This window comes from Poecilia reticulata, chromosome 11, assembly GCF_904066995.2.
Source record: "Poecilia reticulata chromosome 11, P_reticulata-male-v2, whole genome shotgun sequence".
In the NCBI taxonomy this organism is placed as follows: Eukaryota; Metazoa; Chordata; class Actinopteri; order Cyprinodontiformes; family Poeciliidae; genus Poecilia; species Poecilia reticulata.
In genome coordinates this window covers 15,373,230-15,514,088 of record NC_088840.1, presented here as the reverse complement: position 1 = coordinate 15,514,088, position 140,859 = coordinate 15,373,230, and the positions used below count along the sequence as shown (strand labels likewise).

Sequence of the window (140,859 nt, the reverse complement as noted above, 5' to 3'; positions counted from 1 at the left end):
TCGGCAATAGGTGACAAACTGAACGCCTCCAGGATGTTGAGACCAGCACGTCCTCTGATCCAATACATCTTAAGGATAAAATCAACAAAACGTGTTCAAATTAATGGCCCAACAGGTTGATTAAAGACAGTAAAAAGGTAGGAGTGGTTTCGAGTCGATCGCCTTGTTTTACCTTTGTAAACAGACAACCTGAATACAGTGACCTTTAGTGAGGGTTCAGAATGGATAAAAGCTGAACTCCTGCTACAATCTTTGCCTCTCTTGGTTACATCCCTGAGGTGTGCCAAGTGTGGCCCACATGCATATAAAGTAAATATGACTATTAATTTAAGTATTTCTTTGTATGTATAACTTGACCACCTTAGTTTGCCTGTTTTTGGTCAACGTGTGCCTCAACATTTGGTTACTGTTCCTTAGAGGTGGACAGAGGACCCACAATTTATCCTCCAGGAATAACAGCAGCACTTCAACATGTTTTTACTCAAAGTAAATCGTAGCTGAATAAGAAATTAAACAAGAGTAAAGAAGCATTTGGTAAAAAGTTGATCAGTACTGAGTAACTGATCAAGTTATCAGTTATTTCATATCTAAAAAAAATTATTAGAAGGCCCAAAATATTAAGTTCAGTGGAAATGTTGGTATTTTAAAGACAAAATGAAAAATTAGTTTAAATAATAGTGATGCTTCATAATAAAATGACTTGAGTAAAAGTAAAAAGTTCAGCATAGTAAGAGTATTCCTAAAAGTTCATTTGAGTTTCAAAAAGTTACTCAACTATATTTAAGTAAATGTAATTAGTCACTCCTAAACTCTGCCCTTCTGAGGGATGAATCATGAATCATAACAATGTGGACCAAGTGCATGTGGGCCAAGTGTGGCCCACATGCATATGCACTGTAGAAAATGAGAAGCTGACATTCACAAATGACATTGAAATAAATTCTAGTCCAACTTCTGGTTTGTTGCGATTCCTCTGGATCCTGTTGGAGGAAAAATATCCCAACTTCACAAGATGTGGCTTTAACCTAAATCCTGTCAGTCTGAAGCTTCTCATATTTAGGTAATCAAACCAAAGTTCAGATCTACCATAACTGGTACCATCGCCACCAGGTCAAAAGTACAGCTTTTTGGCGCAGCACATTCATTAATGTTTTCATCATGTATGTTTTCAGATGCAGTCCATCCTGCAGGCCTCTGGTCTCAGTGTTTCCCTTCAGACTCCCAGTGGGCTCACAGCTTCAGGATGACCAGAGACCTTCACCTTTCTGGAACAGGAACACTCGGCCACATGCACTGGTGACACATTCATTTAAAAAAAATTGGCTGTTCTTATACCATTGATATGCATGAACCGTCTGTATTTTACCGTTTTGAATAAATAAACTGATTATGAAATCTGTGTTCCTTCTAATATGTGAAGTTCTAATTTAATCAAATCTCATGTTTTCACGTCCCAGAGACAATAAAATGATCGTTTGTTTGTGGCTTAAAATAAACGAACCAAACAAAGCTACACAAATAGAATACAGATTGAAAGTTTTGGACCTGTTTTATTTTTTGGTTTCATTACACTGAAGATTCTTCAACATGAAGCTAAACAGTGAGTAGAGTACCATGTATGTACGACAACGTAGAAATGAACAAACATGACATATTGGGTTCTTAATAGCAACCCTAGCAGTTATTTTACACAGTTTGGTTTATTGAATAATGATTGTGTTCATTTACGGACGCCTTCAATTGGAAATCTGCAATCTGAAGTATCAATGAAATAGTTTAACCAGTCAGTCCTCAGGTCGTCTGCCCTGCATGTTTCAGGCCTCAGTAAATGTCTGATGGATGAGCTAATGCTATCGTTTGTATCAGGTGCTCTGGAACAAACACTTTAAAATGTTAATGTCCTGTATAACAGAGTGATATAGACACATGTTTTCATCTCACTGTCATTTCCACTCTATAGCTGAAGCTCATCACATTTCTGGATGTTCTGTGTTTCAGTTAAATTGAAGTTAGCAGGTTTTTAATCAGGGCCACAACACCCTGTGTGTGTTGGGTTTAAGAAAAGAGGCTGCTCTGTTGAGCACCAGCATTCATTTTTCCTCTGATGTTTGGGTGAACTCTTCTCTGTGGAGGTCGGCCATCTCTCTGGTTCTTCCTGAAGGAGACCCATCAGGAGTTCTGGTGCTGCTCACAGTGCAGACGGTTCTCCTCACTGTCAGCCCTGGTCCCTCTCAGCCAGGATCTCCAGTCATTCTGTTCCTTCACCCTTGAATAAACATAACAGAATATGTTCTGGGTGTTATTTATGATTCATTTGTTAATTGAAACAATGTTTAGTATCAAAATAAGATTAATTTATTTCCTTAACAGTTCCTTCTCCTGTTCCCTCAGAAGGGCAGAGTTTAGGAGTGACTAATTACATTTACTTAAATATAGTTGAGTAACTTTTTGAAACTCAAATGAACTTTTAGGAATACTCTTACTATGCTGAACTTTTTACTTTTACTCAAGTCATTTTATTATGAAGCATCACTATTATTTAAACTAATTTTTCATTTTGTCTTTAAAATACCAACATTTCCACTGAACTTAATATTTTGGGCCTTCTAATAATTTTTTTTAGATATGAAATAACTGATAACTTGATCAGTTACTCAGTACTGATCAACTTTTTACCAAATGCTTCTTTACTCTTGTTTAATTTCTTATTCAGCTACGATTTACTTTGAGTAAAAACATGTTGAAGTGCTGCTGTTATTCCTGGAGGATAAATTGTGGGTCCTCTGTCCACCTCTAAGGAACAGTAACCAAATGTTGAGGCACACGTTGACCAAAAACAGGCAAACTAAGGTGGTCAAGTTATACATACAAAGAAATACTTAAATTAATAGTCATATTTACTTTATATGCATGTGGGCCACACTTGGCACACCTCAGGGATGTAACCAAGAGAGGCAAAGATTGTAGCAGGAGTTCAGCTTTTATCCATTCTGAACCCTCACTAAAGGTCACTGTATTCAGGTTGTCTGTTTACAAAGGTAAAACAAGGCGATCGACTCGAAACCACTCCTACCTTTTTACTGTCTTTAATCAACCTGTTGGGCCATTAATTTGAACACGTTTTGTTGATTTTATCCTTAAGATGTATTGGATCAGAGGACGTGCTGGTCTCAACATCCTGGAGACGTTCAGTTTGTCACCTATTGCCGAGATCAACTCAAACCCTCCCACGATCGTAATTGAGCCCTATTGATTAAATATGACTGTAGTTGGAAAACAAACATCAGCGTTAGTAGCTTACCGTGCAACGTCTGGGCAACCGGAGGATCCTGGACGGACAGCAGCGGTGCATGTCTGAAAGATGGACTCCGATGCAGATCTCCAAGGCTCTCCACTCTCATTCTTTCAGCCCGATGCTCCGTAGAGCTGCCTCTGGATATTGCAGTTCACTTACGATGTACAGTAAAGTTGCTCCTTATAGTTGGATCACAGCTGGTAGCTACGAAGGTGTCCCGAACCTTCAATCGTAAGCCAACTTCAGCGGCCGCTTCGTTCAAACTATAAAAACTCCCGACGGTGAAGCTCTGAGTCCATGAGAGCCGCCAACTGAAACACGTTCTGTCTGAGCGGCCACACGAGAACTAAAGTCAGGAGTAATAACACTATTTTCTAATGAAGTTAATGAGCTTCAGCTTATTGATAACCCGTTAGTGGGTCGCCATCTTTCTTGAAGCAAAGTATGGGTGTGACGCTAACCAACCAATTGGGGAAGTTGTAGCCTGATGACGTGCCTCTCCTCATTTGCATTTATTTTTTCCCTAAGTTTTGCGGGGAAATAGAATGTGATAAATAAGAAAATAAGGAAATACTAAATAAATAAGGGGAATTGGAAAATGGGAAAAGTAAAGATTTTTCAAACAAATGTTGAATGAAAAATAGATAAAAGAAAATTGGGTAAATAAAAAAGGGATATATGAGAAATTGATTAATGAAACTGGGAAATAGAAAATCGGGTTAATGGAAAAAGGAAATCAAAAAATGTTTAAATTAAAAAATAGATTAATGAAAAATGGGTAAATAGATAAAGGGATAAATGAAAAAATGGACAAATGAAAAATAGATTAATGAAAAATAGATTAATGAAAAAGAGAAATAGAGAAATTGATAATCGGAAAAATAAATAAATGAAAAAATTGGGTTAATAAAAAGGGAAATTGAAAAGTGGTTAATTGAAAAATAAATTAATGAAAATGGGTAAATGGATAAAGGGATAAATAAAAAATAGATAAATGAAAAAGAGAAATTGGGAAATTGATAATGTGAAAAATAAAGAAATGAAAATGGGGTTAATGAAAAAGCTAAATTAAAAAATGGTTAAATGAAAAATAGATTAATGAAAAGTGGGTAAATGAAAAATAGATTAATGAAAAAAGGGAAATTGAGAAATTGATAATATGAAAAATAAATAAATGAAAAAATGGGTTAATGAAAAAGCTAAATTATTTATTTAACAAATTATTTATTTATTTCACTCATTTTCTTCATTTTTTGATTTATTTTACTCATTTTTTATTTATTTCACCCATTTATTTATTTATTTAATTTTGGCTGAAATGGCTCTCCATAAGCGTGGAGATAAATACTCGCTGATTAAGCCTAGAAAGAGTCTGGTTTCTCCCCTTGGGAGCTGCACAAGTCAGTGACCCTCTGATGCGTGAGTGACTGACTATACAGTCTTCCGTCAGTGGGTCCTTTTTGGCCCGGGTTACAATCCATGTGTTTTTATGCTATTTCTGTCATTTTGATTCAAAATAATGTTTTGTATAATACTTTCTACTGTGTTTTTATTTCACACAAGAGTCATAAAATGACTCATGCTGTTAATCTTGAGGTGACGCAACGATCAGGAAGAGCATTTTAGTATTTAGGTGATATGGGCTCATTGCGATATTTGATGCACAGATCAAATGAAAGCCGTGGCTTCATGTGGTTCTATTTTTTTATTTTTTTTTTAAAGGATCAACTTTTATGTGCAATAGTGTTACAAGAATGGATGATGCTTGAATGTCTTCTCCCCAAGGCAACAGATGGCCAATAGTGTGATTTAATGCAATTCCTGTGGAAATATTTTAAATTCAAAGGAAATTCCAAACTGAATTTAGACTCAAATGTATCAAACTTACCTTTAAATGCAATGCAAGACATTATTTTTTTATTATTTTTATTTTCATTATAATTTTCCTCATAGAACTGGATAACTGGCACAAATGTGCAAAACCCAGCATAAAGAACAAGTCTCACAGAAAATACATACAGCACCTTTTCAGCATCACCAAAATAATCTCAATATCCATGATAATAAATACTATTTACCAAGATTTTCAGTCTTCATTTACAAAACACAAAGACAACACATAATAGCTTTTTTTTCATATTTAACTTTTTCTAATTGTTTTCTTGATCTTTTTTTTCCCCACAAAGTCCGTACTTTTACATAGAAACATTTACAGTTTCCACACACAATACACTGAATTTTGAAGTGAACTTACATTTAGAGAAGAACCTTTATTAGTTAATAAACAGATCAGAGTCAAACTGAATAAAACACAAATGTAAACTCCTTTTATCCCACATAAAATGAAGGATTCTCGCTGTTCTCTGCAAATGAGTGCTTTTCCGGGATGGGTAGATCCTTTTTTTTTTTTTTTTGGTAAACAAGTCATTCAGAACCCATCTGTATGTTTGTAGGAGTTGATCAGACAAATATCATGCCATGAAAACACCTTTAACAGACCACCATAATCAAGGGAAGTAATTCTGGTGTCTATATGCTGCCATGAAACTCGAACCAGAAATAAGATTTTCATTTGTACATGTATAGATTTTACAGATAGCAACACTTGGTTACATTTTGGACAGGAGCTTACACTTTAACAAGAAACTTTTTTTAATAAGTCGTGGCCCTTCTTATTGCTTACCTGTCCTCTTTTCTTCCATAAACTCAAACAAGTAGGTTCATGTGATTTCTAACTTTTCGTACATAATTTATGCACATTTTTGGCTCCCGTTACTATTGCCTCTTCCCGGCCTTCCCTATCTTGTGTCTCTGACAAGATTGATGTGTTTCGAACAGCATCATCCTCAGATATTTATTGATAAACTGTATGAGTGTGGGTCCAAGCTGTACAAGGAGCACAGTTACCGTCGACAAACTGTCATGTCACATAATCAAGTTCGACCAACGTTGACCCCACTTTGATAAAGAACAATCATTGCAAGCAAGCAGATCTATGTCATCATACAACAATGAAAAACACTGCTTCTCTTTAGACAAAAACAGCTGGCATACAGGACATCCAAGAGATTAGACAATACGATACAAACATGCGTCAAGATAGGCTGGATACAGAAATTTGACGGGTAAAAAAAAAGTTATTTTTGTGGATTTTTAGTCACGCTTTTGCCTTGTGTTTAATCAGTCATGTCATGTTTGGCTTCATTTAAGGCCTTTTCAAAATTAAAATCTATACTGATGAAAAAAATCAAATTAACTAAACGTGAACCATCATGTTTAGTGATTTTTATTTTTTCATTCAGTCAGTTTCTATTGAAATAAGCTCTGATGTTTGATTCAATAGACAGCTAGCTTCACTTAGCATTGCAACAAAAATGTTTTAACTGAGGTATGTAGAAAAAGCAGTTTTTATGGGAGGTATAAAAGATCAATAGAAATCTATAAATGAATCATGAACAAACTCAATGACTTTTTAAGAAATAGCTCATGTCAGTTTTATCTGCTGCTTTCACAACTTGCTGTATTAGCTAGCTATGCTACATGGCTAATGCTAGTTGCACATGAGCTAGCAACAGTTTTTGTTCATATGTGAAAGAATAAATGTCGTTGTATAAAGTTACTGTATGTCTGGCAGCCTTGCATTTCCAGTGTTAATATGTTTGCACCACATTTGCTATGCTAAACTATGCTAACAGAAGTCAATAGCGGTCTGACTTTATGTTTTTGGAATGACATAAAAATAACAAGTCTGCAGTGTTTTTAAGTTTATATTGTGCAATTATTTCCTTTACTTTAAGCCCTAATGTTTTAAATTGTATTCTTATGTTGTGTTTCAAAGATTGTTTTGGTTTTGGGCAAGTCCACTTCGCTAATGGAAAAAAAAGTAAGCTACTGTTAAGTACTTTTATATCAATAATATATTAATACAACTATAAATACAAAAAATAGAGGAATTTAAAAACAAATTTATGAATTTCATTTTTCTCTTTACTTTAAAAAATATGTGTAGTAGTAAACAATTGTGTGAAAGTAATTTTTATTCGTAATAAGAACCGTCTCCTATTTGTTAACAACATATTCCTTTAGAAATTCATCTCTTCGTTCTTTTGCAGATTTAATTTTATGCCGCCCACAACTATAAAATAACAGTACGCTACTAGTAAACACATGTACACAATTTAGAGGATGTGTTAAGGTCAAAATCTCACACTCACTGATTGTCAGCACACATGATGATGTAAACTTCAGACGAATGATGCCAAGAATCAATAATAAGCACGATCCACTCTGTATTCAGAACGCTTTAGTTGAAGAGTGGTGCAGTGACAGATAATTTTTCGGTAAAAACTTAATACAGTGAGGAATGACTGAACAGGAGCCCTTAAAATTAACTCACATCTTCCCTACATGCTCTGCTGCCTGTTTTTTTAGTTTTGGTCCCATTTGTTTAATGACCAAGGTGATAAAGGAAGGACTTGATCTGATCCCAAGTAGAAACTGCTGCAGTTTTCTGTCTGTCTGTGCCATGACATGCTCTGCACTATGTGCTTAATCATTACCAAACAGCTATCAATGCCAAAGAAAGAGCTATGCATGAAACAGCAGAAATGCTAATCGTTAAATTGTACGATGTTTGAAGCAGCACATCCTGGACTGGTGTGTTTGTGGGTGTATTCCCGAAGAAATACATTTAAAGCTGCATTTACAGAGTCTTAGAACTAATTTTAATACATTTAATTTAATATCACAGTGAGTCTTGGTATCTGCAAACCACTCACTGACCTCCAGGACAAAAACAAAAATCAGATTGGGGAATTATGAACACAATAAGAAACAAATCAACTTCAGGATAAAACTACCTAAACCTGTTTAAGGTCTGGGATTTCCTCCTGAGTCTGAGGACATAAGATGACATTAAGAGTTGTTTTGAATCTTTATGACCATAATAAATCAAAATATGAAAACATTCTGCTGACGCAAAAACAAGCAGTCAATTCGATCGACGTACATTAACCTTTTTGTGAAGCTAACTCCAAAACCTGATTTTCACCTAAAAACAAACACTTCAACCTCACAGTTTTTCCATCCACAAAAGCTCAAACACAACTGGCTCCCTTAAAACACACAGCGAATGCAGACAAAAAGCACACTATGGTCTCCTCTCACACATAAATATTTGACCAAAATCCATCCCTCTCACCCATGAACACCCACAGACTGTCACACAACAGGGAGGGTAAACACCGGCTTGACACAGAGGAACTAGATCTAAGAATCCTGTGAAATGCATCTCTGTCTGTTTGTCTGAGGAAATCAGCTTTACTGAAATGTTTTAGTGGGTTTTGGTAGGCAATACCAGCTCTCAGTGGGCCTGGCAGTGATGAACTGAACTATTAGAAAACAGTATAATAAGTAACAGCTCTGTAAACCAGTCATGGAGATTAAGACACACGAGTAAAGAAGAACGCTGCGATTTCATCTCGCATGGGCTAAATCTTTCCCCCAACAAATGCTTCTTCTTTTCAGTATTTTCTGCCATTCCGCTGTGACTGTGTCTTAGTACAAATACATATTTAACCACCTTTGTAGGATTAGACTTTTGTAATACATGTCAGAGCAGCTGAAAATAAGCCACAGGTGTTGAGATTTTGTGCGGGTTTTCTAAAAAAAAAAAAAAAAATGTTTGCTCTTCTTTAATACCTGACATTGAACGATGCAATCCACATTTCAAAGGATTCTGGGCTTACAATAGGGGGGCAGGCAGTCTCTACTGTTGCTGTGAAACGAACGGGCAGCGCTGAAGCTCTCTGGGATGTTCAGGCCTATCACACTCTCCCTCCGGCTGAACTCTGCTGCCTACTGCTGGTCGTCTGCCTTACTGCAACACCTGGCCTCTCGTCTCAGGCAGCTTTGTCGCGAGGAAACTGCCGGCGGCGAGCGCTCCGCCGGCGAATAAGATGGGTACGGCCTTTGTGATGCCCACGAACGACTGGAAGATGCTGATGCCCAGAACAGCTGCCAGTTTGCAGAGGGCGTTCAGGAAACCGAACGCTGTGGTCCTGAAGACAAGAACAGAGAGCAGCTATCAGTTGTGAAATGTAGAATATTTTAACAGAAAGTTTTGTGGAAAAGTCCTAAATCATTCCTCCTTTTGTATCCGAGTAGGAATGCTTTCTTGTCATCTCCTCAAAAAGCTTTCTGAAAGTCATTTGACGTTTTTCTCTTTTTTTTTTTGCTGGTGACTTGGTGCTTTTCCCCTCATTTTCAGGGGAAAAGCACCTGAAAATGCTTTTCCCCTGAAAATGAGGGGAAAATGAGGGGCATTTTCCCCTCAGAATCCGCCATTCTGAAAAGATTGGCAGAATCTTTTCAGAATCTGCCAATCTGAAAATTGGCAGATTCTAATCTTTTTCCTTTTATACATCCATTTACTTCTGACCTATGACTCATTCAGGCATTAAAAAGGCTCCTACTGTATTTTTCGGACTATAAGCCGCTACTTTTTTCCTAAGCTTTGAACCATGCGACTTACAGCCCGGTACGGCTTTTCTGTGGATTTTTCTTCAACCACCAGGGGGCTCTTTAGCATGAAGTGAATCATTGGAAGTCAAAATTGAAAATCAAAGAAGAAAGTGCTGATTTTCATCATACAAGCACATGCTAGCAGCAGATTTAGGACGCAGCCTTCTGCTGCCTCCTTGTGGAAAACCGAGAGCAGTGCGGCTTATAGATGTATATTTCCAGTTTTCTTTTTTTTTATTTTTTTTTTTTTACTATGTGGGTGTGGCTTGTAGTGAGGTGCGCTCTATAGTCTGGAAAAAACTGTATACTGAAATCCTTAAACAGTGATGTTTGTACACATGGCAGAAATGTTCAGATTTTTTTATGTTGTAACCACAAACTTTGATGCATTTTACTGAAACTTTCTGTACGGAGCAACACAAAGTATTGCATAATTATAAATCGATAAATTATTATTATTTTTTACAGTAAAAATCTAAAAAGTGTGGCATACATTTAGATTCAGGCCTATTTACTAAGGTGACTTTTAAATTTTAGATAACATTTGTAATCTTTAAATACTTGATGTAAATAATCTAGATTATTTTGTTTCTTTAATTCTCCATTTTTTATTTAATTGTTTTTGTAAAATCTATTACTCTTTTTCTGTTCTCTCAAACTGTTTTGTAACCATTATGTCCCTTGTTTTATGTTTCATTGGGTTTTATATTTATTGACGATCGCAGTGGAAACGAGCGCTTTTGTGTTTTGCGTCTTTTCAATACTACTGTCACAAAGATGCAATTTGGTTCCATTTTGTATAGATGAATCAATTTAAAAAAGACCAAAGATAACAAAGAAAACAATAAAAACAGAAATTTTGAAAGATATTTGATTCTCTAAAAACCTGGGTAACTATTAATAAAAACCACTTCGAGCAATAAAAACACCAATAGAAAGGAGTTTGGTAATAATGTTGTAGCATAAAATCTGCCAAAACCCTTTAGATGTAAAAACATTTATCAAACATTGTTTTAGAATCATAAACTACTCGTTTTAAATCTAAAAAAAACCCTGCAGGATTTATTCCAACAAAAAAAAAAAAATTTAAAGGTGATCATTTAAAACAAACAGTTTTCACTTCTGGCACCTCAGTCAGAGGGGTTTCCGTAGTTACCGATCCGGAAACGACTGACTATGAAGCTGTTCTGTGCTGCTGTTGTGCTACCTTTTATCTGACGGGTACAGCTCCACCGTAATCACATCCAGGGCGTTCCACGAGGCGATGCTGATGCCACCAAACAGACACAAGAGGGCGATCATCCCCGACTCGCTGTTTCCGAACATCAAGAAGAAGCAGCTGACACAGGATATGACGCTAGATCCCGCTGGGGAAGAAGAAAAAAAAAAACATAACTTTTAAATCAATTTTGCAGTCATACCAAATGTAGATATTCAAACTTGATTGCGTTTGCCTACCCAGCATCCTCAAACGGCCGATTTTGTCCATCAAAAGCGCAGACACAATGTTCCCGGGGAGCACAGCTAGTGTACCGAGGAAGTTGACAAAGTATATCATGTAGGCGTTGTTGAAGTCATCGCTGAAGTCCAGCATGCAGCCCTCTTTGTTGTGGAGGAACGTGCTGTTGATCAGCTTGCAGTTGATGAACCTGTACTTGAACAAATCTGAGGAAGGAAAGAAGTTGTATAATTGTTCCCACTGACGACTGCAACCTCAAGAGATTCAGATCAAACGTGAAAACAAACTAAAAATATTGCAAGATGCAGGGTGCTTTTATGTGAAGTCAGTATCTAACCTGACGCTGACGTCTCTCTCAACTGATTGGATGAAAATCAGAAATCCACCTCCATTTTCAAGCCTTGCCACACATTCCCAACTGGATTTATGTCTGGACTTTAATTGGGCCATTCTAACACATAAAATGCTGATCTAAGCCATTCTGTTGTCTGTGCATGTTTATGGTGGTCATCCCACTGCAAAGTGAACCAGTTTCAAGTCTAACCTGCATCCCTCCAAAACCATCCTGCTCACTTCTGATTCGTTCTTTATGCTCATAATTTTTGGGGTGGAAGCATTGTTTTTATTTATTTATTTTTATTTTTTTAATTTTAGATGTTGTAGAGCTGAAAGGATGTTTGCTCTTACTTTTTCCCTTTGTGAAAGTTATTTCCATGAGTAACCATAGCAACAAGTTGCCATGGTTATGCAACAACCAAAAATTCCAGAGTAACGAAAAGAATAAATAAAACAATAGCACCGCCTTCTGATTCTCCCAGACCTGCTCCAATAAAGAGAATATGACACAATGGCTTGCCATATTTCCACTGTTTAAACTTAAACTTGTGCACACTGTTGGTTTAAAACAGGCAAGGGATTTTGTAAACTTCTGCATGCCATCATTGCAAACTGTTCCTGTGTTGCTGTTATTGCTACTACACAAGCCATGTTTTCCTGTTGCAGACATATTTGTCGTCATAAGGAACCATTTAAATGCTGAATGTCATTGGAAATTTAAAAAACGATCAAAATATGAGATTAAATGACTCCTATAGCTTCAGTTTATCTATGTTTCTGTCGGAGCTGCTTATGATTAGTTAGAATTCCCCAAGACAGTGTTAAAACTACAGTCATCCAAGGCTTTCAAAAAATAAAAAAACAAGTTTTATGGAGCAGTGATGGAAATAAAAGAATACGTCGTTGGCTTCAAGCGTGAGAGGAAAGAGGTCGGTGCTTTCCCTGAGAAAAATAGGCGAGAATAAATCTGTCACAGCTAAGAATGAAGGGCTGCAAAATGTCAGCAAAAAGAAGCGTTAGAGGCTCTCAGATGTGATTCCCAGCTTCGACTCTGACATGTTGATTTAGACCTTTGGCAGGAATCAAAGCCACAAGCAGAGGACGGTCACAGGAGCCTCTAAGTGAGTCTGTCTCCACCCACACGGATAAGTTTGTCTCATGTTCCCTGTTCGATTTATGCTCTCTAAATCTCAAAGAGTCGCTTCTCATCCAATCCCGTCAGCCCGTTTCTGTGCTGGATTTGTTTGTGTTGCCGTGGCTACGATTGGTGCAGCTAAAGAGTAACCCAGGGTAACAAGCATCACAGGGTTTCTGCTGTTTCTCACTGCTCTTCTTTTTCTGGGTATTTCACTGTAAAATCGAATTATTCATTTATGTGTATTCATTTTAAACAAACTAATTTCCATGGATAAATGCAAACTGTAAATGTAAGTGTTTATGTTTATTTCACAGAAAGTGAAAGAGTAAAATTAGTCTTCCTCAATTCTTACTGCAGTCCTTCTTGTTTGTGCATTATTATATTATGTAATAGTGACATTCCCAAATGTTTTCTCGGATCTTCTTTTCTATTCTAATTTCCATCTCGATGAATTATAGGAATATAAAAAAGACAAACACAGTCTTGTTTCTGCTTTCGCTTGTCTTGTCAAACCGTTGTTTTGTTTTGTTTTTTCGTTTTTGTTTGTTCGTTATGCAGGGGAGATTCAAGGGATGGAGACAAAATATCACACTGTCATTATGATTACCCATCCTGAAGCATGACCGAGCAACAGCTCTAAAATTAAAACCAAACTCCTCACCAAATCACATTTAACTAATATTTGCTATAATAGTATTTACCTGTGTTGTAGAACAAGCTGGCGATGAAGGTGCAGTTCCTGAAGAATGTGTGTGTGGAGGTGACGTCCTCAAAGTAGCACTCCTCAAACACTGAGTCTTCAAACACCATGGACTTCATCTTCAGGCTGAGGAACCTGCACACACAAGCTTTAGATAACTCTAAAGTTGCACTACAGACTTTTGAATAAATCATTTATATTGCGGGCGCCACCTTTATGAATCAGACTTTTCACACAAATGTGTACGTTGCATTACTCTGACTAAAACTTTTGGGAAAAGCCTTCACTGTGACAGCGTGTCACCGTTCCTGTTTCTGTTTTATTATGTTTAATCACGCACTTTAAAGGGAATGATGATTTTCGCAAAGTTTTAAGAGTTTTTGAAATGATTCACAATGGATTTATGATCAGTTCTAAAGTTTACACAATGATCCAATAGCTTTAAATTCTCACTTGTCTTTTCCTTCCTCAGCTTCTGGCAAAAACATGACGTTTATTGGCCAAATATTCTCTATGATTTTTTGATGATTTGCAGCTGGAAGGATTTTTCTTGATACACTTTTATTTATGGGCATTTGCTATGATGCATAATCAAAGAAATAAGGCGGTTTACAACTGGAAGCAGTTGATTAACATCCCAAAAGCAGAAATAATGCTTCAACTGCAACCACAAATCCTTAGACTTGCAGTAAAACGGACTGCTACATGAGGTCAGGCTTGTCCAGTCAGTATCTTTAGTATTTGAGGTATTTTTGAATTTAACTAAACACCTGATGTATGTGCCAGATGAAAATTTCCAGACCCCAGTTGATCAATTTTCAGTTGAAAAGCAACTCAAAATTACCTGTGAAACTTTTGTTTAAATTTCAGAGAACAGTAGACCTTCATAGCCTTTTGATTTTTTTCCATTTAATTAGTATTTTGAAGATTTAGATCCAAATAGACTTTTGTTTTTCATGTTCTGGAAATGAAACAAACACATTTGCGTGGTAAATAATTGGTTGATTTTTGATTTTGTTATAGTCTAGTTCCAGTATGATCTTTGAGTTTCAATTGAACTGTCAACATTGTGATTTTTAAAAGAACCATTTCAATCATATGCAAATATAACTCATTTTAACTAACAGAGGTTGTCATGTCCCACGTTTGCTACACATCAGAATAAGAAGAAAGCCCTACTTGTCATTAAAATAGTATCCATCGCGATGGACTTGGTTTTCCAGGGTGAAGTTAAAAGTGACGTGCTCCACTCGCTCCTTGGTGAAGGTCTTTGTCCGTGATTCATATTCCTGCTTCTGGATGTACTTGATCATGTCAGGAAACCACACCGTCAGCCCGTAGTAGCTGCAAGGTTTTTTGAAGACAAGACAGATGGAAGAAGCACCAAAATTAAGCAGGATATATATGTGAGATGCTACAGGAACAGTGACTGGGCTCTTCGGTTCACCTGAAAGACATGCTGAACCAAACAGCCATGAGCATAAAGGTGGTCCTTTTGTATTCGGGGCTAAAGCAGGCAAGAATGTTGTTCCGTATCTGCAGCGTGTGAAGAGAGAAAAAAACAAGATTCATTTAAAAGACATAAATCCTTATCTGGGTTTGATCTAATTACTCTTCAAAGCTAATTTCTAAGCTTTGCATCTGAACGAAATTTGAGAATCAAAACCAAGTTCCAACCCTCGTTGTTAAGTGTTATTTATTCAGGACGGAGGGTGTAGGCGTTGCATTTAGCAGAAAGTAGGCTGAATGCATCAAAATCTAACAGAACTGTGTCACAGTGCTGTGGCTGTGCTGCAGATTGTAACATAAAAAAAAATCTGGGTTTAAAAAAAAAAAAGCACATTTGTAACTCTGACAGTTTTACCGACCTGTTGGGAGAGACTCATAATCTTCAGCCTGTAGCGTTGCCAGACGGGGGTGTCGGTGCCAATGTCCACCAACTCATCAACCTGCTTCACAGTCTTTATTGTGGTGACCTTGGAGTAATCGGACACGAGACAGTCAGAGGCTTTCATAGAAGCCAATTCAGGAAATATGTTTGAAAATAATCCTTGAAAACCTTGTAAACCTCAAGCTTATCTCATATAAAAACAACGTAGAGAGAAAATATTTGCCCCATTACAGTTCTCTGTGGGGTTTTTTGTTGTTCTTGTCAAACTTACGTACTTCAGATCTTCATTGACAAAGATAACCAGAGTAAATACAAAAAGCAGTTTTCAAACGATTTATTAAATGTTAAACATCGTTTTATGTTGATTTAATTTGGTACTATACAAATAAAAACCGATTTGATTTGACTGATTAAACAAGATTATTTAAGCTCACAACTTTCTGAGCCTTCAGAGTCTAGAAGTCAATCAAACAAATGAGCAATATATAAATTATACAATACATTCTGAATGTTGCACAGTAATGATGCAGGTAACTGTAAGACAGCGAGACATTTTTCCCATTTATGCATTTATGAATTGATGTTTATTGTCTGTCGCCTCTTGGAATATTTTTTCAACTTTTGGTTTCAGTGATTGCAGCAACTATTTCTCGAGGATACTCACAGTGAACACCTTCTCTGGGTGTCCTTTCGCTCTCATGTTTGTGTCATGAACTTGCTTCAGAATCATCCAGCCTTCATCATGCTTCCCATTCTGTTTTGAAAAAGAAGATGAAGACGTGTCACTTCTGACTAAGAAAATAAATTTTCAAAGTAAATATATATTCCACCAAGTTTTTAATCGGTAAAATCTCAAGCAACGTGTAAAGCTCTAAAAAGACAGACTGTCATCTGGTTATGCACACCTCTAAGTAGAAGCGTGGGCTCTCAGGCATGGCGTTGAGTGCGGCGATGGCTGCAACAGAAGGAAACGCACAGACCAACACAAACACTCGCCAGCTGTGGAACTGATACGCTGAGCCCATCTGGAAACTCCACCCTTGGAAGTAAAGACAAATAACAACAAAAGATATTTAACCAAACAGAAACAGGGAAATTAGTTACAACCATACGTCAGTATAAAGTCAAAACTTATACTGGTGATTTAACTTGCTGAAACGCAATATAAGGACTAAATATCTTGTCATTGTTTGCTCAGAGGGGTGAGTTTCAGCTCACAAACTGTTTTTTTCAGTGACTGTGTGTAACATGCAATAATTAACCAGATGGTGTTTGGCCGAAAATGGATCTCTGCAAAATACCGCCTACATGTTTTGGATCATTTGATGAAAGTAAACGAGATATAGCAGCTCCACATATTTGCTCATGGTACATGTTCACGTTACTGAGTCACTTGTGAAGTGGGTATTATAAGTACCTCCATTGTTACAATTGCTGAAACAGCAATGAGCCAAATATGGGGGGGGGGTTTGTTTGTTTTTAGTTTTTAGTGAAAATGAGCGGTTATAGAGTAGGCCAATTAAATTTGTCTTAAAATCACAAAGGGCTACAAAGATTCAAATATTATTTGAATTTGAATTAACAGGAAATTTGCAAGATTACATAAAAATTATACTAGTTTGCAAGCCGTAGTGCAAGTTCAAAACAATTTTTAAAAAATGACAAATAACAAATGTTGGCAGAGCAGGACAGCAGAATGGAGGCCAACTTTATATATATGTACGTCGTTTACACAGATTAGACAGTAAAAGCCTGAGACCAGGGGGCTGGAAAGGAAGACTAGAACTGAATCAAATCAACAAGCAGCACACAATGAATTTGGAAGTAAATCTGAAAAGACTGTAGAGCCCAACATGTTGGCCCTAACGCTCCTTGATCATTTGTATTTCCATGCTCACCATAGTGTGGGATGATGGCCCAGGCCATGGCGGACGCATAAATTCCTCCAATCATCCAGAACATGCAGAGCCAGCTGAGGTGCTCGCCGCGCTTCTCTTGGGACAGAAATTCAGAGTAGTAGGAGAACACGATGGGAATGGAGCCACCAATTCTGTAAAAGTCAGAGTCCAAAGGTTAGGAGAGGTGCTTTATGTCATTGTAAAAGAAAGTATAACTTTATTTTAATTTGTTCACTTTATAGCCCAAAATGCCAGAAAGCATTTGGGTAGTGGTCCTTAGCCCTGCTACTGACCTGCGTGTTTTCAGAAATTCCCCTGCTTCATCTTATGTGCTTGTGATGCGTGGATCATTAATCTATTTCTGTATAACTTGCTGACAGATTGAGGAGATAATTCAGCCATTTTAATCAAAAATGTTGCAGCAGGAAGTTATTTAAAACCACTGATATTATCTGGACCAGTGACACAAGACGACAGAGACTGTTGGGCAGAGACAGTTTGACTTGTTGACTTTTATTGTGCTTGTTTTGCTGTCTCGTTTGGTACCAAAAAATCTTGCTATTGCTGCTTTAAATCAGTGGTCCCACACCCCCGGTCTGTGGACCAGTAACGGTCCGTGAACCAATTGGCACCGGGTCACGCAAGAAATAATTAAATATTTGCGTTTTATGTATTATTTGAGTCTGGAGGATCTTTTATTTTGAAAACCCTTTAACCGGATTCTTTTGGTTACTTGCGCGTCAACATTGAGCCCACAAGTAGCAAAATGAGTAAGAAACAGATCAGATGTCTTTGGAAAGTTTCTTTGCAAAGGGGAAAAGGCCCAAAGAAGAGACAGGAGAATGGATTTATCCTGGACAGGTGAGTTCCACACCAAACCCGCTCTGCGTAACATGCGGCGACCGGCTGCTAATGAGGCAATGAAGCTTCAAACTGCTTCGCCACAAAGAGACCAAGCAGGCTGTGCTCAGTCAACACTTCGGGTGTTATTGTCTCTCATCACTCCCAGATCGGACCGTCTCGTTGCAGAGAAACAAGCTCAGGGCTCCCGTTAGTCATTATTGTGAGTTAAAATTTTCAGAAAGTAAAATGTTCGTTTTTGTGGCGCATCTGTATCTTATTTTGAAGGGGTATGTAAACGTTACCATAGCGACCAGAGTCAGCGAGCGTTTGGGTAGTGGCCGAGAGGAGATGAGTAGAGCTTGTGAGTCTTAAGTCTGATTTAGATGGCAAGATTTAATTATGTCGGCCGATTCTCCAAACCTCTGTGACCACAGAGCTGATAAAAGAACAACAGGTTCAATCGGTTCGTGTCTCCAGCCACACGGCAGGAGCAACACAAACCGATTCCAGTCACGAACATCCCGATTCCAGAGAATAATCCAGTAAAACCCCCAACATAGCGGGAATTTAGAATAACCAAACACGGATGACGATGTAGAAGCAATAGTGATTATTTGTGGACTCATTTTAAGAGATAAAAGACGTAACAAAAGAAAAGGCGGTGGATGAAAGACGGCGGGAGCAGCCGCTCTATTTGCTGCACTATGATTTGGAGGTGAATATGTTTTTTCGTAGTTAACATTTTTAACTGAATAAACATAATATATAATAATGACCTTTACATATAATAATAAACATTCCCACATATCATCTCCGATATCCATCGGACTTACAGTTGCGCTGTGTCAGCTGTTTGGGATTCCCCTCTCTTCTTACGTCACCGTGCTTTCTGATTGGCTACCTGTCACATTCAACAAGTTGTATTGCAGTTCCCAGTCAGGGAAAACCCCACAGGCTGCGAGAAAAGGGCCAAGACAACCCAAATCGGGCATATTCAGGCTTTAGCGAGAACACCAACATACCACCCTGCCGGGCCGCAGCAAAATGTCGAAGTCTTGACCGGTCCGCGATAAAAAGGTTGGGGACCATTGCTTTAAATCATCCACAGTTGCTATTTATTCCGCTGCACAGGACACAGACTTTTCTGATTTCGTTTTAAAGAGTAAAAGTTACCATGTCTTTAAAAGGTTCAATGTATTTTCAACTGAGCTGTACATCATCCAATGTTTAACTGTCGCCTGCTCATAATAAACAACATCATATACAGCCTAATTTGTCATTAGGAACTTTGTTACTAGAAACGTCTTGTACAGATACGTTATTCCCAGTGAGAGTTTATTTGGTTCTTTGCTCTAATAAATGAAAAGAGACAAGCAAAAACCTGAAACCAAGGAACTGCTTGACCTTAAGATGATTGATCTGCCTTGAGCCTCGAGGAATCAATACAAAAATACAGTTCTTACTCAGTACCTACCAGAATGTGTCACTGTTGGCATTTTTCATTTAAAAACTCAAAGCACTAGAAATAAATTGTGTGTTTGTGACTGGCTGCCAGTAATAAAGTGCCTAGAGATTTAAAATCAATTCTTCTCTTAGCTGCCTGTCATGTATAGACACAACAGTGGTACTCTGAGTTTAAGACCATAGTTATGTTTGATTTATGGAAGAAAATATTCTTCTAAGCAGCTTTAAAAATGAATGATGAAGATGACTTTAAGGGATTATGAAGTTTGGCTGCTTGGAAGCTGAAAGACATAAGGGATGACTCAAGCTTTTCATTCTGCCCTGTGTGATCACTGAGTAGGTTATTGGTTGTAACTCACTGGGAATGATGTTGACCTTTCAATTCATCATTTCAAATGAAGTGGAAAATACTGGAACAACAATAAAACTCTACAGGACAATAATTGTTCTCTTAGGAAATGTTGTAAGAGAGTTTTACATTGATTTTGTGTTATAAACTGGTCACCCAAACATCAAAAATACTATCAATTGGGGGTGGAAAACATTACTAATCCCATTACAGTGTGATGTTCAGATAGTACATTAACGTGCTGGATAGAGGAATTCACAAAAAGAGTTAAAGGTGCAATTACCCAACACCCGAGAGGAGGCGGCAAAACAGAAAAGTGCTGTAACCCTGAACGAAGGACGAGAAGAAGGAGAAGATACTGTTGATGGACAGAGAGATGATGAGAGACTGCCGACGGCCTATCCGGTCTGCCATGGCCCCCCAGAGGAAAGCCCCAACCATCATCCCAAAGTACACGATGAGGCCTGTCAGGAGAGCAAACAAAACGTTTTAGCTTTCAACATTTGATGTTTACAGATGTTTTTTTTTTCTATCAGCCAGTTCTGAGCAAAAATACTAATTCACTATCTTATTAATCTTTGATATTATGTCCTTTACCTGTGTGGTGTTTGATTACTACCGAGTGTGCTGGGGCTGATTAAATAAGGAAAGGTCTGGATTCTAGCAGTGTGGAGGCATGAGCTAAAGAAGGTCAGATATGGAAAGTGTGAATGAGGACAAAACTTATTTGAAAGTAAGATCTATACATTGAGTAATGCTAATATGGTTCTGTATATATGTGCTGTAAAAAACAAAAACAAACCTGTGTTTAAAGATCAATAGGGATTTCAACAAATGGGCCAAGATATCCTCTTGATTCGGGTTTCCTAGTACGGCATGCAGTTTCAAATAAAATCCTTTGCTGAGAAGCTATCTGAACCTCTTTCCTCAAGCATCTTACGCCAGCAGTTTGAAGGGATACACCATATTGAATTTAACAATTGAAATATTTGCTGGCTTACCAGGTTGTTGTTCTGTATCAATTAAATTGCCAGAGCTGGCTTGGTAGGAAAACAATCAGTAACATTTGGGAAAGTCCTGAAAAATATCCTTTAAGTTCCACATAGAAAGTCTTTAACTTCAGGAAAGTAAGTCCCAATAAAGTTGTAGAAAGTACTCATTTAGTTTCTAGAATGACAATTTCCAAGTCAATTGTCCTGTAAGTTCAGAAAGTAGCCAGTAAAATCCTACAAGTTTCTACTAAGTTTTTGTATTTTATGTAAACTGAATTATGAAGCAGTAGGTTCCACAAAATAACCTCCAGATTTTTGGAAAGTATACTGTGCATTCAGGATTATAACTCGTAAATCATGTCAGCATTAGATGTCCATGATCCTTCTTTCTGATCAGCTGGTAAAGGTTTTTAGAAAGTACTTTAAAATCAGAGAAATACACAAATGTTTCAGACAATTTCTGGGAACCTGTAAGTTCCTGAAAGTAACCAGTAAGGTAACTGGTAAGTTCACTGAACGTTTTTAAACCAACCTGTAAGTTATGAAAAATTGCAGACTTTATTCTGTTAAGCCATTAACATTTCCTGCCTGCCTGTATAACCTTTTCCCTAACAGTCACTGGAAAATTAAACAGAACAGCTCTTTCTTTGTCAGAATTAAATTTTTTTATCTTGCTCTTGTTTCTGCTCTAGATTATCTCCCAAAATTTTCACGGAGCATAAACACAGATGGATTTCCGGGAATCCATTAGCAGGAAAGTGTGCGGCATCATTCCTGAGAACACAAGACTCTAAACCATTAATAATAAATAAAACTAAGACTGCAGCTAGAGTTGAAAATTCCCCCAAAGACTCTCCTGACGTATGTGGAACTGACTACATGTGTGAACAGCGTGATGAAGGAACATGTCGCCAAGAGCAACAGTGAGTCATTGAAGTGTTTTAAATAGGACTTGAACAAGTACCTTAATCTCTGACACACAGGAGTATGTTCCCTCAGAAATGAGCACCATTAGAGTCTTACCGAGCATGCTTTTGCTGGGTTCAGACAGACACATGTCCTTCTCTGCACTGGGGAGGACAAACCCCACCACGAAGATTTCCACGCCATCGGCCATCAGTGCCAGCCCCAGCACGAAGTACAGGGTCCACTGGAACCTCCCGTGGCCGCATTCCTGTAAAATGGTCTCGTACTGCTGAGCCAGCTCCTCCTGGTCCTTCCGCCTCGCCGCCTCGGACGCCCCAACATCTTTGAACTGCTGAGCCCCGGCTGTTATTGACCCAGGACCTCCGGCCAGGTCGCCTTTCCCAGAATCGGCCCTGGGGATTCCTTGGTACTCCCCCTCGTAGATCTCGTCGTCCTCGTCGTGGCCCTCGGTGGAGTCACTGTGGCCACCCTCGTCGTCGTTGGCGGCCTGGCTGTCGCTGCGGTAGTAGCCTCCATCTTGGCTCCCCTGCATAGGGTAGTCATCGTCGTCGTCCTCTTCAAAGCGGCTGTAGGACTTCTTGCTGTACTCGTCGCTCATCCGATCCACCGAGCGGCCAACTTTCTTTGAGGCTTGCCGCTTGACTTCTTTCGCAATGTCTTTGGCACCTTTTATGAAAGCAGTCCGGTTTTGATAGCCGTCCTCCATTTTAAAGACAATTTAGAAGAAGCGATAGAGGAGAAAGGTCTTGCTGAGAGGCCTCTGAAAGTGATGGGGGGGGGTTTCCTGTGTTCAGGACAAACCAGCCGACTCCCAGCTCACTTGATATACTCCTGAGGAGACAACAGATATAAAGGGAAGAAAGGTTTTACACCAGTTCTGTCAGGAGGAATGGGCCGAAATTCCAGTAAACTATTGTGAGAAGCTTTTGGAAGGAAACGCAAAAGTCTTAGACTGAAGTCAACCAGCTTAAAGGCAATAACTTAACATAAAGTGAGATCAATCTTTACCTCCTACAAATTTTTTTATTACAAATCACATAATTAAACCGTAGAACAATTGGACCTCTGCGTGACTGAGAAGTTCTTCAGATGGCACCAGATTATTAAAACAACATCCCTACAAGTCACCACATCGTATCTGGATCAGTTCCATGAGCCGTTTGTAATAAAGGGGAAACCAGCCGCTTTAATAAGCGTGATCTGTGTGGCTCGGTTGATTGCCAAGGCTACTCAGGTTAGCCGGGGAAAAACATGGGACATTCAGTAAGGCTGTGAGAATCTGGCCGAGTTTCCCCAGGACCCAGCTAATTCTGTTATATCCTGCAGAGTTTGGTATCGGAGCACCGAAGAGGTAAATAGCTGGTCAGGTGTTAACCTGTGAAAGAAGGAAGTGAGTTGGGGGTGGCTTAACACAAAAGAGAGGAAAAGTGGTGGCCTCTCAGTGAAGGGAGTCGGAGACATCGATAATCTTTTCATACAGTTGCCTATTCTGTCATCATAAAAATCTTTAAATGGTAGGTTGGCTGAAACATTCACAAAAGAAAAAAATACAAAAACTTCTTCTTTTCAAAGCTTTATAGAAGATTACTTGCGTTTGTGTGTTATCTGTAAGCCTAAGACTGTTGAGTTGTGCATGGTGCAGCAGTGTGATGAATGTATCTGTACAGTGTGAGCCTGCCGCACCATACAAATGGGAAAAAAGGCTGCGTTGAGTTCTGTAGTTGCATTATTTAGTAGTGTTTGTACATTAGGGTGTACAAAATGACATAATCTTGCTTACTGAATACAAACAATTTCTAACGGGTTATCTGCACAAAACAAAAGGTGCAAAACTTATGCTCTATTGTTACAAATTCAAGTGTAGGTTTTGCTTCTACATGCTAAGCCAAACCATATAAAGAGATGTTCAAAGATGAGGTGAATGTTTGCATGCTGACTTACCTTTGTTCATCCCCAAGCAAAGCTACATCGTCTGCCCTATCTTAGATTAAACCTGTTGCTTTCTCCCATCCACACAGTGTGCCCTCTGCCAAGTCACTGAAAGGTCTTAGCTATAATTGCAAGCCAAAGCATCCGGCCTCAAGCAGTACATGGTTTCTGATGGAAATGTTGCGCATTACTCAACAATTTGAGTAATTCAAACGAAGCAGACTACATTGCGGTCCTGACCCATAAAATCTCCAAATCTAGCACTAAAAGACAATTTTCCACACAGTTAAGGAAGGAAACCTTAGTAAGTGAGCCAGAATGAGCCAGTGGCTTGGCATTGTTTCATCGGTTAAATATCATGTTTGACAATATTTAATTAGCAGCACAAACGCAAAGTGATAAATGTGCCAAAGCCGTGTGCAACAGCAAATGAGCCCTGAAATTAAGAAGAAGCTGGCAGTCAGACTCCTGATTCCCCCATCTGCTGTGGGATCACGTCTCCAATAAATTTTGCAGCGCAAAGACCGTTTTTTTTTTTGGTTTTTTTTAGGGCACCAACTTGTTCGTGCATTTGCTCGATGAGCCCCCACATCAATATGTTTATGTACTAGCACACCAAGCCTCGGGTGACGGTGCAAATGAGACGCGATGTCACTTTGAATTTGTGCTGCAGTGAAGAAGCAGACAGACGATGATGAGATGTCGCTGCGCTTTCACCGGTGCTTCAGAAACAAACCCTGACAGGTAATAACAGTCCTGACAGTGCTTCTCAACAGTAAGCAGGTATACAAAACACAATGAGCCAGAGCACGCTTTAAAATACTGACGATGTGGGACGGCTCCGCCGACTTGCCATAAAAACACCTGCTGGCCTCCTCTAATCTATGTCATTTCTTCAGTTGATTTAAGTTGCTGGATTCTAATCTAGTTTCTAGTTGATTCTAATCGGTCGGCTTCTTGGCTCAGATCCCACTTCGGAGCAAAATCCGTAGATGAGCAAGAGCATCAAAATCAGGTCAAGTCTCATACACCTGTTGGAAAATGTCATGGTTTCTATGAGGTGATGTGAGGTTAAGTTAAAAGAAATTTGAATGTAGGCCTCCTTCTTCATTATTCAACCAATCAGCATATTGCTGCCACCACCGTTCTTTTTAAGTTGAGGCGTTTGAAAGCCTCATCATAAAGCATGGTTGTTGTTACTGAAAATATGTATTTTAGAAGACTTCAATGTGACTTTGTTGGAATTAGCGTAGTAATACTGCTGACTGATGATAAAAACTTCCAGTTACATTTCATACAACATTTACTAAAAGCAAAAAGTGTCAAAGGTTAGAGTAAATCTTCCTTCAGGCCTTTGGGTGAGAAGGATTCTTGGCATGTCAATCCAAAATGCCTCACACTTCAAAAGTAACATTTCAATCTCAGTCACAAAATCCTGATCAATATCCTTTCATCAAAGGCTGATAGTTTGTTTTGGAAAGTTAGACTCTTCAAAAGCTAAGAACGTTGAAACATGGTGATGGAAACATCATGCCTCAGTAATGAAAACTGGAAAATGTCTCAAAATTCTTGCTTTTTTTCATATTAACAGCTTGGCTTTAGACAATTAAAAAAAAGAAAATAGACACAACTGAGTGCTGCAGGAGGAATTGCAAACTAGTTTTGAAAAGGATGAACTAAGCTTTTAGAAAGGGGTCAATAAAACCTTGATTTTATTTCCATTAAAGATTTATGACCTATGGTTAAAAGCCATATCTAAGCCAAGGAACCAACCAATTTTAAAAATAAAAAACATCGTCATTTCCTTTTACCAGAATTAAGTAAGAAGTTTTTAAATTGCAAAAAAAAAAAGTATGATCTAAGTGAAACCTGCAACCAGACATCAGTGTACACTGATACACTGATCTTCTATGTTTTAAACCCCCATGTATTAAAGAAAATCTTTGATCAATTGAAATGTGTGAACCAAATTCTCAGTTTTAATATTTTGAACATGGTTTTGATTTGGTTTTATCCTAGAAAAAAAAACATAAAACGAATCCTTAAAACTAATAATAATAATAATTTGATATTCATATCGATGTTGAGTGCTTCATTCCTTATTTTTTTCCTCGTGTTTCTAACAAGTCATACCAACCAGGATGTATCAAGAACTAATTTTACTGTGAAATAAATCACTGCTCTACCTTTATGCGAGTTTCTGCATGTGTGTTGACGTAATTATATTTTATGTTTCATCCTGGGCAGCATTTCCAGTCATGAGGCAGCAGATTTCCCTGTCAGCATGAAGAGAGCAGATCAAAGGAGCCCAACCAGGCCTGGTCAGCCAGGCTAAACTGTAGGACTCAAATCTAATAATATCCCCAGATGGACGTAATAATCGCACAGCCATTATACCCAGCTCCCGCACCCAAAAAGTGTCTTACTTGAACAATATTGCTTTCCTTTAAGCATGCAGATGATTTTATGTGGTTAAGATTGTTTAATTTTAGTTTGAGAGAGAGAATGCTTAAAGCAGAAATTCATCTTTCTGGTACAAGAATTTGGATATTTTTATATATATTTCAACTTCCGCATGATTTGTGTAGCGATGGCACTTAACATCTCACTTTAAGTGACTTCAAATGGGTCAAATAATAATCCTCTTTTACTTATTTGCATAGTAGCTAATACTAAAGCCTGTACATCAACAAGAACAGCAAGTAGAGATTTGGTTTCAGTGTTATTTTTTTATTATTTCTGTACTGCTTAATATGGCTCACAAGGAATACATAATCTTCAGTTTGTATCCCCGTTTTGTTCTCAAATGTTGTTTGTTTCTGCTTGCAGTTCATACCCTTCAACCATCCATTCCTTCGTCATGAACCTATTGACAATCACTTTATTTCTCTTGATGGTAAACTATTATTGAGATAAATAACTCTAAAAATCCTTCCTTTTAAAGTATGAATAGTTTTTCTAGAGTCTCTGTTTTTCTAGAGTCAATTCCATCCATCTTCTAGTTGGCTTCATGCCTCATAACCCATTGCTGAATCAAAACACATCTGGTAAATCCTAGCTGTTGGAGTCGGTTTAGCTACATTTTCTCCCAGTGCACTCCGAGTAGAGCGTGGAAAATTACCTTATGGTATCGTTGGACAAAGTGGGTACAAAATGTCCCCAAAACATCTGATTGCAGGTGTGGTGGAAATGTTGTGTGTTTCAGTATGGCTGACCTGGGGATAATATAGGCTGAGAGCATGCAAAGAGGAAGCTGCTAAAGGAATTGTTTAGTTTGAGTTAGACCGGACAGAATTGATTTTAAATCACAGCGTGTTTGCAGAGTGTCCTACGCTGACGTGTTTTGGGAATTGTGGCATTCGTGGCTGCATTTAGAAAAGTGCTAAAAAAGACAGTTTGAAGCTTGAATGGTTCAGAGCAGTGCTCAGAGTGTGTAGGGATTTGATGTACTGCTCTCCTTGGCGCAGCATGCAATAATAAAGCTCAGGACTCAGAAGAACTGTCTCAGCCATCTTGGGCTTTTCCATTTCAGGTGACGAGAAGAAAGAAATTTACAAAAAAAAAAAAAGAAAAAAGACAGAAGAAGTACTGTTTTCAGTACTTGTGTTTAGCCACAAGAAAGAGAATACACGTGGAAGATAGATAGATAGATAGATAGATAGATAGATAGATAGATAGATAGATAGATAGATAGATAGATAGATAGATAGATAGATAGATAGATAGATAGATAGATAGATAGATAGATAGATAGATAGATAGATAGATAGATAGATAGATAGATAGATAGATAGATAGATAGATAGATAGATAGATAGATAGATAGATAGAGAGAGAGAGAGAGAGACAGACAGACAGACAGACAGACAGACAGACAGACAGACAGACAGACAGACAGACAGACAATATCTCTGTTGAGTTGAGAGCCTCTCCACACAGCCCCAAACACTCAGCTGAGAGAAAAGGAGAAGAGGAAGGCCTGATGAGGAGGAGGAGTAATGATAGCTATATTTTTTCTTCAGACTGACAAGCCTCCATTAGTTTCCCCCCTCTTGCTTGTCCCTCCATTTAAAAATAATAACAATAAAAAACAATATCAGCTTTATTTCCCTGCAGGACCAACCAGAACAACCTGTCTTCACATCTCCACCTTGTTCATAGTACAGAGATTCCCATCTGCTGAGTGGAAATAAATCATCTGGACGCCTGATAACATCACAACAGCCAAAGAAAGCGCTAAAATATTCCTGAAAGGCTCCTCCGTGTGCCCTTATATTTCTGTTGAAAACAGCTTTGATGTGCTTATTTGGCTTTAGGAAGCAACAGGATGAAATAAAGAGCAAATATGTGCAACAAGATTTTTTTTTTTAAAGAAAGAAAGGCCGATGTACGTCGCTAACAAGGCCAATTTTACACCGCTTGTACGCCAAACGCGACCAATCATTTCCTGACAGATGCGCTCATTTTTAGAAATCACACGGCCGTGCAGCAGCCCGTCACGACTTGGATCAGATTCTCTCGATTCACAAAATCGATCCTAATTTTAGCGTGAAGCAAGCTGCTGGTGAGCACGCCCCATCGCGCTTTTCACATGATGTCTTAAATGCGTAGAGAAAGAAAGCACACACGCAGAGAGAGAGAGAGAGAGAGAGGGGGGGGGGGAATGCCCGCCGCTCCGAGAGACCACGAGCGGCTCCAATGTTTAATTAGTGTTAAATTAATGCTTACCTTAAATCCCGCAAGCGCTCCTCTCTTCAGCCCGGAGATGGCGAGGAAGAGGATGGAGGATGGAGGAGGAGGATGCTGTTGCTGTGAGCCGAGTGAGGATGCTCCGTGTGTGTGCGCTGTGGAGAAGAGAGAAGCCCACGCTGTCCACGCACACTCTGTGATGCACAGGGCTCCCACTTCCACCCCTCCTCCATTAGAAACCCATCACGAGCGCACTTCATATTTAGTGAAAGGTCTTTCGGCGCAGATATGCGCAAGATTGCACCTTTCCCCCCCCCTTTTTTTAAATAATTTGTCTTGATGCATAAAATGTGTTTATATCCATATAAGGTGTTCAGCGCATTAACACTTTTTTTTTTTGGTTTTTTTTGCAAACATCATTATCTTCAGACATTAACATCATCATTGTAAATGTGTGCGCTCTCGACGCGCACGTGCAAGCGCGCCGGACTCCTGTTACCATGCCAACCACTTTGCTATTCCTCAGTCTGTACGGGGAAGGGGAAGATGCGCCATATGAAAAATGTGAACTCTCCTCTGAGAACATTATTATTATTATTATTATTATTATTATTATTATTATTATTATTATTATTATTATTATTATTATTATTATTACATCACAATTCCATGTTGATGGGATCACTTGAGAACATGGTGGAACCTGCGTCTTAGTTTCAGCAGCATGATGGCGGAGTTCAAATGTTTCAGAAGCTTTAGTTTTTTTTTCCAACATTTGGTCCAATTTCTTGTAAGAAATATTTTTTCCTATTAATGAATTGATTTCACACAAAAAAAACTATTTTACTATTGTGCAACTTATGGACGATGCCCTTAAGAGAAATATTTATTTAATTGAGAAGCATGAGCAATTATTTCACTACTTAATTATTTCATGACCACATCCCGGGGAAGAATAGTGCTAACATTGAATAAATATGTTAAAAATGATTTTAGAAATTAATTGAATGCTTTATATGTGCCTCCAGGACCAATTACCCACAATCCCAGATAGATGGAACATAATGCATGATTTTTAGAGAATTTGTATAAATGTTTATGAAATATATTCTTAATATCTTAATTTATCAATCCTTCATCTCCTTAATTTAGAGTTAGCTAGGTATTGTTTAGAATTGCATAATTTTGTTAAAACATTTTTGCATGTGATAAATTCTTTAACTTCTCAATAAATATTTTAATCAGCACAAATTAAGTGTGGTTTGCAAAGTAACTTTGGGCGTTTACTGTTCAGACTTTTAAATGCAGTTTTAACACATTTATGTTGAAGAGATCCATCCAAACATTACATTGCCAAGTTATAGCTTGAAAACAAGGAGGATCTAGAAAAATGTATACCTTCTATTATTATTCTAATTATTATTATTATAGTGATTCTGTTTCATAATGCTGTAAGAATGACTGTGTGATGGTTGTTGTATAAATTAGCTCTCCATGACTCTGCTGGCCTTTCAGGTCCTTTGAACTCTTTTCATCTTTCTCTCAAAGGTTTTGATGGGATTTACAGTAGAATTCATGCTGGCATATTTTTACTATCTATTCATTGACTGTGTTCAGACACTGTGTTTCTTGGAAATAATTCTTTTATAGTATATGGAAACTCAAAGCTTTAACATTCCAGTCGATGCAACAAAACATTCAAATTGTCCAGAGGAGGGAACTTTCCGAAATAAGTTTAAACTTCATAAATCGTTGAAGACAATGTTTACCTTAAAGATGAAAAACCTACCAAGATATTATGCTTTTCTTCTGTCCTTTTTTATTATTAAATAGCGTTACATTTTTAAACTTATTTGAACTTTGAAGCACTTTGTGTATAAATGAGGTTGCATTGGATTATTTGACAGTCCAAATTGTGACAGAAAGTCTATTGCATTTTGTTTATAAGGCTCGTTTCATTGCCTAATCATTCCAATGTTTCCAGTTTGTTTTTTTTCTTTGGCCATTGACCAGCTACTTTCCTGAACTGCTTTGAGTTCAGCTGTTGGCTGTTTGGGCTGGACAGTGATTCTTAAATCTAATAGGACAAAAACACCTCAAACGGATATTTAATATTAAATTTTTGTTTGTGAAGGATTTGTATTATTGAGTTTAACCCAAAAGAATACAAATAAGCTAAACCATCAGTACTGAACCATTGGAAATAAGCTGACTTCATTAGAAAACATGACTTATTTAATAGAAGTCTATATTATAAGCCCAACCGCACTGAATTTTAAATCACTTCCACTCTTAAAATCATTTGTTCTTTGCTTCATGTCTGGCCTAATGCCTTTTCTGTTATAAATCCATAAATTACTGCTTTTATTGTTAACACCTCTCCTTTCTCTCCATGACCTGGTAAAATGTCACAGCAGGACAAGAGTGAACACAACAAGTTCATTAATTCTGCTCTCAGAACGCCACCATACTGACAGCAGATTTCTGGAACAAAAGAAAGCCAGAGTCTTTAGTTGCTGAAAAACAAAACAGATAAAAAAAATTACCATAATTACACAGTAGGGTGTGCAATTAATTAATTTAAACCCTAAATGATTGCAAAACAAAACAATTGACAAAAAGCATTTGCCCACACTTTATATTTAAGAATTTCAAACTTGATGAATCATCATGCTGAGTAATCGGTCTTTTAATAAAAGTAAAAAATGCAATGATTTTCTTTCTCTGAAAGATCAAGAACCATACAAAAACACACAAAAAAATACATTTTAGTAAAAATTTATTTGCCAAGTTGCATTCATCTGTACAATGATCAAAGAAATATGAAAAAAATAAAAATAAAAACACTAAAGCTACAGTAGTAACCCTAAACATGTTAAAAAAAAAAAAAAAGCTAAACAGCAGCTGTTTCATGCCGTCTACCGATCACGGTGCGCTTAAGGTACACGAGGAGGGCCGCCTGGGGGCCTGGGTGGCATCGGAGGCGCTCTCTGAAAACCAAAGGGAGGCGGACGAGGAGGACCAGGAGGAGCTGCGCCGTAGCCAGGCGGAGGCATGGGAGGAGGAGGCCCTCTCATTCCTGGAGGCACAGGAGGAGCTGAGGGGAAACAAAAAGAGGGGTCACAATATTCAGCATTAAGAGTTACAGCATTTAAACCTCAAACAAGCTGTGGTTCTGATCTGAAGCACATTCAGACTTTTGCATTTAGACTTTTAGCATTTAGTTTTTATGGTCCTCCACTCTGGAACAAACCTGCGGAAAACCTGAGATGTGCAGAAACTATTTGCTCTGTTGAATCAGGACCAAAACCTAATTGTTCACTGATGCATTTGATTAAAGCGTCTCACTAATTAACGTTTTGCCCAGCGACTAATGGTGACTGCAGCTTGAGATGGAAGATTAGGTTTGCATTTGTTTCTTATTACACAACGCTTTTTAAAGCTTTAAGATGTTTGATTTCCTCTAAAGCAGTTTGGATTGTCTTATGTAAGAAAAAGTAGACTTGGCCTGCTTTGCCATTAGATTAGGTAATTTATTTATTAAAAATAAAAAAGATGTTCCAAAACATTCCTGATAGACGCTGCAGGTTAAGATGTAAGAGCAGCGCTCACCCATGGGGTATGGTGCCCGGGGAGGCATGCCCATTGGTGGTGGCGGCATGTTGGGGGGCAGCGGAGCCCTCTGGGCCGATCCTGGAGGAGCTGGAGGTGGAGGCACCATGCCAGGAGGAGCAGGAGGCGGCATGGGCATCTGGGGCATACCTGTGGAACAGAATGAGAAAATAGGTTTCTTTTGATTTCCTTGACAGGGAACGACAGTTTCAGCTGCATCTGAAAGCCCCAAGTTTTACCTGGAGGCATGTTGCCAGGAGGGAATGGTGGCGGTCCAGGTGGAGGTCCGCCGGCAGACACTTGTGGAACACCTCCCGCTGTTGGAGGCATGCCCATAGAAGGCGGCATTGCTGGAGGCATCGTTCCAGGAGGGGGAACAGGAGGAAACGCACCAGGAGGCGGGAGACCTGACCCAAAAAAAAACACAAAATAAAAGAAGTTAAACTGAATGCTGGACAAATGTTCAAAAACAATGCTGAAAAATCCTTGAACTCGACACAAAAGTCGTACCTGGAATGGACATTGCTGTTCCCATCGCAGTGAGGACTGGTGTCGGTGCAGACGGCGGGGGCGGAGCATCTGCAAACAGCTGGTGCGGCCTGTCGGCCTGAGAGAGCGGGTTCTGTGCAGCCAGCAGTCGCTCTGCGGCCGAACCGTGGCGTTCCCCTTTGGAATCCTTTTTAAATGCGTACGACACCGTGATGGGTCTGTTGCAGAGGTACTGGCCGTTCATGGCCTCGATAGCCGCGTCCGAAGCATCAAAACTGGCAAAATTGATGAAAGCGTAACCCTTAGAGTTACCCGTGTCGGGGTCTCGCATGATCTTCGGTGTTTGGAGGATCACACCAAACGCACTGAACGTGTCATAGAGAAGTTTTTCATCAATCTCCGGGTCCAAATTACCGATGAAGATGTTTGCACCAACGTCCAGGTTTTTGTTGTGTGCTGAGGCCTTATTGACCCTAATTGGTTTGCCATAAAGTTTTATCATATTCATGATTTTTATGGCATAATCAGCATCCTCTTCACTAAGAAACTCCACAAAGCCATAACCTGAGAAAAATAACAGATACATTTCTTAATGACAGTGTCATAAAAACACATCGTTCTTATTTCTGAGCAATAAAGCTATACATGTTCAAACATCATTGTAGGTAGATTTCAGCTGCGTTCTCATATTTTTTAAAAACGAATTTCTCTACTTCAGACACAGGAAGGACATATGCATCCAAATGAGTTAATAGTTCATATGTTTTACGAACTGTCCACTGAGAAAAACAGCCTGTAAATTGTTGCTGACCTTGATGTTGGCCAGTGACCCGGTCTTTGGGCATGTGTGTGTTGACCACAGGACCGGCCTGCAGGAACAGCTCCCACAGCAACGGCTCAGACACCTTCTCATCCAAGCCTCCAACATACACAGTCGCATCTGAAAATTGACAAGAGAAAAATGTAGCAATTTAGACTTTTTACAGAAGAATGGTGTTGTGTTGCATCTTAGCAGTGTATTTATCAGGTTGTACATCTTACATTTTTAATAAGACTCATCTTTCATCGAAAAAAAAAACAACCTTTCTTGCTAGTTTAAGAGCTTTAAGCTTTTGAACATGGCCAGTTATATATCTCGGGAAACAAATGCCCTGTAGTGCAAATCCAAAGGGATTTAAGAAAAAATACTAAATGACAATACCACTGCTCGTTCTGCAAAAGGTCGAAATACCAATCATTAGTTAAAAGACGGGACTAGTTTTCTTTATCACAAAATTATCGGCTGCTAACGTTTTTACAATAACTTCACAATTTTTTATTACAATACTCGCTGTGCAGTCCGCTTAAAACTAGTTATTTCTGTTAGGATTGGCACTTTCGAGTCTTTTGCCTGCTATTCAAAATACAATTTTTGACTTGCAACTTACTGAAAATATTTCTAACATTCCTAATTACATTATAAGCAGTATATTTTATCGAGCTGGTAAAATAGTGAACAAAAGATCAATACCGTTTACTTACTAAGGTTTATGAGTTGCGCTAAATCCTATGACGTGCCAATTCTCTAAGCTAACTTTATATGCTAAAAAGCAGCAGTTTGACATTGTCATAACCCGCATTATAACTTACAGTATCATTGTGCTTCTGTTTGATACGACACGTAAATTACATTTCTTACGAATTAAAAGAAGCTAACTAGCAAAATGCTAAGCTAACAACACTTCAAACACTTCCATGTGTTGAAGCGGATGTTTTCCACTAAACGATGCTCAAAAACCGCCGAGAAATTATATTACGATTTACTCATAAGCACATGTCAAAACAAGTGAGCGATATTCACCAAAAACATATTTTAAAGGATGAAATTACCTTGATTTCTTTCCGATATTGGTCCCGCTGCCATGTTGAATGAACCAACGCCGGGGGAGCGTTGAAGACGGAAGTCCCGCCTCTTCCGCTGCTGTTCTTCGAAATTTTCAAAATAAATTATATTAAAATAAAATTAATAAATCTATATTAACCTTATAGCATATTATGACAACCATCCATATGTAACAAGTTATTTCCTGTTTGAGATTTAGACACAACTTTATTATTTTAAAATACTAATAAAAATACAACAATTATCCACATTTTCCTCTGTTTACTCCAGCATACTGTATATGGGGATGATAGAACAAAACAAACCAAGCCACATTTTTATTATTAATTGATTTATTACATATCGATATAAATCTAGTAAACGTATAAACACAGAATACAAAAACTTCATATAAAATACACACAATTAGGCTTTAAAGAGCAATTTATAAATCAACACTGTATATTGAATATGAAACATACAAAAACAAAATCTAAAGCATCATGCATCAAACCCAAGAGATTAAAAAAAGGGTTCATCCATTTATAAAATGTGTAACAACTTAATATTAACAAAAAAAATCCTTAAGCATAAAAAAAGAAAAACTAAAAGGTCTTTGTACGAAGATATTTTGAACTGGCTTATATATAAAAACAATACTTGAGGGGGATTTGTATTATAAAAACCAAAGTAAATAAAAAGAAAGAAAATCAATATCTCATTCTTTTAAACAACTCCATTAAAATGTTCTTATACTCATCATAAATCTTTAATTTTTTTCTATAAACCACTGAAAACCCACACAACATAAATTGTTTAAGCAATATGAAAACTTACATAAACAAAGTTATATTACAACTGAAACTGTGACATATAAAGGGAATTTGGCATGTAGAGGTAAATGTGTTCATTTGATTTTAACTATTAAAAACTTGAAAAAAAAGATCCTTTGTAATCCAATGTTAATATTCAAAGAAATAAATGCAAACAGGACCAGTGGTCAGGCCAAAAAAAAAAAAACAAAGAGTACAGGGAGTTTTCAAGTCCAATAAGGAAAAATTATAATTTCAGTTTTGCCTTGGTATGTAAACCAGTATCTACCACATTCTTCCATTTAGTCTAAAGTATGCTTGCTGGTCTCTGGCATTAGGATGGTGTAATGAATTTAACTTAAACATTTTAGTGTTTTACAAGTCCCATCATTAATGTTTCCAATTTTATAAAAACAACAACAATTCCAAAAGTAAAGGCAAACAAAAATAAAAACTCGCCTGCCTTTAATGACAGTCTATTGTTCCTTCATGTTTTTAATTTGCCATCTCTAAAAAAAAATTAAGGCAACATGTTTCAGCTGTTGGGGATTCAACCTTCAGGAGCGGAGAATGTGACTCCCTGCTGTTTAATTTGCTTTTGTGCCACATTTTTCTTAAACTGGAGCCGCAATTTATCCATTAAACACTTTCCTTGTTAGCATGCAGTCTTGGAGAGTTTGGTTAAAACGTCTTGATCCTTCTAGCTTAGAAATATAGTTAAGAAACAAAAGCATACAATAAGTTCAACTTCATTTATCATCTGTTGGCTTCAAATGGTTCAAAAAATATAAATTCTGCATTGAGTATTTTCAACAAAAACACAAAAACAAAAATATATATTCAGGTCCAAGTTGATATTCTGACTTTCCTCATCTATGTCCAAAACATGGTAAAACAATCCATTTTACACTTTATACCGCTGACCTTTTAACTCTGCATTTACAAAGTCGTGCATGCTGTAAAATGATCCATTATTGTGTAACAGAGTTGATTTGTCGGTAATAAAGTTGATAGCACGCTATAATATACATTCGACTAGTGTCAGGGTCGCAAATCATACAAAAAAACTCTAAAATAACCACAACCGTTCACATACAGAAACACCAAAACACAACAAGCACTTAATTCTCTGCGTGATTTTTTGTTTTTTAAAAACTGAACAGTGAAAGTCAAAAGTACCCACATATCGTAATTGTAAATTTTCTCAAATGCTAGATATATTTTAATAGTTATTGAGAAAACTGCCTTGACGAAGAGATCCTCTTCATGGTTTTCTTTGTGATACAGATCACATACAACGTATGGAAGAAAACACCCTCTGACTGGATCTGATCGTCATGTATGTTGGAGTTTATGTGTAATTTAAGTCCCTGACATTAAATGATCAATCACAAGGGTTCGCTCGAGTAAATGCTACAAACCCGACTTGGTGTCGCCGGTTCAAATGTTGCAAAAGTCCGTATCATTAAGGCTCGTCTGAATGACACCACCCTGAACCTTTACCCCTCAAAACGTAGTTACCCTGAACTCTCGATCTCCATTGGGTTGGTCTTCACCTACCTTTGTGTAAAACATGTCGTTGGTGCCAACATGGTCACTGAACCTTAGCAGGACCACTGCAACCACTTTTAGTCACGTATTGCCAGCTAAATCTGTTCACTTCCTGTTGCAACACTCAAACTTCCTTCCACACTGGGAGAGGCTGCTCCAGATTGCAATAGGAAACAGTGAATTCAGGGCATTAATTACAAACTCTATCCCAGTGTTTGTGCTTTAAACGAGTGAAAATGTTCAAACTTGGTGGGAGTTTTCACTGCTCAGTGTGAAAGACAGAAAGATCAGCTTCTTTCTGTAGTAATAATAATAATAATGATAAAACATGATCAATAATACCTTTATAATAGCTACTCTTTGTATTAAATAGCTTTTTTTTTTTTTTTTGGAACAGAATTTTAACACATCCAACTTATGAAATAATACAAGATTAATAAAAAGTTTCTTTCCCAAAAGACAACCCAAAGGACAAAAGGGGATTTCAAATTCAATTAAACTGAATTCATTTTCACTATTTCACTAGAAACGTCCATAAAGAAGGTTCAGGGTAATATCACTGATACTTGTGACTTTTTGCATCTAATTTCTTCCTCCCCACCATTAAATCCAACCCAGAAACAAATATAACAATATACACACACACAAAAAAAAAAGCCCTGTTCATACTCTGATCCAACGCCAAGTTTTACAGGCAAATAATAAAAAAAGCATCCTGCGGTTACTAGGCACAATGAGTTTAGCAACAAGTGTTTTCCTTCATAAACAAAGCATGAGCTGAAGCTTGATTTCCTGATCCTCATTACAAAACACATCTTAGAAAGTGATCAACACTGTTACCAGGGATCCTTCGCCGTGGCGAGGGGTGGGGCGTGGGGCTGCGTTTTAGTGCGAGGGCAGAGTGGCGGCGTTGGCGGCGCTGAGCTGACCCACAGCCAACATCAGGATGTCCTTCTTTTCTTTGTAAAACCGCAGTTCTCTGCCCGCCAGCCTGGCGTCCTCCAGCTCCCGCTCCGTCGAGGCCAGCTCCTGAGCGATGGTTCCCGCCACGCTCTGCTCCCGGTTCACCCAGTCCGCCGCCATCTGGGTGCGCATGTCGTCGTCCAGGGCCCGGTGGGAGTAGTGAGCCAGCACCTCCTGCAGGTTTGGGCATCATAAGGAATTTTTGGGGCTTTAGATGATCTATTTGAACTTTTCTTGGAATAGTTGCATAATAATCTACGTTTATTTATTTTTTGTTCTTTTATTTGATGAGGGTCCATCTGAAAGCACTGTATGAGTTTGTGGGGTAGGAGTTCGTAAGTTTCTTACTTCTTCCTACTCCTTTTCGAGCATGTTAAGATTATTGCAGATTATTTTGCATTCCTTGTTCATGTGTGTGATTTTATACTTCTATCATGTTCGAAATAAATAAATAAAAATAATCCGCTTCGGTGTAGAGGTCGGCTTTGTAACAGAAAACCAACCGGTTTAAAGGAGCTCCACCATTTCTGATTAAAGGAGTGCTTAAACATTCAGACAAAATTATGCCAGAATATTACTGACGGCTTCAGAATGTGTGGTTATTCTGGGACATTTCTGCATTTGTTTGAGTCCGAATGCAAACGTTTGACCCTGAGTGAATTAGAAACTATTCTGTTTTTTTCATTTTAATAGTGTTAATGGACATTGTTCTTGTAGTGCCCTTCACTTCATGGTCACCCTGCTCATACTGTAAGGTTTCTTGTTGCAAACAATTCAAATTCTGCACTCGAGTTTGCTTTACAAAACCCTGCATCTGTAAAGTTGTTTACGCTGAACTTTTTCCCTCCAAACCATATAAACTTTCAAAAACCTACGCTTGTCGAGTTCAATTTCATCTCTCCAACAACACAGCTGCTGCCAGCGCTGGGAGAAGTAAACATACCAGGAACTGTCCCTTCGTTTGCACCGTGATTTTATGTATAATTTGTCTTGTGTTAAAAAACAAAAAAACAAGTTATGTGACAGCTGAAACCCAGCTGTGTGTAATCGATGCCACGTGTGAGACGGGTACCTGTCGGGAACACTGTCGCTCTCTCATGGCTTTGAGACTCCCGTTCCAGTGCAGCAGCTGGAACACAGTCATCAGCTCCTGCAAGCAACCAGGAGTTGGAGGGAAAAACTTGCTCACCAGGCATTTAATGCACTGCACACTGAATTCAGATTCCTGTTTTCAACAAGGTACCCATTTACCAGCTTCAAAGTTACTTCTTCTACTAAACTAAGCTACGTAAAAGTTGAGGGTGACTATAGAGCTTCTGCTTCGTTTATGGAAAAGTGTCCAGACTTTTCCCAGACTCAGCATAACGGTCCTTTATGTTCACTTTCAATCAGCAAATACTAAAGTTCATTGAACGTAAAAGACAAGAAGGAAGGAACGAAGACAGGACACGAGTAAGGAAGCAACAAATGAACGACAGCATGGAGGAACGAAGAAATGAAGAAACAAAAGGACACGAGAGGTGACACTAATAATTACTTTAGGAAAGAAGCAAGGAAATGACAAAGGGTAGGAGGGAAGAAGGGAAAAAAAAGGAGGGACACATGTTCGACATAAAAATAAGCCCACAATGAAGAAAGTAAGGAATGGATGGAAAGAATGACAAGGAGGAAAAAAAGAAAGACACAAAGAAAGGAGAGACCAGTGATGGAAGCACTGCTTTCAGGAAGAGCATAAGGAATCAGACGGACAGAAATAAACAAATAAATGAAGGAAAAAAATAAAGAAAGAAATAAAGAAGATGGAGGAGAAAAGAAAAACACCATTAACATTTAGATGGTGGAATATGGAATAAAATTTGGAAAAACAGATTTTTTTCCATTCTCAAAATGTCTTTTTGGATAGTTATCCAGACTTGGGGGGGAAAAACTGAGATCCAATAATGTCCTTTTCCCTAAAAGGAACCCTGAATTATACTGACATCTAACATTACCGCGCTATCGCCATCCACGTTTAGCCGATTTGCTTCACCTACCTGGAACTCCAGCATGGATTTTCCTTTGTTGGACTCCAGCATGAAGCGGAACGCCCCGATCCCGGTGTTGGGATTATCGGCCTCTTCTCGGTTCCCCTGTGAACACACGGCAAAGGTCCAGAATGAAGCTACGATGATCCAAACAAAATACAACAGACACACAAAACATTCAAGAGGGAAACTTTAAATAAATAAAAAAATTCTCCTATGTCATTATTCAAAATGGGAAAAACAAGAGATCATATCATTTACATAAGACAGGTGTGAGTTGATCTTCAATTAGGAAATGGCTACAAGAAAAACGAGAAACTTTAAAACGGCAGAACAGCAGGAATGAAAGAATATCCAAATTTGAAATAGAGAAATTATCTTTTTGAAAATCATTGTCGGAATCAGCAGAAGATTTCTTTAATGTTGTACACAATTTTTTGGAAAGGGATATATAACATAACGCTTCTGTCATACTGCTCTTTGAGATTTTAATTTGAATTATAATGGGCATTATAAATAAATAGATTATTATTATTATTATTATTATTATAAATGGTCGGTTTCTCTTAAAAGTAAATATGGAGTATCAACACGGAACAAAAGGATGGAATATCTGATCAATAATTCAATATTGGCTGCCTAGTTTTACATTAAAATATCTCCCAATGGGGAAGGCATTAAAAATGAGATTTTAAGAAAGATAATACAATCCCTGAAATCGAACCATTTTCTTTTATATCAGAGATTAATTTGTTGTAAATCCAGGTTTTGAATTCTTTAGTTTAATTTAACTGGGGTATTTTTTGCTGTTCTTGGTCCTTATAGCCTGCTGTAAAATGTAAGTCTAAGAAATGTTACTTCTCTATCTATGTGTGATATTAGGAGTGTCTCTCTGTCGTGGAGGTGATGTAATCTCAATTAGAGAGGGTGGCCTATCAAAGATGCATTTTCCAGAAAGATTTGTAAATGTGAAACTGTCGTTGTGTTTATCTGTTTGTTGTTTGTTTTTTTTATTGTCATGTCCTGTCCTGTTCAATAAAGAAGGATACGAGCTACCTGCTGCAGAGTGTGGAACTGTTTCCTTTACAAAAATAGACCATTTTGCACTAAAGGACAGTTTGGAAAATATTTATCATGTGTTTGAGGACGGGACAGTTTGTACATCTTTTATTTATTTGCAACATCAAGGCAGGAAATTAACTCCATATTTCACCATTTTTAAGGAACCCAGACTGCGCTTAATCAGCTCTAGTTCCGAATCTAAAACAAACCGGTCAAACTTGTACCAGATTATGATTCTACGCTGTGGATTCTTTGAAACAAGGTTTTTCAATCGTGGCCCTCAAAGCACGCTGCCTTGAAAAGCTTTAGGCATCACGCCCCTCCCCTGCTTCAGCACACATGATTTCAATTGATGGCTGATTAACAGGGTTTTGCTGAATCTCAATAAGTTGGGGTGTGTGGAAGCAGGGGAGCATCCTAAAATATGCAGGCCAGCGTGAGCATCATGTCTGGGAATCACAGCTTTAAAACACAGTAACAAAGTCGTTATTCTATTTGTGAACGAACAAGGGGAATATTTCCCATGTTTTTTTCCCCCCCCATTGAGAAAACCTTAAATTGAGAAAGGCATGGCGGCTGCAGTAGATCAGTCAGAACCTGGAGCGAATTATCCCACACAGGTTTCAGATTATTTCCTCCTTCTGCATCTCTCTGTGCAGAAACAGAGGCTCTCCCAGGGCGGCACTCGCTCACAAACCGCCGCGGCCGAACCGTTGCCGCTACCAGCCGATCGCTCCGTTTTGAACTTACGTTGAAGGAGGCCAGCGCTTCATTCACGCTCTTCTCGATGAAGTCGTCTGTAATCCGGCGGGAGGGGTGCTCGTTAAAGACCGAGTTCATGAGGGCGATCTTGGCGGCGCTGCGCCTCGCCTCCGCCTTGGTTGGACAGAACTGTCAAACAGTGAAAGAAAACACGCGGAGTCAGGGCAATAATGAGAGCCAGAGAGACCGAGGCAGAGCAGAGCAGCACGGAGGAGGTTATCCAAGATGCAGCTCCTTCCCAGATGTCCCCAAGCAAAAAAAAAAAAAAAACATATATACATATATATCTTTAAATCTTTTAATATCCAGGGAAACAAAGTGCAGATGTTGCACCTGGAAGCTCCCGAAGCAGCTGCCGCCCGGAAGGCTGACGTAGCAGACGTACGGCGGGCTGTTTGACGGGACCATTTCGTAAACGACCAGAGCTCCGTTCCTCAAGTCGGCCCCCCTGGTCAGCTTCATTTGCCAGAACTCCTGCAGAGCTTCCACCACGTTCACTGAAGGGACAAGGGAGGACGGGAAAGCTTCATTAAAGCCACTCTGTCCTTGTTTCAACTAAGACGCACACACACAAAACAGATGGGGGGTGACCTCACGAAGGAAACTTCACATCCTCTCCGCTGAAGGGAAAAATTAGTTCGGCTCAGATTCTGATTTTTCGTGAACTCATACGAAGTTTCTGTCTGGAGTTAGGAAAGAACAACCACAAAGGAGAGCAGTAAAATCTCAATTTGAGACTGTTACATGGCGCCTTGTAAAAGTATTTCTTTTCTCGTTTTCTCATGTCACGACCACAAACGTCAAGAGTATTTTAGTCGAGATTTTAAGGTGATACAGCAACACAAAGTAGAGAAGAAGCGTGAAAATGAAAGACAGTAATGGTAGGGTAGGGGGACCATCATGCTGTGGGGACAGTTTTTGTTTAGCAGCAACAGAGACAGAAGTCAGAGTTGATGTGATGATGGAAGGAGTTAAAAAACACAAAAACTATCCTGAATGAAAACTTGAGTCGAAATGGTTTCAGTCAAAGCTTTTTCAGTAAAGAAAGTATTGCAGGTGCAACATGACAAAATGTTTTTTTTTAATTCAGGAATGGGAATACTTTCTTAAGGATCTGTAGTTATAAAAGTTTGTGTCTGCAGAGAGACGTGAGCGCAGGATAATTAAACTCTCAGCTGGGAGCCGCTCCTGCAACATCAGTGCGTTTTTAGCTCTGCAGCTCAACAGAAATCTCAGCTTTCCCAGTCAGCAAACTACAAAGAAACCCATCGCTCCCAAGAAATGTAAATTCCCAAGCTTGCAATCCAAATAATATTTTTTATACTCCCACTGAAGTAGGCTGTAAAACACCCAGCGTACGCTCTCATCTTGTTGTTAGTCGGCCGTAAAATAAAGTTTATGTGCGTTTTGAGATGTTTATAGACTCTCATCCATCCAACAACGCCTTCAGGGAGGAGTCTCCGAATCCTGATGCGGCGGGTCCAAACCATGACATGGGGTTTCAAAGGAGGAAACTTCAGGAAAGAGATGGATTCCTGCGACAGATGGTGTGACGCCCCCCGCCCCTTTCCCCACAGACGAGGATCTGAACGTCACAGACCGAGTCTGGGATTACTGAACACGAAGGAAGGAACGACAGAAAGCTTAGACAGACACTTAAGGAGACTGTGCAAATACTTATTTGTGAATGGATGGGTGTTTAAATCTCTTCTTAAGGATCTTAAACACTTCCACATCTGGCTGCAGATGCTTCATTTCAATTTTATGACCCGTTACTCTTTTGGACTTTTATGCAGTTTATTAGCTCGATACATTGTCGTTCCTGTTTTTTATGATAGGACCGTCTTGATTGTTATTAATTGTGCTGCTGTGTCTGGATGGATGGATGGATGGATGGATGGATGGATGGATGGATGGATGGATGGATGGATGGATGGATGGATGGATGGATGGATGGATGGATGGATGGATGGATGGATGGATGGATGGATGGATGGATGGATGGATGGATGGATGGATGGATGGATGGATGGACGGACTTTAAGAAAAGGAAATAAAGTAAATAAAAATATGGGAAAACATTTTTTTTTCACTGGACTTATCCTGAACAAATCAAATTACTTTCTGACTTTTCCAGTCTACGTAGCAACCCCGATTCTGTACATCAAACAGGCTCCTATTTATTCAGTCAGCATGATGTTTCTTATTAATGTCTCCAGCAGGTGAAGGTCAAACAAAAGCGAAGCAGATGGTGATAAGATGAAGTCCTTTTGTCTGAGCTTTTCCTTAGGAATAAAAGCGGAAACAAACAGGAAATAAAGCGGGAGACAGCCACAGCACAACAGCTACTCTGGAATAACAGAAATACCACAAGGCTAAGTGTTATTAGCGATTTTGTGTTTAAATCGAGGGCTAAAAGATTTTGAACTTAAGGAAGTGTCTCGTCTTCCAGCCAATCCTTTCACAACAACCTCAGTATAATGTTGAAGATGTTAAGAAGCCTAAGTGGGATAAAAGGAGGGGGACAGGGCTGTCAGTGGCGGCACACGGGGGGCAATCTTTTGGGATTAAATCCTATTAGAGCAGAGTAGAAAGACTTAGAGTGGCTGCAAATGCCAACACTGATTCAGATTTAAGTCAAGCTTAAGTTTAAAAGAGATCTTAATCAATGTTATTCATGATTTCTGAAGGTTCTTGCCTTGACTTGCAAAAGAGTACATGAACATTTCCAAAGCAGACATCCAAGGAGACCCGTCAACCAACCTTACTTCTTTAGTGAGGATTGGTCACAAATTATCTACACTAAATTAGCACAATCTGCTGAGGAAATAATTTCTTTAAACAACAAATATTTTTTTTCCCGTGCTCTGTTGTTGTTTTTCTAGATTTTCCCCAGACAGCAGCTGTTGGTGCTGAAATCCAACTTTCTGTCTGCAAACTGTTTGGGTTCAGGAGCCTTTATGTCTGAGTGATTCATCACAGGCCGTACTTACGCGACTTAAACAAGAAAGCACGTCTGGTTCTCCTAACGACCACCAGAAAACCTCAAAAACTACTAATCTAGACCATTTTAAAGAGCACCAAAGAGTTAGTCTCCTTGGAAGCAAAACATCCATCCCTCCTAACTTCACGAGAAGTCGTTGCCTAATACTCCTCCATACTCAGCCAGCCAAAGGGAATGAGTTGGAGCTCTGGTTTTGGACATGTTTGCCGAACATCATCTGCATCTCATCCACATTACAATCGATCTGCTTGTGGTCTGATTTTTATTTTCCACTTCTCAGCCCAAATTGGCCCAAATCTGCACCAACCACAATCCACTAAAACCACTAGTGGGTCTGAGCTGGCCCCAGTTATGGTGGGCTGCTGCCAGGATGAGGCAAACTTGTGGAAACAGTTGATTTTTCTACCTGGGGAATGTTATGACAAATGGATTACCGTTTACTGTAGGTCAGCTCTGGGAGTTAACTGGAAGACCATCATAAAACATGTTGGGGTTTTATAACAGGAATGTCTGGTTTTTCTTTGTGGTGTTCTCGTTCTCCAAACTCTCCAGATTCAAAACTAACACTGAGTAACACAGGCGTGAACAGGCTCTTTCTCCTGCATAACATTACCTCTGCCGTAGCCCTGCGTGTGTTTGGCGAAGCTGCGGACCACCGCCTCCACCGCCTCCTTCAGCACCGCCGGGTTCCCCGGGTTGCAGTGGCCGCCGGCCCCCGGCCCCAGCCCCGCTCCCACTCCTCCGTACAGGCTGTGGAGCTGCAGCGGCGGCGGCGGAGGAGGAGGCCCGGACGAAGCGGACAGCGAGGCCGGGGAGGGGAGTAGCGGCGCGACCGGGACCGTGACTCCGGGTCGGAGAGAGGAGGAGCGGAGGGTCCCCGTCGGTCCCGATCCGAAGCCAATCCCCGGCTGCAGCCTCTGAGGGCGGATACTGTCCGGGATAATGTTGGATTCCATTGTCCCCACGTAACGTCTACTAAAGTCCGGTTCGGGAGGAAGACGGTGCCGATGAAACCCACAGCTGGCACTGAAAATGTGGTACTCGAAGCGTTCAGGGACAAAGTTCGGCGGGGTTTCTCCAGTCAGCCCTGAAATTAGAAGTTAAAGGTCGCTGAATCGACCCAGAGCGCCGCTCTGCATCCTCACTCTCTGGATTAGGCTGCTGGAGTGTCACTCAACGATGCGTTCACGGACCACTCCGACTTTCTGCATTCCTCATTTAGAGGACTGTAACTTTGTTCTGTTTGGTTCCATGTAAGAAGCCAGACTTTTTTTCTTCATTCTCCAAAAGTTTTTTTTTTTAAGAACGAGTATCAAAATCAAATTTCACTGCAAAAACACAAAATCTTACTGAGTATTTTTTGGTCTAGTTTCTAATGAAAATATCTTAGTACGCTTGAAATATGACAAAACCAATTTACAAGTAATTTTTCAGCACAACACAGGAGATTGTTTTGAGTCAATAATTCCTTAGTATCCACAAAAAATACTAGTCGTAAGTGAAATCATCTGCCATTAGAACAAGACATTTGGGAAATAAGATGTATGTCACATCTTATTATGTCTTGTTTCTAGCTGTAAGTGATTATTTCACATATAGCTAGTACTTTTTCATTAGTACTAAGAAATTACTGATTTAAAACAACCTATTTCTTGATAAAAAGTTTCTTACAAGACAATTTTATTTTATTTTCAGTGCACCAAGATATTTGCACTAGAAACAAGACCAAAAATACTTAAGATTTACTCAAAAAGTTGTGTTTTTGCAGAGTGAGCTCTTCTTCTAATTAATACATTTCAGTTTTGTTTAGGTCACGTCATCTAGAAACAATTCCAGTTCATGTGCAGTTGTGCATTTCTAGTTTTTAAAAAGAAATTTGCCATACTTGTGTCAGCTCATAAAAATGATTTAATATCAAATCACAATGATCTAGAAAAGTAATTATTTAAAATCTGTATTTACTCAGATTATCTTTGTCTGAGTAAAGATAATCTCAGACACTGTTGACAAACAAACTTTGATCCAGTTCAGTCCAGATCAATTCAATTCACTGTACTCCAATCATATAGTCACATTGAAATCCCAATTTCAAAACAGTGGAATTGGGGTAAACTGATCATTAATGCCAATTCATAAACAATTATGTGCTCCTAAATTCAGAATTACAACTTTGGAAATATGTTTCTCTCCAATCTTGACTTTAAAATCCAATACGGTCGCTGTAAATACATAAGTACGCTGTGTTTTATTTACAACTCGAAGTCAGAGCAGACTATCACTCCTTTAATCTCCACATACAATATGCAAGAAAGCAACGAAAGATTTTAATGTCAGGCTTGAGGAGAAATCCCTACATTTGTGAATGTCATTCTGATCCAACCGTATTTGGTCATTTTAATGTTTTCTGCGGCCCCTGAACGCAGCACCGGAGAGTCGGAGAAAAATCTCAGGCCAAGAAATCTGAGCCTCCCCTTGTTCTCCTCTGGCAGCAACTGTGAACAACCTACAGTGTGGCTTCGCGGCTCCGCAGCCCGAAGCATGTGATTAAACTTGGAAACAAAGCAACATAGTTTTACTTGATAAAAGTAAATAAAAATAAAAAACAAAACAGATTTAATCTTCAAACCGATAAAATATCAAATATGTCTGAAGCAACTGGAAGTAACTCAACTAGTGGACCACCTACTTGAAGAGGAAATGGGACCTCCACTTGTGCTTCCTATAAAAGAAGAAGAAAAAAAGATTATGACGTTCTGCATCTTGGGTAATTATTCACCCTCTCAGTGGTTTGGGGAGAGGCCCAGAAGAGGAACAAGAGAAGCAACTGATTAAATCTTCTCTAAGATGCTCCAAGATTAAATTAAAGATTTCAACTCATCTCTTTCCACAAAACATCTTATGTTTAAAATAAAGAAACTATATCTCTGTTGTAACTCATCCAATTTTCTTCAGAGAGTTGTAATAGATGCTGTAGTGGTCTGTGTTACAGCAGATCTGGAAAGGCCTCTGACTGAAGTTACTCATAAAGAGGATATTCAGGGTTGTCCATAATTTGACGTATTCAGTGTATTTAATTGAGATTTTGTGCGATAAATCCACAGAAAGTCGTGCGTGATTGTGAAAAGAAAAGAGTAGTTTTCAAAACATATCCTACAAATAAAATATCTTAAACATGTGGAGTGCAGCCTCTTTAAATTCAGGCAAAATGAATTGCTCTCAGAAGTCAAAGTCCACCTGTGTGCAATTGAATCTCAGTAAAACACACATCACACCTTTCAGAGCTTCATCAGAAAAAAATTAAGAAAATTATTATTTTTTTTTTTTTTTACAAAAAGTGAAATTAGTTAAGAGTTGTGACTACTTTTCAAATATTAACGCAGATTTACTTCAGAAGAAAAACAAAGCGTTAGTCAATCTTACAACCTTATAAGAAATAAATCATCCTCCTGTCAACTATGGACAATTACTAAGCAATCTGTGGAAAACAGGACAAAGTTTCCATCACAAATGGATGCTAGTCCTGTTTCTACAGGACTTATCTCAGTGTGTGATAAACCTTTATGCTTTTTCTGTCTCATGTTTGCTGTAGCGAGTCTCTCCAGGTCAAAGATAAGTCCGCAGAGCTTTGACACAGGACAAACTCAAGGCCTGATTTTAACGTCTTGTCACGATGACACCAATATCTCAGCTGATATAGCTGCATCTTGCAGTGCTATTTCTTTTTGTTCTTTTTTTTTCTGGTCTGACCACCTCTTTTCTGTTCACGCTTTAATGGGGTCAAGGCCGCCTCACATGCCTTGCATTACAACTCAGGAGATCCTTCTGTCTCCATGAGCTCTTTAGGAGCTAATGTTTTCAAGAGACAGAAAACAGCCGAAGCCTTTTCCACTTCCAACAACATAGTCAGGCATGCAGGAGTGGTGGTGAGCAGCCCACCTCCCCACCAAACCCCCGCAGACCCCATGAATAATATCAGGCTGAAAACAAGCTCCTCGTTCCCACATCTGGTTTCAATCAAAGCAGAAATCAGATTCTTGAAACTTCACCACATGTTTTCTTTTTTTTTTTTTTTTCCCCCCCAACAGAAGAATAGGAGCTCGAGATGGTTGGGGTATTTAGGCAGCTTGTGCTGTATGTGGGCCTTTCTCACATAATTTAATCTGAACACGAGTTGACTTTCTTGAAATCTGCAGTGCGAGTCGAGAACAGCCGACAGCAACTATGATTCAGATGTCGAAGTTTACGTGGGAATCTGCGAGATTACTTTAACTGTAAACAATTTGGGGAAAGCAAGAGGAGGCTATGGGATTTGTAAACGTCTGGTAGGTTAATTCAGAGTATTCGAGTTCAGTGGAAGCATTTATGGCGACGCTTTCCTGCGAGACCATCATGGGAAAATAATCAAAAGGAATCAGCCAAGACGCGAAGATGAGGAGTCTGGTTCGTCGTTGCGTTCAATTTCCAGATGTCTGAAGGTGTCATGATGATTTGTTTGAGTAACTCTAAACAAGTGTGGACAGCATGGGAATGCCCAGCTATTACGACATTCAGAATGGAGGCGGCTCCCGTGTCCCAGAGATGAAAATGTTTTGATGTGAACTTTGTGAATCAATACCCGAATAAATCAGCATCCTGAAAAGATGCTGCCTTAAAGCTATGTGTGGGTCACAGATGAGCTGTTCATATAATTTACTGGTGGCCCATATCTCAATTTCCTTACTGAAGTTATGAGTTAATGACACAAAAAAAATGAAATCTTCTTTGTGCCAAAAGAAAAAAAGTCTGCAGACTTGGTTAAAGTATAAAATGATCTGCAGCTGTTTGCAACTGAATTAGGCTGCTATGACCATAAGCTACCACAAGGGGGGGCTCTCCACCTCCCTCTCTAAAGCTCTAAATACTAAAAAGAGTCATTTATCTTTGGAAGAAGATAAACAAGAGATTTTTATCAACATCAGCAAAGCAGTAAAGTGTGAATTGTTGCATCCAATGATTCTGGGGCTCTGAAGAGGCTTTTATATATATATATAAAAAAAACTAATTCCAACTGCTAGGCACAGTGGTGGAGGGTGGATGATTTGGGCTTGCTTATAAGCTAATGCAGAATGAAACATTAATGAGTTGACGCCGATAAAACATTTTAGAGCACCATGTTGGTCAAGAACTGATTAACCGATCATTTTTATTCCTTATAAAAGTGACTAAGATAAGATTCAGAAGTTTGCGCTCTAATTTTCTTATAAAAGTCACACAGGTTAGCGTGTGGCTTAGCAGGTTTTATTAAGTTAATGTGAACACACAAAGACCAGATAAGTCCAGATCTTGATCAACATGGAGGTGATGTGGGGAAACTTAAAATGGGTCATTCATGCAAGAAAACCTTCAAGCATCTCCCAGCTGACAGTGAGGAGTGGAGTGATCTTTCTTTAGACTGATGTCAAAGACTGCTAAATAAAATAAGTGTCTCACTAATGTGGCTGGGATGCGATTTGGCCAAAATGTGGAGACCCCGTTTTTGTTGACAATTTTTGTTAAATAAGTAAAAAAAAGGAAAGTTCTTGTAACTGCAGCTAAGGCCCTTTCTTTTCCATAGAGGAAATAAAAGAGGTCAGACATCATTACATGAATATTTTTGAATTAAAACTGAATATTTCATGGAGGTGTCCTAATTTTTTTTTTGACATGACTATGGGAAGATTATTGTTTTCCTTGCAAAAAATAATCTTTAAAATGTCAAATGTACCAAAATGACTATTCAGGTTTGGATTAGCTTTTACTTCATTCTCTCCGCAGTCAATTCATTTTACCACATTAATATATTTTAAAAAATACATAAAAGAGCTTTTACCAGAATTCAAATGTTTTCTGGTAAAAACATTTGAATTCAAAATAATTTTTTTTATTTTATAACCAAGCCAAGGGAACTTTACAGCCCGACAAAAATCAGCACAGCATCACAAAATAAAAGCGAGATATCCTGCCACTTATCAGAGATGTCTCCAAAGTGTCCGAACTCCGACGTTCTCCCTGGTGATTCTGGGTTGAATTTAATCTGATATAAGATAAGACTCGTGCAGAATGTTGGTCAGTCAGCACAGGGACTGCTGGTCCAGTTTGGCCCGGCTGGAACACTCTGCAAGAAGAGTCAGAACTGCGAGTACCCAGTTTCCTCTTTATCCGTTTGTGTCATCCAATCAGCTTCACAGGACGAGGGAGACGCAGCAGCACGCCGCACTATAAGAGGAGTGAGAGTCCGGCACAGAGGCACCATCTGGTCCAAACACCAACATCCAAAGAACAGGTGAGTCTCACTTCTCCTGCTTTTAACTTTTTGCTACTAGTACACACTTTTTTTTTTTTTTTTTACTTTTACATGTTTAGTTGTTGCAGCAATGAGGATTTAAATTCCCCTTTCAGTCTCATCAAATATTTCTCTCAGAGTTGATATGGTGATTTGTAAAGAAGGATATATTTTCCTCTTAAAGGAGCTGTGGAAAGTAGAAAAAATAAATAAATTCTATGCAGGTTTGAAGCTACAATCCATTTTGTATTTTTTTTTTACATATATAAATTTTAGGATCACACCACCAAAGCTCAAACATGATAACCACAAACCTCTGCGAAACTTTTGTTTACACGTTTGAGTAAGATGCGTCTCAAAATATCTTCTAGCTGTGAGGCGAGAAACCTGACAGACATTTCCAGGGAGGTTTAGTCAGTGACTCATCTGATTAAGCTACAAGAAGCTTTTCTTAATACAGGCTTGTCTAAAGGTAAACAAAGGTAAAGCTTTTAAAATTTAAACTTACTAGAGGTTTACAGAGAACTTACACAGTATTACAAATTCAGCAGAAGATGGTTTCCTTATGCTACATGCAGACACCAAAGACTTTACAGTTCATCAAATCTGACCAATTTTATTTCCTTTCAGGTTAACGAAGATTACTAAAATGATTTAAATGCCAGAGTAATTTGACATTAGAGGTTCACAAACATGTCCTTAGCATTTGGTAGAAATGGCTTTTGACCTGAACATAAACACCTTCTCAGGTCTGCTGCCGCCAAATGTTCTATGCACTCGTTTGGTTTTCCAGAATAACTTGAAGGCATCATAAAGAGTGCACATAAACCTATATAAATTTGAAGAATCCAATTAAAAACTTATCCTGAAATGAAGCAAAAATAATTCTAGTTCGTACAGACTTAAAACAAGAACATTTTAATCTGATTTAATGTCAAAGAGGAATTAAATGTTTTTGTGGTTTCACATAGGTGTGTAGTTATTTGCTGCTAAAACTGCACACATACTATTCTAAATCATTGTTTTTTTTAATTCTAGGTCTAATCAAGTCAGCAGCCATGAAACAGTTTCTGATTTCAGTCCTTCTTGCTCTTACTCTGACACACGGTAAATATCAGTTTTTCATATTTAGAAATGCCTCGCAATCCACATTTATTGACACTTCTGTTAAAGATGTGGTTAAATCAATGTCAAGAAATAATGAACTGAAGTAGTTCTGGTAACATTACTCTTTTCAAAAACCGAAATAAAATTGGTTTTGTTTTGAACAAAAATGTGTTTTGGGGGAGTGCGAGTAACTGGAGGATGATGCAAAATAAAGAGGGGACATTGATTAAAAATAAATAAATAAAAATCTTACTTACTGGCTCTCTTCTGCAGGAAGCTTTGCTGAAGAAAGAGCCAATCGGGTGAGCCAGTACATCGAGAACATAAAGACTAAAATCAGTCACGACTTTCGTGAGTTTGTGAACAAGAAAGAGCTGAAGGAACACGCCGAGTGAGTGAAAACAATCCGACACGTCACCTCATAACTACTGAGCATGTTAGATTTGCATTTAATCTGTTGATCATTAGTCCTTCCTGAACCAAAATGTAAGACAGGTGCAGATCTTCTTTTCCAGTGGTGCAAAGTAATCACTCTAATTTACCTTAGGTACATTTCTCCATCCGTGTGTCGTTTCGATAATTAAGCTCCAATTAACCTCAGACCCGGTGTTCCGTTCATTTCTCAGGTCGTTCGTGGAGGACAGACAAATAGAGCTCGAGCCCCTGGCCGTGAAGATCCAGGGTCAGCTGCAGGACATAGAGGAACAGCTCAAACCCCTGACTGAAAGCGTGAAGGAGAACGTGAACCCGTTAATCGCCAGTCTGCAGCAAAAGATGGAGTCCATCCTGCAGATGCTGGAGGAGCACGCCAACCCCAGCGGCAGGTGGACCGACCGGTCTTAAACCGCAACGCCACCTTTCTAGTCGTAGGTGTTGAATTGTATCAAACGCACGTTAGCTTCTCGGACGTATTTATTATCCTATTGACACATTTAAAACGATTAAAAAATATTAAACATTACTTCTATGTCTGTATTTTGTGGATTCTATTAACCATTTCTCTGATCGCAAAACGGGGAAGACAGGAGAACATAGCAGATGGATTACTTTAGAACTTTTATTCAAGCAAGCAAAAGGTAAAAGGAACTTTCACAATAACAGGCTTTGGAAGCTCAAACGTTCAAACATTTAAAAGGGATAAAATAGCAGAAAGGAATGCTTCCACTTACATTTCTAGTACATTTTTCCTCTAAAATGTCTCAAACCGATTATTTTTTGTTTTTTAGGTTTTTTTTTCCTCTTTTTTTGCTTTTTTTTTTAGCTCGGAAAAGCAGACCTTATGTTACAGGACTGGCTGGAGACTTGTTTCCATCGTTTGCCTTTTTTTAACTTTGTATTTAACATCTTTTACTTTGTTTTACTTATTTTTTAAACATTTTTTTTTTAAACCCTTCTTCTGTGCGTGAAGCTCGTCTCAAGGCTGCCCTCTCCTGTGGAGGAGGGAGATTGCAGTTAGACACATTCGGTTTTTCCATAAAGCTTTCAGCATAGGAACAACAACAACAAAAGATCTTAAATGCATACCTTGGGCTCAAACACTTGGGACAACAGCTGAGTTAGTCACAGTCTTCTGAGCGGCCTCCTTGGCCTGGTGGGCCTGCAGCACAGCCACAGCCTCGTCCACCTGCACAGATATTTGTGTTCGACATCAACCCCAGCAGCACAATGCTATGTTATAGTGATTTATATGCAGCAACATACAAACGTAATTATAAACTTTTTCCCTTTTTTTTTATATTATTGTCCGTCAAGTTGATACTTTACTAAACCACTGTGTTGGAGCTCTGGCTGGATGTTCAAACTAGATGAGCTGCTTGGAAGACAAACTCTTCCCCACTCTTGCCGCCTTTTACATGTTTTCTTCCAGGTTGTATTTGGACTTCAAGGAAACAGAAGTCAATAAAAACCATGCATCTTTTGTGTTGCTACGTCAAGTAAAATCTTAATAAAATCCATGAAAATTTGTGTAAATAGGATGCAATTAAAAATTCCTAAAAGGAAATTCATACTTTTGCAACCGTCATGTTTATGATCCTCCTTATGTTGCAGCAGTGAAGTTCTGGGGCGACGTACCGAGGCTTCGCAACTACAAGCTTGTTTGTATCAGAAAACCTAAGCGGTTACCTTGGAGCGGAGAGACTCTGGGGACTCCAGCATGTGAAGCAGCTCTGAGTTGTCAATCTCCAGCAGCATGCCAGTAATCTTGCCTGCCAGGCTGGGATGCATGTTCTGGATGAGAGGGAACAGACGCTCACCTACGAGAGAGACGGAGAGGATTTAGAATCAAAGGCCATTAGCCCCCGGTGACGCTCTGGGACGTGTTTGACACGTAGAAACCACAGCATCCGCTCTGAATGCCGTCAGCGAAGCTCACCCAGCATCTGCTTCTGTTCCTGCGGCGGAGCGGCGGCCAGCATGGAGGCGGTCAGAGGCTCCTGTCCCTGAACGTGGACTGCAGGCTGAGTGGTGGGAGAGGCAGAGTCATTACAGGCACAGCTGTACTCTCCACTGTCGCTACAGAGACGGCAGCAGCCTTACCTGCTGCAGATTGACCTGTGGCTGGGAGGTGATGTGCTGCTGAGGGTTGCGGACCCCTGCGGCGTACTTGTACTGAGGAACTCCGCGCACCGGAGCAGTTGTTGCCGTGGCTGCGGCGGGCGGTCGGGGAGCCACGGTCTGAGCGGCTGCAGGAGGAGCCAAACACAGAGAGAAGAGAGAATCAGCAAGATACAGAACACGAACAGAACGCGTTACCAAACGGGTCTGTGCCGACTAGACTGACCGACACGCTGGGTGGACATCATGCGAGGGACCTGATTAGCGGGCCGCATGGTGCCGAAGGTCTGAGGGCGTGGAGCTGATGCACGCATGGCACCGGTCATGTTCTGAAAGTCTGAGAGACGCATCAACGATTAACGAGCCGTGAGACGGACAATCGGGGCCCAGGTAAGGTTTTTTTCGAAAACGCTCACGTTGAGGTCGGACCCCCTGGGTCGTCCAGCGTGGGCTCGGCCGCAGCTGAGCCATCTGGCCCGCAGCTGGGTAGTAGGCGGCGCGGTTCTGGGCCTGAGGTATGGCAGCCATGAAGTAGCCGGAGGGCGGGGCCGGCTGATAGGGGTTGATGACGGGATTTGGCACGGCGCGGACGCTGGCCATGCGCTGCATGTACTGGTTGGTCAGGTGGGCTTGGCGCTCCTCTTTCCTCTGAGCCAGAGCCACGTACAGAGGCTTGGTGGCCACGATGCGCCCGTTCATCTCAGTCACGGCTTTGGTCGCCTCTTCCGGGGACGAGAAGCAGACAAAACCGAAGCCTTTGCTGCGGCCGCCTTCCATCATGACCTGGTAGAGGAAAAATCAAACGTGAAACTCCAGAAGAGTTCGGCAGCTCATTTCAGTTTTGAGATGAAAAGGCTAAAGGTCGAACCTTGGCACTGGTTATTGTGCCGAACGGGGAGAACTCCTTCCGCAGGCGTTCATCATCAATCCCGTCATCAAGGTTCTTCACATACAAGTTGACACCCTGTCAATACGAACAAATATTTTGAAAACAAAAGCAGCTCAGCAACAATAAACAGCAGGTTAAATGTAAAATTCCTGTCTGCAGCAGGTCTTTGTCCCCAACAACCCGAGGTGAAGGGAAGTGGGGCCCATGAGCTGCAGAGTTGCTGTTGCAGCCATTTTGGCCAGTGGACCCTACTGCAGAGGGAGCACTGAATTTGACAAAGCTGCAGTTTTAGATTCCTCGCGAGCAGACGGCGTCTGATCCTGGAAGCATTTAAGCTCACCTGGTAGCGAGTCATACGGTCTTGTTTCATTTGCTCAAATTTGCGCTTCAGCTCCGTCTGTCGTTCCACCTTCTTCTGAGCACGGCCAACGTAGATGGGCTTCCCGTTCAAGTCCTTTCCGTTCATTTCATCCACTGCCTGAAATTAGAAACAATGCGACAAAAATGGCATTAAAAAAAAAAAAAAAAAAAAAAAGGTTCAGCTATGGTTACTATAAAAGAGAGTCGTGTTTGTCTCGAGTCAAACCTTCTGCGCGTCTTCGTGTCTTTCAAAGCTGACGAAGCCGAAGCCTCTGGACTTTCCGCTGTCATCTGTCATGACCCGGGTACTCAGCGCATTTCCTGAGCAGCAAGACACAACAAGGTTGTCGACCAAAACTCCTATATCTTTAGCAACGTCTTTGAGGAGCAGATAGGAAATTGGACTGACCGTATTTACTGAAGAGCTCTCTCAATTTCTCATCATCCATATCATCACCAAAGTTTTTAATGTAAACATTAGTAAACTCTTTTGCCCGGGCGCCCAACTCGGCCTCGCGCTCCTTACGAGATTTGAAACGGCCAACGAACCTGTGGGGGGGAAAAAAAGCAAAGAAGAAGAAAAAAAGACATTTAGAACAACTAACTAACATCACATCAGTAATGTTGGTCTGTTGATGAAATCAAATCATATTTCCAACATTGTAGAATCGAGACAGTTGCCCATCGACCGCCTGCTTTTTGTAGTCGGCAAGCTCCTGGCAGAATCCTGGCTGATATTTACAAGTAGGACTGAAACCAAAGAACACTGTGCCAGCTGTGAAGCATGGTAGTGGCAGCAGTATGCTGAGGGTCCATGGCTCTGGTGTAAAGAAGAAACTGGTTGGAATAATGAGGACATTATTCAAACCATATTTCAATTTTTCCTTAAAAATGAGTAATCCAAGAAGACGATAATTCAAACATGGATCAAAACTGGTCCAGGAATGGATTAAGGAGACTAAAATTAGGAGAAATAGGAATAAAATCAGTTTAGAGACTTGCAGAAATGCATAGACTAAGAACCACTTTCTCTGAATAATCTAGTGGCTAATTTTTGGGTTAAATGACAACTCAAAATAATTATTTTTTTTCTCAGAAACATATTATAGGTGTTAAACGTTTATAATAAAACTTTTGTATTTATTCTGTACCACTAAATAAGTGATATAATTAAAACAGGTAGACTAAACTTAATTCAGGCCTCTTCACATTAGCCCACTCAGGCAGCTAGTCAGTGAAACGGACTGAGAAAACTGAAAAAGGCAGCAGACGGACAGCAAATTTTATAAATAAATGGATTCTATTTATAAAGTGTCTTTTCCAGCATTACAAAACTAAATCATGTATTATTTATGTATTGACGAACAAAAAGGCAGAGTATTCAGAATATTGAATATGATGAGGCTGAACTGGGTGTAAACAGAAACGGGTCTCAGTTCTGTCAAAATAATCTATTTCTGTTTTACCTTTCAGTGTTTTAAATACTAAAATATATATTTTTTATTATGTAATTGTTTTCTATAAATTTTTTAATCCACAAATCTCTGGTCAATTTTGAGCTTTATTAGTAAAGCTGATATGACTTGCTTCGAGAGTTTGTCGTGCTTCAATGCGTTTCATTTGAAAACTTCTGTACCTGAAATTATTTTTGGCTTTTAAACCCAAAAATGAGCTAATAAACATTTAGAACCTGGTTCAATAGTCAAACAGTTTAAGAGCCATGATTAGTTTGAAAGAGCAGCAGAGACGGAGCAGAGTCTGCTCAGCTCCGGCCAATGACAGGAGCTGAACAGACTCCCAGTTCTCCCAATGAGTGCGAGTCACAGCCCAGGATTGTGCCAGAAGCTTTTTGACATCTCCAGAAGTTCAGAGCCACTTAAAAACATCCACTTACACTTTTCTGTCATTGAGCAGCATGCCGTTCATTTTTTCAATGGCTCGTTCTGCAGCTTCCTGAGTCTCAAAATGCACAAAGCCGTAGCCTTTAGAGCCATTCTCATCACAAACCACCTGAGACAGAGACAGAGAGGACATGTGCTGCTTGAAGTCACACACACACATACATGTACACACACACATGCTGGAACAAACATGAACCGGTTAAAGCACACCTGGCAACATCAGTCATGGCCATCATGAGCACCAAACTTTTCTCTTTACACCGTTTTACCATATCGAAATAAAAAGTAACGTTCTGATGTGTTAAGTGTGATGATTGAGTATTAACTTGAAATCTAGAAAACACTTGCATAAAACAGCTTAATGAGTGAGCATCACCAACTGCAAATGTAGCATGCTACGACCAGAGAGACACTAAAGAAAGCGACGCTTTACCTTGCAGGACAGGATGTTCCCGAAAGCAGAGAAGGTGTCATAAAGAGCCTTGTTGTCAATCGACTTGTCAAGATTCTTGATGAAGATGTTTCCCACGCCACTTTTTCTCAGAGACGGATCACGCTGCGACCACATGATGCGTACGGGCCGCCCTTTGATCACGTCGAAGTTCATGGTGTCCAGAGCGCGCTCAGCTGGAAGAGGACAGATATTTTACTCATTTAACACTTAATATACACTGTAGGAACTAGTCACTGGTGTAATGCTAAATTTACGAAGGGAAGCGATTAAAGTGGTAGGGAATGTTTCTACTTTCCAACTAATCTGAAAAACAAGCATAAAGTTTTTAACTTTAATCGTTTTAAAAGACTTAATGATTTTTGACAACTCAAACAAGCTCAAGGGACAAGAACTTGTCCTAATCTGTTTGTTAGGCGTGTCACCGGCCTCTTCTTTTTTCCCCCCTCTTAGAAATGCCACAAAAATGACAGAAAACAGGCTTAGCAGCATGTGATGCTGCAAGAGCTCAACTAAAACTGAGCAAATATTACAACACGAAAAAGAGGGAGCGGTAATTTAAAACTTCCCTGGTCAGACAGCCTTACTCATCAGGCTGGGTTCTGGAAATATTTGCTTACTCGTTTTATTTTACAGCAACAATCATATCACAGAGTTTATTTTGACTTACTTGAAACTGTATTCCCTCATCACAAAATATGACCTACAGTTGTGATCCCTTACAATTAAACCCACTGCGAATTCAAGGTTACAAGTCTGATTCTTGACCCGTACATCCACATTGCACTCCTCAGCTGAAACTACTTGCCAACATGTAGCATTAAAAAATCAGAAATCCCCTTTAAGTAGACAAGAGGTATAAATCAAATAACTGCAAACAACGGGAGTGCTTAATACAGAATGCTGATGAGACAAAATAGCCGACTCTCAAATAACATCGACAATCTTTGTTTTGCACAGTTCGACGAGTCCCAGCAGCATCGCATCGCATCGCGTTACCGCCGACCTCCGGTCCGGCGTCCACAGGGCCCTCTAGCCCCTGGTCTTCAAGGCACACTGCCCCGCATGTTTTAGATGAGTCTATGATTCAGCACACCTGATTTTAATTGGTGATTGATGTACAGACATTTGCTGAACTGCAATCGCCTGAATTTGGTGTGTTAAAGCAGGGAAACATGAAAACAGGCAGGGTGTATGACTCGCCGATAGCCTCGCTAAAAGGCACGGCCAAAATCTGTCAATCCGTTAAACTGGACTGTTGTGGATTTCTAAATGAAAGTCATGGTACAGTTCTTCAACCACAACATTTGGAAATTATTCTACTTTTTATAAAAAACTGTGTTTGATGAAGTGTTGCCATTTACATAAATGTTTTCGATACAAAAAAAAAGTCCCTTACTTTCACCTTTTGGCGGAGAAAACTGGGCATTTTGTCTTATGAATTTTGCACCCAAGGGAGCAGGGTTGTGGGTGTTAATATTTCAAACATTTATTCAATGTTTGTATGAAGCATAAATGAATGACAAATTCATGTTTTACAAGATAGCAATGCAATTTTATCCAATCAAACAGCACTGGGATTATTAAGGGGAGTTTTAAATGATTTAAGTCAATAAAAATGTTTACAAAACAAACTTTCTGATTTTGTTTTACCTGCTCAATAATAATCTAAACACACGTAATGAAATTAACTGAGTAATCAGGTTTTTTTTCTTAAAAATAATCTCTTCATCATTGTGGACTCAGAAGTGTTTGTCATATTTGCCTTTCTAAACGAATCATTTTTTGTATTTTTTTTTAGTCTATTCCCAGCTACAAGAACAGGACAAAAAAAATAAATAAATCAACAGTAGACATTTCGGATTCCCCATGCCCTCAACTGCCTGTGGCCATAGATTTAAATAGATTGAAAAATGATAAAATGTAATGTTTCTCAATACCATTTTTACTGACTCATTCTTACATTAATTTGTCCCTGAAAGAGTTTATTATACACAATTGTTGTTTAAAAACTTAAAAGAGTCTTCTCATGATAGATTACACGGAATCAATTTCCACAGCTCTGTGTAAAAACACACCCATGGGAGCAAAAGGGCAAAACAGGCCCACCCTCTTATCACCAGCATGCAGAAAATGCTTGCTAAAGAGCACATATCGAACCTCTATGGAACAAATGGCTTGTTTTAAGTGAAGCAGCAATGACATTTTTACCCTCTTTTCATACAGACAAAGGTCCACTCAACAACTTAAAATTGTTGGCAATCATTTTGTGGGGATTGGAAGGTAAATTTGTCAGCACTACAGTTGGGGTGCTGCCCGGACAGAACAGATAAAGAGCCCTTTTTTGGCAGCCAGCAAGGGCCCTTTTACTTTGCTGAGGTGGGCAGGGCAGGCAGGATGTGGCGCTGCTCTGCTACGCCAGTGGACCAGACCCCACCGCAGTCACATGTAGTTCACACAGCCTGGCCCCCTCTCTCTGACTGACAGCCCATTTAAAGCACATGACTGCATTTATTAGACATTTTAACTGAATGGTTTAGTAATATCCGACTTACCGTCCGCCGGCTGTTGGAAGTTGACATAGGCGTATCCGAGGGAACGCCGGGTGATCATGTCCCTACAGACCCGAATCGAGAGGATGGCTCCGGCTGGGCTGAATTTCTCATACAGCATGGCCTCGGTCACATCTGGATGCAGGTCCCCGACATATAGGGAGGCCATGGGATAACTGGGAGCGCTGGGGTTCATCCTTATTTCTCTCCTCCTCGAGACTAGCGGTTATAAACGGACTACGCTTGAGTTTGTTAACGGGAAAGAAGACGGAGGGGGGGGGAAAAAAAGTTGCTAACGGTCGGTATCGTCGGTAGGACCTTTGATGCCGAATTGTAAACGTTATACAACCGTTGACTTGTCAGTTAGGAGTCAAAACGTCTAATTCGAGTGTTTTAAAACGACACAACGTCGACTTCAGTTCGAGTTGAAAGACCCTTTAAAATTTGACAAACGAAAAAGAGGGGGGGGAAAGCTAACGACTGAAAAAAAAAAAAGCCGACACGTTGGGGTACGTTACCGTCAGTCCTCGACCGTCTTTACTCCCTCTTCACCGACTTGTTACAAAAAGAAAGAAAAAGATTTTTTATATTTTTTTATGTTTTGAATTTTTTTTTGTTTTTTTATTTTTTTATAGAATGTGTGATGAGCGAGCTCAGAGCACACACGCACTCACACAGCACTGACAGCCGGGGTTGAAGGGAAGGAAGCAGAGGGGAGGTTGCTTGACTATATATCGATGTATGCGTCACGCAAATGGACCAATCATACTGCAGTATCCCTGAGGGGGGGAAAGAGGCGTTACCCAGGAGGGTAGACACGATGATGATGATGATGATGATGATGGTGGTGGAACCCTGAAAAACGTGTTTAAAAAGCGAATACTATCTTATTGTTATGCCAACACTGACCTGGTGTAAAGTGAAACTGAATAAATGATTCAGTTTCACAGAATGATCATTCAGTAGATGCCGTTCTTTGTGAATGGCATCTCCCAAATGTGTAAATGACTTAAAACCATCAATTTCTGAAACTCTCATTCTATTTCAAGTCATACTTTTATAAACCAAGACCTAAAAGTCCAATTTCACATTTGAATAAAGATTGAGTCAACATAAAAATAACAGAGCACCTTGTAAAAGTATTTATTGTCCTAAACTTTACTAATTTTATTCTTTTACAGTAACAAATTTCGCTGTATAGCGAATAAATAGTGGAATGGGAAGAAAATGGTAGTGTGACAAGAATTTGTATTCAGCCTCCTTTATTCTTATACCAAAAATAAAAATAAATGTCATCAAATAATCCCTCAGAAGTCTATAAACAGACACATTTTAATCTCAAGATGCATACAATTCTGTGAGAAGCTTTTAGAAAATATTAATTAACAAACAGCATCACAAAGACCAAAGAATATAGCAGACAGGCCAAGGATAAAGATGTGGATAATTTTAAAGGATAATTAGGTCATAAAACAATATTACAAGCTTTGACAAACCGATGGAGAACTGGTGAAACTCAAGACAGGTGTAAGTTCTTGGTAGGTTTGCAGTTATGTAAAGACGTATTGTTACCCTTACACCTACAAAAGCTAATCAAGCTTTATGCCTATTTGAAACGTGCTTGTTTTTAGTTTAAGCAAATTTACTTAAACAAATGTAACATGCGACAAGAAATTATTAGTTTTATAAAAACATATTTTATAAAGACAATTAGAAACAAATTTAACTAACTTTTTTTTAACATGTGAAAGATGAATTTGCATCATTACATGCAAATTGCAACCTAAAACTAAAAGTAATTAAATAAAAATGTTTGTATTCCCCAAAACTCCTTAGAAGGGATCAAAGGTGTTGGAGATTAATCCTATAGCGTGACAGAAAATTTTAATCCTCTTTCCCTGCCTGCATTTTAGTCCTACTGACATGAGAATTCAATGCATAGATGTATATAAAGTTATCAGGCTTTTTAGATAGTATATGATCGTCTTTCCCGTGAATGCATGCAGTATTTTCTCCTGTCTTTCGACAGCCGCAGCAATCATCAGCAGAGGGCAGCATTGTTGGTGAAAACCAACCATCTGTCAAACTGAATCTGCCTTCAGCATCACATGCCTTAAATTATGTCTTTACTTTGGCAGCGGAGAAGGAAGAGGTTTTTGTCACTTATCTCAGAAATGTTCCCCAAAGTTTTCCCTGTAGATGTAAAGTGTGTTAATCTCTGCTGTGATTATAACTAAACTTTGACCTGCTCAGAGTAGCATTGAGCTTTTGATATGGCCAACACTAAACTGTCGGTTTACCATAAAACAAAAAAGGATTCTGTGGAACAGCACCTCGTGTTCAGTCATACATGGTGGAGTACGTGTAATGCTGTGGCTGTACTTTACCTCCAAATGCCCTGAGAATCTTGAGACTACACAAAACATTCATGACTACTTGAAACTCAGGAGCAACTTGTTCAAATCTAAATCTGGTGGGTTCTTCAGCAAAGTGAATATGGGTTGTCCCTGGATGTGTGATTATAAAAAAATTAAGATACATGGATATATTAATCTCATCTTAAAAGATATCCATATGTAACTGATATTTAGATGCATTTCCTAAAGCATAACTAACATTTGTTGAATTGTGGTGGTTTTGGCATTAGATTCAATTATGATACCAGTAAGTCTGTTTAAAACAGTTAATTGCAGCATGATTTGTTACCCACTGAATAAATGTACAATAAAAAAAAAAATCATTTTTGCTGCTGAAGTAAAAGCAATTCATAAAGGCAGTTAGAAATTGTAAATGTAGCTGGCACAAATGTACATAAAAAGCTGATTCATCAACACAGAAAAAGCACCACAAGACTCAGTTTGAATGCTTTAATTCCACTTACATGAAAGCACATAACCAAATAATCCACTCATTGTGTAACTTGCAAATTTTGTATCCCATCTTTTCTTTTAAACCAAAAATACTGTAATTAGAAGAAACTGGCACTACTTTGTAACTACGAAATGGCTTTTAATGAAGCTTTCTACGACAATTTCTATGCTCACTTTTTACTCCACATCATGATTTACTCCCATAAAAAAAGGTAAATATGTTAAAACACCAGGTTAAAGCTAAATACTAAACTAAAACTGCCAGTTTTGAAACATGCCCAACCCCCCACACCACACTACTGAGAACCACATACAGTCTCCAGGAGTCTAAGGGAATAAAATACAGAAACTTAAAATAGAAAAGAATACCTGAATAGAAAAAGAGTAGAAAGCCACATAAAAGCGCATGGCAAAAAGTATCCTCTGCACCACTGAAGAGGTAAAATATCAAAAGGTTACAGTCGAGCCATTTTGAATCAAGTTGTCGTCGTCTTAGGCTGTTAACTTTTATGTGGTATGCAAAACTGCAGAAAATCAAAGATTACACATTTCACTGTTGATAATGGGTCGCTTAACAAATGGACCAAAGTGTAAGTGGTCGTCCAAACAGAAAACACTTCCTGAAACATGTACCATCCATTAACACACTACACGGGACACCAATAGGGCGGGATGGATACAAGCACTACAGAGACGGAGCTTCACCTGTAATAGTGTACAATCACTGCTTACTGTCAGATGGAACATTTAGGGACCCTGCCCTCTGTTTACAGTGGTTTCAGAGAAAGTTTAGTGGACCAAAGTGTCACAAAGGTTGTTTAGTTCAAGTAAAAACATAGAAATTGCCCAGAGACAGATTAGAGGTTGTCTTGTTTGTTTTCCTGCAACAGCAGCAGCTTGCTACACTGATAAATGTTACAGATCACTGGGGCAGACCTAGAAGAGGGACCTAAAGTCGACAAAACAAAAATACACAGGTTGACGGAATAATAATAATGTTCAAAAGGAAATCAAGTCTATTCCATTCTTTTCTCTGTGGAGGTGCTCATACAATAACACACTCACTCACACGCGCGTGCGCACACACTCACTCGAACGCACACGCACGCACATTCATTTCAATGCATCCGCACACACATCCTGTACTTTTACACACTGTCAGAGGAGTGTAAACATGCATCTCTGTGCATGTATGTGCACACACGCACACACACACAACCAAGCACACAACTTAGGCTGGTGAGAGGTAAAAAATGTGTTTTATTTTTCTCCCGTTGTCTCTCTGTAGTTCAGTTCTCGGCTGCCGGCTCCTGCTCAGTCTCCTTTCCTTCCTCCTCACCCTCTCCCTGCGCGTCCGACATCCACAGCTGCAACGAGGCGTCGGAGGAATGCAGGGTTGAGCACAGTTTATCAAAATCAGCTTTTACAGAGCAAACGCATTAATAATCACTAACCTTTGTCATATTGTGTGACTTTACAACCACAAGCTTCAATTTAATTGGGAACAGACCAACACAAAGTAGAACACAATTGCAAAGTTAAGAGAATGAGATCCGGTTCAGCTCTTCATACTCTGATAAAGAACAACCTGAATCATGAACCATAACTCAGACTGGTCAGGTAGAAAGCAGTGGAGAAGTTTAAAGCAGTTATAATACAACCTATCAAAACACATGAGCACTGATCAAGCCATCATGCAGTATTACTGCTCTCACAAAAACAAACAATGGAAAATAGTAACAACCCCAATAATACTTTTAATTATAGGGCTTACCAGATGCAATCATGTAGAGTTTATCACTACAATAACTCAATGTTCTTCCGGTGATTAAATAACAAACAAAGGTCCAAACAAATTCTCCAGCCCTTTACCAAGAAAGACCTGGAAAGGATGGCACTAATCAGGTAAGCAGTTAAGAGGCACATGGCATCTTTGGAGGTGCTACAGAAATCAACAACTAATGTAGGAGAATCTGTCAACCGCACAGCTAACGTTTGGAAGAGTTGCAGGATAAAAGCCATTGTTGAAGAAAACACACTTTATGTCTGGCTTCCACTTAGACACAAGCTATGTGGGCAACACGGCACATATGGAGCTCTGACCAAAAAACACCCAAACTGGCCTGCATGCAAAACATTGTCAGAAAACCTCCACTACCTCCACGTCTTCCTGGTAATCTAGGGGGAAAAAAACTCAGTAGAACCGGGCACAATAATCTAACCAAGCAGAATGTTTCAGAGTACAGTATCGTCATGGATGTATTAGAATGGCCCAGTCAAAGTTCTGATCCAATTCCAATTAAGAATCAACTGTTTCCATTTTACAATTATACTCTACATGTGTTGTCCCACCAAATTAAAAAAAAACACACAGAAGATTGTGTGTTTTAATGTGGCAAATGTTCAAAGGGTGTGAATACTTTTACATATAGGTCAACATTATGCGAGTCACTCACTGTCAGATTGTCACGGAGCAGCTGCATGATCAAGGTGCTGTCTTTGTAGGAGTCGCTGTTGAGAGTGTCCAGCATGGCTATGGCTTCGTCAAAGGCCTGCAGGAGACAGGAGGGGCATATTTAAAGTAATGGCTAAATGGGGAAACTACATAAAATACACAAGTCTCAAATTTTTCAAGACTGCTCAAACACAAGATTGGTAGGAGGATTTAAAGTCAACATGCGTAAAACGGAAGACAAACTTTTTGAGATTTTAGTTTATCGTCCACTCTTCAGACTTTCACATACAAAGTGAATTTAGTTTGTTGTGATGCTAGTTCATGCTTTAGAATATTTTATGATCAATGGCCAAAGTACAAAGCTGGAATCACAGAACCTTTATTCACAGTTTCAGCATGTTCATACTTTCACTTAAGTTTAGTTTTAATAACTCCAGATATTTGAGTAAATTTAGTAGATTGGTTTTATCATGAAACATGATATTTTAGATTCTGCAGCGTCCTAAATGGCTTCTGCACCAACTTAGATCAGTTCTATGCTTGATCACCTGTAAAATATTATAGACTAAAGATACATATTGTTTAAAACATGGTTGATGATCCATATTGCCTTTGTTAGGTTTATGAAAATTAAAAAAAAGAAGTAATGATTTCTTAGGCATCTAAACCACCAGACTCTATTTAAGAACCACAAGTGCAGAGGAGTGGTGATCAAAATCGGTCACTAAGTCACTGAACCGAATGAATGGGTCAATAGGTCCTTCCTGCAGAACCTGATCTAATGTTGAGGAGGTAACCTGGTAACTCTAATCAACCTTGCAGGATTAGGGAAACAACCACAGCAAGCTTATGAAGCACAACTGCAGAAAAAGCAGGAATGTTTTCAGTTTGTAATCCTTAAATAGCTTTAAAAATATTGGAAATTTAAACCTTCATTAATCAATGTTTGAAATTCCAGTTCCAAATTAAACATGGAGATGCAGTTCCATCAAGCTTGGCTTAAAGAACATTATTCCTTACATTCACTTCCTCTCACTTTAGAAGAAAATGAAGCAAAAGCTCTGTAGTTCCACATCCAGCAAAATTTACTCGTTCCCTTTTTTGCTTGTAATACATTAAAATAGCTGAATGTTCATTGCATCAACATCTTTCCAAACAAATGCTTTAAGTGTGAGTCATGTAAGCAGCAGTTCTCAACATTAGCTTTTAAAAACCCAAAGGTTAAGTTGGTTAAACGAAACTAAAACAGGACTGTGGTTGGAGAGGGGATTCTTACCGACTTGGCCAGTTGGCAGGCCTTATCAGGCGAGTTGACGATCTCGTAGTAGAAAACAGAAAAGTTGAGCGCGAGGCCCAGACGGATAGGATGTGTGGGAGGCATTTCTTTGATGCTGATATCCAATGCCTTCTGGTAGGCCTCTTGTGAGTTGTTGATGATGGCTTCATGAAAGAAGATGATTAATCAGGTGAGGATACACGTGTTCAAAGGAAGAAAAACATATAAAAGCATATAAAACATCTGGATACTAATATGCATCAGGTCCAAACAGCAAAATCCAGACACAGCTGTCTAAATTTATTGTAAAAGAAGCTTTCTTAAGAAAAGCCTCATATCCTTCAAACTGATGTATTTTGCCCTATTATTTGTTTGGGGTTAAGCATTTGTGAAATGAATACATACTTATTAATTCACTATTGTTTGGCTTTTTTACCTGCAACTTATTTTAAAACAGAGGTTTTAAACTCTAGTCCTTGGGTACTGGAGCCCTGTACCTTTTATATGAGTTTCTGGTGCAGCACATTTAAATAAAATTCATCAGCAGGACTGAAGGCTTGAATGAAGGCTGAGAAAGTAATTTAACATTTTGATTTATGTATGCTGGACCTGTGGTGCTTCTAAATATTGCAGATTGGAGTTTGAGACATCAAAACTATCTAACACGTCTTGGCTCTTCTGCTATGATAAAAAAAAAAGGACTGGTAAAATTCTGAAATACAAAGCCCCATTTTAATTGATAAGTGGAGGAGTTTTCCACAAAACTGGCACTACAGGTTTTCACTGCCTAGTATTGGCTGGGAATGTTGATCTGTTTCCATCAGCACCAGACTGATGCCAGGAGAAAGAACTGGAGGTGAGCTCATGGAAACCAACAACCAATCAAAATGAGTTAAAAATGGGTACGTTAATGACACTGGGGCATCTATTTTGTAGAAGATTTATGTGATTTGTGTTGGTATTTTTCATCTTTGCACTGCAGCTCTATGGATACTTTTAGAAGCCCTGGAACTGGTTAAGAACTGGCTTACTTTAGTGGGGAAAAAAAAGAAAAAAGGCCAGAAAAAAAACCCCAATGATTAACAACAGGATTGGAGAAATACAGATCAATGACTGAACAGGGCTTACACCCAGCCAAAAGGGATCATTTTAGATTTACAGAGGTAATAATAATCCATTTCCTTCACACTTTATGAGTGATTTACATACAAGTTGCTTTCTGAAACGAACACGGTTTATATTGCGATAGAAAATTAGGAATAAATCCTGGCGATTAAAAGCAGCCAACAGCATGGTGGCAATTAAAAGCAGCCAACAGCATGGTGCCGCTCTCTTTGCAGCAGCCCATCTCTGCTCTACAGCTGACAGATGTAGATCAAGGACAAAGAGGATGTCAGTATTCTGCCCACAAACACCTGAAACATGCCAAGTCTTCACAATATGGAGAATTTACAGGATCTCTGATCAGAAAACATTCATCCTATCAAGCTGATGAATGAGCTACAGACCATTACACAGAAACGCACTGCAGATCTAGGTTTTAGCACAAGGATAAATATAAAGCAATGCATGAAGTTGCGTTTTGCTTACTTTCCTTGTCTTCTCCAGTTGCCACCTCAGCCAGGTATCGGTAGTAATCTCCCTTCATCTTTAGGTAGAAGACTTTGCTGTCAGCGGGCGTAGCTTTGGGGATGAGATGTTTGTCGAGTAAATCCTGCAGGATAAAGGGTACAATTTTAAATGCATTTACATAGTAAACCCTAAAAATAAAAACTTTGAAAATATGAATTGAATAAAGCACCATCACCTTTTCACCGCTTCTTAAAAGCAGATGAGCAATATTAAAAACACACTGACAAAAAGAGCCTTTTGAGTCATGCCCGCTCACACAGGTAGGCACAACTTTCCAGTGAAATTAGCATTTTTATAAAATAGAACAATGAAATTAGTCACATGTTCGGCTCCCCTTGAGACAATGGTTAGTAGAACCGCCTGCAGCTGCAAGTCTTTTGGGACATGACACCACCAGCTTTGCAAGTTTAGAGATTAAAAGCCTATTTTTTGCATAATAGCTTAAGCTCAAACTATCCTTGCCATGTTCAAGTATTGTTGCATATCAATCAAATTTTCCTTTAACATCCTGAACGTCCCATGACCTTTATGATCTTGGTCACTAAGATCTATATCAGTTTACAATCTATCCCAGTGGGCCATAATATAATTGGAAAGATGAGCTGTAATGCATGGCAACAAAAACCTCACAGTCAAATACAGGCAGCCCGTCACAATTACTCTTTCCATTCTCCAGAAAATTTTCTCCCAGGATTGAATGGTATTTACGTAGCTTCATTCAACCCCATGAACTCTTATCCATGATGCTGCCACCATAGCAGACGAGGTGTAGTTCATTTTATCAGAGCCCCTTCTTTCACATGCTTGCTGTGTTCTCTTGTGGCAAACCTCTCTCTTCTTCAAAAGACATTGAATTTATTTAGAGGACTTGATAGTTAAAAGAGCTTAAGAATGCAAGTGAAGGTTTTCAGATAAAATGTTAAAAATCAGTCCTTTACATCACAAGTATGAAATACTTTGTATTTCAGTATCAAAAAATACAGTGACTTGGCAAAATTTGAAAGAAGTTAAACATGATTGTTACAATGCAATGTAAATGTACACAGAACATCTACATAAAGACTCCATCACAAATAAAATATTCGATAAAAACAGAAGAAATTCACAGCATAAACCCTATTACAATATCCCTGCTGGAATCGAAAATCAGCTGGTCTCCAAAGAAACACTGACCAATGGAGTGTAAAGTATATTCCTGACATGTTTAGAAGCAAGTATTTAATTTTAAAAGAAACTGTAAAGCCTTGTGAGGCCCTTTTTGGGATAAAACTGCCATGTGGATGACATGCTGGACTTCTCCCTTTATTCTACACTCCTAAATCATCATGTTTAAGTACCACATGCAGCCAGTAGGTGTCACCGCAGCGTCCAATGAGGAGCCCCTTCCTGCTAGTGCTCTGCATGTTAATTGTTGACATATCACAAAATAATCTTAAAACAACTGAGTAAGCATAAAAGAACATTTGTAGCGCTGAGATAATTCTGGTTGCTTCAAGTCTTTGAAAACCTGATAAGCAATATACCAAGTAATACCAGCGATCTATTCATCTTCAAATTGCATACAAACAAATCTCTGAATCACCAACTTTCCAAAGGTTTAATCAGAAACCTGCTTATTTTCTCTTTCCACCACCTGCTTTAACCTTCCCTTACCAAAACTTCCTTGCAGATGTCGTTCAGTTCCTTCTCGATTTTCTCCCTGTACTCCTTTGCCAGTGCCGTCTTGGTGCTGTCTGACTTCTGCTCCATGCTGGAGACCACCCTCCATGAGGACCTCCTGGCTCCCACCACGTTCTTGTAGGCCACCGAGAGCAGGTTGCGCTCCTCGTTGTTGAGCTCCGAGCCCTCCTCAGTGACGGCCTTCATGGCTGCGGCCATGTCGTCGTAGCGTTCGGCCTGCTCGGCCAGCTTGGCCTTCTGTACCTGCTCTCCCTTGTCTGCCATGGCTTCTGTGCAGCGCGAGGAAGGACAGAGGAGAGGAAGTCGGGGACAAACAGGAACCAGAGGTGAGTGCTGGATTTGATGCATGAACTAACTTTTACATTTAACTACAATAATGTAAACAAATTTTCTTTGTGTAACAAATTATTCATTACCAAAACACTCAAATGTTTTAGAAATCTGTCACATCATGCACAGCAGCTAAATTTCTCCACTGACAGACAGCGAAGGATATTTCTATTCCATCCTAAAATTAGTTGCTATCGGCTCCAATCCCTTCAGTGTTTCACTCTTTGTGAGTAAATCTGCACAGCAGCTTCTTAGTTCATTATTGTTATTATTCACTCTGAATCACCTCTTGATTTACACAAAGAAGCAGAGATGCAAGAGGTTGTTTAAAATAGGAAAGTGCATTTCTTCATTAAAATAGAGGCAAATTCTGGCTGTTGCTGCTGGTCAATTTTCGGCATCAACCATGCAGTTTTTGTCACATTATACTTCAATTTCTGAGCACAGAAAAAAGAAGCTTACAACAGGACGTCGATTTGTAAATACACATTTTCCCTTAGCTTTTAGCCTCTGTCTGTAGTGGAATGTACAGGATTTGAAGATGTCGGCATCTCCAAACATTTAGTAGGCTTCTTTCAGCCAGCTGATTTGCAGTGCTCAGCAACCAGCTGGGAAGGAGCAATGCTTCTTTACTCTATGTACCATACTGCCACAGAATACGCTGATCATTCAAGCATTTGCTTTGGCATCTCGGTATACAAACTTCAAACTGCAGGAGTGACGTGACGGAAAATCTTAGTGGTTGCCATCTAAAATAGCAAGCCTAAAGCCTGCAAACCACCAACACACGCAGACTGCTGTTCAAAGTCAGTAATGCTAACCAAGCTGCTGGCAATAGAAGAATAATGACTGCTTTCCTCTTGAATCAAGAAAACCTTGTTTTTACACAAGGTTTCACATTAACAAATATACATACCTATAGGACACTCTTAACAGTAAAATCACAAATAAAAAAAAATTAAAAATAAAAAAAATTAACAAAGCAAGTAAAAGCTTTGTAAAAGTAAAAATTGGTCTGAAATCTATTTGCCAGATTTGTTTCTGTCTGATCAGTTATTACAGATGAACAACATGGCAGAGAGAACACTTTCGTCTGAATGTATTAGAATTAGGTATCCAATATGTGACCAATCGACTTCTTTAGCAAAGTCAATATGTAAAGCATACAGCCCACCCCAGTTTATTAACTAGCAATACAAGAATCGAGTGTATGTGCCTCCAAAGGGGCTTAACTGGAATACAAAACATTCAATCCAAATCTGGACAAGTATATCAAATGCAGGAACCCAAACTGCATCTGATATACTTGCCAGGGCAGCAGTAAGTCCTACTGCCCTGGCAACATGGTGACTGATTTATTGCGCTGGGACTTTTATTTTTTAACATGTCGCGAGTACTTATGTGGACGACCAGGATGTTTCATTCAATAAAATTCAGATTCCCTGTGTTACATAAGAGACTCATCCCAGCTTTACAAAAAGATTAAATCAAACGACCATTAACAGGGAGAATTCCCAACACACACCTGCGCCCTTCTGAGGAATGTCGCCCACCCAGTTTTACCTCACTCTCTCACACACACACACACACACACACACACAGACATACACACACGCGCGCACACACACACCTGCCCACTGAGGTCGAACCAAGTCCGGCTATATTAATGACGCTTTTCATAAATGAATACAAGTTATATTTTCAGTGCCTAACGATGCCTCGCACAGAGAAAATACGAATAGTTTCACTGAACGCGTTTGACGGTGAGATGATTAAAAGAGCCTAGCTTACTTCAGTTCACAGTGAACGCCCTTTTTCGCCTTCCGGAAAACAACGGAGCTGCTGGCTTTGCTCCCATTAACCGTCCGGTTTTAAGTCGCTTCATTCACAAATACGGATTCGACACACCCACAAGCTACCCTCTTGAAAAAAAAAAGCCGAATACAAGAATAGACGCGTTAACGAGCAGCAGCTTCGCGCTGCTCATTCAGCAGACGCCGAACAAACAATGACTGGGCAGCGGAGCATCAATGACTTCCACCTACACCCCAGACAAAAACGGCGACCAACGTGGAGCCCGCAGCGACTTCATGACGTGCAGAGGGAATTCAACAATGTCTTGGGAAACGTACATTAGTAGTAAGAACGAAAAATAGATGTAGGACTGACCTGTGAATGTCTTTAAACGGTGTCGCTCCTGATGCCACGGCCGCACAGCTGATGTTCTCTCCCGCTCATCCACGGGGTTTCCCTCCAATCAAACGCACAGCAGCAGGGTCGCGCCTGGACGAATGACGTCAGGCCCATGTTGCTAGGTAACAAAATTTACAGGCAAAATTTTTACCGCGTTTTGACCAATGGGAAATCTTTTTAGTTGAACTTCCTCTTTTTTTGTCTAAATCTAAAAAAATATTGAAGGGTGATATTACACGCCCATATCTTTACAATTCATTTCTAACTAATACATATTTTACAAAATGTTCATATCCTCCTTTCAGTCTTTGTTGGCAAATAATCCCTGTTTTTTTTTCTTTCTCACTCACAGCAATTTAAAAAAACTGTTTATATAGTTATGAAGAAGTAACAGGATGGAAGAGACTTTGTGACAGAACCATACTACTAGTAATAATAAATAAAAACTGAATATGAATTAGAAAATGTTTTAGTTTACACAATTATAACAGTGTAGTAAATGTAAAAAGTATAATTATCATACTTAACATAATAATGTCATATTCTGAGTGTAAATGTAAAATTACATTAGAATAAATTAAATTCTGACTAATTTTCTGTTGCTAGAATTAAAGATTTAGATACATTTAAAGCAAAGAGATAGAACGTAGGACAAACACTCCAGAGAATGTTAAATGTTTTATAATATTTAAAAATGCACTATTTGTAAAAACTGAAGCCAACCAGAAAAGGATCATCCTAGCTTGATCTCCCTATTATTACTTAGACAGTCTATATTTATTCAGAAGCTGCTTGGAAAAGGCAGTGTTGATTAGATATGATGGGACAAAATTTAACAAACACAAAATGTAACCTAAAATACTTTTTGCTCTCCCTACACATAGAGGGCCATGGAGGACTATTTCCCCTCTGACATGCCTCTTTTACGTTCTTGGGGTAATGTTTACAACACCCATGTTTTCTTTGTGCTTAATGGCTCTCATTGAGCCATTAAGGTTTTTTTGAACTCACAAAGTCCTAAAAAATGGTTTTCTGACACTTTCCAGACTGGTTTCTTTCATGTTCTCAAATTTCTACAGAATGGGGCTGCTTGCTTTTTTGAGATTTTTTACCATACTTCTTGTTGTCAGACAAGTTCATTCAGTGATTTATTGATTCTTTGTGTTAACCAGCAAAGAGTAAGGCTACCGAAACTAAACTGTAAAATATCTGTGTTAATCACAGTTAACTTATAACTGTTGACACAACACTTGTGAAGTGAGTCAAGAAAGAAAAAAAAGCCAGTTCAGAAAAAGATACAAGACAGAAATGCATAGAAAAAAATGCTCTATTTGATAATGTTCCTCTATGTTCTGCTTTACAATCAAATTTCTACATTCCATTTTAAGGTTTAGAAAATTAAATCCTATAGTTTGTGTAAGAATGGTTTTCCCCTTTTAGCCCTATGGGACTCTACTGTTCCTGTTCATCCAGTTCTACTAGTCATGTCTGGGTTTTGAGGGGGGCATAGGTGTAATCACAGACGCAGATCCTCTCTGTGAGTGTAATAAAATAGTGGGGAAGTCTCAGAGTCATCAACTGGGCCCCTGACTGGAGCAATGACTGATTTAGCTTCAAGAAGTAAGACTCAACGGCGCAATAGTGATTTGTACTTTGGTTTTCCAAAGGGCGTGTCCTGGATTTTGAGGTTTGCTGAGGCAGGCAAGAAGTAGCTGGAAAATGACTAATGCTCCTCTGACATTCAAACAAGGTCATTCAAAAACAACACACAGAGGAATGATGATGCCAGCATAGAGCAGAATGTCTCTACAGATTGAGTTGCTTTTCTCAAAAATTAGCCAGTCCAAATCAAAGCACATTAGCAGATTTTTTGGTTTCATTACAAGCACAGCTCAGACAGAGACCGCTGGCTGAAAATAGGTGCTCTATAGCCAGGGAGAATTGCTTCACCTAATTATGCCAGCTATTTTAATTTTTTTTCCCCCCACATCGCTCTCCCTCCAAGGCCCCCTGACTCCATCCTGCTTGAACACAAACTACCCTCAGTCAGTTTTTTCTCCATGTTTGTATGAATGACCAGGTGTGGCATTCTTTCATTCACAAGTTTATAGACAGGAAGGAAGGAAGTGAATTATGCTTGAAACAATGCAGGCAGTGATTTACAGAGTCGAGTCACTCAAACACTTAAACCAACAGGCTGCGTGGCTTTCACCCTGTTGATTTGTTTCCTACTGAGTCATCAGATGGAAGAAGTTTTGAAGCCAAAGAATTATTTACAATCCCTTGAAACAATAGCTTCCCCTTGATCCCATTCACATTTTATCACAGTGGAGTTAAAATAAAACATTTTTTTAAACAAAATAAATCTGAAAAGTTTATGTATGTGTTTTAGGAACCCTCCATTTAATAGATTGCAGAACCACATTTTGGTGCAATATCAGCTGTAGGTCTGAGTTTCCTTCCTCTAACAACTTTTCACATAGAAACTGATTTTTTTTGTTTTGTTTGGTTCTTATGTTCAAGTCAAGATCTGCCAGATTGGAGGTAGAGGATCAGAGACCATCAATCTTCAAGTCTTGCCACCTATTCTCAATTGGATTTAGGTCTGGACTTTGACTAGGCCATTCTAAGATATACGCCACTTCATCAAAATTATTTAATTGTATCTGTGGCTGCATGTTTGGGGGGTTTTTTTGTCCTGGTTGAAGGTGAGTCAGGATCAGTTGCGGCTTCTAACAGACTTTATTTAAGTTTGCCTTGCTCTATCTTCCCATCATCTCTGATCACATGATGAAAATACCATGTTTCACTATAGTGATGCTATACTTATGGTGATTTGCAATGACAGATTTCTTTCGTAGAGGGATTTGAAAGCAGTTCAAAAAGTTCAATTTTGTTCACATCTGACTAGGAAACTAGAAAACTGGCAAAAACCAGCTGTTGGCAGCAGGTTGTAAAAAGCTCTGGCAGAGCGGAGCTTTTATTAACAGATTGCTTATCCTGCAGCTCGTGCCAGCCATTCCAGGCTCTTCTGGTCTGCAGCATGCGGCCTCAGCATGTTATTATAATTAAAGACGGGGAGAAATACACCACATCTTGTACCAATCACCTTCTGCTGCTACTATTCCCTCATCCACTACATTGTCTCTTCCCTACAACCTCATCTCAAAAGTCTGCTGAGCCCTCTGCATTAGCCATTAGCCTGTTTAACGGATTACATTCTGTCCCGTTACAGTCAATCATTGACCAGAGTCAAGTGTTTAAATGTTTTGAGACGAAATGTAGGCCTTTTTATTAGCTGGCCTGATTAATTTGGTGTCACATTGACAGGTGATGAAAAACCTATAATGTACAGATTTTAAAATGTCACAGCCTGTTAACAGAGGAACGTTATTCTGGGATTGGGTCCAAGTCAGCTGTCGGTTGTGGCAACTTTTTGCATTTTTCTCTGTCAGTCAAGATCATTAATGCAGTGCTGGTCATTCTTCCCTGATGAATCTAATAATTAACAAACAAGGACAAAGCTTGTTTGTCCTTTTTTGCTGCAAGGCAACCGTGCTGCCGACTGAGTCAATGATTCAAGATAGAAGCTTGATGGATGCAAAATGTGTTTGCGAATGGTCATTTAGGCAATACTAAAGGCAGAATAAGTATGCATTTCCATATTATGTTTCCTTGTATTGGTTGGAGAAACCATCCATCCATTTTCTTGCACTCTTGTCCCTCAGTGGGGTCGGGAGGGTTGCCGGTGCCTATCTCCAGCTAACGTTCCGGGCGAGAGGCGGAATGCACCCTGGACAGGTCGCCAGTCTGTCGCAGGGCAACACAGAGACACACAGGACAAACAACCATGCACACACACTCACACCTAGGGGCAATTTAGAGAGGCCAATTAACCTGACAGTCATGTTTTTGGACCGTGGGAGGAAACCGGAGTACCCGGAGAAAACCCACGCATGCACAGGGAGAACATGCAAACTCCATGCAGAAAGACCGGGGGCGGGAATCGAACCCAGAACCTTCGTGCTGCAAGGCAACGGCTCTACCAACTGCGCCACTGTGCAGCCCGATTGGGGAAACGTCCACAGTAATAAGAACTGTATACATAAATCATTAACAGGCAATTAATAAGATGATATTTCTGCCAGCGATGAACAAATGCAAACTTTTGACCAGAGCTGTAATAAAAAAAAAAAATAAATAAATAAATAAAAAAAAGCAAACAGCAGATATATAACAAAGTGAGTTTTAATAAAATGGTATCATACATTATTGGAGCATACATTCATTTTACAGGCACATTAATCTTGCCGGCAGTCTCCAATATAATTTCACTTCCTAACAATCTGTGTAGCAGCTTGGGCAGCTGGCAAAGTTTCACATTTTACAACCAAACATGAAATTCTGATTAGCTGAATGAAAGATTGCAGTACAGCAGGGCACACAGAGCTGTTGGAGGAATTACAGTGTGCAGGCCTCCGTTCGAGTAAAACACTCCCAAGTACAATTAAAATAAACTAGGTCACTTTTGACAGCAGCAAAGACAAACATCTGAATTTTCCACCCGAGCCAAATCCATTTTGCTTTGTTAGGATAGTCACTTTATCTCATCTGGGATGCAACGGAAAACAATTTATTGATCCTTAAAAGAGACATACGTACAAAACATGAAGGCAGTGAGTCTGGGCTCATTGATCGTACAGGTCTACATCGGCCCTGAAGTCAAAACCACGGTTGGATTTAGTCGCGCGTGCGTTTAAACGCGAGCACACGCGGGTAGCAGTGGACTGCATGAGGCTTTCATGTTGGGTACATTAAATCATTCTTTGCTGTCATGTTCAGAGCTGGATCAGCGCCTTCAGTGAGGTTTATCCAAGTCGCTTATGCTTCCACGCCCTCCAACTCCTGGGGCAGAGGTGATTTGGGGTGTTTGCTCTCGAAGTGCTGCTTGAAGGTTTTTGGGTCGGGCATCTGGGACTGTGGGAAGACGATCAAAAATTAAGCTCATATTAAGAAAAAGCTGGGTTATATGGCAGGTAAAAACTACATATTTTAGGTGCTTTTCTTGCATCCAAGACCATTAATGGTCTTAGAACAACTGATATATGAAGACCCTCAGGTATCCTGGAAATAATCTTCAGTTAAGATCTGAAGCGAGAGCTACAATTGATGCTTTGTTATGTCTTGGAACAAACAGTCCCTCTAAAGATTTAAGGGCAGCTTAGAGTGTTGACATTCCTAAAACAAACTCACAACTTGGTCGATGTCTTTCACAAGCTATAAAGTCGCCAGCAACTTTCTACAAGTGCAACATAACGTAATGAGATGAAGAAAGTTGGAACATAAATCATCCAATTAGGAAAATTAGCATAATAAAAGCTAAAACATTCTGCTGAACTGAGACAGAAAGCCTGAGAACAGAGACAGTAATCAAACGATCAGCAGTCAGTTCAGCTCTAACATTCGGCACAAAGGCAGGTTGTCCCTCCACTAAGAACAGTCTGTCATCTCCACTTTACAGCTGTAATCTGGGAGTGTCTAATGGCAACTGATTTGTGAACCTTGAAGATCTGAAAAGAGACTAAGGGTTCAAAAGTTCAGATAAATATGGTGGCGTCATACCAGCAGGACTCGAAGTGGACCCTAAATGAACAGGAAGACAGTTCAGAAAGTATGTGTGCAGGTCACTTTGCTTTACACCTGTCTGAATTAAATTTGCGAATAAAATTGACTGATTGATTTAATCCCCTCTGGTGCCAGACATACCTTGCAGACGCTGCAGGTGAACACTAGCGCCGCCTTGGCTGCCGTCTTCTGGTCGTGACCCTTGGACTTTTTCATTTCTGCCTGCTTCTTGGCATTTTTCTGCTGCGACTGAATTTTCTGGTGCCCGCGTGCCATGCTAGGGAAAACACACAGGAAGGAGGAAGAAACGGCTCAAACAAGGGTGGAAAAATCATCAAGAACCAAATACCTGTGCTCAGAGTCAAAGTGGGAAAAGCCTGAGCGAATGAGTAAACATTAGCATGATCCTAATACGCGGCGACGGGTTTATGCCAACAGCCCGGTTTCTGTAACAAATCCGAAAAGTGAAACGTGCCAACACCTCTTCTCTTCTCATTCACAGTTCTGCTAAAGCCGTATGTTTTGATGTCACAGGTGCACAGTGTTGAACAGTTACAAAAACAAAAGATTGATCTTATCATGGTGCATCTTGTTTTGGCTTCTGCACCGTCTGGAAACCACGGCGGTGAACCTGCACCCATGTGGAGCCAATATAAATACTACTTTATCAATTCTTTCGCCTTTGGGCACTTCTTAAACTTAAGATTTTTAGTTTTTTAAACAATAAACAATTGTTTTAAATTGCACAAATAGCAGGAACAGGTTTGGTTGAACATTTTTAAACCGCTGAATTTTGTGAAAAGGTGATATTCACAGGTGAGATAGGCGAACAGGAACAGGTTCTGGCTTGTCCTGCAAGGCATTGCTATGCAGGAATGCTCAGTGAAATCAGATAAGCCAGTTATTCCCATCAGACTTGCTCACAGAGGAGGTAAGTCTGTTAGTTTCTCCCTGGATAACCACTCTCAGGGAGTTGTAGGATGTTGGTCAAAAAAAAAAAAGAACCAAACCCAGAGGGGACAGTATCAGCTTACATTTACTTAGACTTTAGGATTGAAGGATCATCATCATAGAACATGATTATTTCCTCGAAAAGCCACACGACTTCACTACAATTCTTTAAGTTTCATATGTTTCATTATTGTCTCACCGCTTAATATTTCTGCAAATGTCCTAAACTGCTCTGGTAATATTCTAAGGTAATCTTCATGGAGATTACTAGTATCCTGTCCAATCCTTGAACCCAACCATGGCAGCACATTATGCAGTGTGTGTGCTAAATAAATAAAATAAAATAGGACATGTTATCCCTTTGTGTTTTGGAGCCATTTTCAGTAAGAAGGACTGCACAGTGTGGAAGTTGGTAGCACTGTTGCCTTGCAGCAAGAAGGTCCTTGGGCTCAAATCCCATCCTGGCGCCTTTGAGTTTTAATGTTCTCCCTGGGTACTCCGGCTTCCTCCCACAGTCTAAAAATATGCACATTAAGTCAAGTGGTCCTTTTAATTGCCTTTCGGTATAAAATCTGTGCATGTCAGTGATAAGACTGGCAGCCTAACTCGCCTCATGCCAACTACCCTTCTGTATGGATGGACATTATTTTATTGATCTAACAAATGTTGTACATTGACGTATGACTATTAGTGGCTGAAGCTCCATGTGTGTCTCCAAACATGAGTTTTTTTTTAAATTTTTTATTTGAATTCCAAAAGTAACATTTTATTACACAGAGTGATACAATTTAAGAAAGCCCAAAATGTAGCTTCTCAGAAAATTTGTGTATGTACTGCTCAGCATATGCAGCGTATTCAAACTGGACACCGAGCGAACTGAATTAAGTGCCTGCTGCTTCTGCATCACGCTTTACCGAAGTTTTTCCTTTCTATAAACTTTCCATTAAAATACCTGAATACATGTATCCGAGCCTGTCCCTTTAGCAAGAATCTGGTTACTCTGCTGATGGGAGCAGTCAATGTCAGTTTCACGCGAGAGTGTGTAAGCCCCAACATGACATTCCTGTATTAAAAATCCCTTTTAGTCATCCATACACCCATTGTTTACAGTCGCTCACTGTCATTAAGGTACCTTCTCTAGAGGTCATCACATGAGAGGACAGGTACACACTTCACAGGTTGCTTGACGGGACAAGCAAAACAACAGTGCTACCAACCCTGCAGGTCTTACGTAATATTACAACTATCTGATTTAAGTCAAACTGTTTACTTTTCTTTAAATAAAAGAAACAACTTAAAATACAAAATGATGTGTGCGATGAATGTAAATGGTAAATAAGTTTCAACTAGTTTCTGGACTAAATTTTTCAATTCTATTCCAATTTCCTGAGATGTGCAATAAAAACATGCAGCCTGCATTTATAACCCTCTTTTGAGTCATGCATTATGCAGCTACACCACACCTAGACTGAAAATCCTTTAAAAACATGGGGACTTCTGCTGGTTTAGTCGGCATGAACATTGATTAACCGGTAAACCAGTCTGCTTCATAACAACTTCTATTATTAGTCTTCTTGGCTGACTGAAGACCTTGTACATGACCAAAGTTACAAAGTTTGACATTCTTATAGCTTATTTAATCAAACACTATAAATACTTCCTCGGTCATATAGGGGTGGTTTCGGTGTCTTATATTTCCAGAAATTAACTATTTAGCATTCGAATAGGGACTTAGCAAGCATTAGCTAAATAATAATTGTGTTTATATGTAAGCAGCCAACAACACGTTTCCAACAACACATTTAGCTTCGGAGAGCTGCTGTGGACCTAAAGTACCACGAAGTTAAAACCTTTTATATTTGTGTCGGTGTTGAACCGAGCTGTTAGCAGTGTCAGTTATTAGCTTCATGTGTGAAAATCTGGTTAACCACATGGAGATTTAACCGGACTCAAACCTTCCGTTAGCCATCAGCACAATCATCCTAACACTAAAAGCCGTGATTATTGATAAAGAAAGAACACCTTACCTCAATAATATAGACGTACGTGTCGTTTGTAACTCAGAAATGTGACAGCTGCTAATTTCCCAGAGGCAAGAAGTAAACGTCAGTGCTGCGTTTAAAGACTCTCGCAAGACTCAGGAATGTCGACATTCACTCATTCTGCAACTTGAGATAACACGGCAGAAATAATAAAAAACAGATTTCATAGAAGCTTTTCTTCTCTCAAAATAATACAATTGTCGAAATTATTCTAAGTAAAGTATCTTATTAATGTGACGTATAACAGAGATTCGAATATGTTTTTCTTTCTATTTTTTAAAGAGACAGTGAAAGCAGCGGAAAGCCCTCTGATGGAAATCGCCTTCCTGGGAACAGTTACATAGGTGAGGCAATGCTGCCTCCTGCTGGCAGAGTTTGGTTGTTCATACCTTGAATCTGTAGTACAAGAGTACCTGTAACTACTTCCCTTCTTTCTGTCCTTCTGTTTCTTTTTTTTTTTTTTTTTTACAATTTAAAGACGTGTAGCGACAAAACGATTTCCCTCCAAACAATTTTTTCAATAAATGTATTCTGGATTGCACTTACTGAAAAATTAAATTAACTTAAAAATCAGCATCTTTTTGCCAGCGGAGTACAATAAATATTCCAACATATACATGTCATATTACTATTTCTGGTAAAGAAAATAACAATTAGATAAATATTCTGTAGTAATAAAATTTTGTTTATTTGTGCTAATTCTTTTTTTTTTAATTCTCACATTATAAAAAGTCTACACTTTAATTTGTCTTTCACATATATTTTTCTAAATTTAACAATCTATTTTCTATTATGTTAGGTTTAAAACTTAGTAGATGCTTTTTAGTGGAGAAGTTATTATTAAAATCTATATACTGTCTCTAATACTTTTTTCACGACAGTTAAAAAGTCTTTTGTGATTTTCTTTCACATCACAAAACATATTAATTTCTTTGTCCTATCACTGTGAATCTTAATGAGTAATTTTTGCAAGTTCTGCAAATGCTCATTTGCTTTGTTTGGGTGGAATACTCTTGCATTAGAACGGCCTAGTCAAAGTCTAGACTTGATTTCAACTTAGGATGATTTCCAGCGAGTCTGAGAGAGTGTGGGATATTTTACAAAGAAGAATACTTGCAGTTCAAATTGCAGCGATATATGGCTCTACAAAGATTGACTCAGGTGAGCTGAATAAAATAGCAACATTACAGTATCAATGTTTTTATTTGCTACAAACCTTTGATTGACTGAAACATCTGAGACTGAAACATCTGAGCTTCCCAAGAACTACACTAGAGGGCAGCAGAGCAGGTCAACAACTCCATCAGACCGATGGACTGGAAAACCTCATAATAATAATAATAATAATAACACAGTCTTGTCCCAGGTAGGACTGGTAACCTTTTGTTTTGAATCGCAGCCGCGCAAACTGAACATAATGCAGCTCAGAGGACTACATTAGATTTTTATCTCATCTCTCTGTGTGACTGTGGTTCTGGCCTGTGAGTGGGAACAGTGGAGCTCTTCATCATCTCTCTTGCATTTGACTAAATTCAGCTAATATGTAAATAAAGCACGGCTCCGGTTGTCACATGAGTCGAACAGAGGCAACCTGTCTGGATAAACATCCGAAATACTCACTCTGGGTATATTCTTCTTATTTTTTATTTATTTATATATTTGAGGCCAATTACACGGAGCTTCCTGACAGATAGGTGTCATGACTTCCTTACAGGAGAAATCTTATCATTGTGAGAAAACTCCCTCGCTTGCCTCCGTGTTCTCACCCTCCCCCCTCCCCCCTCACCTCCACCTTTCTGCTTTTTCACTCCTTTTGTCAACGTGGGGGAAAAATATCTCTCAGGAGAGAAGGATGTGATTATGCTTTAAAGAACAGAGCCAAAAGTGCGGGGGGAAAAAAGAAAGGAGGAAAGGGGTGGAAAAATGACAAAAGCCACACATTGCTCAGGTTCCCCCTCCACCACCACCCTGCAGGATGTTGTGCAGGGACTTGCTTGCTTACAGGTTCGGGGTGGGGTTGTTCAGCCTTAGGGCCTGCGTGAAAACAAATCTCGCAGGTGTCAGCTATTGAGTGGCGGAGGAGAATATTATCTGACTGGCCTTTGTGGTTATGAATGAGCAGGGGCTTGCCGCAGACAACCAAATTCTTTATCAGTCCCTCCCTCCACCTCCTTTTTTGACTCCAAGTTGGAGCCGTTTTAAGAGTTTTACAGGAGGCCACAGAGACACCAAACAGTGCTGAATGTGACCTCCCTGCTTCTCTGCAGGCTGTTGAGGGAAGAGGAAGTCGGATTTCATCTTCCCCATCAGCCACTTCCTCTCTCTCTTTCTCTTTCGTGCTCCCGCTTTCCCTTGTTTTTGTTTTTTTGTTTTGTTTTTTTCCAAACCAACAGGTTTTGCCGCAGTTTGCTGCTGCTGCTGCAACATGCCACAATGCCGCCCGACCAGTCGGGCTGTACACAAGCCTTCAGAGGTCTGGTTGTGATGAGCGGTGCGCCCACGTGGAGGGGAAGAAACTAAAATAACATCCAAACCCTGTGGATCTGAGTGGACGACCTCTGAAGGGTTTGGCGTCGTTAGTGAGAGGGCGAACCATGCCTCCAGGGGGGAGAAAAAGTTAATTCCTTACCTCAACACACTCGCAGTCGGTGAAAGAGAGGGAGAGGTGAGGTTTTAGGTCAGTCAGACGTGGGCCGGTGGGACAGAGGCTGATTGTGAAGGTGATGACAGCTCACAGACAGCAGCGGCGCTCTGATTTTTTTTTTTTTTGTGCAAGCCGGGATTGTTTGTGGTTGAAGTCAGCAGAATTTGAATCTAACAGACAGGGGCAACACAGATCGATGTCTTTCATCAACAGCGCATCTATAATGTTAAAAACTAATTTTATGTTTTCCATCAATTTTAGAGTAAAACTTTTGGAGATTTTTTTTTTAAGTGTGGTTCTGTTGAGATGCTCCAAGCAGTTAATATCTTATCTGTTCTGCATAATGTTTTGTGAAAAAAGTCACACACACACACACATACTGTGATTTTGTGTAATCACCATACAGAGAATAGTCAAGGTGTGGAAGAAAAATGAAACAGATGTTTTTAAATGTCTGAAAAATAGTTAATCCCCTGGCAGATCGGATCAAGAACATATCATGAACAGAAATCTTAAAGTCTTGTGAAGGATTCTCAGTTGGACCTAGGTCTAGACTTTGACTAGGCCATTCTAACATGTGAAATGCTTTCATCTATCCCGTCGTAGATTGCTCCTGCAAATATGTATTCAGCCTACCGGTGGTGTACTACCTGCTATGTGGTTAATGTGTAATGTCAAAATGACAGTAGTTACAATAAACCTCTACATTAATGCTTCAAAAAAGCACAAATTTATTTACTATTATTACTATTTTAAAAAAATTTAATATGACGTGAGACTCCTCATACATACAAAATGTAAACGAACAAAACCTGATTTATGGTGATGTTGCTAAACCAAATCAGAGATGTCTGAAGTGATAAACAGGTCATTTTATTTCTGAGACTCATAATAGAAGTCATGATTTACTTCCTATTATTTATAATCAAATATCTTGATCTTCATCTCAGGTTCTTGTTTTCCTCCATCTGAGCGAACCCTCCGCCCAGCCGCTACACATCACACATGTCTCCGCCTCAGCTGTGAGTTTCTGAAACACACACAGATGCAGAAACCTAATCCTGGCCAAGTCCAGACAAGCTGCTCCCACCGTGAAAAAACTCCTGGTATGTAGGATACACCTTTCACCTCTGTCACGGCGCGAACCTCACACTCACACACTCCCACTCGAGGGAAGGCGGTCGGAGGCCTCGTGGCCCCTCACTCTGCCTGTGACAGCTTGTTCGGGGGACCCTCTCCCTCTTCCAGCTGTCCTGTCGCCACACGGCGGGCCGACATTCCTGGTGATGCAGGGAAAGGAGGAGATAAGGGGGAAAGCTTAACTGTATTTTGATTTTCACAGCAATGCTTCTCTTTTTTTTCTTCTTCTCCCAAAGAACAGTTAACAAAGCATCTCAGTATTTATGCATACCAGCTGAACCGATGTACATGAGGAGGAAAGAGAAACAGAGCCAAGTGAGTAGTAACTTCAGTTCGTTCTTCAGGACCAGCTCAGACAAACCGAGCAGAAGGAAACACTTTCAGGTCATCTCAAATATTTTTTCAATTATTTATTTATTTTTTTAACAAAAAAAAAAAAAAAAAAACATTAAGAGAAGATGGACTACACCACTGATTATCTATGCTCTGAAAAAGTTTAATCATTAATACTGCATAGGATTATATGCAGGGTTTCTCAAAATAAGGGTCGGGGGGGGTGGGGGGGGGGCAGACTTGTGATCAACAAAAACAAGGCTGGGGTGCTGAGAAAACTTTCAAATATCAAATTGTGTTTTAAAATTAAACATAATGGCATACATAAAATGAAGGCCGCAGTAATACAGATCCAAAACCAAACAGTATTTTAGTAAGAAGAACAAATCAAAAGCTTTGGACATCTACAGGCTGATATTTTTGGTTTATTTATCTAAAAAAAAAGAAAAAAAAGAAAAAGAAAAGTCTGAATAGATGTAGAGCAACAGTGGACAACGATTTTCAAATCTTGCTTCAAATTCCTAATCATATTTAAGTCTGGACTTTGACTAGGCCATTCTAACATATGAATGTGCTGTAAGAGGTTCTTATATTCCTGTATAAATCCATCTTCCCATCAACTCTGACCAACGTCCATGTCCCTGCTGAAGAAGAGTGTCCCCTCAGCATGATGCAGCGACCACCATGTTTCACTGTGGAGATTATTTAAAACTTCATCGGGTTTTTTTTTTATTACGCAGAGCGTTTTGCATGTTGGCCAAAAGGTTACACTTTGGTCTTATCATACAGAACATCTTCCTTAACATATTTTCATATTTTCTGTGGTCTCTTCATGAGTTGTGGCAAAATGCAAATGTGACAAATGTGACATTTAACAATTTCTCCCTTTTTAGCAGGCTTCCATAAAAGTCAGGTTATTTTAGCCAAAATAAAGGCTAAATCCATAAAATCCATAAGGAAGGACTTAAACTCACAATCTTATAGTGGCAACGCACATATAAATAAAAATAAATAAGCAAAAAAATTATTAAATATACATTTTACAAGCTATTTTAAGCTTGCATTTCTCCATGTTTGCCAACAGGAAGTAGATATTTCAGTTATTTTCGGAATAGTCGTTTTTGGATCTTTATTGAGAGCAATTTACCTTCCAGCTGTTTAGTTTCTAATAAGTGATTTCCAGCAAAGTTCCTGACAGGAAACTGAATCTGTTTAAACTAGAAACCTACAAAATAAGGTTGAGCAGAGATAAAAATCAAAAAGTTGAACGGTGCAGCTTAATTTCCTTCTCTTTGTCTGTGTTGTTGAACTCTCTTTGGCTCGGTGCCGCAGGAAGAAAAGAACCCCACCTGTATTTATCTAGCAATCCCGCTCTAATACACACACGCACACACACGCGCGCACACACACACACAAACACATAAAGAGCTCAGGTGCTCTGGAAAGCAAATTGGACAAGGGAGGATAGTGATCATCTGCAGAGCACACAAACATGCACAACTCCTGCTGACGGTTAAATGTAAAACATAATTTTGTCTATTTCCATACAACAGAGGCTGAAGGGATTCATAAGCAAAAATCTGCCATTTTATCATGCAAACACTTTCATTAAAGACAGTTTGAATAGTGCACGGCTGCATTTTACTGAATTTCAAATTATCGTAGCATTTGTAGAGCATTAATATCATCATGAAATGCCGGTTAAATTCAGTAAGGATCACCATCTGACTTGATCTTTATTTTAGATCAAAAAGGGCTGAAATCTTAAATTTAGCATGAGTAATTGCAAATAATTGAACAGCTCCTCAGTTGTTCCTCACTGCATCACACAGACACACATTCGTTCTCTGTTTGCTCAGTCAGGGTAATCCCAAGCTCTGGGATCTCCTCACACAATAGCTTCTTTACCAGGACAATGGCATTGTGCGAGCTAATGACAGGGCTCCTGCACGCCTGCCCGGGTTCGACTCTGAAACTCCCTAAAAATCACACTGCGCAGCCATTCAAAAAAAATCTGAGGGTTAAAAGGTGAAGTCAGTAGATGTGGACAAAGTAAGTTGATCTTATTAGATAAACCAGCTTCTATTATTATCATTAAGGTTTCTGTTAATGAACACAGGCAGTTATTACATTTTATTCTTTACCAAAATCAAAATAGTTGCACTTTACCGCTTTCCCAATTTGCACTTGTTAGGTTTTGCTTGTTTCAAACGTGACTTTTTGGTCTAAAATACAGATATATTGATAAGGAAAGATAATTTTCCAGGACCTGGTTTTTTTCTTGATTGTATTTTAACCAGCACCCCTCCCTCAGTGGGGTCGGGAGGGGTGCTGGTGCCCATCTCCAGACAATGTTTCGGGTGAGAGGCGGGGTACACCCTGGACAGGTCGCCAGTCTGTCGCAGGGCAACACAGAGACACACAGGACACACAACCATGCACACACACACTCATACCTAGGGGCAATTTGGAGAGGCCAATTAACCTGACAGTCATGTTTTTGGACTGTGGGAGGAAACCGGAGTACCCGGAGAAAACCCACGCATACACAGGGAGAACATGCAAACTCCATGCAGAAAGACCCCAGGCCGGGAATTGAACCCAGAACCTTCTTGCTGCAAGGCAACAGCTCTACCAACTGCGCCACTGTGCAGCCCACTGTATTTTAACCTTTTTTTTTAAAATTATTATTATTATTATTTTATTTAACTTGAATTGTTTTCTATTTGAATCTTCTTGTTGTATTGCTGTGAAGCAGTCTCATTTTTACTTAAATGAATAAAATTTATTGTTTACAAGACTTGTTTACATAATTACCTACATGTGTTCAAATGGGGGGAGGAGGGGTATTTACACGTAGGAAATTGAAGTAGTTTGTACCAAAAAAAGGCTAGAAACTGAGCCAGAATGTCTTTTATTGTGCTTGCAGGTGAGCCATCCCGCCCCTTACCTGATAGCCAATCAGAGCTCCGCTCCGCTCAGCATCAGCCAATCAGGAGCCGACTCTGGAACTCACCTTCAATTCCTCCCAGTGAAAGAATTTCGTGTAAAGCGGACGTTAAAAAGGCAAATATTAGAGCGTATGTCAGCAGGATGTTGGTCGATGTTTGTTCTAAAATGTATGCAAACTGAAGAAGAGACGAAGCAAAGCTATTGGTCCAGGTTGGAAGGACGTTTTTTTTTGTTGTTGTTTTTTTTTTTTTTTTTTTTTTACCTGGCAGGTAGAGGAGGACAGGAGCGGGGAGGGGAGAGACCGTCCCGGAGAGGGGCAGGGAGAAAAGACGCGGGGCGAGAAAAGTCGACTTACCTGTAGCCCAACTTCTGGCAAACTCACTCTGCTAGCTGCTCCGACTTGAAAGTCCAGTTTCACAAGGAAGAACCGTAGAGGAAGCAGAAATATGTCACAGGAGACAGACAAGTAAGTGATCGAGCCCGAGGAGAGGAGCTTAGATGGGTTCTGGACGAAGAGACGCTTGTTTTCCAGGTCTAGCTTTGTGGGCTGTGGGGCGAAATAAAGCGCTCACTCACTGGTCATAACTTCACCTGCGGTGGATATTTATGCCATACATGTTCTAACGAGTTCTTTTCACGCAAATATTTGGAGCCGTGGATTTCATTAGAGCGGAATTCGCCATTTTTGACTGATGAAAAAGCCCGTCAAAGTGGCAGGACCAAATTTTTAAACGTTTTTTATTTCTAGATTTTTAAATTTTCGATAAACCTACTTCAGATTTGTGATTTTTTTTTCTCTCTCTCTTGGCTGCTTCTAAAATATTTCTTGAGTTTTTATATATAGGCTACAGTATATATTTTTAAACTCTTTGTGTGTTTTATTCGCAAATTCTTCATAAAATAATTGGCATGTGCTGATTATTGAATCCGAATTTTCGTCTTTAATTTAGAGAATAAACAATTTTAACTTTAAAGGCAGAAATTTGAGCCTTATTAATGATTTATTAACCTGTTAATAGCACAACATAATACTTTAAGAAAAAATATTTTAAATATGGTTTGTAACTTCAATTATAGTACATTTATCTTTATTATTTTCAGGCCCTTTACATTGAAATTGTTCAAATTAATTAAAAGTATATATTCTGTTGCTTTTTTTAATTATTCTGGTATGTTCAGTTTTTCAGGGTTTGTCATCATAGCGACATCAGGTGTCTGCCATTATTTTGACAGGCAGTGGTTAACAGTTTCTGCAAAAATCCAACGTAGCGGAAAGATAGTAATCACGTTTTTTTTTTTGCACTAATATTTAGTTATTCGAGTGCAGTAACTGCAGTCATGGATAACCTGGCAAAAAAAACAACAAAAAAACAACTGAAATTTAAAATAATTTAAAAGATTTATTTACTGAGAAAAGAAAAAAAATTAAAAAAAACTTATTGTGGAGTGTAATTTATAATGCAAAAAGTATAGGTGTTATACAAAATAACTCCTTTTAATATTTTTTCTCCTAAAGTAAATATAAATTAAAGATGTGTTTTGTTTGGTTAATAATCCTTTCTTTATTAGACAATCTCAAATTTCACGGCCGTTTTACATTACTGATTAATCTTTATTTGTGCTGCAGCAATTAGAATAATGAAAGTGTTCATGTTGGCACTGTTTGTTGTACAAGTTCAAGTTGACTCACTTATAGCTTTATCCTCTGATTGGCTGAGCCCAGAGAGATGTTGTGGCAACACCGAGTGTGTTTGACTACTCTGTGATCTCCACTTAAGTGGGACTAAAGAGCGCCAAGGCAAACACACACATACGCATACATACACACCCAAATGGCAGCTATAGATTACGAGCTAATCTTTGAATTCTTGTGAAATCGATCATTGAGATAAAGACTTTCAATAAAAATCAAAGGCAGAGTTAAAAAACGAGCAGAAAGCAGCAATGAATCAATAAAAACTGTTGGATTGACCTTCTTCCAGTAAGCGTTTGGTGGTGGTCGTTCCCAATGAGAGCTCTTTCCCTGCCGTGCGGCGCGCTTACACCAGCGAGGATGAGGCGTGGAGGTCGTACCTGGAGAACCCACTGACGGCTGCCACCAAGGCCATGATGAGCATCAATGGGGACGAGGACAGCGCCAACGCGCTGGGGCTGCTGTACGACTACTACAAGGTGCAGTGTGGAGGATGGTGACGGCTGTGCACATCGTTTTAGTGATTTACATTGTTCAGTTCACCAAAAAAACGCCATCTCAAAGTGCTTCACAGTACAGTAATATGGAATCCAAACTGATCCAAATTCAAATCTGTCCAATTTATTCAACTTATGTAGTCAAAGTCTTTTCCAGAGTCCAATTCAATTCAAACACAGTCAGGTAAATCATTTAGCTCTAATTGGTAAAAGTGAATTATTTTTGCAGCAATTCCCAATCCAAAACAAGCATGTGGCGACAGTGGAGAACAACAACAACAAACACGATTTCTAGGATTTCCATTTCGCTACACCTCACCAGCAAACAGAAGTCTGTAGTAAGCAATAAGGCGTGTGACATACCAGGAAACCTTAAAGGTAGACAGACTGGTAAAATACAATCAGATTCATCAGTCAACTTCATAAAAACACGCCTCTGTTTTAAAGAAACTGCATTGTTTTTCAGGCAAAAAGGAAAAACTAGAGTTGGGTAAATGGTATTGTCTATTATAGACGCTTAATTAGAGTGGCACATACTTCAAAGCCACAAGTACCTCTCAAGTACTGGCTTATCTCCTAACTGTTTGTGGCATTATAAGCAGAATCCCTCAACATAATGTATCCTTGTCTCTTTTTTAGACCAGAACAATATAATAGGGTGACTGTGGCTCTGTGGGTAGAGTAGTCGTCTTGCAATCTGAAGGTTGTAGGTTTGATTCCAGCTTCCTCCTGCCACATGTCGATGTGCCCCTGGGTAAGGCACTTAACCCCAGATTGCCTACCGAGTTGCATATCGGTGTATAAATGTGTTAGTGGGTGAATGTGACTCTAGTGCAAAGCGCTGTGAGTGGTCAAAAAATGATTGGATAAAGCGCTATATAAGTTCAGTCCATTTACCATATAAAAATGTGACCTTTTGGCCCGTAGATCCCAGATTTAGCCTAAAAACATTCAAACTTCAACATTTGGTCCAAATCATAATACAATTATTTACACAGACTCAAATTAACTTGCATACATTTCAGTCTAATCTTGGCTAAAATGCAATACAATCAAAATCAGTCGTCTAAGAAAGCTCGGCTGATTTAATCAAATCTAGAAATCCGTCCTATGGCAACAGTGGACAGGAACAAATCCCTTTTAGCAGGAAGAAACCTCCAGTATTGACAGTTCAGACGCAACAAAACACAGTCGCACTGGTTCAGGAGTAGTTTCTATTTCCTACATTTACAGATTGCTAAGTGGACGTTTTTCCACTTTTTATTTTCACATTTCATTGTCTTTTCTGTATCTATCCAATGAGAAGCTTGGAGGGGAATTGGGTAGCATTTTAAGATGGATAACGATTCACGGAAAACAATAAAATGGGAACATTTCGATATGAAGACCGTCTTTTCCCGTTCTCACCTTTGCTTCCCTTTTACCACTCAAGGCAAAAAGGGAAGATCGGAAGAGTCAAAACTGACTCAGGCAATTAAACTTGAACCTCTTGCAACATAAACCATTCGGTTTGGTCATGATTACATTCTTTTTGAAAGAGTTTCTTTCCTTAGGGAAGAAATCATACAGAGCAATTAAAAATCCTTCAGAAAGTAAACTTGTTGTTAACAGGAAATACTCACCACCGGTTGGTATCTTCTGCTGTTGACGGTTCTCCTCCTGTTTCCAGGTGCCCAAAGAAAAGAGAGTTTTGGCAATCCCCAAAGTTCCTGAAATCCCTGAAGACCCGGAGAAGAGGTCAGTAAATTTAAGTTTCACAAAAGCTAAGGATTTGCTGTCAGTAATAATAAATAATAATACAAGAACAAGCCAACAGAGTGTCATATAAAATAGCTTAATATAAAAGCGGTCTGTTTTTCTAAGAACAAATTGATCTTAAGGATTATAGAAAAATTAGAGAAAACATGTCACAGACTTAAAAGCCTGATATCCGCTCTGAGACAAAAATGAAGTACAAAATCCTGCTGCCGGCACTGAATAAGTGGAAAAATATTGACATCGGTTATCATTTTTAATGTTTATGACATGGTAAAATATCGTTCTTTATTTAAAAAGTTTTAGTTTAACTTTTTAATATCTTTTATAATTAAAAAATACCTTAAAGATTGGTGACAGTCATTAGATTACCAGGTTTTATTTATTTGTCATTTTTTGACATGTCAGCTTTGCTTCACTAGGTATAAATATAAAAATATGTTATTAACTAAAATCCACAGCATTTTAAGCTAAATGAATCTCTGCTGCTAAATCAATCAAAATTTGCCCTTCGAATGGACAGGTGCTTATTAGTTTCACCTGCTGCTCTATTCTTCACCTTCTTTTGCTTGTTAAATTACTCAGACATGGAGGACTGAACCAAAGCATCCATCCATTCATCCATTCATCCATTCATTTCTAAAAAGCAGACAGAAAAAAACCCATTGACAACGCATCGAGTAATTTCTACAAAAGTTGCCATTTTTGCAGTTTTCTGCTTTTGCAGTTTTGGCTCGTTGTTAACCAAAAGGAGTGAGTTGTTTGTGTACGTCATTTTTAAACAAGTGAACACAGTTTAGTCTTGTTGCGCTTGCTGAGGTGTGACTGTGACTCAGTGGGTAGAGTAGAGAGCTCGCATTTGGAAAAGCCACTCGGAGAGGAAGAAGCCATTCCTCCGAAAGTGGCATAAAAACACTGATTTGTAGACACACTCAAGAACCCAGGGCTCAGCTTTTAGAGATCGGTCCTATCTGGCCCTAAGACCACTGTCTTTAGGAGCGACCAAGGCTGCGTTGTTGTTACTGTTTCTGTTCATATGACAGTGTAAAATCAAACGATATAAGATGATGTAAGTCATTTATTCCACATCCACAAAGAACAAAAGTAGAAGAAAAACATTTTAGTCACAATACAAGAGACTTTTTTTCTTTACAAGGATAAAATGGGAGCGGTTTGCCATAAAAAAAAAAAAACCTGCTCCATATTTCAGCTTAAGGCAATAAAACTTTACAACAAACCTTTAATTTTTAAACATTGTGCCAGCCCCTTTTTTTTATAAAGTTGATGATTTTGTTTCTGGTTTTGTTGCGTGTGGCTCAGAAGAAAAGAACACCATAAACCAATTTTAACCCATAATTTTTTTTTTGTTTGTTTTGCTCAGGCCAGTGTTGCCAAACAACCCCACCAGCCAAAATGAGACAGAAACCCTGGACAACCGAGTCCAGGTCCTAAAGTCCGTCCCGGTCAACCTCTCGCTCGGCACCGACCACCAGGAGCCCAAGCTGTGCTGCTCAACGGGGGAGGCCCCAGCGGGCGCAGATCCTCCGGCCATGGCCGTGGTCAAAGCTGAGGTGTACACGCCCGTCTTCATGGCGGGACCCGGCCTCCACTACCGGGTGGAAGGAGAGGAGCGGGTGGTCTACGAGCAGAGTCCGTACGAAGTGACCACCGTCAGCCACAGCTCGTACATGAAGGAGAACCAGCAGAGTCCGCCTGACAGCCCGTACGAGGAGGAGACAGACGGGGTGAGACAGAAAACACTGCAGCTGTAAGAACTGCAGACGATATGACATCCTAAGACTGTATGGTTTCACAAGATCCCAGAATTTGTACCTGAATAAAAACAAAAATGGTTTAATTCTCTTTAGTACTGCTGCTAAATATATATATATGTATATATCTATTGGTTCAGCTATAGTCATATTGATATTTATAAGATTTATTTTTCTTTTTTTGATTTTAATACATACAGAATTAATATAACTGGCAAAGACAGCAGCAGTTTCTAGTTGCTTGATGATTAAAATATAATTTTTTTTGTAGAAGTGATGATGGAGGCATTTATATAGTTTCCACTGGCATCTAATAAAAATGACTTTAAACTGTAATATAAAATGTTAACCGTTTTGAAGTCATTTATATATATAAAAAAATGTTTTAGCTTTTTGCACCACTTTTGGCAGCAGGACAAAGAGAAAAAAATGCAATGATGTAGCATGATGCAACTCTTGCATGTGGCAAAGTCTAGTTTGATGATGCAATTTAAATCCCAACACTTTGATATCAATCTATAACAAATTAATGATGGAAATGTGTAGTGTTCAGCTTACTGTGAGCTGCATCAAAACGTTGGAAACTGATGCAAAAGGAGAAATGAATTAGCCACGCAAAGAATATGCAAGTAAGAAACCTGCTGATGATTGGTACAAGAGTGAATCTGTACATGTAGGCAGAGGTTTAACATTAGATGCGTTAATTATCTGTCTCCTTTTTGCCTCTGTTGCTCTCAGGTCTGTTCATGAGAAAACCTCTGCGGAGGAGTTTCTGTTTTTGTTTCATTTGCTGCATTGTTTGACGAGTTCCTCTCGAGCTGACTGAATTTTTCAGGACTGATTTCCTCTTTCTGTGTGTTTTTCTTTGTTTGCCTGCATTTTGAACAGAAGTACCACTCACCTTCCTCTCTCGCTACAGACGACTTCTTATTTCATCAGGAGGGAGCGTAAGTCCCTGCAGCCTCCTATAGTAGAGCAGACAAATGTATATGTAAAGTGTTGCAACCGGTATTTAAACCTGCAACTCTGAAAATGATCCATAAAGGCACGCATGATCGAGCTGAGTTGTTGGTTGTCCCTCATCCTGCCTTGTTATTTATCATCACAAATCTTTCTGGATGTGTGTGCGCAGCGGCAGTTTTCAGTATACGTTGGACGCCTCTCGCTCGCTGCGCCAGAAACAAGGCGAGGGACCCATGACTTACCTAAATAAAGGCCAGTTTTACGCCGTGACGCTCAGCGAGCTCAGTGCCAACAAGCGCCTCCGTCACCCCATCAGCAAAGTCCGGGTGAGTGGCTCATTTCCTTCTCATGTTCCCATGGAGTTCTTCATACACTAATTAATTGACATCATCTGTAATGTCACGTTTTTGTTTAAAAAAATAAATAAATAAAAAAAGGACTGTCCTTTTCCCTCTGTAACTGCAGGAGATAACTGGCATCAAAGGGTTTTTGCTTTGCTTGCTCTGGTCGACTCTTTTGAATATTTAAGCTCCTTTTATGTTCAGAGCCTGCAGCTTTGCAGCTTTTATCTTTTCTCTTGCTGCAGGCAGTCGTCTTCAGCACACATGCTCAGAAACTCTCACGGAACATTTGTAGGCAGTTGAGGAATATAGCGAGGTGTATCGTTGAAATCCAGAAAGCCAGATGTGTGCTGCGGAACATTTTACATTCTGACACTGAAGCCAGGTTAAGTCAGATGGACTAAGACAATTCCTTAATGAAAATGTATGTCAATGATGGCTCTCTTGATATACAGCTATGGAAGAAACCTCATGGCTATTCCACCAAATATTGATTTATGAACTCTTAAAACATTAGCATTGATGTTTCTAAATGAATATCAACTCGTTTTCTTGCATTATTTGAGGTCTGAAAGCGTTGCAGCTGTTATTTTGTTATTTCTCGTTTTCTGCAAATAAATACCAAATGTTCGCTGGGAATTTCGGAGACATGTTGTCAGTAGTTCATAGACTAAAAGGACAATGTTCATTTTACTCAAACATATATCTATAAAAAGTAAAAATCAGAGAAACTGATCATAAATATATGTGTGTCTGGATGGCTACCAACATTTTTTAACAAATTTTTCACTTATCCAGGCGGCTATTTCGTCATTTTGAATCAATTTAATATTTTGAAACTGAAAAGAGGTTCATGTCTAGTAAGGTTTTTTATGTTGTGGTTTTTCAGCCATAAATAATAATAACAATAATGCTATAATAATACCAAACTGGCATGTCACAGCATGACAGAATCAATATGAGACTTTCTAATCTTACTTCCATTGAGAAAACAAACATGTTGTTATGATTAAACAATTATTTTAAACCTAAATCTTCCAGAAGTATGAATAATTTTGGGCTTAAATGTATCAAATTCTACGGCTCATTAATTAGATTATGGATTTTTATTTTGATAGGATTAACGGTTAATATGGTAAATAAAACGGGAACTCCAAACATGTTAAATAAAGAATGCAAATCAGGTCAAAGATAATTGACTTTCTTTCTCTGCTTTTTGGATAATGTTCACTCAAACCTGTTTGTTTCTATCGTAATTTTTGAGCTCTTGAGGTCATATTTTCAGCCTAGTGTGGGCTCTAGGTGGAAAACATATTCATCTTTCCTGAAAACATGCAGCTGGTGCGTAAAAGACACCAGAAATAAAAGTAAATGTTACCACTTTATTTGAAGTGATGGAAATGAGCTCTGACATGACATCTGTCATTAAACTAAAAGGCTTCAGGTGCCTTTCGGTCTATTATGTGGATGGTGATACATAGTTGGCATGACAACTTGACATTAGAGTGAGGAAATAACCTCTTATTTGCGCTGCAGAGTCGGTTTAAATTGGCCTTCATGTGTGAACAGCCTGTTAAACTGCTGCGTTTTGACTTTGTCATCATCAGATTGCTGTAGCTCATGAACGCTTTCTTCCAACTAAACAGCAACCTGACTCATAAATCTCTTGTCCGTGATGGATGCCAAGGTGTCGTAATGCCATGAGTAACAGCTAAAGTCTGACATTATCTCAGCGCAATCATTTATTTAGACATATTCTTCCCTTGTTCTGCTTCTCAGAGTGTAATCATGGTGGTGTTCAGCGAGGACAAGAACCGAGACGAGCAGCTCAAGTACTGGAAGTACTGGCACTCGCGGCAACACACGGCCAAACAGCGGGTCCTCGACATCGGTAAGATTTTTAAAAAATTTGACGCGAGATGTTTAAAAGTGGTTTTGATAGTCGCTGAACAATGTAAGTGCTTTTTGCACAGAATATAGCTCCTAATTGTCTTCAATTTGCAATGCTGAAATGTCTGGAAAGGCATAAAGGAATGGGAATTTGAATACTTAAAAGCTCCAAATCTGAAAAAAATGGAGTTCTTACATGATGTTATGAACTTTGTTTCTGATTTTCCACATCAAAATAAATGTAATTGCTTTTCTCTTATCCTCGGGATCATTTTAGTTCTGGATTTAAAACCGGAAACAAGATTCTTGAACTTGGTTTTAGTTGAGGTGGCTTTGTTGGAGGGAAAAACAAAAACACTTAATCATAAAACCCAAATTTGTGAATGACTTGCATTCAAACGTCCATGATGTCATAAAAACGGAGTCTCGAAATGTTGCAATGTTGTTATAAAGCAACACAAACAGTTGAGCCGTCGAACTAAACCATCAAACTCCGAGTAGGAATGTGAAAAGTGTAGGAATGCTACACCATCCATCCAGCCATCTGACAGGCAGTTTTACTTTAGAATCACTACATTTGGAAAAAAGAAAAAGACATCAAATCAAAAGAGCTTTAAGCGGTTTAAACGTTTTAAAACCTCGCTGACTGAGAGGCAGAATGACACATTTACATTGTCAGGAGTGCTGGAATGTGCTCAGTAAGTAAATAAAGCAATACCAAACCAGCCTCCACCCAGCTGCCCGCCATCATCCACCATCAGGCAATGGATCAGGTTGACCTACAGTCCACACACACGCACACACACACACACACACACACACACACACACACACACACACACACACGCACACACACACACATACACACACACACACGCACGCACACACCCACACACATACACACACACACACCATTGAGTGTTTTAACATGAATGTGTTGCAGCATAAATCCTCTAATCTTCCCGACATTACCCAGGTGATTGATCTTAATGCTCGTCTGTTCCAAACGTGACGAGTCAAACTTTCTTGTCAAACTTTCGCCTCCCACGGGCGTACGCGCACCGATCCGAAAGGCGCTCGATCTCCACTCCGTGACATTTGCTTTCCCTTTAAGCTCGGCTGGGGCATTTGAATCTTAACCGTCTTTTCTACGCCTTGTTGAGTGAATGCATGTGAGACGCTCTGAGGCAGTTTGGGTGACAAGCTTGGGCCTGCTGGGTAGGCAAAGATTCAGAGGTATGTGGGAGACTTTGGGTCTGGATGCAGACAAACAGACGCATGCACAACTCCGTGCAGCTTGTTGGGACAGGGATAGGAATGTCAGCCACACTGTTACCTCAACTGGTCCTGGTCTGTTGAAAGTAATTTTTTCCTTCAGTGTAGATTTTCATCTTAATTCTCATGTTTACACCAACCAAGATGAGTCACAATCAGCCTTCGATTCACACGCGTCTTTAGATCTCCAGGTACATTTAGGGCCTTTCATGGCAACGGAACATGAATTTAAGTGGAAAAACTAAAACTAAGATCTCATGCCAGACTCCTGTTGGGGTGGTGTTTGTCCAAAATTCTTGGACAGATCACAACTTAACTTGTCGGAGCAAATAATTGTCCCAGTATGAGTATCCTAATTGCTTTTGGTGATTAGTTGCACAGTGGTGAACTATGGAGTTTATACGTGTTTTTTTTTTTTTTATAGAGATGGTTTCAGCGTACTTATGCACAAAGACAACAGAATAATCGACAAATTGTGAAAGATTTCCATGAGTAGAATATGTAGAAATGTAACTTAACATGTAAATGAAGTAAAGTGAAGTCTCCATGAGGTCTATTAATCTGTTAATGAGTTTTATAAGCTAATTAAGTCCAACAGTAGACGTCGTAGGTAAATTCATGCATTGGGGTTCTTTCTGAAAAGCTGGAGTCTTGTCTCGACAGCTACAGAAATGCCCATATCTTAGGTAATTTTCCGCAAGTGGGCAACAAACTGTAAATCTCCGCTCTCCAAAAAAACTCCAAAACATTTCTTTGTAGTACATCCAAAATTGTCAGTGGTTCACCTCAAAGATAACAGTTTTTCCTTCATCAAGTAAGTGTAGAAGAGCAAATAAAATGCATGTTTTGGCACAGATAAGTGAGATTCCTCACTATAATGGAATTTTAGATTAGTCCGAGGTCGATTTTTGATGCATAAGAGGGTTCTTGAAGAAATAAAGCCAAACTAAAGGAATCTGTCGGCGGGATCTCTAAAGACATGAAAAGTGCAACTCTTTCTTATTGACTCGGGTTATGCTTAGATCACAATTTTCTGTTGTTTAGGTTACATAATTAAGTAGTTTTGTTTACTTATAAATAACTCTGTTGTAAAACTTTTGAACCCTGTTGCCTTTTAATTAGCTTTTTGATCTTACTAAAGCATGAAATTATGTCTCTAGCCTCCCTCCAACTATCCACCGTACAACTGCTATGAGGAAGTGTAATCTCTCTCTCTTTTTTTTTTTAGAACAAATCCCTCAGGTGTCTCTTTTTAATGTTTTTGCAAGTGTAATGAGTCTGTTTTTATGTTCATGTGTGAGACACAGTTCCAGATCAGACGCATCAACAGCTCAACCCATAGGGCATAAATATTTTTCCATTATATCAACAGATGCGGTTGCGGAAACACATCTGCACATAATTGCACACAAAGTTTTCGAAACATTGTTCACTAGCAGACCACCTGTGTACAGCAGTGCTGTAAAAGTGAGTTCTAGCCGGATGGAAATTAAAGAAAAGCTGGTATGAATAGAGGTTGAGACAAGGCGCATCGTACCCCGGGGCTGCTTCAGAGAATGGGTCATTTGAATGAGGTTATTTACTCGGGGGGTGTTCGCACAAGAAGGCGTGCTTCAGCCTGCCCTGCTGCTTTGTGCACCTGCTCAGAGACCAGGAAGTGTTCATGCGATGGCGGTTAGGATAATGGAGGACCTCACTAATACACATTTGGACAATGGTCACATTAAACTAACTTGTTGTCACACAGTAAAAGCAAATCTTAATGGATCCATCCCACACAAAAAAAGCAGTCGACTGAGTATAATTAATTATTATTTATTCTGAAGGGTTTTTTCTGTTTGTGTATTCAGACTAACTTTGGTGTGTATTTTTAAATTTATTTCAAAATTAGCATTTCAAATGAATCAAATGAAACCTTTCCTGTCTGTCCGTATCCATCTGGCTTTCCTTTCTGGAAATTAAGCTAAGCTAAGTTCACTCTAGTTGACACTCTAAGTAAGCCAGCTTATAGCATATAAATGCTAGATAGCAGATGTAGAGTTTAAGCTTATCTTACTCTTGGTAAGCTTGTTAGCCAGTCTATCTTTCCTTGAGTTGAAGGTTATCTTCTCTTAGCTGACTTATCAAGATTTTAGGCTTATCTATTTCTAGCAAACTTATCTAGTAAGCAATTTCATCTTATGCTAGCAAACCTTTATAGAATTGAAGCTGATGTTAAACTTCAGATAGCCTAGTTAGCTATGCCGTGCTTAAATTTGTAATAAGATAGCTAAGTTATTTATCTGAAACTTTGACTATGTTATGTATTAAATAAGATAGCAAGCTTATCTGAAGCTCGAGCTTATTTTATGTCAGCTAGCAATTTTAGCTAGAATTCACTATCCTACCTTATATGGCTCAGGATTAACTAGCCAGCTAGCTTAGAGTTTAAGCTTACTGTATCTTAACAGAGAGATTTAACATTTCATGTAACAGCTGAAGAGGCTCTGAAAATGAAAAAAAATCCCTCCCAAAAGCAGTCCGGCTTTTATTTACACACATATATTCATTTATTTGTAGGTTTGTATGTTTCTTTAGCATTTTCCTTTGATTGGGTGCTTGGCTGAAGAGCATTCTTATTATGGCCCAAATTTTTATTTCCCATACTTGTGGTCAGAGGTCAACCCATAGCAAACCGAAGCACTGATCTGGCTGCCCTTTTATGCCCCAGTTGAATAGCCTTTCTTTGCATCCTCTCTTGCCCTTTGAAGCCATACTCTCTGTTTACTCAAGCAGATAAGGCTTTATGTCCTAAAACTGAAGCGTGCCACATGATTGCTTATCTTAACAATAGCTACCAGTTTTTGCTCTTATTGACCAATTTGTTGGGTTGATGCCTGATAGCTGGGAATACATTCGAAATTTGTATTTGCAAGAAATAAACTACGTACTGTTTTTATTAAACAGCTGATTACAAGGAGAGCTTCAACACAATCGGGAATATTGAAGAAATCGCCTACAACGCCATCTCCTTCACCTGGGATGTGAACGAAGAGGCCAAGGTACAGAGGACTTATGTTACTGTATTTTTTTCCACCCTTCTTTTTTTTTTTTTTTTGCATGCAGGAATTAAATGTCATAGTAATTTTCCCAGAAACCAGTTTACTCTATTTACTCTCACTAGAGGCGTGTTGTGGATGTGGAAAAGCAGCTCGACAGGTTTTTTTTAAATTTTTTTTTTATTTTGTGCTGATTCAGATGTTGGCAAACAAACGCTCTTACTTGACAAATTAACCGGTTTTTCGAATGTGATGCAACCGTCTGACCCGTAGACACCGCAAATGCTCAAGAGCTTACTGTCATGTTTAATATTAAATCCTATAATGCTGCAATCAGTCAAGATCTGAGCACCGAAAGCTGTATCTTCTCTCTAGCTGGCATGTTTTCAGCTGGGTGTCATAAAACCGACGGGCAGAGCCGCCTACATTTGCTCTGTTTGTTCTCTTTGTTTCTGTGAAGCCCACTCCTTTGTGACCACTCCTTAAATGCAGCCCCGTCGGTGTTTAAACTTCGGAGTGCCCCCAAGAGCCAACACACACCAGCGCCCGTCCCCACCCTCTCTTGTTTGCTTTGCCCTCATTTCTGACGGACTCGGTGTGTGCGTTTGGTCTGTTTATGTGCACTGTGAGTCAAGAGACTTTTTTTATTTATTGCAAAAGCGTAGACAAAGACGTTTGAAAGAAATCCAAACCAATGCTTCTTACTATCTCTGACTTGCTCTATTTGATTTTTTGGTGCAAGTGTAGCGTCTGTTTAGAGAAATGTCATCCCAACACACTTTACAAAACAAGAACATCTTGTCAATATACTTGAATATAGTCAATCTAATCATACACACAGATAAAAAGACTAATTCCAGTTAGATCTGTGTTATGAAATGCTGTAGTCAGCCAGGTTTTCTGTCTAAGGAAACCCAGCTGGTTGTATTTCTCTTTCTGAACAAGCATGTGGCGACAGTGGACAGTCGATTCCAATAAATAAAAGCAAAAACTGTTACATACATGCATACATTGCTGATTTTTACTCAGGACAAATTGCTATTGTTATTTGTTGTTTGAATATTTCATTTTACACGAAATATAACACAATATTGAAGTGAAAAGAAGAGGATACCTGGTTTTGCATTTTTTCAAAAACGTATCTTTTTTTTTTTGACGTAATATTCACATTTTTGAGCGGCTCACAGGGCATTGAAATTGAAAAAGAGTCTGACAAATATGGAGGAGCTGCTGAGATGCACATGGTAGTTTGGAGAATCTGTCTCCGTCTCCAGGGTGAAACATTGTGGTGGCAGCATTATTCTGGGGAGATAACCTGCTATAAGCTGCAAAAGACTTAAGATTGGGGTTGTATATCAGCTTCTAGTGCAGTGGTCCCCAAAGTCGGTCCTCGAGGGCCGGCATCCTGAATGTTTTAGTTCTCTCCCTGGTTTAGCACACCTGGATCAAATGATAGCTCATTAGAGGCCTAAGAGGAACATTGACTTGCTGAAAAGGTTGTTACTACCACCAGGGAGAAAACTAAAACATGCGGGATGCCGGCCCTCGAGGTCCGACTTCGGGGACCACTGTTCTAGTGGATCAAAGACCCTAAACTTGCAGCCAGAGATGGAATAAACAGCTTAGGTGATAGCATAATTATGTATCAAAGTGGTCTAGTCAAAGTCCAGAGTTAAATCTAAATAAAAAGACATGAAAACTGATGTTCACAAATGTTATTTGTCTAATCTGACCGAAATGGAGATATTTTGACAAGAAGATTAGAGAAAAAAAAACTGTCTCTTTACTGAACGTAGTGACGGCTTGCTTACCTTCTGGATTGCAATAATCATGTTTTGACGTTTGTCTGCTGAGATTCCTTGAAAGGAATTTGTTTTGCGTGGCTTTGGAGAGTGAAACAAAAGAGACCCATGAAGATTTCTGTAGACCAGAACAGATGAAGATTCGAAATCAGGAGGCTGCACGTTCCCTACAGAGATCACTTCCTGTCTTAAGTAGGTTTTACGTGTGCGAGTGCTGGAGCCGGATCTGCTCATCTTACACTGTCGCCTTCAGATCTTCATCACCGTCAACTGCCTGAGCACAGACTTCTCCTCCCAGAAGGGGGTGAAGGGTCTTCCTCTGATGATCCAGATCGACACGTACAGCTACAACAACCGCAGCAACAAGCCGCTCCACAGGGCGTACTCACAGATCAAGGTCTTCTGTGACAAGGTGACCAAACACTGCTGCACTGTTGTTGATATCTGCAGGAACATGCCACTCGATCCTGCTTTACTATAAAAGCTGTAAACCCCGGTAAAGATTCAGAGTTTTTGGTGGTAACATATAAAATGTATCTAACCGTCCTTGTTACTGTGAATTGTTGCAATATGGTTTGTTAATCGAGTGCAAGTTTAGGTGAGTTGCTATTTTCTCACAGCCTTTTTCTGATTAGTAAAGAACATATTCTCCTGTTTTTACCATTTTGAACAGTAGCCAAGAGAGAAAAAAAAAATTCCAAGCAAAAATATTGTATTTATTTGTAGAAAATGAGAAACAGCCTATAAATAACGAAAAAGATGCAGTGGTTTCAGACATCAAATCATGCAAAGAAAACAAGTTTATATTCATTTAGAAACAACAACACTGATGTTTTAACTCAGGAAGAGTTCAGATATCAATATTTGGTGTAATAACCAGGAGGTTTTTAATGGAGTTCAGTGCAGTGGGCTCTTCATTTTTTTCCGGAGCTGTATTTACCTTTACCTCTTTATAATTTTTATTATTCACATTTCTACTTTTTATTTTTACTTTTGTAAATAAATCAACAGACTCTCACATGTGTGAGATCATACTGATACAACGAAATACATGTTTTAAGCCTTTATCTTGAAGATGCAGTGCAGGTAAACGTGGAGGAAGCTGCAGACCTGTAGTTTACTGGACTCTAGTGGTGACAACAGGAACTGCAGCCAAATCCTGTAGAGGAGAGAAAAACTACATAGTATGATATGTGCAAGTTTTGTTTTACAAAGCAAGAAGCTACCAATGCTGCCAAACCTGACTTGTGGATGTCTTTATTTTATGAATCTGCACATTATTTGGCTTATTTTATTTATTTATTTATTTATTACATTTTTAACCATTTTAAAGGAATATTTGCAATAATGTTGCAAATTTTATCTGCCTGGCGATTTTTTTTTCTCATCAGGAAAAACGCTTTAGGAATGTTTCACCATCTAGTCGATTTTTTTGTGTGATTTACTTTAACGTCAGTTTGTGTAGTTATGAAACTTTGCCTTTAAAAATTGAGGTTTGCATTGAAAATATTGAAGTTCCGACTTCAATATTTCCTGTAGTTTTCAGAGCAATGAGGCTGAATCCTGACATCAGTGCTCCCTCTAGTGGTCAAAACAAAGCTGCGCATAAGTAACACTTTTTTTTTATTTTTCTTAGCTACTCCTGCAGACTTGAATCGTTTTTTACCGCCTGACTTTTTTTTTTCTCTCCAGGGAGCTGAGAGAAAAATAAGAGATGAAGAGAGGAAATTACTGCGCAAGAAGTCGAAAGGTATAGCAAAAATTTAACACAAATAAGGAGTAACTGAAATGATTTGTAACATGGAAGCAGAAATAGAGTGCTCTTCTTACAGTTTACGGCTATAAATATAGTTATTTTTGTTTTAATAGTAAACAAACACTGGGTGAATTATCATGAATGAAGTGCTTCGTTTTTCTTCTGTGTAGGGAAAGATGGCGGTGTCGGGGTCATAACTATTCCCAAAAAGTCCGACGTCACTTTCTTCAAGACCATAACGGACTTGGAAGCCCAGCCGGTCCTCTTCATCCCCGACGTTCACTTCGGTAACCTGCAGAGGGCTGGACAGGTAGGCGCCCTGTTCGACGAAACCTCTTAGCCGAAATGTGACTTTTCAGATCTGTAATCGTAAAATGTTTCAAAAACTAGGAGCTTCGCTTACTGCAAAGAGAGGGAGAGGGAAACCACAAGCTGAAGAAATGATAACATTGTTTTTCTATACTTCAAATGTTCCTGCAGCAAATATTTGGATGCAATCTAGAAAAGTCTAGAATTGGCTTTAATTGTATTCCAGATCTGGATAAGTTAGCGTGGAAACCTGATGGATTTTCCACACTTTCTCCCTCGTTCCATTTTCTAAAATGCAAAAGTTTTCATTTCTGAATGTGCAGACATTTTCAAGTTGTTTTATGTTTGAATAACATCTTTCATTTTCGATTTGTCAAATCCAGTAATTGATTTCAACATTTTATCCTTTTTGTGTTTTGAGAGCCTAGAGTGATTGAATACCAGAAATGTACTATTTCACAGCTTTTTTTGTCCTCAAAGCAACTTTATATGTATGTTTCACTGTTAAACTGGACAAATGCAAAAGCAGAGTTTTTACAAACAGAATAAAAGGGATCAAATGAAAATCGGTATTTGTTATAGAACAATCCATTCGAGATGTGGGAAATCTAAGTGCGCCACATTTTGAGCTGGAGGCTAAATGAGGCAGACAAGATTCTAGAAAAAAGTAGAAATGTGTGCCATTTCAAAATAAAAAATATATAGGAAATCTGTTTCTAGAAATTGTCTCCTGCTTTTCTTTCAGTTCAAAATTCTGTCTTTCTTTGTGTTGATGTGTCACATAAAATTCCAACAAAATGCATCAAAGTTTAAGCTTGCAATGCAACAATGTGAAAAAAGCTGATGCGTAGTTTTATGAGCCACTACATTTGGTAAAATGTCCAATTCTGTGGGAAAAAAAAAGTGAGATCCTCTGACATTTCTTGACATTTTGCTTCCAAGTGCCCCTGTTGAATATTCTTTAAAAAAAAAAAAATTCTGACTTTCTTGGAAGCAAAACCGAAACTAAAGTTTCTGTCACATTACTGTGACTATTACTCAAATGGAGACAGATTAGCTGGCATTTTAAACAGTTTCATTGTCCTGATTTTATGTTAAATATTAAAACATTTTGCATAACGCTTTTGAAGTTTCACCTCTAACTCTTTATTTGTGCCTAGGTGTTTACGTTCAACGCAGAAGAGATTGACAGAGAAGGGTGAGTGTGCATCAGCAGGAAAACAGGAAACCACGCCTCATAGCAACTACAAAGCCAGTTGATCTCGGGATTACAATTTCTTCTTCTTCTTTTTTTGTGTTTTTGAGGAGCGTGTTGGTGAAGAGGATGTTCAGGCCGACTGATGAAGACCTGTGCCCGTCGCCGCACAAACAGAGCCGGGAGGAGACGCACAAACGGGGTAACACGAGCACAAGACGTGCTTTCCGACTAATGGGGTTCTTGCAAAGTTTGGGAAAGTCTGGAATTTCATTTGAGTATTTTCCAGGTCTGGATATTAACTCTGGAAGAGGATAATAAAGTGTAAATAAAGTAAATATTTACAGCCATGAACAAAATGCTGTTTTAATCTGTAGCAGGTTCCCAATTAGAGTAAAAGCAATAGCTGGTCTGCTCTCAGTCACATCTGGCAAGTAATACCAAATTATTTGAGCATTTGCTAAATCCAGTGTGTTTGCTTGGATGTAAGGAATAGCAAACGCTTTTATTGTGAGTCAGCACAGCAGCGTATTCCCACGAGGAAAGAAGCAGCTGTTCCTGAACTTCACACATCCTTATTTCCTCCGGAGCTCCTGGGGAATAAAACATGGTACTCAATGTTCATCCTTGGCAAAATACGCTAAAAATCCTCTCTGAGCACGGCTTGTTCCGGAATAGTGCTGGTCTGGGTGATTTTTAATAATTACGTGTGGGAAATGTCAAAAGTAACAGCCCAAGGTTATTTGTGATTGTGGTCTTCTTGTGCAAGTAAGGAAACTTTGAGATCCTTGAGGCTTCATGAAAAATGAAGAGAAAATTTGGGAACTCTGACATTACCAGTCAGGTTGCGTTAGCCGCCTTCTGCTTTTGCTTTGCAGTGCTGCTGTACGTCAGGAAGGAGACGGATGAAGTGTTTGATGCTCTGATGCTGAAGTCTCCAACCCTCAAAGGCCTGATGGACGCTGTGAGCGCTGCCTTTCTGTCTGCAGGCGTCAAACACAGAATATATTTCCAGAAGAGCTTGTCCTCACACGCCCCTCTATGTTTTTCCTCAACAGATATCAGAGAAGTACGGCGTGCCCACAGAGAGGATAGCCAAAGTGTACAAGAAAAGTAAAAAAGGGTGAGCTGGTGTCATACTAGAACTGTTTTATGTCCAGAAATTTATAGAGTTAGGTTTAAATTAATGATCAAACATGACCAACAGTAAAATTTTTGGTAGTGCTTTGGATTATAATTTTGAGAAAACTTCTAATAGGTTTGAAACAGTAATGTCTTCGAAATAAAATCCTTATTATTGCAAAAAAGATGGTTCCTGCCAAAATTGACAATAAATGTAGAAATAAATAAATCGTTCCATAATAGAAAAAAAAACAAAGAAAATATGGGGAAAATAACATTTGTAAATACATGGACAAAGGAGAGAATGAAATATTACAGGAGATAATATATCAAAGTATGATTAAAAAAAAAAAGTGACAGTAAATAAAATATACAAAATAACTACAAAATATGGGGGGAAAGTAGAAAAATTATTGAGATTAAAAGGAAACTAACAAAACAATGAGTGAAAATAAAATAAAATGGAAAATTAAAAATAATAGCAATGTTACAATAATTGAAAATGGTAAACATTAATTCATGTCAAATAAGTTGAAGAAGTTGTTTTTTTGTACATTTACTACTTTATCAAGCCATTTTTTATTTCTAAATTTACTGCCAGTTTTGGCAGGATCTGCCCTCCATAAGCAGCTTCTACATTACTAACCAACCGTGATGGCCTTTCAAAATAAGGCTTTCAGATACTTCTATTATCTAAAATTCTTTGAAAAAGTTAATAATTTACCAACAAAAAAAACAACCTTAAGATCAAAATTTTGGATTCAATATTAAAAAATTTTTCTATTATTTATGTTTTTGGTGGGAAGAATCCTGGTGAACATGGACGACAACATCGTGGAGCACTACTCCAACGAAGACACTTTCATCCTCAGCATCGAGAACAGCGCCGACGCCTTCAAGGTCACCCTGACGGAGATCTGACGGTTCGCCCTCGGATCTCAGCGCCTGAGGGGAGAAACTTCTGATGAGTTGATGGACTTTACTTCAAACCTCTGAATCCCCCGATTCCCACACTACACTTACCTCTATGAAGCATTTTCTTTTTCCTATGCAAGATGACAAAAAAAGAAGAAAAAAAAAAACGGACGTTCTTGTGAATTGATAGAAGAAACGCTGGACTCTATATCCATGTACTTCGGTTTTACTGAATATTTTTACTGTATAAACTCTTTGTTGTATAAAATAATTATGTACAGATGCGTTTTTTGCCAAATGCCACTTAAATATGTCTGATGTGCTGTATGTAGCCGCAGCTTTAATTTACTTAGTTGATTCCAAGTACAACTTAGCAGCTTTTTTTTTTCTGCATGCCAAACTTTGTTTTTGCTAGAAGTGTCATTATTTATTATTATTTTGTATTTCTATGCATATGATCCAAGAATTTCAAGTAGATTTCTTCAAAATCAAAGTAAATAAATTTTAAAATTGTTTGATGCCCTCGTCTTTCAGCCACGTGGTAAAAGCTACGTTTTTATTTAGCATGGTTTTTAAAACATACGAATGAAATAGTTCATCTGTAAAAGGAGATGTAATATAAGCACAGCTGTTTGGAAAATGTAATAAAAAATAGAACAGAAATGCTCTTTTCAAATAGCTATAATTTATCAATTAGGCAATAGCAAAAAATAATAATTTCTACTCTTACAGTGGCGTGAAAAAATATAAATTACTTCTGTTTTTTTGTTTTTAAATCGTGTTTGCTGTTATTAATCAGATTTTTTTAGTTCATCTGGGTCTGAATTTACTACAATTGTTATTTTTTTCTTTGGAAAAATAGGAAAAACTTGATGGTAGCTCTAGTCTCTAAACGTGTCTCAACTAATTTAGGGGCCTGTAACGCCTCACCGGAGGTCAGGTAAGTCTAGTAGCTTTTATTTCCTAAAATTAAATAATTCAAAAACTACATATTAACTGATCATCTTTGTCATTAAAACCTGATGCTATGAAAACATTTGTGATAAAGAAAAAAAAATGAAATCTGAAGTTTTTCCACAACTGATAAGTTTCAAGCTTTGACTTCAAATACTGAAATTATTTTTTTACCAATCAAAAAAAAAAATCCAGTTTTATACATCATACCTCTTACATTACAAAAAGAGCTGCAAAATAAATCCTTACTCCTCCGTTTTGCTTTTATTTGAACAATATGGACATCCTACACAGAATACATGTCGCAAATTACCCATACAAAATCTAGAAAATTATACAGTGATTTTTTTTTTCCCTTTTTGTTCAACACTTGAACCGTACAGAATAAATGGATACAATACTGTGCTTTTTTTTTCTTCTTCTTTCATTTCTTTCTTCTATATTTGGCACTTGACCACAGGATGCAATTGAAATGAAATAAAGAGGTGAAAATACCTGATTGTCTCAATGAAGGGAGCAGAACTACAAAATTATTATCACAGTTGAATTTTTCTTTCTTTTAATGTTCACCCAATAGTTACATTTCAACATGTGAATACAGCAGTTTCTCATGTCAGCAGGGCAGTGAAGGAATCCTGGTGGAAGAAGTGAAATGCTCACAGTGAGATCTGCTCCTGCAATCAGTTTTCAGTCTGTGGAAAAGTTAAAAACACGACTGCTGGCATTTACTCTGACAAAATCTGAACTTTATCACTTGTACAGAACATTTTTTTCTTTTTTTTTTTAGCTTTCTTGCACAGAAAATTAAATTAAATCAGGGAGAACGGCTTTGGATTTCAACATTCCTTCTCTTATGAGGGGAAATTAATTTGTTTCAAACTAATTGTAACATAGCCAAACGTGTAACAACACACCTGGTTCTTTCTTTTTGCTTAAAACATGTCTAGCATAAATATGTGTGAATACACTGTACAAGTTTCTTACATATTTGTCAAGTAAAAGAAATTAACATATCCGTCACATTCCAGTATTTTACGCATGAAAATTGAAAGTGAAATCTTTGCGCTGCAGCAAAACGCTGCAGCGTAACGTCAGAATAAAATGAGAACATACTATATATCCATATATCTTTTTCTTTTTCCTTTCACCCTTAAACTGCGGTTGCAGACAAATGATCGCAGCTCAGTTTATGCATAACGTAGAGTCGCTCTCCAGAGACCACGCAGGTATACTCAACGGTCACAACTTCATTTAGAAAGCCGAGTCAGTTTTGGTTCTTTCATGACATTCTTTAAAAAAAAAAAAAAATACAGTACATAAAAAAAATATTTATTTAAAACAACGATTCCCAGATCTTGTGTCTAAATAACCGTTCTGTAGCCCCAGACTGACATGCTTCATTTCCCCCCCAGTGTTGACAGTGAGCTACATTGCAATACTTGGTAAAGATCTGTTCATCAGCACTCGGCAAACCGTGTCAGTCACACAGATAAAACCAACATTATTCTCTTTAAATAGGAAATCCTGCTTTTAAAAAAAATAATAATAATAATTTTAAAAAAAGGGTCAAAACAAACTTGGATTTGCTTCAGCGTACCTCGTGGATGAGCTGCGTCATCCCTGCCGACTGCGATCTCACAGCGCAGGGAAAAGCTTTTCCATTTCAACTTTGAGTCTTTGATGGTAATTTCAGTCCTTCAAGTCAAATCTGTACCGCGGATCAGACCCGTGTTTGTGCAGAACCTTTGACCGAACACAGAGGCCCGTGAACAGCGTGTGAAAGATTATTTACAGACATATATGTCGTGCTTCGGTACAGCGTGTGTCTGTGTGTTCATGTGCCTCTCCATAGGTCAAAGTATTACATTTCAAAAGAGTCTCAGGTGGGTCAAATGGGAGCCATTTTGAAAACGTGCTAACGTATCAGTCCAGTTTCCTACTGCCCAGCGCTGCTGGGGTCACACTGCAGCAGCCGCACGATGGACGGGTCGTTCTTTGCTCCCTCCACAAACTCCTCCAGGGACAGTTTGCCTGAAACAGACAAAGTTTAATGTGATTACAACAGGTTTTGCCTTAAGAATGTTTAAGCTGGAGTTAAGGACTCTGAGCAGCCTTACCGTCTCGATTTGTGTCCATCTGCCTGAAGATTTTGTCTGTACGCTTCTCAGGCGTGGATTCGTCTTCTGGCATTTTCATCACAGAGGAGACCATCTTGTAAATGGCCTTGAAAAAAAACATCAATAAGAGTTGATTTTGATGTTTGCAGAGATTCTCTATCCAATCTGACTTATTTTGAGACATTTTACCCATTAACAACTGGTTATTTTTACTTTAAATAATGCAGAGAATCGTGGACAATACGGCAGATTCTGATTCTGATTGTTGATATGCAAACGTTTGGAGCTGTGACAAAGTACAGACACAGAGGGCTAAAACAGTGCAGTTTTTTAAAAAGAGCAAAGAACAAAACAAAAAAATCAAGAGGTATGAAGATTTCCATCTGGCATTTTACCAGGAATAAAGTCAGTACAGGAATACAGTTTTATTTAATCTTTCCAGTTTTGTTTTTGTTTTGTAGAAACTATTTCTGTCTGATTCTACATGCTTATTAAATCTTGCTGCAGTGTTGTGGAGATTTTAAAAAAAAAAAAACATCCCAACAAATAAACACATTTTCACTTCAGACATCAACTAAAACTAAAGAAAACTAACTTTTAGAACAGGAAATCAAGCTAAATCAAGCAGACGCAGTCTGCTTGATTTAGCTCTATGTTGTGTGATGTAACAACATGTGTAGAGGATTGTGAGCGTGTCTGTGTGTGTGTGTGTGTGTGTGTGTGTGTGTGTGACGCACAGTGAGGAATCTAAAGCGCTCGCCCAATAAAAGAAACATTGATTTAGCTGTAAGTGAAGGAGCGCACGGCTAAATGAACTCTCCTCTGGACGAGTCCAATTCAGAGAAATCTGAGAACAAGAAAGGAACGGATAGTTTCTACTATCAGAAGATTACTAGAAGTTTAAAATTACTAAAAATTTAATGCAAAGTTTTCAGTTTGGAATCTTTCCACTATTCAAAGAACTTAAATTTTATATAATATATTGTGTGTATATATATATATATATATATATATATATATATAAACCAGCTAGCTTTACACCACAAATATTCAATGACATTTTAACTTCTAAGAAACTTGAGGTGAGGAAGCAAAGTGTAGCAACATTTAAACACCTGACAACAATCTAAAAGACGGGCTCTCACCGTTACAATCTCCAGCATCTCAGCCTTGCTGATGTATCCGTTCCCGTCCAGGTCGTACATGCTAAACGCCCACTTCAGCTTCTGGTCCAGCCGGCCGCGGGAGGTGACGCTCAGGGCGATGATGAACTCCCTGAAGTCTATAGTCCCGTCGGCGTTGGCGTCAAACGTGCGGAAGACGTGCTCGGCGAACTTTGAGGCGTCCCCGTACGGGAAGAAGTTGGCGTAGATCTTCTTGAACTCCTCCATGTTGAGGGCGCCGCTGGGGCAGTCCCGCAGGAAGCCCTTGTACCACTCGGTGATCTCGTGCTCGGTGAAGTCCGTGTTCTCCATCAGGTCCTGCATGACGTCGGGGCGGAGTTTGCTGTTCTGTTTTCCCATGGCTGCTTGTTTTGGAGGAGCTTCTGGATGTGATGGCAGCGGCGCTTTAGACTGCTGAACAAGAGACACGAGAGAATACGTTAATAATCGCACGAAAACAAGAGCGAGCGGAAAAAAATGGAGACCAAAAACAGGGTGAGAAATGAAAACTATTGTAGATGTTTAGCAGCTCCGACTTGAACATAAATGTATCTTAGACGAAATGCTAAAGTGAAAAAGTCATCATTCACTCAGAACCACCTGATGAGGTTTTACAGTTTGTTTGGGTCATTTTATAAAAAAAACAAAAAAAAACACATACTAATAAAAAACAAGTAGAGGAATGTCTGCTGGAATTTTTTTAGTTGTTTAGTCATCTCCTTGAATAAAACCATGCAAGTAGAAAGAAGTAAATTGAGTCTCGGCTCTCTAAACTAGAGACAGACAGAAAAATTGGTTGATGACTCAACTGTAAAATAAAATAAAATAAAAATCAAGTGTTGCCAACGGTCAACACCATCAGAGAGGAAGTTGTTACTGAGGGAAAGAGATTCAAAATCGGATTTAAAAAAACTGAAGCACAACGGAGTGAGCAGCTTCAACAAGGTAAGAAAAAGCTTTTAAAATTCATTTTAAAGTTTCTAATTCTCACCACTTTAGTTGTCTCAACTACATTAACAAGCAGGATAATTCTCCACTAATAATAATAATAATTAAAAAAAAACACTTTGCACTCGCACTCTAAAAGGTTTCTCAACCTTTTACCAGCCTTTATGCCAAGCTGGATAATTAGCAAATGAGACAAGAGCAGCATTTATAATGTCCTCCTTTCTATTTAACATTAAGGTGCAAAAATATATCACAACAGCAATGAACAATATGCAAGATAAAGGAGAAACGGAGACCACCGAATGTTTGCAGGGAGCAGAACATGTGTAGATGCACCAACCACACCTGTTGATAACCACGTGCATAATAATGTGCCTGTGCATGCATCTCTGCAGATGCAACTCACATTTCCTGCAAGAACTTTGAGGCTCGTTGTCGAAACAGCTTTACAGTCTTGCCAATATTTGTTGAGCTGTAAAATTTGAGTCTTGCTCTGACGGGTTCAATTAAAGGTTGTAAACTATTTTCTTCTACAGGAAGAAGAAAAAAGAAAAACTGTTTTGTAAAGCTAATGTGCTCAATAGCCTCATTTTCTTAACTCTCTAAGCTAAAGTTGTGAAAAGGTTGCAGATTATTGCAGCTAAAAGCAGGAATATCAGGTCAAAACTTAGTCTAAGCACTTCACATTGGAGACTTCAGTTAATGTTTTTTGTTTCTTTAAAAAAGGAAGAAATGTGAAAGTAGTTACTTTTTTAAAAGTACAGACTCAAAAAGATGAAAGATAATGATTTAATTTACTCTAAGCCTCATTGTAGAGCACTGTAAAACTATTAGTGTTAAGCCTGTAAGACACTGATGAATATTTTTAACATTTAAAATCACATTCTAGACATTACACCCTGGCATAACTTTCACTAATTGAGAAAAACTCCCTAAAGAAGAATTTGACTTTTATCCAACTCATAAAAATCACAGCTACGATGATGACCTGAAACCAAACAACTCCACTGAAAGGGGAAAACAAACTTATTTTTTATTCTCATAAATTTCTCATTGTTGCCCTTTAACCTTATTTCACCTGCTCATACATAAATGTTCCGCTTTATTCCTTTAATTAAGTTGGAGGTAAACAATGAGCTGCAGTAATGCGACGGCCGCCTTCACACAGATCCTAATGCCGAGTAACGAGACTTTAACGTTACACCTGGGAACAGAAATGGATTAATAAGAAACAGACTAAAAGTTAGCCTGCTATTTAGATCATAAGCAAAACGCTTAGATGGTATCCAGCTAAATTTATTAAACAAAATTTGCGCACACTTTTAATTAAAAATGTGTATTGAGAACATTTTTATTAGTTAGCCAGAAATAATCCTTCATGTGTTGGTTTATTGCAACTCAGTTATGCATACCTCTGCAACAGCTTAAAAGCTTAAATTCAATACAATGAGACACCAGGAAGTCTATCAATTTGACTTCCCCTCCCCCACTTGTTGCTGGCTACTTTCAGCCAACTAGCTGAAGGAAGAATATTTACCAAAATCTCTCTCTGCATTGAAGAAAACTCAAAACCTGGTCTTTGGGAGATACACTGTGAATTACTAGTAACATTTAGGAGAGCAATACATATAAGAAAAATACTTATAGCCTGGAGCTCTACAAGTAAAGAAATGTGGCATATAGAGTTGTAACCATGGACACAGTTATTTACTCGCTGTTAGTTTCTAGGGTTACAATGGTTTTTTTTGCCCCATAGGAAAAAGGTAAAAACTACTCATTTGTTGATTTCTATTTCATTTTGGGTTATAACATCTTGCAGTGCAATGCTTTCCAACCATGTAAGTGCGATAAAATATTCAAAACCAAGAGGCTGGTGTGACAGCATTAAACAACAAGCCATTTCTACGTCTATTGAGGGATACCTCCAGGCTCCATCTTCGGTTCAATCTCGTTCTCGTTAAAGCCTACTTCCTTTGAGCTCCTTTTTTCACAAAGGAGCTGAAACATATACTTTTTAGTTGTTTCAGCTGTGATGATAATTTATGGATAAATCTATGTACAACAGCAACCAGACATAGAGAGATGTGTGAAAACATGAATGGGGAGAAAAATCTTCCATCTGTCGCTATTGTTATTCGGTTTGCTAGAAATCTTGGTATGGTTTTAGATAACACTTTTGAATTTTATGCAAATAAATGTTTTTTTGCTATTCTTTGTTCTCTGCTGTCTTTACATACAAGTTTTGACTTAACTAATTGGGTTATTTGCGTTATATTCAATTGATGATGACTTTTCAGGCTGAATCAGAACCACCAACCATGCAAGAATACATTCATACGCCAGGTTTTGGAGTATGAGAGGAAGATAGAAGAACCTTTAAAAGTACAAAGAAAATGCACAGACTTCATATAGAAATATGTCGGACTGGGATTCAAACCCAGAACCTCCTTCCTGCAAGAACAACCAACTACTCCACTGTGCAGCCGACTTAGTATATTTCCACAATTACAGGCCTCAAAACCAAAAGCAAATTGGATTTTATTTGGGCCAATGTTTTGCTTCTTATACGTTTTGTTTCTTGTTTCTTATTCGTGCATTTTTCATTTCAATTATTCTCCATCTGAACCACCAATTCTCTTACATTTGCATTTTAATTGCTTGATAGATTGTGGTGCATAATGATGGTTTTTGAGGCAAAGGAGAAACAACAAGTCATGCAGTCACTCTTGTTACCACAGTCAGATAAAAGAAATTACTTTACAAAATGCTTTTGACTCACATTAGAAATTAATAACGCTTCCTGGAAAGCCTAATCGCTTATTCAGTTGTTTGCTTTTAGTTTTAATCGAAAATACGCAGCATCCATCCAGTCCCACTGTTTACAAGATGACTAAAATGTTTTGCCCGCCATCATTACAAACAAGACTGATAAGGTTAATTAGTGCTACTCCTGAGAGTTTCATAAAAACAACAAGAGCTACAAAATTAATCAACGGGATGTGTTTATATGGTCAATATTTGCTTTACCAACAATTCAGCAACTAGAAAAAACTCAGTAAAAGTTATATAATGTGAAAGTCTTTCATTTTCAGCCACTTACTAAAGAGAAAACAGGCACTTTGGGCAAGATAAAGAAATGCTTTCAACCTCAGCCTGATTAGTTAATGTAGATGCTTTCCAAATAGGATTGCAATTATACACAAGACAAAAAACAGAAATTGTTTTCAGCCTTTCTAGTCATCTTTGTAAAACAAGATGAAAAACTGGAAACTGAAACAACTTTAGTGATGTCCTTTTTGGCAGATGTTTTAAGAAAAGCATCAATTATCATGCAAATCTATATTTTCTTTATACTAATAAATCATTTTTGGTTTACCTTAACATTTCTGGCAAGAATAAATAAACTACCACACTACCTGATGACCAAATTAGTAGTTTCAATTGTTATTTGATCTCCATTAGAGATTAATCGATCAAAGCTTTTGACCTGCTGACGTTAGGATTTCTTTGCAAGAACTGCAAGATAAGAACAGTATTTTTTTTTTAAATAATACTGCTTTCCAACCATAAGGAGCCAATTTAATGAGATAACAGGGGAATAAATGAAGGCAGAATGTTCTTTAGAGTCTTATACTAGCATTTAGCATGGCTAGCATTACAAAAATTGTAGCCATTATATGAATTCCCCAAAGAAAATAGATTGTTTCCTTAACTGAGATTTCTAAAAGTTTGCCATCATTCCTACTTTAAGCAGATTCCAAAAAAGACAGACTCCAAACTTAAAAGATAAAAATCAAGCACATTTCTTCAGCCTGTTTTCTGCGATAAGTCTTGCTCTCTCTTGCTCTTTCACAGTCCGAGTACGTCATAGAAACATCTCAACATGTATTTTGAATGCATTTCCTTTTAATTCACTTTTTTCTCCTCGGTGTTTCTCACTTCCTTTTTAATCCTCTTGTAACCATCCTGTCAGCACAGAAAGGGATTGGCATTTCTTTTAAAACTGTTTTTTTTCCACAGACAAACAAATAGTGAACAAAAAAAAAAACAACAACTAACTCTTCTTAATTCAGAAATAGTTTCCATAATGAAGATTAGGTTTCACTTATGGTGCTTTTACTGGCAGATAAAAGATTGCATTTTCCAGTTTTCTACAGGCTAAAAATCTGCACAGCCTGCTCATTTTTCTATCTTGTGTTTGCATGCAACTCCTGCAAATCCCTTCCCAACAATATTCTAGTTTGCAGAAATTGAAGTAATTAAGATTTTCAATCAAAATACTATCTAATAAATGTTTTTAATCCAATATTTTGCTTGTGAGCTAAAATAGACAAAAACAAATATGTGCCCGATCATTATGTTTCAATTGAGCACCTGCAGCCCCAGCAGCAACACAACACTCCCATTGGGTGATTATCTTTGTTTATTTTAAAACAAGATGACGGGGTGAGAACTCAGGCCTCCATCGAACATCCCATCAGCCAGTCACCCTAAGATCTCCTCTATTTCTGACTCTGTGAGATCACTGGCCACAATTAACCGTTAAGGCTCTTACCTGCTGCTCCTGGCAGACTGGAGCCCACAGGCTTACATAACCGGAGCTTTGACAAGTTCACGTGGTGTGGGCAGATTCTCGCTCAAGCATCCCAGGAGGTCAGGACAAGTGACTGAAAGCTAGTTTAACCTTCTGAGCTGAGAGCAGGCCAGAGATAGAGCTGCTGACCTAAGCTAAAGCAGTCAGAGTGGATCTGAGCAGAACAGGCCATCACTTTCAGTTTCTAGAAAAACCAACATGAACACCAAATATTGGGAGTCGAAGACGAGACTGACCAGAAATCAACAAGGGAATCTGTTGCATCAAACATCTGATGAGATGTCTGATGCTTAATGCATGTTTTTCAAATGACAACTCGACAATTACTTTAACTTTTTTTTTTTTTTTTGCATTTTTAATATTGTATTAAGTTTGATGTGTTTCTGAACAAATAAACCTGTAAATAAACCTCAAATAGACATCGGGGAGTGTTTTTAAAGATTTTTTATCCGTTTTACATCACTAAATATAAAGATATGATTTATAATCTTAAAAATATCTTTTTTCTGTTTCCATTTGATTAACAATGTTTCCCATCATCATCATTAAACTTTGGTTTGGGGAAGTTCAACCTGACTGGTCATATTTACTAAATGTAACATTAAATGATTATTATAAGTCTGGCGGGCCACCAGGCTTTACTTGTGCCCCTACCAGGCTTAGCCAGTTCTTTTTTTTTTTTTATGTTTGCATTTTTAAGACTTTGTAGTTGGTGTTCAGATATTAATCTTCCAATCATTTTCAAATTTCCTGTCAACTTTAAACATTTAACTCAAAAACACGACGATTCGCTGGATGAAAGACTGTCGAGCGCCCCAATCACCGGGCGTAGCAAGTTTTCTGAGGGAAACCTTGTATTTACTTCAACCCAAAAAGTGCTCTGATGTGCCTATATAACTGGGCTAAACAATATCAATTATCATGAAAACATGGAACTTCAACAGTATTACTGAACATTTAGACGACTGAAAAGTCTACATTTTGTCTCCAGATTTCCAAACAGAGGAAGCGAGTTCATAAATAAAAATACTAATTATGGCTTAAGAAGTAAATCCTAATTTATGCATCACAGATTAACTTATTGTTCTTTTTTGAAATTCCAAAGAGCATCAAATAAGCTATTTCGCAAATTTACAGACAGAATAATGTAACTTTTCACTTTTATAATAACCTGTCACATTATGGCATAGATTTGGAGACTGTGATTTTATACAGTTGTTCCTAAGAAAAATTGCTAGAATAAAGAGATATTTGCTCAGTACTGATGTTCAAACAGAGATAAGATGAGCAGCTGGGGTCTCTCTAGTGTACTTAAGTTTGTTTGTTCTTGTTGTTCGAAGCCCTCCACACGGCATTCGTCTCAGAACATCTTGTCGCCCACTTATGTAACATACACAGATCTCCAATTATATCCTGCAGGTAAGCTTCGACGCAAGAGTCCAACAGATAATCCAAGAACAGAGGGAGATGAAGGAAGCTGTCTGAGAGCCAAAAGGACTGAAAAGTACCAGATTACCGACCATATGAATGAGGCGCCCACTTAGGTGTGATGATGCACCTTTCACCAGGCTTACTACGACGTCAATTTTAATTTTAAAAAGTAAAAAAAATATATATATGAAGCTGCTTTTCATCTCTGCAGTAACAACATTTCCAAATCAGAAGCAGCCATCAGACCAGACCAAATACAAAAACTACAACTGATGTTTCTGCTGAAGTTAAAAACATATTACATAGTTCTGTTTAAGCCTGTCACGAAAAGCAGTAAATCAATGCATGAAAAATTAAAACAAGCGCAATAAAATCCATTTGAATGGTTGTTTTCCTTGTTTCTTTCAACCAAAGACTGGATGACAAAAGGCTTCTGGTGCGTTGGTCTCAACTAGCCCCTTTTTTGAAGGGACATTTTATTTAGAGACTTGAGTATTCAATTTATTTGGGATATTTAAAATTTCTTCTAGGTCTAATGTTAAATGTGGAGTAGAAATTAAAGCATATTGATCTCTTAGAGGGTGTACTAGCATTATTATGCAATTATATTACTTGAAAATGGCTCAAAACATTATTGTTTATCGCAATAATGTCTGGGACAATTTATCATCCAGCAAAATTTGCTATTGTTACAGGAATAGTTCTCCAACAAAAAGCACACTGAGTCTGATTGCTAATTTTATCAGTAGTTCTACTTTGTCTTTGTTTACTGGTGAACAATTACTGCAGATTGGCAACAACATTTGTTTTGTGTTGTTGGATAAGAATCATTCAATTAATTCTCAAAACACTGGATTATGCCAAGTATGATCAGCAGGTGTAATACAGAAAAATCTGGAGTGTTTTTTTTTACTCTTCTTCTATTTATTAAATGCAAATGAGGAACACCTGCTATATAAACCAACACTTTGTCTCTAATGAGCTGCAGAAATGTCAGATAAAGGTTAGTAAAATAAATTGTTATCTTGTTATTCCTTCATTTTAATTTGGATTCGAAATTACAATAATATATAGACATATCTTATTTCCTGTACCGTTTCTCCCTGTTAACATTGTTGCAGATGACAAAAACGGAGCCGAGATTAGAAGTGCAGCCTTTACCGATTTAGTTAAACCATTAACACCAGTGAAGTTGAAGCTAAATGCCATGGCAAGAGACGGAAACTAGTGCACAGGAACCACTTTTACCCTAAAACCACAGATCTGATCTCACTACGGTTTTATGTGCATGCAAAGAACTGAGGATGTATGTATGGCTCTAATTCAAACTGACTCATTCGAAAGATGAAATGTTCACACTTGGTAAAGCTTAATAGTTTGTGTCAAATTTTAAAGTCTTTAAAAAACTCAGGAAAAAAACAAGTTCTGGCTGCGGCCCATTTGCAATCAAGCCGCCAGATAAAGCAGCTGCCGCCCAGCATAACTTTTGGAGCAGGGAGCAGGGAGCACTCGCGTTACAAGAACCGTGGCGGTGTGTGTTCACTGCAGCGAGCTTCAGCGGCTCCTTGAATGTCTGAGTGCAACTTAATCTGCCGTGTTATTTGGTGTGAGGTCAGAGGGAGACCACTGTTGGTCCGATCTGTACCACAGAGTGGAAGAAAATGGTTTCTGTAAAAGCTTTTTGTTCATCAAATGACAACCAAAAGCTAACTTCCAGCAACTAAACTAAGTGGGGAGTAAAGCCAAAAGATTTTAAGTCAAATTTAATTCTTCAAACTTGCACAGTTAGATAAAGGTAAATAAAAACTTCCACTTTCACAGTTCATTGGTTCCGTGCAAGAGAACAGAGATGCAATCAATCGGTCGGCCAGAGATTACAACGAAAATTGTGATTTTTGTCCTTGTAGTCATTAAATACATCAGAACTAACAACTCTTCACCAACCCACAGCTTTTTACTTTCATGCAAGCTCTATCAAGGACCAGCCAGCACATTTTTCTCTTTTAGCCGTTTTAGTTTGTAGAAAATTAAAAGGTCAAAATCAAAATTGGTATCAGCCAGGAAGAAGCCCAATGGTGCTTCTCTAATTTGAAGTCAAATTGAACTGAAAAAATATGCGAAACTGCTAATTGCATCCAGTTAGATAGAAAATAATTGCAAACTGTGTATTTCTTCTGCACAGCTGAGTGGCAGGACTATCGAATAATGCTCTCTTCCTAAACAAAAAGATTAATTTCTAAAGGCTAAATATTTCTGCTAAATTTTAAAAAGTGGTAAACTCTTCCTACTGCAGGCGCTTATTAAAGCAAACCCTTTGTAATAATAACCTCCACCTTCTATTTAAAACCGCCATCAGCATTAAAATATTTGTGAATCACCAAAAAACCCCAAATAGTCATCACTTTTAGTGATGAACAGTATGTCTTAATTAGACTTTCATTGCTTTATTTTTTTTATTTGTCAGTTTTTAAAAGAAAGAAGAAAAATGGCATCTCCTCTTTGTGCGCAAAACCCAAGGGAGAAACTTCATCATAATTCAGCACACATCAGCTCCCATTGTGAGACGGAGAGCTCTTTGAGTCAAGGCGCTGCAGAAAACCACAATCATGACACTGAAGCCATTATGAGGAGCGGATGAGAACAAGATTTTTAAAAAATGCCACTGACGGCAGAGAGAGACGCAGGGAAGAGCTGCAAAACAGATTGAGCATTGGACAAACACTCAGAGAAAATTGTTGCTGATTATATGTGGAGAGCGGCGCTCATTTTTCCTCTGAATGTCTAAACAAAAGCCAGCAGAGATGGAAATGTCAATGTGACAACTGAACATCTCCCGTTCCTCTCCGTCGCTGTTGTCTCCTGCAGAGCATGAGGAAAAGAACATGCAGCTTCCTATCAAAAACATTCTGTATCGCTTAATCCTCACTCACTCCACCTACTTTTTTTTTCCTCTCCGTTTTATTTTAAGTACTAATTTGATTCAAAAGCCTGCCGACTGCCTCATCGACAAGCCAAACTACAGGCCGAGCCGCCCACCACTGTGGTCAGATCTGACCCAAAACAAATGGAAAACACACCCGTGCAGGCAAAAAAATAGAGCATCTGTTCAAATTTAGCAAACATCTGTCAGAGATCCGCATCTCGAAATGTTTAGAGACAAGCTTGACAAGCTTCAACACCTCCGTGTTAATCCAGCTCAAATTGCTGGATTACTAAAATTAAAAGTCTAAAAAAGTCCAGATGCCACACAGCTGTGTGTTTGCTGAGGTTTCTCTTTTGTTTGTTTCCTCTGTCCAACAGAGCATCTTTCTTCTCATTTACTGCAGCTAAACGTCTCATCAGGATGAGTAATCCTCCTCTTTTGACACCAACATTTATGCGTCTATTTCAGTGTCTATTAACACCCCCAGGTACGCATTACAGGGTCTGACAGAGGAAGTTCGGTCACAAACCATATAGCATACCAGCTAGACTTCCCACTGTGTGAATAAAAACACTCCAGCTTCATTGTATTTGCAAGAGATTTAAAACAAAATCACATAATCTGACTTGATTATCCATAAAAACTGTCTGCACATGTCTTTATTTTGTTTTAAATAAAGAAAAAGAACATCTTCTTTCATCCAGCTAGCCAGCAGTGCACAGTAAAGCACAAAAAGGGGCTGCAGTATGATGCCTCTTTCCAAAACCTTGGCTAATATGATGGCTTTGTTGGCACCTTCCTGGAAGAACTTTAAACTTTAAGACTTTTTTACTACAGTACAGCCTTTCAGTTTTATGTTTTATGACTTAGAATTAATAAAAAGAAAATAATTGTTTAGCTCTTTAAGCTTCCAAGTAAGAAAATGAACAAAATGGCTTGTGAAGTCCAAAATCCAAGCAGTAAAGTCATAAAGCTCCAAACAACCTTGAATTCAGAATTCAATATGGCTGCCTTTCAAATAAGTTTTAATAATAGCTAAAGGAAAAAGGTAAAGTTTATAAACTGGTACAGGCAAAAGAAGCTCAAGTACCATTAGTGGTACTTGTAGCACAGATAAGAACCAAGACTCTAAACGGAAACATAAGGAAGGTCTGCATCCTTCAGTTTTTCTCAAATCAAATCACTTTAAGTTAATATTTCCTGACGCATTTTACTAACACTCAATAGATTTCTAAACAATTTGAAAACAAATTTTGATCATTTTTTTATCCCAGATTTTAGGCGACTGACATGTTCTCTCTGTCCTAATTCCTAACCTACAGACATGGTCCTAGTATATTTTAATTTACGCTTTTGTGAACATACCTAGTAGAATCTGATAAACCTCAAGTCACCTGCAAAAAACATTTTCTAATTTCAGACTTTGACAAGAATGTGCAATTTAAAAAAGAAATACAGCATAACCTTTTGTTTCACAGCAGCATGCACTCTGGTGTTGCTTTTGTAGTCAAACTATCGTTTGTCTAATGAGATATTTTGGCTCTAAAAGCAGTTACAAGTCAAATTAAGTGACGTTTATTCAAAGCACGTAAAAAGTAAAACGTTATGGTATGATGTAAATTGGTAGGCTTTCAGTAGCCTTAGTAATATTTGAAAAGACGCCATCATTCCTACATAAAACTCCAATGAAATTCTGCTAATTTTGCTAAAAGCTACAAAGCCTCATTGTGAGGTAATCCCAAGCTTTCTACTTGTCTACACAAATCGCCAATTTAAAAAAAAAAGCCTTACGAATACAATCTCACGACACTCAAAATAAGTTTCTGCAGTCAGATTGAATCTCTCTCGTGCAAACATCTTCTATTTGAATCCTGCTCATTGTGCTCAAAATCTCGTGTTCTCAAAATGTCAAAGGTACAGGCAATTCATGAAAATGTGCAAGCAGAGAAAGCAGACCTGAGAGAAAAGGTTGCATTCTCCACACAGGAAGTTAAAGTGCAAGAGTCAAAAGGGAGCGACAAATATTTGTGCATTAAATCAGAGCACAGAAAGATCATTTTGGAGATACTTTTTGAGTGCAAATCAATGTTCTAAGCGAGAGAGGTGCAATACAGAAGATGCGTGCTCAATTTTTAAAAAAATAAATAATTCCCCCAAATGTCTGTGACATTCATTTGTGTGACTGACTCCCTGTTTTAATTTGCAACAGCCTGGAGAGTGAAAACAGAGTGATTGCTGCATCTCTATTGACTGAATGCACACACAATTTACCAGAGACATTCATTTGCAGGAGAGCAAACATTTCCACTCGATTGTCAAGGTGAAACAAATGCAGTAAAAGTTGCCTTCTTTCTCCTGCTTTATTCCACCGACTTGACTGATGGGCTATTTGCTGAAACGAGATACTCACTCAGCTTTGTGCGGTCTCCACTTCCTGTGTTCACGCTTTAAGTGCAAATACAGCGAACACCTCCGAGAACTTTTCTGGAGGTTCATTAAGGATAAAAAGGACCAGCCTCATCGGATTAGAAATGTAGGTGAAGCCTGATCAGCGGCTAGCGAAGTATAATGTTGCTGCAGGGCAAAGTTATGGAAGAAACTGTCAAGTATTGTTTCTAAAGAAATGTACCATAACGGCTTAACAGTTATGGAAAGACGCAGAAATGACTATTGTTTGGGTTGTAAACTTATTTCAGCTGGGTTGTGAGGGAATAAAAGTATCAGGAAGAGGGTACGCTAACTAAAGAGGGAAGGACGGGGACATTAGCCACAACTTACCTCGCTTTTTCAGTTTGCGTGGAGGGTTTCTTCTTAGAAAGTCTCCTTAATAGTCCATTACCTCGAGTCGGGGAGCAGTGGTGGAGTCGGAGAAACCGGCGAGATGAAGCTGAAGCCACACAGGAGCTGCAATAACCGACTGCTCTCCGTCCAAAGTCCGAGGTGAAGCTGACTGTTTTCTCAACCGCTGCTCACTCAGACTCTGCTCAGCCCCGCAGCTCCTCACAGCGGTGTCACGTGGGACAGCGGCGACCAATGAGAGGCGGCGTTGTCCTGGCAACAGGGGACGGCGTATGAATGGCGATTAGCTTGAGAAGTTTCCCTTTCACATAAAGTTGTTGGGTTTTCTGTCAAATATCTATGTTTTATAGAAAATGGAACTTAAAAGGGAAAAAATACAAGTGCTCTGTCATAATTGTGAGATACAGAAGATATTGTCATTATTACTTTAAAGGTTTTTGAAAGCTAAAGTTCAAACTTTTAGAATTTATGATTTTATAATAATTCGTACTTCGAATTTGAAAGTGGAAATTATGTTAGAGATTTAGTTTGACTTTTTGAGAGCCAACAGACTAGTGATGTTAACAAGTATAAGTCTAAAAATATCTGTAACATTTCACCTTATCTTAAACAATTTGATTAAGCCATAATAAAAATATTAAAACAAACGAGATTAAACAACGTGGAATACCGTCACCTGCTTTTAATTTATATATAGAGGATAATGGTACTATTATTTGGGATATTAAGCAGGGTCAAATATAACATTTTGCATCTTTTCATTGAGCAGAGCAGGAACTTGTGTTTGCTGGTTCTCATTGGGACATTATGATTCAAGGAAAACATGTCACCATCATATTACTGTTGACTATCCACATCACTTTGTCCCCACCACGCTTTATGAACTTTAACATGGTCACTAAAATCTTTATGAGGTGAGGTTAAAGGACATGTAATCCATTGGGCCAAATATATTGTTGGCTTCTATAGACCTTGAATACATCACACTTTAATTCTAATAGCAAAACAGATCATTCATCCCAGTTGTCCTATGTGACTAGGTTTTTGCAGAAGATTATGTTTCCATGTCATAAAGCTCTGGTTCATATGATCAGGGTTGATGTCTGTGGCAATAACAGCACGCAGTGTTAGGCAGTATATATGTAAGCAAATTTTTGGCATGCAAATTCTAACTCTGATGCTAAATGATGCTAAAGTCTCTTCTTCTAAAGTCTGCTGTGTCTCTTTTTATGCAGTTTTTGTTTCTACTGGAGAATTTTATCTGCACATTAGGATGGTAATAGACGAAGTGATACTAATTAAAAATCATCTGTAAACTATTAAAAAAAAATACGTGCAGAATAATATGCTAGATTTGCACCCCATCAAATTAATATTATTAAATATTTTTTACACTTTAGTTTTGCATGTATTCTGAATGTCTTAGTAAAATCTGTAGGATGGAGTCCAGTTTCAGTCAGTCCAAGGTTGAGATTTCAATCATTTGCATGAAAAGGATTTGTCATGTTCTGAGAAATGGGCTTATTTATTACTGAGTATTGCACTCTGCTGCTGCTGCTGCTGATGATGATGATGAAGATGAGAGAGCTTACTGATGATGACCACCATGCGGCCGGCATTGCCCTGTACAGGTGTTCTTATGCAGGCACATTGAGAGGCAGCATGCTTTGGCTAAGATGATTAGTGGAAGTCAAAGCCATGCTGAGCCTATTCTGTTGCTGTTCCAAGGAGCGTTTTCTTAAGGGCTACAGGAGGTGCGCTGAGAACCTCTCCCTCCCCCTGTGTCAGCAAAACCCTGATCACATAAACAGGTAGAGCTGATCCAAACCATGCAAAAGGTATAGAGTTACAGTCCCAGTGAATCAAACAGATATGTGAGTCTATATGAGTTGAACCACGTCTTCAATGGGTCCTAATGTGAAAATAATGATAAACCATCATTTAAAAGGCTTTATATTTAATGCAACAGCAGAATATTGCAAAAAAATAGTTGTGGAAGTGAGGTTGCATTCCACAGTGTATAAAATTAAAAAATAGCACCTGCAAATCCAACCTGTGAGGGGGAGGGGGGATAAATAAATGTGAGTTGAAACAGAGGAAAGGAAGATATGCATCTTTGAAGAATTTTAATACATTTTATGGCATGCCTTGCGAAAGAATGCACTTTGTCACATTCCAATCACAAACTTCAGTGTATTTAATTTTGATTTCATATGCTAGACAGCACAAACTGGTGCACAATACTGACGTGCTAGCATGATGCATGGCTTTTAACATGTTTTTACAGATAAAATTGGCAAAAATGTGCAGTGCGTTTGTATTGTTCCTTTTAATGTGACACCCCATATATAAAATCCAGGAGAATGCGCTACGGTTAAACAAAGCCAAAACTGAACTTTCCAGCCTACATGAAAAACAATATAGAAACCTGCACATCACCCTGAATACACCATGCTAACTGCGAACATGTCCCCAGAATGTCCCAATGAAAGTTCAGCTCTAAATCTATTTAATAGTCTCTGGAAAGACTTGTTCACAGCCCATCTTGAACAATGAGGTATTTTGAAGGAGATTTACAACAAAGACATGTTCCACAAGACTTCCAGCTGTAACTACAGCAAATAATTTTGTTGCACACAAATTATTTACTCAGGATGGTGACTGATTACAAATGCTTACGCTACACTTTTCAGGTTTTTCTTTTAGAAATATTTCAAAAGCCATGTGTAATTTTCCACGTTGCGTTGTCTTGTTGCACTAAATGCATTAAATGTTACAATACGATGAGGTTGCAACATCTCCGTATATGAAAAGGTTAATGCATATGAAAGCTCTAGTTTGATTATAGTTCAAATTTAAGGCAATATTTCTAAAAATAACAATACTAAAAAAAAACATTTCTTTGATTGGGTTAATTACATGTGATAAGTCTGCATTTGTGTCAGCATGTTACAGTAAAATTATTCAATTCTTTTTCAGGAATTCTTGAACAAATGGACAGTCCTGCTATTCACGACCAATAGAGGTGAGAGCTCATCGGTTAGTTGGACCCGGAGGGAAAGTCCCCGAGTGAGTGCTGCAACCTCTGACTAATAGGTTTGCATAACATTGATTTGATTGGCTCTCCGGTGAAGAGTAAACCCCAACTCTACACTCCTGCACATACAGAAGCCACGAGGCCTGGTGTGTCAGAGCTCAGTCTTTAAACTGGACGGCCCATGGCTCTGCACGGGCTCCGCCATTAGGTAACAGCAGATTTAGAGGTGAGGCTGGGTGGCAGGTAAAGATTGGAGAAGCCACTGAGCTGGACGGATTGAGAGCCAACAATCTCCTCCCGATGATAATCTGTTGCCTAATCAGACAGAGCCAACCTCTGCTGGAGAGGAGAGAAGAGTTTCGAGGTGAGCTAAGTTCTCAAGCAGCCCTCCCCATGTTGGGAGCACTGTGATCTTATGGGAGGGAAAGCCATCCATGGCAAACATCGCACGTTAGTGTGCAAAATTCACAAGCAGCACTTTATGAACGTGAAGCAACAGCTGCAAGTCGGAAAACCAGCGGGATGTGCTAACGTTTGCGTGTGGAGCTGACCTCTATCAGCAACACTGCAAGCAAAGAGCAGTTCATTTCTTTACCAATCACAAATAGAGACCTTGTATTACTTTGTGTACCACTGGTTTCATGATAAGTCAATCATAAAAAGTACAAATAAGCAGCTTACTATCACGGTGTTTTACGTACAAGGTGGGATTATCAAAATTTCCGATTTACAAATTAAACGTAAAAGTAAGTTGTACCATGAAGCTTTCACTTCTGTTCACTGCCAGATGAGTTAAATATTTTACTTTTTAACAGACAGCCATCTCAATTAGGTTGCAACTATGTCATTTGGCACACCTGGCAGGTGCACATAGTTGCTGCACATTTGTCAACTGTACGTCTGTGATGTGATTCTCCAGATCCTAAAGGTTCTCCGGATCTGGATTGAGATTTAATGGCCACCGAGCATACTGAATTCCTTATTATGTTCCTGAAACCAGTTGTAGCCTCAAAGGGTTAGGCAAGGTCAGAAACAATCGATCGGTTGTTGTTCAGGGGTCTAAAGTGTACTAAGAAATAATCAACCACACCCTTTGCATTATCACCGTCAGCCAGGCAGGATAGATCCATTCTTTTGTGATATTTACACCTATTCTGTCTCTTTCGTCTGAATTTGTTGTTTTAATGTTTTTCTTGTTAAGAAACTTTTCTTGCATGAACGGCACCTTGGAAAAGTCCCTCCTTCTGCCACCTCAAAACCAACTTCAGCACATGCATTTGTCAGAGATTCTGGTGTTGATAAAATACAGTGCAGCCACATAAAGCACACACACTCGTCTCACAATTCACAGAGCAGTAAGCAGGGGACGCTTGCACCGCTTGCGCACAAACAAAAGCAACGTGAAACTTCTTCAGACCACAACTGACACATGAGCTGTATTTATTATTATCTGGTTCTCGTACGCCCCACGCCCCGCTGGGCAACTGCCATATGATCCATGCGAATAATGACCTGTCTGAATATTTCTTTTATGAAATGGGTCAAGGAACAAAAACTAAATATTTATTTATGTAGAACAATGAAAACCACTGCAAAATAAGCTTGCATTGTTTTGGAGCATTTAACAAACTAGTCCTGTTTGCAAGATTTTGAACATATAAGAACAGAACATTTAATATTTGAAACGTTGCATATAAAAATATTAAATTAACTTGTTTAATATTAGCAGAAGTCGATTAACATATTGAATAATTTATCAAGCATTTGAGGAGACAAAAAGAGACTATTTAGATGCAAACTTCTGTTGTGTCCTGAAACTGAAAACAAACTGAAGCTTAGTGGACCAGACAATGCATCAGTATATAAAGCATGTTGCACTTGTTTTATTGTTATTTTTATCTGCTCAGAAGGTGCATGGGAGGTAGGCTTTGCGGTGCAGTTAAGCTGAGTCAGGATGGGCCTGCAGACTCACGTCAGCAGTCTATTACAGAGTTTGTTCAAGGACTACCACAGCCGGTGCCACGTTGTGACGCCACAGGGTAAGATTTAAAAGCTGCAGGCATGAGACTTTTGATACTGGAATATGAGCAATATTCTCACATTACAAATTATGGAATGTTTCTTGAGGTAGACAGCAAAAAAAAAAAAAAGAAAAAAAAAGCTGAGTGCTTTATTCCATTTTTCTTTAAACACAATTTCTCCTCCAGATGCGGCACAGTAACTCTTACTTTATTACATCTCTGCATGGATTGAAAATACAGTGTAATAAAGCAGAGATAGAATTGTTGCATGTGCTTGATGAGTCAGCTATTTGCTAAAACACCCCCTGCTGTTGCATGCTGGAGCAGATGGAGGCTTGGCTGGAGATCAGAACTGGCTTAATGAGGGCCTGAATGACTCCTGGCCAGTCCAGGTTTACAGCCTTCGTCATGGGGCATCACATCTCAAGGCAAGGAGATACTTAAAGCACTGAAATAGAAGGTGAGGGTAAGTGAGGCGGAGGGAGGTAGAGAAAGAGAGAGAGAGGAGTGGGATGGGAGGAGGAAAGATGGAGACAAGTGAAGAGAAGTGAGGTGGAGCGATTATGTAATGGTTAAAAGCAGGTAAGCCATCGATCAGCACACATGGCCTTCCCTAATGCTCCTAACACATGGACCAACCCTGAGGGAGTCACATCAAAACTGACTCCTCAGTCGTATTACCGCCTTTTGGACACAATGCACTCAGAATCAGTACATAAAACACCTTGTAAAAGAATAAAGGCTTCAGTCCTGCAACGGCTCCTTCAACCCATCATGGAGCCTCAGTGAGAGCCATAAAACACCAAGCAAGTGGTCTGCTGACAATCTACAGAAGTCAAGTTTAACTCTCATTACTAAACGTCTACTTTTGCCGTTCTTTGATTTTTAACAACCTTTTATTAAGGATACAGAATAAGAGTTATTGATGTGATAAGTAAAGATTAAATATGCAAGAAGGATTTTATTTAAAAATGATCTGATTGAGAATATTTTTTTGTGCATTCATCAAAGTTGATAAAATCATCTGCAGGTTTTATTTCTCAATATTTCAGCACAGTTCTTATTTTATGGTGAGTCCATTCTTGTAAACATAATGCAAAGTTCTTATGCAGAAGCAGATTTTCATAGACAAAAAGCTAAAGACAGGGCTTGCGCTGCCTCCAAGTAAACGTCTTATTGCCACCTAGTGGGAGGTTGGAAATGTTCAGCTCTGAGGAGGACATTTTGTTGATTTCTCCTGATCATTTATTGGCAAATTTTTCTTCCTGCAAATTTAACAACACATTTTCTTTTAATGGCTGAATGTTAAGCAAGTGTGTGTGTTTTTTTTGTTGTTTTGGCAAAGTGTATTGACTCTGTCAAAGCCAGCAGCTTTGCTACAATTGAGCTTGTACAAATTGAATTAGCATAAAAGCATTAAAAATAAACACCTTTAAAGTAAGTGTGTACATATAATCAGCCACATGTACTGTCTCTTTGTGGACGGTAAGTTGGCTGATGACCTTTGATCAATTTTTTTTGTTCTCTAACAACCACGTCTGTTCGGCCACTGGGTTTAATGCCTTCTCTCTCTTTTTATTCTAAAAATGAGGGAATAGTTCACTGCAGCCTTCAGCCTAGTTAAAGATATAACATGCACATCCACATGATCAGGTTACATTTTATCCAATATCTTTAAACCAAAGCCTGTTTGTTCTCCCCAGTCAGGAATCAACAGAGCTGAGAACAACTTCGACTGAAAAGGTGAGAGCAGCACTGAGTCTTCATGAACTGATATATAAGCATTATCAGTTCATGAAGGTTGGATATTAGTAACCTTCTTGAAGTAGCTCGGTTATTTATGCCCATGCATTTTCTCTTTGAATACCAGCATGTGGATGGTAAATGGACACTACACCAGTTTATTCTCCTGCATGAGAACAGTGGATTTTACCTAAAATGCATTTTTAAAATTTATACTATATGCAACACAGCTGGAGATAGGCACCGGCACCTCTCCCGACCCCACCGAGGGACAAGGGTGTAAAGAAAATGGATGGATGGATGGATGGATGGATGGATGGATGGATGGATGGATGGATGGATGGATGGATGGATGGATGGATGGATGGATGGATGGATGGATGGATGGATGGATGGATGGATATACTATATGCAACACTCATTTAACTATGTTTGCCCTTTCCATATAATTTTTGTCTTCTGTTTATTATTATTATTATTATTATTATTATTATTATTATTATTATTATTATTATTATTATTATTATTATTATTATTATTATTATTAAATCACATATACATTTTTATCTTTTATTTTATTTTACTAATATGAGCCGGTTAGAATACAAGTCCAGTGCGCCAAGTCCAAGTCCAGTGCGTGACAAAACTCTGGGCTGCAGCTCCAACATCCAGCCTTCTTAAAGTGACAAACCTACTCAGATCTGCGAGCACGCTGCAGCAGAAAAAGGTATTTCTCGTTCGCTTTGCACTTTATTGGCAGAAGTCTCATCTAAGCACACAACATTTATATTTATAATATTCCAGTTATAATAAGAGGTGCAAATTTGACACTTTTAATGGACTCTGAATGCAACTTTGAATTAAAAGTGTCATTATTTACCGAATGGCACTTCATGACAACAGTCATAAACATTCACAAAGACTCCTTCATGTTCATAGCAAAGACTCCTTCATGTTCATAGCAGATGTTATGTCATGGTTATGACAGTCAGTCTTATGCGCACCCCTTTAAATAAAGTGTTACCAGATCAAAAAAAAATCTGATGCTTTGCGCATTTGCAACCTAGTAACCTAGTATTAGGTTTTTACCATTCATAATATCTTACATGCAGACTTTTTACACATCTTTGCTGGTTCTCTTTATGTTTTATCAACCAACAAACTTCTTGAAGTTTTCGTCTCACTACTTTTCAACACGGGCCACTTTATGGAGGGAATAACTAATAGCCTTTCTGTTTTTGTGGACAGCCAGGTCTTGTTAGGTTTGGAGTTGCAATGTATCTGTCTGCTTTGATCTTCTTGATGGCTTTTGGTTATTAACGTTCTTTAACAAACCATTGAGGCCTTCACAGAAACACAGGATTTATCATAAATATGAATTACACATAAGTTTAATCATTTTACTGATAATGTCTTCCCAAATTACTTGGTTGCACTGGATGTCATTTGGTGGTAGGGAGATTTCTACAAATACATGCTAACTTGTTTGTTTTGGGTTTTTACTGAACACATGTATTCTTGTTATTTGGCTTCCCATAGTTTTTCTACAAACATCAACATATAACATACATCTATCCTCAATTTCTGTTGTTTATTTTTCTTTGTTTTAAAAATATAAAACAAAAAAATGCTATTGGTGTAAAAATGAAAAACGTACTAAAATATATTTGTATTGGACTGAAGGCAAAAATAACTCTTTGAACTGTAAAGTTTGTAGAAAAAGCTTGTGAGAAAACGTGAAGTAGTCCAAATTTGAATTGTTTTGCTGGCCGCTGGACAGATGGATGCATCTGAACTAATTTGTAACCAGAGATACAAAACTGGATAAACTGAAGTTATCTGTTAGGAACAAAGTGTCTTGAAAAGCTAATCCAAGTAAATCAGACACATAACACTCCTTTCCACTCTCCCACCTTCTGTCTAGTTCAATGTTTTAAATGGTAAACTCAGGTCAGTGCACCCCATAAATTAATTCAGTCAATTATTTTCTAGACCTACTTTCTCTTGTTCAGATTCATACATAGGCGTAAATCTTTTAAAAAATCCAAAAAATCATTTAACACACGACTTGTATTGAGAACCACTGTGATAAATCAATATTTATGAGGAATTTTATTAAGTGGAGTTACTTATTAAAACTTGTTTTTATTTAGAGCCTTAAGCTTTTGTAAAGGTGTAGTAGAGATTAGATCTGACATTGAACCAAACTCATATCTAAGCAACATTTGAATCTTAGTTTGACTTCTATGGGTCTCAACAGGTTGTTTACTGAGAAAAATACTTTTGTTATTCATTGCTACTTACTAGTCATTTTTGATGGCGCAGCTTGAGCACACACACAATATTTAAACCACATTTTACTATAATTTTGCCGACCCCCACAAAATTGCTCTTAACCAATTTCCCTGTTTATGGTCCCCCCCAAACCCCCCAATAATGAGATGGGATTTACGCCCTTGGATTCACAGTCAATGGAGCATGGGTTGAAACGTTTTACAGTCAACACAGGACCCATATGTCAACCAGTGTTTAGAGTTATTGATCTAATATTATGTAATCTGATCTAATTTATATGTACACAACCATTTGTTAAAAAGAAGGAAAGGTAAATAGCAATAGCGAGTGTCTTACTATGATGAAAGTCAGTGTTTTTCTGTCTTACTGGGACATGTCAATATGTCATGTAAAATTTTTAAAAATCAAGTAATGTAACTAAATAACCAAAGTGGAAGAAAATACTCTTTTGCAAAATATTATTTTAAATTATTTCCACTTAAAATCGCTGTCTTTGCTCTTTATGAAAACCATTAAGGCCAAACTACGGTTTGCAAGAAAGAACACAGGCAAAGATTGGAATCTGTGGAAAAACAACCTTTAGACAGATGAATTTACCTTTTAATTTGGGCAGAAGAACAGAAGACATATTTATGATGAACCAAACTGCAGGAATGAACTTCCATCTGTGAGGCACAGACTTGGAGGTGCCATGGTTTGAGGATCTTTTCTGTAGCAGTACCTGGCCAGCTCAAAGGATTGTAGCTTATCAAAAAGTGCTTGAGGAAAATGTGAGATAATCTGTTAAAAAAAGAACAAGTCACTGTGACACAATGATGACCCCCAGAAATAAATCCACCAAGGAGTGACTGAGCATGGTGTTAAATTTGTTTCACAATTATTCAATAAAAAAAAATATTAAAAAATCACGTTAGACAAAAAAAAAAGTAGTATTCAATAAAAAATTAGTTTGACATGATTTTTCTTTGATTGAATAATTGTGAAACAAATTTAACAAATTTAACCAAGAGTTTCCAGTTAAGAAATGGAAACTCTTGGAATGGTCAAGTCAAAACCCAAATCTTGATGTCTTTGTGAAGCCAATAATGTTGACAAAACAGTTTGTTTTATCAATTAAACATTGCATTTATTCTAAGATTAGAGCTGCTTTTCACATGGTATAATAAATTTCCATGGTGTTGCTTAACAACAAAATTCATTTTTTCTCTCATCGTTGTTTATGCAGAAGCTGTATATAAATTACAAATGTAGGAAATAATCCTCCTCACTGGTCCGTTTATTTTAAGACTTTTATTTTGAAGCCCTTAAAGTTATTGAGTAGTTCTTCCTGGTTGAAGGGCAGACAGGAAGTAAGGACAATAGTCATTTGTGAGTATTTACAGTCTGCTCCCAGTTTCATATTTAGTTTTATTCTTAGCACTCAGCTATATGTCATAACTTATTATTCTAATATTTCACTAGAAGAAATATGATCCCTTATATTAATGTAGTCAGTGTCAGTTATGTTATGACTTCCTGGGGCTCAGAAGTTAGTTTGAGTCACTCTGTTTAAAGATCAGCAATCTTACAGGCTTTAAGCTGCATATTCATAAAAAACAGCTTTCTGTTATTTCAGTTGTTTATGAAGGACATCTCTTGACTGCGACAATTTATCAGTAACTCACATTAACCTGAGACTATTTTAGATTTTATTTACTTAGAGTAAATAAGCATCACAAGTTAGTTGCTCAGATCTTTAAGCGAATTTCTGATCAATCTACAGAAGGAACAAGATTTTATTAGGCACAGAAAAGACATTTTTTCCCATACACTGTCTGGTAAGAGTTCAGACTATTTACTCGTTGAACACTGAACTGTAATCTATAAACAGAATTCTGATGTCACCTCTTGGATATTTTAAGGTTTTTGGTGCTGGTGTTTTCTGTCAGTCAGTTTGTTCAGGCATGATGGCGGCAGCATCAAGCTTCGAGGATGTTGAAATACCATCAGCCGTTGTCTGAATGTTTCTAAATGTGTTCTTATCCTGGCAGGAGATGGCAGACAACAAACCATGGGTTCTGATCTCAGAGGTTGGGGACAAGGGTTTTCATGAGGACGTCGTTGACATTATCAATCAACACTTCCACATCGTCTGCCTCAAGGAGTTCCTACAAAACCCAGCCCTGAACGGCCCTAAAATCCAGGGCATGTTTATGTGGAACTACAGTCCCGCGGCCGAGCCTTCCCTGTTGAGCTGTCTGCCATCGCTGAAGGTGATCGCCAACGGAGGAGTGGGCATCGACCATCTGGACGTGCCGTACATCAACAGCTTTGGGGTGAAGGTCGCCAACACTCCCGGCGTGGTGAGCGATGCCACTGCAGACATGGCCATGGCGCTCCTTCTGGCTTCAGCACGGTCGGTTCTTGAGGGTGAGAGCAATACTTTCCCCTCTTATAATTGTTCTCACTCCTAAAATACCTCATGATGTACTGCTCACTTCAGTTCGGGGTCAAAGTGGATAAAGACTGAGCTATTTGGATACAAACTGTAAGATAAAGGAACACAGTACCAACAATGGAGCATGGTAGTGGCTGGATGGTGCTGTGGTGTTGTCTCAGTACCAAAGGTGGATTGGACAGGGAGGAAAGTTGGGCACAACTGGGTGTTCAACAACAAGAAGAAAGAATTTTGCATTAAAAAAGGAGGGAAAAAATCTAATGGGTTCTGAAGAACTACAGAAAATTGAAATAACCAGCACTCCAAAAATACATAAAAAGTTTTTAATGTGGAAGAAATGCTGAGAAATGGGTGTTTCACTAGGTCATGTGTCAGACTTAAGGCCCGGGGGCCAAATCTGGCCCACTTTTTATGTGGCCCTCTAGGCTCTAAATTACATCAATAATTTCCTCCGGTTTTTCACAAATCCTCAAAATTTACACAAAATCAACAGATCTCCACGTTTTTTCTGATCTTACTGCAAGTGTTTCTCAAAATTGGTCAAAAACATTGAGTTTAAGTGACTGCTGCCTCGGCCTTACTTGATGTCAAGTACTAAAACGTCACATGTAGCATCATACATTAGCTCAAATATCATATAAATTCCTTACAAACACTCATAAATTAGCATCAATTCCAAAAGAAACAGAAACAATCACAAACTCCCAGAGGAACTGCTATTTGTTAATATTTTAACAGTTTAGTGGCTTTTATCAATAGATTCTGGCACAACTGGCCCTTTAAGAACAACCAGATTTTTGATGTGGCCCAAAGTGAAAATTAGTTTGTCACTCCTGCAGTAGGTAGTCGTACCAAACTCACATCAAAACTACCTTTTCTGATAGTAAAAACAGTCGAACACGCACTCAAGAAATAGCCATGCCCTTAATCTGCTAAGAAGATTGATTAAATATTCAGCTAGTTATGTAAAAGGCTACAAAAGATTCCCATTTTGTTATTGGACATTCATCCTATAATTTATGGGAGCATGTATAATTTTCCCCTTGTCTTGATTGAAGGAAAAATATAGATCTTTAGGTCTGTACCCACGCCTTTGTTAGCTCTACCATCAATCCACAGTGCAAATAGAGATACTCAAACTTAGATGATTAAATAAAATTATTACATAATTAAAAGCCCAGAATTAAACAGACATTTATTTCCCTATGGTGAGTGAGTATGTAAACGTTTGACCACATGTGTAGGTTTCTGTCAATGATCTGAAAGCTTGGCAACATTTTTCTGGTTCCTGTCTCTGCAGGTCACCTGATATCTGTTAATTCTAAGACCACCCATGTACCACAAAGCCTTATGGGAGTTGAAGTCACAGGTTCAACTCTGGGGATCATTGGAATGGGACACATCGGGTACAAAGTTGCTCAGAGAAGCAAAGGTTTCAACATGAGGATCCTTTACCACAACAGAAACAGAAGGTCAACTTTCGGAGCACAATATGTCAACCCAAGAAACGGAGGCGGCTCATAAGATCTTTGATTCTTCTGTTGTTTAGAAGTGTCGAAGATGAGCAAGCGGTCGGGGCAAGTTACTGTGAGGGACTGGACGACCTGCTGAAAGAGTCCGACTTCGTGGTGGTGGTGGTGAACCTGACCCCTGACACCACCGGCCTCATCAGCCACAGAGAGCTGTCACTCATGAAACCCACAGCGACACTTGTAAACGTCAGCAGAGGTAAATCTTTCTCCTGGACTGAAAATTCAGAAGAACTCGCTCCTCTACCAGGCTGAATTGCTTAATGTTTCAGGACTGGTTGTGGATCAGGACGCTCTAGTCAAAGCCCTGATGTCTGGAGCGATACGAGCTGCAGCTTTAGACGTGACTCACCCCGAACCTCTACCCAGGTACCCTCTATTTTAAACTCTTCCTTTGTTCACACATTAATGCTAATGTTAGTGTCATCTGATGGGTCTGTGCAGGGATCATCCACTCCTCACCCTCCCCAACGTGCTAATTACGCCCCACATCGGGACCAACACTCGAGGGACAATAAGAAAGATGGTGCAGATGATGGTAGACAATGTTTTGGCAGCAGTGAAAGGCTTAGCTATTCCTAATGAGGTAAAAGCAAAATAAGTTAATCTTCTGGTGACGAGATCAAGAAAATATAATTTTTTTGTCCTTTTTACTCGCAACTTTCACACGTTGAGCCAATTCTTTGACATTTTGAGCTGTAATCCTGTCAGTTTTAGTCCTGCTGTTACTCAGGAAGACATTTATGGGCAGAAAATATTTCTCCTCATAATAACTTAGTTATTTTTTTGTCATAAAGCAGGCATGATAAATCTACTTCTTGTCATTTAATCACTACCTTTATTGCTATACATATGATAATTACAAATAAATATGATAAATACAATTATGAACTTAAATTTATTATTAATGCATAGTGTTTTCCTCTTCAGTGTGATTTAAGAGAGCTGCATAATTATTGTGGTGTTCTAGATTTTTTTTTTCAAATTAATATCATTAAATAAATATTTTCCTTCCTTTGCTTACTGTTATTATTTGTAGGGATCGTGAAGAAACTAATCAGAATCTTTAAGCAAATTTATTCAGTTGAAGTATTTTTTTTCCTAATTAATTTCATCATATAATAGTGTATGTTTCAGTTTTTGTGTCTAAGGTTGACAAGTTGTGATTAGGGCTGTTATAAACAAATATTTTCGTAATCGAGTAATCTATCAATTATTCTTACGATTAATCGGGTAATCGGATAAAAAAAGATAAAACATTGGTAAATCTAACATAACAGCAGTATTACTATCACATATCAATATCAGTCCAATTTTTCCACATTTGAGCTTCCCTAACAATAAAGAGACATCCTCACAAATAGCCTATTTGTGAGGAGGCTATTATAAAAAAATGTCTATTCTCCGGATTTTGGTTTATGTATTAATCTTGTCAGTTTAATAGATGAACTCTCACCTTGCCCAGCCATTAATAGCGTTTGTGTTTATGTTAACAACGGATTTGACACGGTCTGCATTTGTCACACACAGAAACTCATCTCCCAGGTATGTAACGTCACGATGCTCTTCGCCACCCATTTGTTTCGACCGGGATGATATGAAATTTATTTTCCGGTATTTTCATTAAAGCTACGCATCTAAAGCAAAAGCCGCGCAGTGTTCAGTCTATCCGCTAACCTGTATAAATAATCCCACCGTTCGCTCTGAACCAGCAGCTCCGGGAGGAGAAAAAC

At 38.7% G+C, this 140,859-nt stretch overlaps 10 protein-coding genes, 1 long non-coding RNA gene and 1 other non-coding gene across 19 annotated transcripts; 3 read left to right on the top strand and 9 right to left on the bottom strand.

Annotated features, from left to right (window-relative positions):
• Window positions 1-1,530: 1,530 nt before the first annotated feature.
• LOC145553599 (uncharacterized) lies at window positions 1,531-4,237 on the bottom strand. Its single transcript, XR_014089648.1, has 2 exons — window positions 3,302-4,237; window positions 1,531-2,266 (listed from the first exon to the last, which is right to left on the bottom strand). It is a non-coding gene; the product is annotated as an uncharacterized LOC145553599 (long non-coding RNA).
• Window positions 4,238-5,190: 953 nt separating this feature from the next.
• Window positions 5,191-28,705, bottom strand: LOC103472453 (synaptic vesicle glycoprotein 2A-like). Its single transcript, XM_008422100.3, has 13 exons — window positions 28,472-28,705; window positions 21,911-22,645; window positions 20,179-20,359; window positions 17,240-17,391; window positions 16,247-16,380; window positions 16,006-16,095; window positions 15,319-15,426; window positions 14,898-14,986; window positions 14,630-14,794; window positions 13,452-13,585; window positions 11,276-11,482; window positions 11,025-11,184; window positions 5,191-9,354 (listed from the first exon to the last, which is right to left on the bottom strand). The coding sequence occupies exons 2-13, from the start codon at window positions 22,518-22,520 to the stop codon at window positions 9,171-9,173; spliced, it is 2,214 nt and encodes a 737-aa protein (XP_008420322.1). The 5' UTR covers window positions 22,521-22,645; window positions 28,472-28,705; the 3' UTR covers window positions 5,191-9,170.
• Window positions 28,706-31,194: 2,489 nt separating this feature from the next.
• Window positions 31,195-34,571, bottom strand: sf3b4 (splicing factor 3b, subunit 4). Its single transcript, XM_008422099.3, has 6 exons — window positions 34,403-34,571; window positions 33,345-33,473; window positions 32,555-33,097; window positions 32,284-32,451; window positions 32,045-32,194; window positions 31,195-31,529 (listed from the first exon to the last, which is right to left on the bottom strand). The coding sequence occupies exons 1-6, from the start codon at window positions 34,434-34,436 to the stop codon at window positions 31,369-31,371; spliced, it is 1,185 nt and encodes a 394-aa protein (XP_008420321.1). The 5' UTR covers window positions 34,437-34,571; the 3' UTR covers window positions 31,195-31,368.
• A 158-nt stretch (window positions 34,572-34,729) lies between these two features.
• Window positions 34,730-45,758, bottom strand: lix1l (limb and CNS expressed 1 like). The gene is made up of 6 exons (XM_008422098.3): window positions 45,186-45,758; window positions 41,902-42,065; window positions 41,557-41,697; window positions 39,754-39,849; window positions 38,793-38,870; window positions 34,730-37,894 (listed from the first exon to the last, which is right to left on the bottom strand). The coding sequence occupies exons 1-6, from the start codon at window positions 45,526-45,528 to the stop codon at window positions 37,643-37,645; spliced, it is 1,074 nt and encodes a 357-aa protein (XP_008420320.1). The 5' UTR covers window positions 45,529-45,758; the 3' UTR covers window positions 34,730-37,642.
• Window positions 45,759-50,698: 4,940 nt separating this feature from the next.
• Window positions 50,699-52,941, top strand: LOC103472450 (type-4 ice-structuring protein-like). Of its 2 annotated transcripts, none has more exons than XM_008422097.3 (4): window positions 50,699-50,873; window positions 51,912-51,980; window positions 52,254-52,371; window positions 52,607-52,941. In XM_008422097.3, the coding sequence occupies exons 2-4, from the start codon at window positions 51,932-51,934 to the stop codon at window positions 52,821-52,823; spliced, it is 384 nt and encodes a 127-aa protein (XP_008420319.1). In that variant the 5' UTR covers window positions 50,699-50,873; window positions 51,912-51,931; the 3' UTR covers window positions 52,824-52,941. The 2 variants fall into 2 exon arrangements, with proteins under 2 accessions (XP_008420319.1, XP_081468897.1); XM_081612771.1 differs by lacking the exon at window positions 50,699-50,873 and adding an exon at window positions 51,245-51,355.
• An 82-nt stretch (window positions 52,942-53,023) lies between these two features.
• pabpc1b (poly A binding protein, cytoplasmic 1 b) lies at window positions 53,024-61,401 on the bottom strand. Its single transcript, XM_008422096.3, has 14 exons — window positions 60,693-61,401; window positions 58,120-58,313; window positions 57,680-57,795; window positions 56,195-56,334; window positions 56,012-56,106; window positions 55,766-55,903; window positions 55,405-55,500; window positions 54,953-55,319; window positions 54,763-54,873; window positions 54,519-54,664; window positions 54,355-54,439; window positions 54,105-54,235; window positions 53,505-53,604; window positions 53,024-53,410 (listed from the first exon to the last, which is right to left on the bottom strand). The coding sequence occupies exons 1-13, from the start codon at window positions 60,883-60,885 to the stop codon at window positions 53,512-53,514; spliced, it is 1,905 nt and encodes a 634-aa protein (XP_008420318.1). The 5' UTR covers window positions 60,886-61,401; the 3' UTR covers window positions 53,024-53,410; window positions 53,505-53,511.
• LOC145553926 (small nucleolar RNA SNORA5) lies at window positions 55,573-55,710 on the bottom strand. The gene has a single exon (XR_014089997.1). It is a non-coding gene; the product is annotated as a small nucleolar RNA SNORA5 (small nucleolar RNA).
• A 2,141-nt stretch (window positions 61,402-63,542) lies between the features above and the next one.
• Window positions 63,543-73,246, bottom strand: ywhaz (tyrosine 3-monooxygenase/tryptophan 5-monooxygenase activation protein, zeta polypeptide). Of its 3 annotated transcripts, none has more exons than XM_008422087.3 (6): window positions 73,102-73,246; window positions 70,576-70,871; window positions 68,881-69,004; window positions 67,291-67,454; window positions 66,016-66,111; window positions 63,543-64,926 (listed from the first exon to the last, which is right to left on the bottom strand). In XM_008422087.3, exons 2-6 carry the CDS (start codon window positions 70,864-70,866, stop codon window positions 64,849-64,851), a joined length of 753 nt encoding a protein of 250 aa, XP_008420309.1. In that variant the 5' UTR covers window positions 70,867-70,871; window positions 73,102-73,246; the 3' UTR covers window positions 63,543-64,848. The 3 variants fall into 3 exon arrangements, with proteins under 3 accessions (XP_008420309.1, XP_008420310.1, XP_008420311.1); XM_008422088.3 differs by having other exon boundaries at window positions 70,576-70,868; window positions 73,102-73,222; XM_008422089.3 differs by lacking the exon at window positions 73,102-73,246 and adding an exon at window positions 72,724-72,859.
• A 4,109-nt stretch (window positions 73,247-77,355) lies between these two features.
• znf706 (zinc finger protein 706) lies at window positions 77,356-81,876 on the bottom strand. The gene is made up of 3 exons (XM_008422090.2): window positions 81,729-81,876; window positions 78,892-79,027; window positions 77,356-78,102 (listed from the first exon to the last, which is right to left on the bottom strand). Exons 2-3 carry the CDS (start codon window positions 79,024-79,026, stop codon window positions 78,007-78,009), a joined length of 231 nt encoding a protein of 76 aa, XP_008420312.1. The 5' UTR covers window position 79,027; window positions 81,729-81,876; the 3' UTR covers window positions 77,356-78,006.
• Window positions 81,877-89,150: 7,274 nt separating this feature from the next.
• On the top strand, window positions 89,151-109,648 carry grhl2b (grainyhead-like transcription factor 2b). Its single transcript, XM_008422091.3, has 16 exons — window positions 89,151-89,278; window positions 90,795-90,984; window positions 92,672-92,739; window positions 94,139-94,502; window positions 95,418-95,476; window positions 95,662-95,818; window positions 97,613-97,724; window positions 101,945-102,039; window positions 104,092-104,250; window positions 105,531-105,588; window positions 105,765-105,904; window positions 107,064-107,101; window positions 107,209-107,300; window positions 107,977-108,062; window positions 108,157-108,221; window positions 109,027-109,648. The coding sequence occupies exons 1-16, from the start codon at window positions 89,259-89,261 to the stop codon at window positions 109,139-109,141; spliced, it is 1,818 nt and encodes a 605-aa protein (XP_008420313.1). The 5' UTR covers window positions 89,151-89,258; the 3' UTR covers window positions 109,142-109,648.
• A 683-nt stretch (window positions 109,649-110,331) lies between these two features.
• Window positions 110,332-126,279, bottom strand: ncaldb (neurocalcin delta b). Of its 2 annotated transcripts, none has more exons than XM_017307656.2 (4): window positions 126,044-126,279; window positions 113,352-113,780; window positions 112,207-112,312; window positions 110,332-112,120 (listed from the first exon to the last, which is right to left on the bottom strand). In XM_017307656.2, the coding sequence occupies exons 2-4, from the start codon at window positions 113,727-113,729 to the stop codon at window positions 112,026-112,028; spliced, it is 579 nt and encodes a 192-aa protein (XP_017163145.1). In that variant the 5' UTR covers window positions 113,730-113,780; window positions 126,044-126,279; the 3' UTR covers window positions 110,332-112,025. The 2 variants fall into 2 exon arrangements, with proteins under 2 accessions (XP_017163145.1, XP_008420308.1); XM_008422086.3 differs by having other exon boundaries at window positions 113,352-113,783; window positions 126,044-126,277.
• A 6,520-nt stretch (window positions 126,280-132,799) lies between these two features.
• On the top strand, window positions 132,800-140,140 carry LOC103472444 (putative 2-ketogluconate reductase). Of its 4 annotated transcripts, none has more exons than XM_008422085.2 (6): window positions 132,800-132,865; window positions 137,191-137,569; window positions 138,898-139,069; window positions 139,147-139,325; window positions 139,399-139,495; window positions 139,571-140,140. In XM_008422085.2, exons 2-6 carry the CDS (start codon window positions 137,194-137,196, stop codon window positions 139,725-139,727), a joined length of 981 nt encoding a protein of 326 aa, XP_008420307.1. In that variant the 5' UTR covers window positions 132,800-132,865; window positions 137,191-137,193; the 3' UTR covers window positions 139,728-140,140. The 4 variants fall into 4 exon arrangements, with proteins under 4 accessions (XP_008420307.1, XP_008420304.1, XP_008420305.1 ...); XM_008422082.2 differs by lacking the exon at window positions 132,800-132,865 and adding an exon at window positions 133,459-133,592; XM_008422083.3 differs by lacking the exon at window positions 132,800-132,865 and adding an exon at window positions 136,421-136,528.
• Window positions 140,141-140,859: the final 719 nt, after the last annotated feature.

What these genes read in the sequence shown, in the direction of transcription:
- LOC103472453 (XM_008422100.3), bottom strand. Translation starts at nt 22,520, where the DNA reads ATGGAGGACGGCTATCAAAACCGGACTGCTTTCATAAAAGGTGCCAAA. An exon ending in ACCCAGAGAAGGTGTTCACT is followed by an intron (nt 15,427 to 16,005) that starts GTGAGTATCCTC and finishes GATTACTCCAAG; the next exon opens with GTCACCACAATAAAGACTGT. An exon ending in TTATGAGTCTCTCCCAACAG is followed by an intron (nt 14,987 to 15,318) that starts GTCGGTAAAACT and finishes CACACGCTGCAG; the next exon opens with ATACGGAACAACATTCTTGC.
- znf706 (XM_008422090.2), bottom strand. Translation starts at nt 79,026, where the DNA reads ATGGCACGCGGGCACCAGAAAATTCAGTCGCAGCAGAAAAATGCCAAG. An exon ending in TCACCTGCAGCGTCTGCAAG is followed by an intron (nt 78,103 to 78,891) that starts GTATGTCTGGCA and finishes GTCTTCCCACAG; the next exon opens with TCCCAGATGCCCGACCCAAA.
- lix1l (XM_008422098.3), bottom strand. Translation starts at nt 45,528, where the DNA reads ATGGAATCCAACATTATCCCGGACAGTATCCGCCCTCAGAGGCTGCAG. An exon ending in AAGCGCTGGCCTCCTTCAAC is followed by an intron (nt 39,850 to 41,556) that starts GTAAGTTCAAAA and finishes GTGTGTTCACAG; the next exon opens with GGGAACCGAGAAGAGGCCGA. An exon ending in AATCCATGCTGGAGTTCCAG is followed by an intron (nt 38,871 to 39,753) that starts GTAGGTGAAGCA and finishes GGTTGCTTGCAG; the next exon opens with GAGCTGATGACTGTGTTCCA.
- ywhaz (XM_008422087.3), bottom strand. Translation starts at nt 70,866, where the DNA reads ATGGCAGACAAGGGAGAGCAGGTACAGAAGGCCAAGCTGGCCGAGCAG. An exon ending in ACATCTGCAAGGAAGTTTTG is followed by an intron (nt 69,005 to 70,575) that starts GTAAGGGAAGGT and finishes TTTATCCTGCAG; the next exon opens with GATTTACTCGACAAACATCT. An exon ending in TGCTCCGTGACAATCTGACA is followed by an intron (nt 64,927 to 66,015) that starts GTGAGTGACTCG and finishes GCCTCGTTGCAG; the next exon opens with CTGTGGATGTCGGACGCGCA.
- LOC103472450 (XM_008422097.3), top strand. Translation starts at nt 51,932, where the DNA reads ATGAAACAGTTTCTGATTTCAGTCCTTCTTGCTCTTACTCTGACACAC. An exon ending in TGCTCTTACTCTGACACACG is followed by an intron (nt 51,981 to 52,253) that starts GTAAATATCAGT and finishes TCTCTTCTGCAG; the next exon opens with GAAGCTTTGCTGAAGAAAGA. An exon ending in GAGCTGAAGGAACACGCCGA is followed by an intron (nt 52,372 to 52,606) that starts GTGAGTGAAAAC and finishes TTCATTTCTCAG; the next exon opens with GTCGTTCGTGGAGGACAGAC.
- pabpc1b (XM_008422096.3), bottom strand. Translation starts at nt 60,885, where the DNA reads ATGAACCCCAGCGCTCCCAGTTATCCCATGGCCTCCCTATATGTCGGG. An exon ending in CTTCCAACAGCCGGCGGACG is followed by an intron (nt 58,314 to 60,692) that starts GTAAGTCGGATA and finishes GTCCTCTTCCAG; the next exon opens with CTGAGCGCGCTCTGGACACC. An exon ending in CTGCTCAATGACAGAAAAGT is followed by an intron (nt 56,335 to 57,679) that starts GTAAGTGGATGT and finishes TCCCCCCCACAG; the next exon opens with GTTCGTTGGCCGTTTCAAAT.
- grhl2b (XM_008422091.3), top strand. Translation starts at nt 89,259, where the DNA reads ATGTCACAGGAGACAGACAA. An exon ending in ACGAGGAGGAGACAGACGGG is followed by an intron (nt 94,503 to 95,417) that starts GTGAGACAGAAA and finishes CATTTTGAACAG; the next exon opens with AAGTACCACTCACCTTCCTC. An exon ending in TCAAGGTCTTCTGTGACAAG is followed by an intron (nt 104,251 to 105,530) that starts GTGACCAAACAC and finishes TTTTCTCTCCAG; the next exon opens with GGAGCTGAGAGAAAAATAAG.
- LOC103472444 (XM_008422085.2), top strand. Translation starts at nt 137,194, where the DNA reads ATGGCAGACAACAAACCATGGGTTCTGATCTCAGAGGTTGGGGACAAG. An exon ending in AGCACGGTCGGTTCTTGAGG is followed by an intron (nt 137,570 to 138,897) that starts GTGAGAGCAATA and finishes CTGTCTCTGCAG; the next exon opens with GTCACCTGATATCTGTTAAT. An exon ending in CACCCCGAACCTCTACCCAG is followed by an intron (nt 139,496 to 139,570) that starts GTACCCTCTATT and finishes GGGTCTGTGCAG; the next exon opens with GGATCATCCACTCCTCACCC.
- sf3b4 (XM_008422099.3), bottom strand. Translation starts at nt 34,436, where the DNA reads ATGGCAGCGGGACCAATATCGGAAAGAAATCAAG. An exon ending in AATATCGGAAAGAAATCAAG is followed by an intron (nt 33,474 to 34,402) that starts GTAATTTCATCC and finishes GTCAATTTTCAG; the next exon opens with ATGCGACTGTGTATGTTGGA. An exon ending in GGTCACTGGCCAACATCAAG is followed by an intron (nt 33,098 to 33,344) that starts GTCAGCAACAAT and finishes TATTTTTCTCAG; the next exon opens with GTTATGGCTTTGTGGAGTTT.
- ncaldb (XM_017307656.2), bottom strand. Translation starts at nt 113,729, where the DNA reads ATGGGAAAACAGAACAGCAAACTCCGCCCCGACGTCATGCAGGACCTG. An exon ending in AGATGCTGGAGATTGTAACG is followed by an intron (nt 112,313 to 113,351) that starts GTGAGAGCCCGT and finishes TTTTTTTTCAAG; the next exon opens with GCCATTTACAAGATGGTCTC. An exon ending in GATGGACACAAATCGAGACG is followed by an intron (nt 112,121 to 112,206) that starts GTAAGGCTGCTC and finishes TGTCTGTTTCAG; the next exon opens with GCAAACTGTCCCTGGAGGAG.